This window comes from Brugia malayi (genome assembly GCF_000002995.4).
Source record: "Brugia malayi strain FR3 genome assembly, contig: Bm_v4_Chr3_scaffold_001, whole genome shotgun sequence".
Taxonomy (NCBI): Eukaryota; Metazoa; Nematoda; class Chromadorea; order Rhabditida; family Onchocercidae; genus Brugia; species Brugia malayi.
Genome location: NW_025062477.1, coordinates 1,761,049 through 1,905,227, shown reverse-complemented (window position 1 = coordinate 1,905,227; position 144,179 = coordinate 1,761,049). Strand labels below are relative to the sequence as shown.

The window sequence follows — 144,179 nt, the reverse complement described above, 5'->3', positions numbered from 1 at the left end:
ACATGTAATTTTTTTTAATTTTTTTCTTTTATTAGATATGGCACTTCTTTTTTTTTGCAACTTTATTATTAGAAAAATAAGTTTTTCATGTTGTTTAAAAGAAATAATAAGTATTTGTACACAAAATTTTAATAATAAGTTTTCACCGAAAGAATAGAAAGTGAAAAAAGAAAGATGAAAAGTCGATAAGACATATTATAATTACTTATTTGTTTATCGATTACAAAAAACAGGGAAACTTGGGGCACAAGAAACGGAAGAGATAGTTGAAAGGAAAGAAAATAAGCAGAATAATAATTTATATTTAATACGGAAATACGTGAAATCATGCAATGCTTACTTTGTTTACTTGTTTACTATAAATATTGTGTATTTTTATGCATATTTAATTCTTAAGTTACATACCAGTTACTATTTTTTTTTTCTTTAATTTCGTTTTTTTTTTTTATTCAAGCAAATGAAGTCTTAATTAAAAAAGGAAAGTTTTTAAATGATATTGTTTTTGTAATATAATTTTTGCTATTACTTTGTTTTGAACCATTTGTTCTGTAACCCTAGAAGAACTTTTTTTAAAAAAAAAAAAAAAAAAAATAATAATTTATTCGGAAGTATTTTATAGTTTTTTTTTATTATCTCCTGAAATTTTATCATGAGTCATTTTTAGAAATTTAATATAATTTATTTTTTCTCCTTTTACGAGCAAATGTTGTCAAATTGATAAGACGAAAATGTATTTGGTTTCTCGATCTTCCTTCCTATTTCAAAAAATAGAGGAACCACTTATTACAAATAAAAGGATGAGAGCACAAAATCAATTATGTACTTTGTATATTTCGTTTAAAAAAAAAAAAAAGAAAACTTACAAGTGCAAATATCATCCAGTCATTTATTTTCACTTTTAAATCGTATAAATTTTTTTTTTGAAAAACGCTTCTGTAAAATTAATTCTGTAAAAAAATTCTGTAAAATTTAAAATTCTCATTAAATCTTTTTTTTTTTTCTTCTTTTGTAGGATAAGACTTTTCACTTTAAATTTTAGCTTAGGATTCAGATATCATTGATATAGAAATAAAAGAAATAATACGGTAGTATATGGTAATATTATAAATGAAAACATATTAATAATTAGTTTTATGTTTGTAAAATCATCATAATATTTGCTATTAATCGACAATATCGCTGAAAAAAACTGATGCAAATAACAATTTTTACATTTTCCATTTAGTGTGGATACGGTACTGCACCGATAGCATACTGTACCATATTAATAACTGATTACGGTAACATTCTGTATCATGCCAATGACTAATTTTATATTTGTAAATTTATTGTAATACTTTTCCTCTAATCGATAATATTGTCGAAACAGCAAATTTTCTACTTTTCAGACACTGCTAATAATGATAATATTGATAAGAATGAACTGACACGAATTCATAAAAAAAAAAATTCAAGAAAAGTTCTTGCATGTGATATTTAAAAGTCCCTTTTCAAATGTTATTTAAAAATTAATTTTTAAATGTTTCTGGAAATTGTTTTGTTGATGATTTGCAATTTAGCTATAATGAAATTAATGAAAATTGAAAGTTCCTTTGACATGAAATTACCAAAACCAGTCTTTCTCTCATTCTTCTGTTAAAACTGTGACAACCAAAAAAAGTAATTTTACATGGCAATGAAAAAATAAAAAAAATAAAAAATTTTTTGAAAGCTGAAATGGTTGGCTGATTTCTCCTCTTTATTTTAGTTAATCTTAGTAAAAGAATAGAATTATCTTTAAGAATTAATTAGGTGATACTTTCTTTTCCTTCTTTTATCCCTTGCGGCATTTTTGTTGTATCATTCAATCAATATGTTTGTTTGTTTTTTTTTTCTTTTTTTTTCACATTTATTAATTTCTTAGTCAAATAAAAAAAGAATTAAAAAGAAAAAAAAGAAAAAATTAGGATGAAACGTCAAATTTGTATTAGTTTAATTTTCTTCTTTTTATTATCTTCAAAATGATTTTAAGTAATTTTGCATTATTGTTTGTTGATCACACAATTTCTTAAAGCAAAAATATAATCAAATTAATTAAATAATTAATTAGTTGCATTAGCATTAGTAAGCAATAAAAATTTTAGGATGAATTACACATATGTTTAAACTGATTGTGATAAAATATGAAAAGTTCTTGGGAAATTTAGAAGGAATTTCTTTTTTCATTTTCTTACGCTACAAAATATTCACATCCTTCTGTTACAAAACTCTTCAACTTCATACTTCAACTTTCAAATATTCTACAGAATTTTCAAACAATTTTATTTACTTTTAATTAGTTAAGACAGATAAAGGAAATAAATTAGTTATTCTGGAAATTTTCACAAAATAGTGAAATATTATATATTCCATATGAATTAGTGTTTTGATAAATCATATCATTCGAAATTATGTGATCCATTTATCAGAGAAAAAAATTCATTTAAATTGTGAATTATTTGAAAACTAGCAGCTTAATAAGTAATGCCATAGCTTAAATTCATTTTTTCCTTTTCTATTCATTGATTTATGGATTTGCCGAGGAAAAAATGATTTCATTTGGTAAATTTTGAAATTTAATTAACCTTTTGCATACTTTGAATTCGGCATTATCGATTAATCTATTTGAAATGAAGGAATAAATACCAATTGTAAAATATAATATGCAAAAATTTATTGCAATGCTTTTTTTCTCAATTTATTATCCATGTAAAAAATTTGTATCAGTTCCTATTTTTAAAATTCCTTTGCGCATAAAAACATATGTTGGATAAGATTGCATTACCTTTCAAGGTGGTTACGTTCACGTGACGGACGTTTCGATGAAACCGCTGATGCATTGAAGAAACATGTGGTATTTCGAAAAGCGTGGGATCTCGATAATTTACCAAATTGGAAAGCACCCGAAGTATTACCAATTTTTTTGCTATTTTTTCTTGCAAAACACGAATAGTAAAAGTGATAGGTATAAATATTACAAAATAAGTTTAAAAAAAAAAAATATTTAATTTGAAATCTTACTTATGCTTCGTTAAAAATTCATTTTGATATTCAGGAAATTACATTCAGAATCGAAATCTATTTTAAACAATCAATACAAAATTTCATATAAAAATCAGTGAGAATTGATAAGAGTTGATAAGAGGAGTGGAGTAAAGTGAAGATAAGAAATTCAAAACGTAATTTTAATAATAATAAATTAATAGTAGAAATTAGAATGGCAATGAATGGTAATATCAATTATTTTTAAGACATTCATTTGATGCAATTTTCTCTCTCTCTCTCTCTCTCTTTCTCTCTCCCTTTCTTCTCTTTTTTATTCATTTCAATTTTTTTTTTTTTTTTTTTTTTTTTTGCAGATTCTAGAAAAATACTGTGGTTATGGATTCTTATCAGATAAAGACGGTTTTCCAATACTTATGTCTTTATTGGGTAACATGGATGTTGAAGGTATTATTTTCATTCGTCTTTTTGAAAATTTAAAATTGAATTAATAACTCTTGATTTTAAATTTTAAATTCCATATTATATATGATTGCATATGATCTTTACTAAATTATTCATATTATCTTCGGCAACGGTTTTTTTCTTTTTTTTTTTTTTTTTTTTTTTTTGAGAATTAATGATGAAAGAAGAGATCGAAGATAGTTATCTACATTTGATCAATAAATTTATCATTTCGTTTTATATTTTCTTTTTTCAAGGTCTTTCTTTTTTTTTTTTTTTAAATTTTATTTATAGGAATGTTGAAATCAGTGCAATCCAGTGATTATATCAAATATTCTCTCGCTGCAATTGAACGGGGTATACGACTATGCAGCGATAAATCCAAAGAGGTCAACTATTGTAATTTGAAATTTAAGATTAAAATATGCTATGATTTCATTTCATTCTAAATAGATCAACTCAGCCGATCGATCGATCGATCAATCAATTAATCAGTCGATCAATCAATCAGTTAGTTAAATATTATCCTAACAAGTAGAATCATTTGGATATTTGAATGATTTTAAAAAAAAAAAAAAAAAAGAGTGAAAATTAAAAATCAAATAATTTATACTTTAAATTAGATTTTCTAAATTCATCATTAATTTTGGTAACATTCATATTCTTAATTATTTCTATATTTTCAAATTATAATTTCGAAACTTGTAAACATTTCTAAAAGTTAGTTATAATTTGAGAGAAAAAAAAAAAGAAAGAAAGAGAAGAGATTAATTGCAAAATCAAATCACTGATTTCTTTTTTTTTTAATTTATCAAACTTTTTTCTTACAGACCGGTCATGCATTTGAACAAATGATGATTGTATTCGACTTGGATCACATCAGTAGTGCACATTATTCATGCAAAGCATTCGCTTCTTCTTTCACAACACTTATTTTACTCTTTCAAGAGCATTATCCATTGGTACTGAAAAAAATTCTTATCATTCGAGCACCTGAAATGGCTAGAGTTGCATTTAATACAATGACCGCATTTTTAAGCGATAAAATACAAGTAAATTTTAATTGAAATTTATTAATCAAACATTGTTAAACAAATTGTAACAAAAGAAAGAATGAACAAAACAAAGAGCTTTGCTTTATTATGCTAATTTAGAATATTAAATGCAGATGTAAACTGCTTAATAACAATTAATGTTTAATAAATAATTCATTAATAATGTTAAAATAATATTACAGAATGGACTATGCTTCTTTTTTCCTAAACATAATTAAGAATTAAAATAATTTAAATTTACTTGAAAAAAAAAAAAAAAAAAGCAGTTCTAATTTTTCCATCGAATTAATTTTTTTTTTATTAATTTTTTACTACAATATGTTTTTTTTTTTTTCCATGAACTAATCGAAATGCCTTCAATTGATGAATGGGAATTAGCACTAAAACAATATGTTGAATTGGATTCATGGCCTGTTCATTGGGGTGGTAAACTGTGCGAAAATGGTGATCCAAAATGTCCATCTAAAATACGGTACGGTCTTGGACCAATTCCTGATACGTATTACATTGATCCGGATGATGCGATGCCTGATTATGATCAACTTACAACTGTTTACGCCGGTGAAAAACATCTCATTGAGATTAAAGTTGAAGCGAATACAAGAATTAGGTTAACATTTTCAATATTTAATTTTCAAATATTTAATTTACAGGACATCTATTTTATAGGATATGGTAATAGTAATGAATATAATTAATAATAATAATAATAATGACGACGACAACAATGATGATAATAATAATTATTATTAATAATGATTAATAATAATAATAATAAAATAATGATCATAATAAAACAATAATAAATAATAACAAATAATAATAATAGTGTCAATCTGTTAGTTTCTTCATTAGGGATATGGTTGGAGATGTGCGAAAATTGCCGTAAGGTATTCTGGGTAGCACTCTAAATTCAAAATGACCAATCAATTAAGTATCAAGTTAGAATATTTTAGATATGTATGCTAGCATTTTAGGATGGTGGTTAGTTAAATCACTGGAACCAATGAAATAATACTATTCCTTTTCATTCACATCAATTTTTGAGATATTAACTTGCAAATAGTACCAACTAATTATGATATGTATTTCAGCTGGCAGTACATGACATCGGAGGAAGATATTGGTTTCGGTATACACTTCGATAAAACGTCCAAAGCAAACAATTTAATTGAAATGGAAACCGTTTTCCCATATATTAGGTTAGAGTGTTCACAAGTGCCCATATCTGGATCTATTCTATGTGAAAAAGCTGGAAGATGTAAGTCTTTTTCACTTTTGAAATTTTTTTTCAAACATACAATGTCTAAAGCAAGTAATGATCAAAGAATTATCCTTTTTCACTCTGCAAATAAGTGTAATTCTACTCTTCAACAAATGTGGAAAATGAATACTTGTAATTCACATATTTAATTACAGATATAATTGAATTCGACAATTATTACTCATGGTTCTCAGCAAAACAATTGCGTTACAACATCGAAATTGATCAGCTGTAGATGACAAAATAACGATTTGCACAGATTATACATATCTTTAAGTTCATGGTTCCTGTTCGTCATGCTGCTGTATATTTGTAAATTGTTACCTCGTCCATCTATATTACATTTTTGTAGATAAAAAATTCAAAGTTTGTCTTATGATACTTAGTCAAATCGGATAAAATAATTTGCTTCACGTTGCAACCACAAGAACTTGTTTTTTTTTCTTAACCTATAGGCCGAGAACAGACTTTTAAAATGCTTAGAAGCAATAAACACTTGCTGATTAGAACTCAATAGCATCTGTAAGGAATATCCAATAACAACCTCAAATGTAGCTTCCAAGCTTCAGGAAACCATCATAATAATGATAAATTTGATTGGCATTAATAGCTAGCCATACAACAGTAAATAAGCTATGAGCACCTTTTAAGTTATTTTCTAAGAGCGATATTAATCTCATACTTGCAAAATATAGAGATCAAAAAATATCCCGGTGGAACTATAAGTATGATGTTGTCATCTATTTTAAAAGACAGCACTTATACAAATCCAGTGGCCTTTCTGACTGATATGTGATAATATTATCAGTCAAACTTCCGTTTATTTTCAAAACCTTAGAATTCCACCTAAAAAGCATTGAAATGTTTGGAACGAATATGTTGCCCTCGTTCTTACTTATCATGTATGCAGCCAGATTTTATACTTCTGATAAAGCAATTTAAATTACAAAAAGGAGTCGGTAAAATTATCGACTTCGCGGATTTAAGAAGTTACAAAAACGAATCAGTATAGTTATTGACTTCAAGAATCTAAGAAGATACATTTCATTAGTGTTCACTAAAACACTAAACAAGATCACTACAAAAAATCGATTTAACGAGCATTTATCATCTACTTCTTCAATCCAGCTTTTTCATATGCTAAAGCGAGGTCTTTGGGACAGCTATGCATTATCCCTGGTGCATGTGAGCAAATTTCTTTTATATGTTCATACGCATCGTAATTTCTGCAACAATAAGCAATTAGAACGTAGTAACTGAAATGATCTGAAATCTATGAACGAAAAAAATCCCAACCCTCAATGGTAATAACATCCAAGACAAAATCGATTCGATCTACGATCAATCCGACGTAGTGACTGCATAAAAATCTAGCAGTACGATAACTGATATAAAATTTTAAGCACTCCTTATTCCTTATTAGTTAAGCATTCCTGATTCATGCTTTAAGCAGTTACTCAAAAAAATGAACAACGTTAATCGAATTAAGTCTTACTTGAAAAACTCTTCCCATTTTTTTCGTCGCATGTTTTCATTTCTACGTAACATCATAAAAATAATTCCCGACACCGCAGTTGAGGCAACCACCGAAAAAGCGGTGAAACGCCATAACGGATAACGTAGAAATGGAGGTCCTCCAAACATTTCTGAAACATGAAATACAACATGTTAACATAACATGTTTAAAGAGGTAGGCAAGGACGACAAAAAAGTATAAAATCTGTCAAGCATATAAGCCAACTTTTGCCATGACAGTTATACCTATGTCATATAGTGCTTACATATTTATTTAAAATATGAGTTTTTACCTATGCACAATGCGTTTTCGTGATTCCTCTAATATTAACTAATAACCAGATTATCAGTAGCTTAAAGACTGGCACGTAATTGCAAAGTTATGAACATTAGTAGCTTACTTACAGTCATTCCGATTACCTTATAATAGACCGACACATGTCATCTAAGTAAAAGTACCAAAAAAACACAACCAGCATTCATAAACATCATTTCTCTCTTTTTTGAACCCAAAAATCAGATTTTATATAATCCTGAACATAAGTATTAACTTCTAATTGAAAACAACAAATGTTAGCATTTATTCGTAACCAATTTAACTGTCCGATGAAAATATCGGAATCAAAAGACTTTACGTGAAAGAAAACATCGAATTCATGAGATCACTTCCAGATGAAAATATCGAACCCACCAAATTTCACATAAGCAAAAACACCGAACCTACCAGATCACACCTCGATGAAAACACCAGAAACACCAGATGGATATGCCAACGAACCTTAAGCTAAAGGAATGAAAAAGTGAATGATAGTGATGAGAGAATAGATATTACAGATTGCAATGATAGAATGCGGTTAATTGATAGACTAAGATACCAGAGTAAGAGAAAGAGAGTGTGAAGCAGACGACATGATGAATTCATGATGAAAAAGCGGGAAATATGATTGCTTCGTTTGCCTTAGATGTGATGGTGACCTTTCGATTCCTGCTTTCTCCTTTTCCTTTTTTTTGGCATTTAATTTCTTTTGTTAATGCGTACGTACAAACGTGAAAGTTACACGAAACTCCCGTCGTTTTTCACGTGTCTATCAATTACGTGATTATGTAATTTTGCAGATAATTCTGTTTATTTGTGAATTTCTGTTGTGTATTTGTTGACATGCGAAAAGTCTCATAATTTTAGCTAATACACACAACTAGTGCTAACGAGATGTTGTTTTGAGAGGAATTAAAAAATTTTTAGGGAAATATTTGCGAGTATTTTAAAAGTGTAAGTTTAAAAAACTAATGCTATCAGTCGTGTATGAACCATTTGCTTGCTATTCGGATATTAATTTTTCCTTATTAATTATGCATTTTAAATTTGAAAAAACAAGTATAGTATTTTATCTTTCAGATTTTAGCAATAAAATCAAATGTTATACAGTGACGAAAAATTCGTATGGACAGACGCATTACGTCTGATGCTTATTAAAGAAGTGAAACGACGTCCAATAATTTGGTCATCCAGTTCGAATAATTTCAATAATATGAATGACAAAATAGCGTATCAGATCACTAAAAAATTGCATGAAGTATCAACTGGTATTTGTAGATTAACAGGTAAGATGAATTAATAAAATTTTGAAAAATTCTTGCTACAGATTCATAAATCTGTTTTTTTCCTGTTTACTATTCCTTCTTTTCTTGTTAGTCTTTTTTTTTTTTTTTTTTTTTTTTTTAGTGATATTACTAAGCAATTATAAAACACAACATGTGTGAAATGGCATAATTTTGGTATTAATTAGGTGTAGATTTGCTAGATTTAGATATTATGATGGTTATACTAAGGTTTTTTTCTAAGAGTTTTAATACTCTCTTTTCTAGTAAATCATATAAAAAACGAATGGAAGTGCATTAGTAATGAATGTATCCGAATTTTGAATAGAAACGATGAATTTATACAAACAGATGCATCGATTTGGCGTTTCGGTTATGTGCTGAAATTTATGCTCCACGCTATAACGGGTACAGAAGAGGGGTACGTGGATTTGTTTGAACTAATTTTTTATTCTTTACTCCTAAGATATATCATATATCATTTGTTTCACCCTACAGACTATATTTTTTTTTTTTTTTTTTTTGTATTGAGCATTGCTTAACATCGTAGTGCTTTCCAGTCATGACGTATATGATGCAAATTTGCACAGTTAATATATCATAGATCAGAATGTATTTTCCGAATTAGTGACAACTGGGAAGTTGTAATAATTTTTTTTCAGGAATGCTTGTGCTTTAATATACCTTAATAAGTTGAATATTTTCTGCATAGTCCGTGAGAGCGATATTATAGGAGTGCTTTGGCCTTTTTCAAATGTAAATATTCGATTGAAGGGAAAAATTGAGAGAGCTGTTGTAATCGAAGTGGGTCAACATCGTGTTATAGTCGAGAAATGTAAACACCAATCATTCCCAAAAAATTTATATATGATTCCGAATGACATGGTAAGTTTTTACTTCTTGTTTTTTGGAATAATGTACATTTTTGGATGGAAAATATGAGTTCTAAATATCTTGGATGGCAATTTGATAAAAACCAAATCCTTCAGATTTCCGGAATCAGATGTTACACTTTGAGATTTCGGGATTTCTTTGGTATTGGTTTATTCTGCACTCAAATGGTAATCTGAACTAAACGAACGGTTTTAATGAAGTTACTCTATTTCAGCTTACCGAAATACATATGTTATCTCGTAAACTTGAAATTCAGCCAATGTGTCACACTGGTTCTCTTATGAGAAGGGTAAATTTTGTCGTATCTTTCAGTTGGAAAAAACTCTCTAAGATGCTTTGTTCCTAATTTGAAATTTAGTCATAATTCATGAATTATGAATCTTTGCATTTAATTCAGTTTAAATCAAAAACATGAAATCTCACTAGTTAAAATCAAAATATAGTGCTTTTTGACTAATAATATTTGACTTCATCTTAATAAGATTAGACGTAATTTTTTTCTTGTGACATTATACATGCTTCTAGGATGATGAGCTAGTCTACTATGATAGCACAGCCTACTCCGATAGAGAAAATTCTGTAAAAAATGCACCCATGTCGTTGCGTATGCCAGATGTTGGAGAAAGCAAACCATTCTCAGCATTCCAATTGTTAATTCAGAACCAGACTTTTTCGAAACGACCTTTATTTTGCGGCATCTCTTCCTCAGCATTAGCTCATGTTGATTCTGAGTTACACAGAAAGCGTGCGCTGTATCTTCTGCAGTCCGAGTCATCCAGCCGTAGTCGACCCACTTCGCAACGTCCTGCCATAGCTTCATTTACTGAAAGTCATCATGACACTAATTCAACTTTTCCAGTTGGATTTTCTCGAACTCCAACTAGAGTCACAAAACTGATAGAATGTTTGAATTATAACTGGGGCCGTTTATGTCGACGTCTGGATAATATTCGTTGTGAAGCGGATGGACTGAGATGTATGGTTGTTGTTGCTAAAAGAGATATTGACAACCAATTGAAAACAATATCGTTGAGTGCTTTAAGGCCTCATGTTCCTACTGTGGTTCCAGCGTGCGGTTCTGCTGCTGAAAAAGGTAATCTGAGAAAAGAATTTTTTGAAGGTATAAAAATGAGTTTACCTGGAATTTCTCTAGTTTTAGTGTCAGTTTATTTGATACTCTCCTGTTTGAGACTTTCCTAAATTAGACTGTTTTGTAGAAATGAAAGCAGTCTTGGTGCAAACGGATAAAGTTTTTAATGGAGAAGATGGTTTCTTCCACATCGGAAAACTTTATGCAGGTAAATTACTCCTTTTATCAGTAGTTCTTTCACTTACTTTTTTTATGAATTAAGAAAAGTGGCAGGAAATAGTTTCTGACACCGAATTTAAGAAATGGACTTTCTGAAATCCAAGCTATCTGAAATGAATTCAGAATAGATTAAATGTATGATTTTTTGCAGATGAGGTTTACCGATACTGTCCCAAAGAATTTGTTCATGGCTTAGTGGCTACGTGTTCTCACCCAACGGTATTTGCTCGATGTCTTGCACGGCATATTTTTACACGTGAAGAGATCAGCATGTTATTTTCGGAAAATATGACGATTAGCCAAATAAAACGGGTATCTTTAAGAAATGATCAAAGTTTAAATTTCAGCATGTTGATAAGGAAGAAATATTCAAATCTTACTGGAAAGGTGGAGTTTGAATTCAGATCAAGAAATGATTTTGAAGTAAAAGTCGAAATTAAAGATCAATTCTTAATTTGGCTTAAGATTGAACTTTATCCTTGACTTAAAAAGAATTACTCTTTAGATTCGGTGGATAGAAATTATGATATCTGTATGCTATCCGCGCAAACAATTGTCATCATTGTATAAAAGTTGCTTACAAGCATTGTCTGGATTAGCCGATTACGAAAACTTATTGCTGGAGTTAGAAAAAGAGAACTACAGTCTTGATAATTCAGAGCGACGTGGTGTTCCTGTAAAACGAATGCGTTCAGATGATGGTACTAATTCTTTTCAGTTAAATTGAATTACTTTTTCTTTTGATTAGTTTTAGGAATTCATTTTACTTTTTTTTTTCTGATTAATTCCTGGAGACTTTTGAAATAATGATCAGTTAAGTTTCATCTGATATAAATATCTTAATTCAGTTATGCCTGAACTTAGTTTCAGCTTGTTCATCAAAATATAAGTCTACCGAAGAAAATGAATTAGAAATAGATTATTTGTTACCTCAAACTCTTTCTCGTATACGACGACAGCAGGAAAATGCTGAAGGATTTGCCCTTAAAGTTGCTCTCTTATTGTATAGTGGTAGTGATGATATTAAGAAACCATGTAAAGAAAAACGAAATCAAGCTAAAGTAAGTTAAATTTTTTTTTTTTCCTTGAACGGTTAGTTTCTTAATAAATTTTGATGCTTTTTATTGTTAAAAAATGTTTTTGTTTATGATTTAAAGAGCACATCATAATTAGTCACAGTTCAAATTTTACTTTAGATATCTTGATCTTCTATTAGGATGTTATTTTTTAAAAATATTCTAATCTACTCTCATTAAGAAACTTCAGATTAAGATTTCCAATTTTAGAGCATAGATTTTGATGTGTTAAGGAATAAACGCTCTAGATAAATATTCATTTTAAAATTCTATATACACATGTTGCTTAGAACTTTCCAACATAACTTCTTTTAAAATATCAGAGCTTTGCTTGCTCTACTGCACTGCAAAAATTTCTCACTGATGTTCCGATACAGTTATTTTTCCACAATATTTATTTTTTAGTTGATGTGGCTGAAGGAAAAGGTGCAAGAACTTTATCCAGTAGATACAGTGAGAAATGTAAATTACCAGTGGAGTCGATGTATCGATGCATTAGATACACACGCATATAAACTGAAGAAAATGTCTTCTGATGAATATGATTCGAGTGACGAATATGGAAGTTGGAATTAAACATTCTTCTTCCTTTCTCTTTTCCTTTCTTTTTATTTTGATTTGATAAATTAGTTCTGGAGAAATCTGTTGAATGTCCATTTTTTTTTTTTTTTTTTCAACTATAATATGTTTTAAAATGTGTCATATTGATGAAACACTTTGGTTTATGTTTTTGTATATTTCTTAAGTTTTCTTCCATTGTATCAAAATTTTTCTGCTTTATTTCACTTACAGAGCTTTAAAATAACGTGAATAACGTTTGTGTGATCGGTTTCAAATAAGATTGGATGAAGAAATTTAATTAGCCCTAGGAGTCCAATACTCTTACCTCCAATTTTTATTGTTGCTTTCTGTTTCTGCTATTAGATTTTTAATTACTTGAAAGTAGTTACTTTTTCAATTTTCCAATTAGTTGCTTGCATTTGAAATTTTTATTACTTATATCTAAAAATTTTGAATGTAAAACTTACATGTAGCTTTCCTATATTTGATCTCTGCTTTTAAATACTTTCAGTGTATTGTTTATAGATTTCTGATTTATGTGACGGAGTTTAACACAGTTTTTGATCATTGCAAAATCAAATTTTTAAAAAAAAATTATTGTCGGTCTTCATGCAGCAAAAGTCCTATTGTTTCTTTTCAGTAGTCTAATCAGCAGTAGTTTAGTTTACATCAGTACAATGTCTAAAACTCTCTCTTTTGAAACGGTAGAATTTATGATGGTTTCTGAATTACTGAAATGGATAACCACGAAACCATGAAAATTTCACAGTCTAAAATAAGGCAACTTATAGGCAAACGAAAATATTACAATGATTGTCTCATATAAATTAAAGGCGGAAAAATGAAATCTAGCTCATCAGGTTTATTAGAAAATTTTGCTGAAAAGGTTCATTTTTGATTACAACTGTAAAAATTATTCATATGAATGGAAATAGTTTGAAAAACCGCACATCAATTTATTTTTTGTTTATATTTATTTCAATTGGAAAAAAAAAAATATGTGTAAATTATTTAAATTTCAAAAATGTGACACAGCAATTTGCAAAATAAAAATTGTGATACGGTAACTTTTGAAATAATTAAATTTGATATGTTTATTTACCAATTAGATATTAGCTTTCCTTTTCTTTCCTATTAAATTGAAAACTTTGTACCAAATTACGTTGGATTTTACATTATTCACTAGCAAAAGTTTTTTTCCGATTTTCTTTTGGACATAATTTTTGCGAAAATGGGAACAAATTATAGCATTTTCGTGCCATAAATATTCATCACAATTCACTTAACAATGTTAAGGACTAAACATACACTTTTCTAATTATATTCTTAAAAAGGTTTCCATGGTGAGTGTTTTCTTTCTTTTTTTTTTTTTTTTTTTTTGTTAAGCTTTTATTTGCTTTTCTTTTTTCAAACAAAAGTATTAAATTTTTTACTATTAGCAATGTATATTATGATGTGAATCCAAGTGATAATGTGATATTTATAAAGATATTTCTCTACTGTAATCCATCAATCATTCTGTAATATAGCTTATGGGCGATTATGGTATAACTCAAATTATACTATGATGCATGTCATCGATCATGTACTGGAGTATGAATCGGACATGATTCGACTATGGTATAATGTAGCATAACTCATGGATCATGGTATGGCACAGTATGTCTGATAGATTATATTATAATATAGTCTTATAGTAATAAGTTAATATTCGTAGTATAATGTAATAGTATAACTATTAGTAATACTGCGTTGTAAACTTTCAAACTATCAAGTAATATTTATTATAATAATAATAATAATAATAATAATTATTATTATTATTATTATTATTATTATTATAATAATAATAATAATAATAATAATTATTATTATTATTATTATTATAGCGTAACTTATGAAGAATTATAAAAACCATAGCGTCATGTGATATAATTTTAATATTATAAGTATATAGTAGAAATTTTCATCTATAATCATTACAAATGTCATTTGTTGCAAGAAATTTAGTAGTAAAATCTAGATTTATCAACTGATTGTGTTTCAATGAAATTGTAATTTTATAGAATATGTGAATGCTACTGCATATATTTATACATTAACATTATATTAATTGATCCATTTTGATTTTTTGAGTAGCGAAACTGCAAATGATGATAAATAGATTCAGAAATAACAGAAATCATTCGCTAATCGATGGGTAATTTTATCATTTTTGTAAGTTACCGATAATGGAATAACTTGATAATATGCATTATTTCCGTGTAGCAATTAACTGTGACAGGAATTAAACATTTCAAATTGATATGAAAAATTTCAGTAATTATGATTTAATCAAGGCATATATCTATGTCTAATTCATTTAGCACTGAATAAATGATTGGAAGAAAACCTGTAATGTTATACCGGATTTTCCAAATATTTCAAGTATTATTTCATGATAGGAATGAATTTTACTTAAATTAGTTCAAAATTATCAATCAAAAAATAATTGCGATCCATAAGAAAGATTATAACAAAAATTATCACACTGAACTTGTTCTTCCAGATCATAACAGAATTACTGATCAAGAAATAATTATTTAAACTACATCAATCAGTTGACCAAAAAGTAATTGCAAATTTATCACTTTCCATTTAAATCTAATATGGCTAATATAAAATTTTGAAAAAAAAAAGAAAGAAAACATGCTTAAAAGAGCTAATTAATTAATTTCTCTTCTTGCAATGTCTAAAAGCATTTGTAAGATAAAAAAAAAAAAAGAAAAGGAAAATGAAACAAAATATTGATAGAAGATGAAAACTATGTGAAAAATTAATCCTACACCATTTTCATGCTAGCAACAACCTTAATCCATCATTAAATCTCTCATCAATAGGACAGCTGTTTAAAAAAGAAGTGCAAAAATGAGGAAAAAAAAAAACAAAAAAAACAAAAAACGAATAGCATTCAAAAAAATCCAATCTAATAATGTTTGGCAAATTCTAAAATATTCTTTAAAGATCGATAAATTCATTTATATTTTACAATAAATTTAAGATATAGAAAATTTAATTTTTATTATTTTAGTGTTTCTATTTTCTTCTTGTTAATTTTAATTTTAACAGTCTAATATTGAAGTAATTTTCAATGAAAAATTGCTAATATTAAAATAATTTAATGAAAATCGAGGAAAAAAGAAGTTATTTTAGAAATAGCTAAAAATGGAAAGAGAAAATATTTTTATACATTTAGTAAATGTTTTCTTTATTTATTTTTTTTTTTTAATGAATCTATATTTTTTGGAAGTGAACAAAATTTTTTACGTTTTTTTTTTTTTTGTTTTTCATTTTTGATTATATTATTTTTTTTTAATAATTCGATAATTATTCGATTATTAAAATAATTTAATTTAGTTTACATTAAGAACTGCATCAGATCAATTCAATTAATTCTATATTAATTTTTTTTTTTTTTTTTAATTTTTATGATTAACTAATTGGATGTTAAATTGTGGTTGTTAAAATTTGGTGCTATTTAGATGACTAATAAATTAAAATGTTTATTTAATCATTTTATTAAATTTTTTTTTTCTCAAAATTTAATCATTAATTTGTTGTTAATATCAAATCATTATCTGTACAATTCTTAATTGACTTTAATTGTTTACATTTTTAACTTACGATAATTAAATTATCATTTTAATAATCATTTTTTATCATCTGATTTACAAAGTCTAGCAATATAAAATTGTGAAGTAATACAGTCGTGTAATGATTAAATTATAAAATAGCTGTGTAATATTTAAATTATAAAATATAATAACTTAAAATTGGAATATTTTATTATTGACTATCAAAAAATTCAAAATTCAGTCAATAATTTGAAATTTATATTTGGATTAAAAAAAAAAAAAGTTAGGTTGATCAGAATTTATTTTGAATTTTCCGATTTGATTCCAATCAATTCAAATATTTGTGATTGTTTGTCTTTTGAAATCATTTCTTGTCAAACTTTTATCTTTTTCTGCAATTTTTTTTTTTTTTTTTTTTTTGAGTTTAGTTAATGAAATGTATAACAACAGTTGATGAGCACTTTTTTTTTTTTTTTTTTAAAAAAAAAAAAGAAATGTAATTTGATTTTTAAGACAAGAAAAAAACAGAACCTAGCAGTTTTCTTTTCAAGAATTTTTTTTTTTTTTTCAAAATTTCTTCTTGCACTGACAGATTTACACTTTATGTTGTTTTTCTCAAAAACAATTCGCTTGTAATTTAATTTACAAATGAAAGGTAGAGTTAGAAATAAAATTTAATTTCAGAAATTATTTCTGAACTTGTCTTCTTAATTCCTTTTCTGCTTTTGTTCAATTTCAATTTATTCATTTTGAATTTGTTACAACCTATTTATTTGATTGAATTTTAATCTAAGCTCTTCTTTTGTCTTTTTTCTCATATTTATTATGGCAAGAAATATTCATTCGATTTTTCAATATTAAATATACTTTCAATTTTTTTCAGCTTTTCTTATTATTACTATTATTATTATTATTATTACTATTATTATTATTATTTTATTATTATTATTATTATTATTGTTACTATTATTATTATTATTGTTATTATTATTATTATTATTATTATTATTATTATTATTATTATTATTATTATTATTATTATTATTATTATTATTATTATTATTATTATTATTATTATTATTATTATTATTATTATTATTATTATTGAACCCAATGAATTATAAATTGCAACAGAAGAATGTAACTAATATGAAGCATTTTATCATTTTACTAGAAATATGATTAAAAATTGGTGCATTTTGAAAATTGTTTAGCATTTGAAAGTTTTTTTCATTTATGGGAGAAAATTATTAATGCGTTCTTAATAAATTATTCGAATTAATTTATTCTTTCCAGCAACCAAAATTTTTTCTTGCAGAAAATTTATTTTCAAGCTGATTTTCCATTAGTATACATGATAAGATTGCAAATATCTTTCAGTGATAAGAAATCAATATGGAAATCAATTGAAATATTCGGATCAGATTTGTTTGATTTTACAAATTGACCATTTATAATATATTTAATTTTTAATTGTCAATAAAAATATTCAGAAATTCAAATTTTCAAATACTATTTCATTTATTTTACAATACTTTCATTATCACTTATATCATTTATTTATCACTTAATTTTGACAATAACTTAACTTAAAACATTATTTTTAAATTCATTCCATTTAATTACAGATGAAAGTCTTATTATAGGAATAACAACTGATGATAAAATAAAATTATTCAGTAAAAATAAAAGTTAAATTCTGCAATTAGAAAATTCTTTCCAAAGATATAATAAAAAATATAAAAAGAAGGAAATAGCAATTTTAGAATCTATTATAATAAGCTCAAATTTTTCGTGCAAAATTTTATTGGATGGAAATTTGTTATTTCACAAAATTCAATTCAATTCAAAAAGTTCACAGCAAGAAAAAAAAAAAAAAAAAAACTTCAAGTATGTTTCATCAAAAATTATTTTCAAAAATTTTTCCATCGAATCGCTCCGTGATGACAATTTTGACAATATATTTGACGTAACATAAGTGAAAATTTTCAAACAAATATTTGGCATTTCAAATTTGCCAAAGCAAACTTCATATCTAATTTCATTAAAAGTATTGATTTCAGTTTTTACACTTTACTCATTCATATCATAATCTATCAAATTTCATCAATCATTAATAATTAATTATAATAGCTTCTTTTATTTACTTAAAATTTTGGATATACTTACTTTGATTTTCACTATCACTATGCTGTCATATTAAATAATATTTGGATATGAAATTTAAATTAACAAAAATTTCATTTTCTCTTCCGTTTCCTTCAAATTCAATATCGGAAAATTCTTTTCGTCATTTTCCGCTTTATTAGGTTCAAATGATATATGTGGTAGTGATAGAATAAAAAGCGAAATAAAAGATGCGTCCTTTACAATTAATTTTGAATTCATCATTACTTGCTTGCATCCTTGTACTTCTTTATATGAATAAATAAGTAAGCAAATAAGAAGATGTAAAATAAGTAAATAAGAAACTTTTTTTTTTTTTTTTTTGCATATAAATTATTTACATCATTACGATTTATTCATCTAATAAGCATAACTCTTCATGGTTTGAAAATAGTTAGATGCATCCTCTTTAAATTTTCAATCTATTTATCGTTTCATATAAGAGAGACTAAGAAAAAAGTAGTGTAAAATATGATATAATATTATTTTAGTTCATTTAAATCATTGATATAACTATTGGATTACATAAGAAATTTAACAGTTCTTATTGCAAATTTTATATTTTTTACAATTTTCAAATTTTTTTACATTGGTAATTTTAAAAGTTTAAAAGTTGTAATAGAAAATTTTCGGTTCTTATATTTTAAAAGATTTGAATTTTGTATAAACAATTTAGCAATTAACAATGAAAAATTTTGTTGATAATAAGAATAAGTTCAATGTTTATTTAATTTATTCTTATTATTTGATGTTATTTATTTCTTGAATTTATAACTTTGCAAAGGAAATATTTTTTACATGAAAATTGCTCCATCTCATTTATAATTGAATGAATTGAACAAGTAAGCATTTTGAAAGGTTAATTTAAGGTCAATCAAAATCTTCTCGCCTCATCATTACGTTCATTTAATAATAATAATAATAATAATAATAATAATAATAATAATAATAATAATAATAATAATAATAATAATAATAATAATAATAATAATAATAATAATAATAATAATAATAATAATAATAATAATAATAATAATAATAATAATAATTGCATTGCAAAAAAATTCATTTCCTTATGTTCGTACAAATTCCATCATTTCAAGTTTTTGGATGTAAATTAAAAGTTTATTATTAATAACGATTAACGAGTATTATAGTAAAACGTTAAAGACTATTAAAATTTAACAATTTTTTTAATAATTATTTATATTCTGTTATTCATTTTTTTTCATTATTTTGTTCATGCAATTATCTTGAATATTACTGATGTAAAATTCTTATTAAACTAAATTAAGTTAAGCATTATGCATATGTGTTTTATAGTCTTAGAATTCATTATTACTTATTATTAAATGTTATATTGACATTTGATAACAATTACGAGGCATTTTAGTAAAATATAACTACTAGATCAAAATTTATTATTGTTCAAAATATTTGGTTAATTAATCATTATTTATTAGCAATTAATACTTAACTCTTTTTTTTCACTTTCAAATATTTAATTCTTTCAAACAAACAAAGGTTTCAAAGAAAAGAAAAAAAAAAAAAAAAAAAAAAAGATTTTCACTGTTTGCAATTTATATGAAATATTTATTGAAACAACACTCAACGATAATGTATAAAAACTGATTTATCAATATAACAAACAATATTTTTAGGAAAACTAAGTTTAAACGAAAAATAAGAAAGAACAAAAATTTTCTGAGAATTAAAATGACAAATGCAGAAGAACGATGCTTAATAGAACGATCTATTCCAACGTTAGAATTGGCTATTATACCTCAACGAAAGATGACTTTTTACGTAAGAAGCGGAAGTAAGTTTTCATTTTTATTTTACTTTCAAACTTTATACAAATACATTTTCTTTTCTATTATAAATAATACTTTTAATTATTTTCATTCAAAATTTTAATCAACAAAAATAATAACTGACTGATTGGCTGTAGTTATTTTTTAAAAGAAAAGTTAAAATTTGCTAACAATGAAAAAGAATTAGAAAAATTACAGGAAAATTAAAATTTATTTTTTTTTTTTTTTTCGCTTAATGGGAAAATTTTTTTTTACTAATTTCAAAAGCTACAGGAAAAAGTTTTATTCGCTTGCATTACTAATTTATCATTGAATGATTAAACAATCGCAAATATCATATTTACTAGCAATTACTATTTGATTATCACTATATCATTATTAACTATATGATTATCACTATATCATTATTAACTATATGATTATCACTATATCATTATTAATTAAAACTCTCCGATAATTATGAAAGTTTTATCTAATTGTTATATAAGCAGAAAAGAAGGAAAAAGTGCTAAGAATTGATAAGATTTCTGGGTAGAAAATAATGAATGTATTGAGATGATTGAGAATATTGTGCGATTACACTTAAAAGGAGGAAAGAGTGAAATGTTAATTGTTAATTACATTTGAAAAGTAAATAATAATCAAAAATAATTTATTCATCACCTAAAATATGACAAAAGACAACAAAAACTTTTTTCTTCATTTGACATCTTTCATCATTCATTCATTCATTTAATTTAATTAAATTTAATTTCATTAAAATGTATGCTCAATGTTTTTTTTTTATTTCTTACAATATGAAATTTACTATCAATTTTAAAAATTCCTTCTTATAATGCATTTAGTATTACAAATTTTTGATCACTCAAAAAAACAGAAAAAGGAAAGATCACACTATGAATATTTTTGCTATCTTAGGGATGAATTCTATCTTGATATAGTGATAATCATTAATGATATAGTGATAATCATCATAGCAGATGCTATTAAATGCAATATTTGAAATTGCTTAATCATTTAGTGATAAATTAGTAGTGGCAAACGAATAAAATAATAATAATACAAATTAATAATTCAGTAATGAATTAATAAAATAAAATAAGTTTTATCTGAATATTTGAATCATTATCATTATTATATACATGAAATGATAAAGTTTTTTTGCTAATTGTAGTGGCATTTTTGTTAACAATAAATTTAAAATTTGTGCTGAAAGAGTCGGGAAAAAAAAAAAGCTTAAATTTTTGATTCCTTAAGTGAACTCTTTAGATGAACGATGCAAAAAATATCATTTCTTATACCACAAATTTTTTTTTTTGTTGAAGTGAAAAATGAGAAATGTTTACACTTAAGAAAAGCATGATAGTATGAAAAAATTTTGTTAAAATTCTTTTAAACAGTTTTCAAGTTACACAACAGTATTTCTCATTGAATTAATTCTATGTCAATAATTATAAATAATTTGCTCCATCTTTTTCTTCTGATAAGTTTGAATAAAATTTTGAGCTAACAATTTAGCTTAGCTTAAGTTATAGTAGCAAATTTATGATTGATAGCTTTACTTAATTTAGATTTTAATTGTTTACTATTTTTTAGTTTTTATAATTTTTTTTTTTTTTTTTTAAAAAAAAAAAAAAAAAAAAAAAATTTTTTTTTTAAATGTTTATAAGAGATCAAAAAATGAATAGAAATTTGGAAAAAACAACAACAACAATTGATCTAATGACTGAACTACTCTTATATGAGAGATTGACTCATTTAGTATAATCGACATTATAATTGCTAACATAACGATGTGATGTTTACATCTAATCGTGTAAGTGCTCTCGAGAACAAAGATCAGATTGAAGTGAGTCGACGAGAACAAATGTTGGCTATAAAAATTGCAACTTTTATCATTTTGTTTCATTTTCACATTTTCATACGTTTAATCATTGTTACGTTGTACGTACGTGAAATGATAAGCATTGTTATGACAATTCACATGTTTAATTTCCCTTTTAACATATTATTTTTTTAAAAAAAAATAAGAAATTTATGTACTGGATTTTTATTAATGTTTAATTATTGTTAAAACATTTCAATGTTTAATTATTAAAGAAAAAGAAAAGAAAATTGCATTTTGTTTAAAGGATTAGTAATCAAATATTAATGATTAGATTATGATAATTATAATTGAACTTTTGAAATGAAAAGAACTATTAGCTAAGTTTTTAAATGTGTTTTTATTTTATAAAAAGGTGTTATAATTGAGATAAAATTATGCACATTTCAAATATCATAAAGTGAAATATGTTTGTTTATTTGTTTATAAAATACAAGTAAATTCGGTTTAAAATGTTGCAAATTTCTGAGAATTATCTCATTTCATTAATTTCATTTTAAAAAAGCATAATTTCGTCGAGATTCACGAGACTATTCTGGTAGTATCAGTATTAGTAGCAGTAGTAATAAGCATCAAACCACTTTAACGTTAATACTTTTTAATGCAAACGATAATTCATGGAATACGGTACAGCTAATCGATTTTATACGGTACAAGTTGTATATTACAGTACAATATTTAGAGAAGAAAGCAGCGTTTATAAATATTACGGTATAACACAGATAATCTATAAATTACGGTGTAACATTTAGATCAGGAAACGGTATTTTACAGAGATATTACTGTATTACATTGTTGTTATTATGGTTTATGTTCTCTTTGTCAACTTTAAAATTTATTTTGCACTTAAACAAAAAGGTAGAGTGATTTTCTCTCTTATTAATCTGGTATTTTGGAAAATTTTTCAAAAGTTTGAATTTTTTCTTTTTTCTTGTGTATATTTTGTTTGTTTGTTTTTTTTTTTTTTTTTTTGAACTATTTAATCAGATCGACGATCATTACTATCTTTATTAATATTTATATATGAAATAGCTTCAATTTCGTGGTACAATATTGTTCGTTCTTCTATACATCACTCAAGAAATTAATTAAAAGACATTAAAATCATCCATTGGTATTGGATGTATGTTAACTAATCATTTTTGAACAATCGTTTTTTATTTCTATAAATTGATTCCATAATTTGGCCCAATTTTTAGCTGTTTTTTTATTGTTTTATTTCCATTATACGAAATGTTGACCAATAAAAATTGATTAATTAATAATGCCTATATTATATATATTTCTTAATATATTTTATCATATAGATGAATATAATTCAAATTAGTTTCCTGATAATTTAAGTGCTACTTTCACTAAAGAAATTCTCCATTAAACTATTATTAAAAAATTATTTTAAAAAAGAAAAGAAAATTTCATCAGCATAAAGCATTCACATCCATTCTTATTTCAGAAATTTCATCTGCAAATATTTTACTTTTCTCTTTTTGTATCTATCCGCAAGATGGCACCACTACTGCTTCCATTTTTTCTTATATTTTTCAAGACTGTTAGGAAAAAAAAATTCTTTGAACTCCAAATTTCTTTTTAATTCAATAATTTCTGTTAATGTTTGGAATTTGAAATTTTAGTACACCGACAATAATATTTATTGTGCGACATTAAGTTGGTTTTTTTTACTCGTATCGAAATTCTAAAATTTTTTAAAATTATTTCACACCATTTTAAATTTACAATTTACAGAAATTACATTTTGCACCATTTTATGTTTGCATTTTATTATGGTTCATTATCAGAAACTTAACTCTCATTATAGCAATTCATCTGTTCATTAATTATTATAACTTTTTCGTTCCTTGTTACATTCGCATTTTTATTTTATAATATATATGTAACATAATAAAAATATTGTATTATAAACTCGATAATTTCTAATGAAAGCAAAGGCTTAAAATTTGATATAAATTTTCAAGAAAATTAAATTTAATTTTAATATAATTAGAATGCTGCAATTATTTTAATATAATATAAGGAGAAAGAAAACAGAAAAGAAAGATTTGGGAATGAGAAAGATGTCATTAAAGGAAATATTAAACTAAGATTGACCTTTTAGAGTATTCTTTTGATAACCTTTTTTTATTCTGTCATCCTTAATCACATATTTGACCATACTTTCCTTTTCTTTTGCCTCTTCTCTTTCTTTTTTATCAAATCTTTTATAGTTAATATCTATTCATAAACACATATTCTTATCACTTTCTTTTTTTTTTTTTTTTTTGCTCCTTTCAAATGTATCCTTTAGCATTATTATTATTATTATTATTTATTCATAGAAAATTACAGAATAAGTTTTGTTCCAGTTTACATCACTCATCGTTTTCATTTACTATCCATTAATCGTTATCTTATCAAATGATTCATCTGTCATCTCTAAATTGAACTTGTCATTCATTTCAATGACTCCTAAAGGTATGTTTGTCTTCTTTATGCACCATAATAAATATATAGCATAACGTGTACGTAAAATATTCAACCCTTTTTTTCCATATATTAAATCTGCAATAGATGTGATATACATAATGAAAATATAATTCTGTCGTACGTGAAGTAAAACGTGAAGTGAAACGATGTTCACGTATTATAAATTTGCATCTTTCCTACTTTTCTGCTTTAAAAAATTGAATTTACAGTCGAATATCGATATTTTGACACTCTCTTGTCGCTAGAACGTTTCCTATCATTTATGGGATTCAGTAGTAAGACGGGTAGGGTATATTTGTCGATTTATGTATGTGTATGTATGTATGTATGCATATATGTATGTGTATGTATGTGTGTATGTATATATGTTTATGAGTGTGTGTATGTGTGTGTTAAGCTTAATAAGATCAAAGCTAATTGAAATAATTTCAAGATTTACTCATATGCAAATGAAAATGCTTTCTGATTACCAAAATGGATTTTTCTTTTTTTTTTTCGATACTTCTTATCAGTCATATCGGATAGACGAGAGATATGATAAAAAAGAAAAAGAAAAAAAGGAAAACCCTTTGCTTATGTGGAATAAATTCACATTTCATTGAATATAATGAAATATGGAATAAAATTAATTACTTATGGTCTTTTATCAAAGTAATAAACAGAAGGTTAAAAGGTCATTTAAATGTAAAATAATAAAAAATAGTAAAGTGAATAAAATTATATATGCTTCACAGCAATTATTAATGATAATTTATCAGTGAACTTCTAAATTTTTCAAAATTTATCAAAATTTATTTTAAATACGTAATTAACAACAATTGTTATAATTCATTTTTATCATTTCTTTTTCTCGTTCACTCTTTCATCATGTTAAGAAAAATTTTTTAATTTTATTTATCTTAAATTTCGTTTACATATTGATCTAAAACAAACGATAAACAACAGACAGAAGTGAAAGAAAAAAATGACATTAAATTGATTAATTTATTATTTTCTATGCAAATTATTTCATTAAATGTTTTCCACAAATGTTTCAATTAAATATTTATTATTTTTTAAATTTAACAATTTTCCTTTTTTTTTTTTTTTTTTTTTTTTTTTTTTTTTTTTTTTTGCATTATTTCTTACAATTAATAAACTTTAAAAAGAAGAAAAAAAAATTCTTTTTTCTTATTATTATAATTTAATTTTCCATTTGTTTAAAATTATTTCTCATTCATTTGAATATATTTAACTTAATTCAATTTTCAGTTCTTTTTTTTTTTCTATTTCATTTCATTTCCATCATTTTTCTTAACAAATAATGCATTTCATCCTACAACTTTCTCTCTTCCTCTTCTCCTTCTCCTTCTCCTTCTTCTGCTTCTGCTTCTGCTTGCTTACATTTATTTAGCTTTCAAATACTTTGCATTGCCATCACAGACACACTTCCATTCATTTCAACAGCCCATCGCATCGATCGGATGATATTAACGTTTTTCTTTTCATTCTCAAATTTCTAACTATTTACATAGTTGCTACTAATCAAATGAAATTTTTCAAATTTCCTTCAAAATTTTTTAAAAACGAAATTTATTAAAATTAAACACATTTGCAAATAATAATTTTTCATTTAATCATTAATTAAATTATTGATTAAATACTAATTAAATAATGGAAATTTTTGTTTAATATAATTATTATTATACAATTTTTATTCATATATTTATTATTTTTTTAATTATGTTTGCTATTTAAAGTGAAAAATGTATATAGCATATATTTTAATTACAGAAATTTAAATTATAATATATAAATAATTCTAGTAGGCAAGAAAAATACTAGGAAATACTAATTAAAAATATTCCTAAGAGAAATATAATTAATTCTCTTTCATTAATTAATGATGAGAATTGCGATCGAACAATGATTAGTGATATGAAATAGAATCATGTGATAAAGACGACAGAAAATGCTGTACATAACTGGGTGAAGAATTTTCTAAAATATATCATCAATTTGAAATGAAACTGAATTTTCCTCTGACTTCTTTTTACTGAAATCAATCAAATTAATAATTTGTTTAAAACATTAATTTTTGCTGTCTTTTTCTTAACTTATCTTTAAGAACAAATTAAAATATATATTTATATGAATTTATTGATACTAATAGTAATTAATTGAAATTGATTTAATAATTGTAAAAGTTTAAAAAATTACTGTGAAATCTATCGTTTGCCACTTTTTTTATTCATTTGATTGAAACGAGTGGTTATGATAGTCATTGGAAGTGAAAGAAGGTGACATCACAAGAAATGGACAATGATTAATGATAAACTATTCTTTCATTTTATTTAATTGATTTTTCAATTTCATATTTATATTTTTTTTTTTTTTGATTTTTTATTAATACGAAATGATTACAGATAATATCAGTGATTATTATCGTTATCATCGTTATCACTGTTGCTGTTCATTCAGTAATTGCAATTAATTGTTTAGTGTAACTAAACGATATTGCTATTTTTTAACTGTTATTTATTCATTTATCTATTTGATTCATTGGTTTAATCAACCTAATTAATTAATTAGTTATTTAATTAAATTGTTTGTTTAACACTTTGTTTATTTATTTAATCCGTTTGTTTTATTTATTTATTCATTTATTTAGGCAATTATTTAACTTATTTATTATTTTAATTAAATGATTTATTTGGACATCTGTTTGCTCATGTGTTTATACATTATTTAATTAATTTTGTTTATCCACTAATTAATTGATTTATTAATACTTATATTTACTTGTTCATTTAATTTATCTGTTTATTATTAATTAATTATTGTTCATTATCAATTTCTATTCGTTTCTTCACAATTTTAATATTACTATTACGTCAAACAACCAAATTATAAAAATTTTACCACTTCAATTACTGCGTACACTCTTTTCATCTCTCATTTATGTTTTAAATTTAATTAGAATTTTAATTATTCGTCATAATTCTTAGTTTAAATCAGTGATTACAATTTGATGCATTATTTTTTATAATTTTTTTTTCAATACTAACATATTTAAATTTAATATTCTTTTCTTTTCGGTTTTTTATTTAATGATTATTCATTTTTCTTTTTTAGTTTCTTTTTAAATTTTAATCACTCAAAATATCGATTTCTGTAGTTGTCTAATTTCCAGTTTCGGATTCCAGTTTTACCTTTTTATTTATTTTTTTGCTTTTTTTTTCTATTTCAAATTTTGATTATTCAAAATATTCACTCCCTTATTATTACCAATGGCTTTTTTTTTTTTTTGAAAAAAAGACTTTCGCTTTTTTCTCTACTCATTGTTTTAGTCTTTTGCTAAAATTGATTATTTTATTTTAAACTGTCGTTTGCTTCTTATCATTTCGATACATTTTGCTTTCGTTTTCTTTTCTACTGCATCATTCCCTCTCTTTCTCTCTGTTTAGAAAATTTTTAAATTAAAAGAAAAATTACGCATTTTTCCTTTACTGACTGATTCGTTCGATTTTGTTTGCTTTCCTGAAATATTTCAAATTATTACGATTAGTTTATATAAATAATTAAACTAATTATTTTTAAATTTCCCATTTTAATGGTATTTTTATATTGGTAAAATTCCAAAAATAATTAATTATTCCATTATTTGATAATATATTAGCAATAATTCGTTAAATACATTTGTTGCTTTTATTATTTGTATCAATTACGAGTGATAATATTGTGAATTAGTCAATTCAAATTATCGGAATTGAATTAATTAAAAGGAAGAAAAAGAAAAATAATAATAAGTTTGATAATATTACAATTTTATTACCTTTACTTTGATAAATGTCATTTTCTAGAAAATCATATATGTCAATCGTAAAATAAGCTATATTTATAAATTTTAAAATATAATATGCATTTTTACTCTAATATATTTCATTTCCACTTCCCTTTCACCAATTTCTTACATAATATTAATTAATAATTTAAATTTATAGTCTTTTAATTAAGTAATATAATCTTCCATAATTGAATATCGAATTTCTTTTTCATAGTATTTTTTCTGCTTTAATCTGCTAAAAGTATAAAATCGTATAAATCGATTTTAAATTATCAAATAAATGAAATAATCATTTATTACAGAGCAATTAACGTCACATCGTGCTAATATGTTATTATGATCAAACAATCATCCAAGAGCGCACAAAAATATAATTAGCGCATTTTGCTGTGTTAGCTCAAAAAAAAAAAAAAAAAAAAAAAGAAAATATTAATTATTACTTTTTCATATATTTATTATAAACGGAATCGACAACATTTAAATGTTGCTCAAAGGCCCAGGTAGGAATTTGGGGATTTAAACTGCAATCAATTTCTATATATTATTTATATATTTTAATTACATTTACATTTAACCATTTTTTTTTTATCAACAATGATAATTCTATCCCTCTTTTTTTGTCTCTTATAATATATTTCCTATTAAATTTTTACTGTAGGATGATAATTTATGCATATTTTTTTTTAATAGTATCAGAATATGATTACTTGAATCGAACATGTAATAATGAATTACTTAATCAAAAACTTCATTGAGAGTGTATTAAAATAAGACAAACAAATAGAATTTATAAAAGAATGAAATAGAATAAAATTTTTTAATAAGATATTATTTCCTGAATTTTTTCTTTTGCTTCTTTTTTTTTCTTTCATTTTTCAATTTTAGATTCAACACAGGAACAGGTGCGTGTTCCAAATGTTATTGCATTAGCTGGTTTACCAGCTCGTGGCAAAACATACATTTCACATAAATTATGCCGATATTTAAATTGGATTGGAATTAAAACAAAAGGTCATTTTAGTTATTCATTAACATTTCGTTATTCGATATTTAATTCTTTTAAAATTTCATATTTAGAGAGATTGATCATTCCTTTATTGAACAAAATTATTCAATTATAAATTGCTTACAAAGACATTCATTTCAAATGAAATGAATGAAGTAAAATCAAGTAAAATTTAAAAATTATTTTTTAAAAATTATTTAAAAATTATAAATAGCCTAATTTTTGTAGCGTACAAACAAAAGAAAGAAATTGAAGAAAACTTACAAAGAAAAGTAAATTCAAATTTTTACTTTCAAAAAAAAAAAAAAAAAAAAAAAAAAAAAAAGAAAGAAAGAAAGCATAAAAAGATGAAAACAGCTAATTAATTAAGTTATTTTAGCATTTAATGTTGGCGATTATCGTCGAAAAGTATGCAGTACAGAAGATTGTGAATCACAATTTTTTAGTCCGTTTAATAAAATTGGCAGTAAAATGAGAGAGTAACTTTTTTTTTGTTTTTATTTCTTTTTTTCTCGACTATTTGCTATATTTATTATCATTTTTCGTTTTATTTTAACTGTCAATTATTTTATTTTATTTAATTAATTCTACTTATTTATAAGAAATCAAATAATAAATTATGAAAAAAAAAGTGACATTTTATTCTCTTTTTTTTGTGTTTGCTATTCATTTAATCAAAAATAACAAATGAAAAGGTTAACAAAATATTGGAAATAATTTCTTAAACTAATTTTTTTACTTATTAAATTCAAAAAAAAATTCTTTTCTCTTTGATCATTGATGTTCTTTCTTTCTTCTTTTCTTATTGTTTTCAAGCATTATTTAACATATTTGCTGTGCAAACAAAGCACACACAAAAAAAAAAGAAAGAAAAAGAAAGTTTGAAAAAGTACAAATAAAAGAGGAAAATATCAATAATTTATTATATTTAATGAAATATTATTATTTCATAATTTAGCAAAGCTAATGTAAAATTTTCTTTGTGACTGTTTAAATTTAAAAATTTCTCTTCTCTCTCTCTCTCATTTTTTTTTTCTAAGTTAACTTTTTTTTTTAGTGAATGTGCAAGATTAGCAATGGAAGATTTGGATCGTTATTTAACGAGTAAAGAGGGTGAAGTTGCTGTAAGTTTTATAAAAATTAATCCTTTTTCATTTCTTTTTTTTTTCTATCTTTTTTTCATAGGAATTTTTGAGATTGTAAAATGCATCAATCTTTTTTTTCAAGCTTCCTTTTCAGTATCATTAATTATGTTACAAAAGTTGCAATGATGATATTTCAGTCTATCATACATTTTGCTGAAACTTTTTTTTTTTTTCTAAGTTCAAATTTAAAAAAAAAAAAAAATTAAACAAGTTTATGTATTATTATTATTTCTTTTCCACTTTATATTCTTCATCAATAAAAAAAAAAAATGTTAGAATGAAATGCTATGTTTTTAAAAGCATTTAAAATAATTTCGAAAAACAGAAGAATGAAAAAAATGTTTGAATTATTTTTTCATGTTTGCTTTTTTCCATCTTACTTTTTTCCATCTTACCCTTTTTTTCTTCTATATAAAATAAAAAAAGAAAAAAAAAAAAACGTTGGAAAAAGCTTGAAATTTCGGTTTTTTTAAGGAATAAATTTGAAATACTATAAAATAATGTGAAAATAAATTATAATTAAAATGAAAGTCCATAAAAACTTTAATTTTATCCATTTTTCTCTTTTGGAAATAATTAAAAAAAAAAAAAAAAAATGCGCGAAATTATTTATAATGCAATAATTTTGCATAAATCTTTTGTGATTAACTATGAAATGAATGGAATGTTTAAGTCAAATGAACAAATTTCAATTTATGACAAATTAACATTTATTTTTTTTATTTTTGTTTTTTTGCTACCTTTCAATTTCATTAGCAGCAAAGATTCATTTTTGTTTTGTTTAGTTTTTGTAGTGCTGTAAAAAAAAAGAAAAAAAAAGGAATTTTGTGCATTGATTGATCGATCGATCGATCGATTAATTGATTTTTTTTTAAATGTTTTATCAATTTGGGATTATTAGAGTTTATTGAAATAGACATGAAAAATGAAAAGAGTATATTAATTGTGAGGGAGTACTGATTGATTAGTTATGAACGATTATTACTGATCGATTAGTTATACCTAAAAGTGTGAATTACATTAAAGGATAGGGAAGGGAAAAAGTATGCGACAGAGGTCAGATCAAGCGATATGACATAATAGAAGGTGAGATGAAGAGGTCAGGTGAAGCAAAGAGGCATAATCAAGGTGCGATAAGGTGATACAGAGGTCAGGTCAAATAAAAGAGCATGATCAAGGTGCGATAAGGTGATACAGAGGTCAGGTTAAATAAAAGGGCATGATCAAGGTGCGATAAGGTGACGCAGAGGTCAGGTTAAATAAAAGAGCATGATCAAGGTGCGATAAGCTAAATGATATTTTATCAATGAAAATTTCTGAGCTAAGAAATGAATTTAATGAATCGGTCCGTAAGAAAAGCAATAATAGAATAGTAATAGTGAAATTTACTAGCTTATCAAAAGATCAATAATATTTAATCTTTGCTAACAAATACATAAATATAAACATAACAAAAATAAATAAATGTAACAAAAAATAAATAAATAAATATTAAACATAACAAATATATGAAAGAATTATATTCAACAAAAAAAAAAAAAAAATGATAACAACAAATTTAAACTTTTTAAATTTAAACTGAAAGTTTTTCATTCAGGTATTTGATGCTACTAATACAACACGTGAAAGACGTCGTTGGCTAACTAATTTTTGTCACCGTGAAGATCGTGATCCACCATTTCGATTGTTTTTTGTCGAAAGTATATGTGATGATCCGGATATTATCAATGCTAATATTACGGTAAGTCTCATTTAAATTATCATTTTATCAGTGGCATAAATAATTTATTTAATAACACTAACAAAGCAACTTTTTTTTTTTTCATTTTGCCACTTTTTTAAATAAAAGTGATATTAAAAAATGTAAAAGGCCAATAAAAGATGATATATAAAAAAATTAATAATAATAGTATGAATTTCAGAATAACAAAAAAGTCAATAATAATATTTAAAAAAAAAAAAAACTAATATTGCATTTAAAAATTTAAAAAATTTCAACATATTTCAGTATTATTTTTTTGTTTTTTCATCTATTTTTTCCTCTTTGATTTTTTGATGAAATCAGGAATTAGCTTTTATGCTATATATTTGTTGAAAAGAATTGTTAAACAATTTTTTTTGCTATTATTTTTGTCAAAAATTTTATTACTAATAGAAAGAAAAAACAAATAAAAGAAAATAATACTAATAATTTGCTTCATTGATAGGAGGTCAAAGTTAATTCACCTGATTACAAAGGTCATATGACGGAAGAAGAAGCAAAGGATGATTTTTTGAAACGAATTGAAAATTATAAACTGCAGGTAATATTAGGTGTAAACAAATAAATTTGAAAAATTGTAAAATGAAAAATTGTAATGAAAAATTGTAAAACATACTTATTTCATTCATTTGATTTTAATTTTCAATTTAATTTAAATACAAATAATCGTAATTTAATGTTTATAGAAATAGGAAAAAGTGGAAACTTTTCTAATTTTATTTGAAACGTTGTATAAATGAATTATTAAGCGTAAGTTTATATTTATTACGTGTAATTATATATATAATACATTAAAGGGATTAATTAGCATTTTTAATTTCATCATTTTCGAATAAAATAATTGAAAATATCTCTTTTTTTAATTCTAGTATTGCTAATAATAACTGTTACATTTCCGATTTTATTTCTCTTACACGTTTAACACGTATGTTTTTGTATATCAACGTTTAAGTCAACATTTTGACGTACGCTTGATAGCTTATTCTCTAACTATCAAAGATGCAAATGGCTATTCATTTGCTAAAGACATCAACAAAATAATAATAATTTTGTGCATTTTCTCGAATAATTTTTGTAACATTTGATAAAATTATCACAATAATTAATTTTTAATTGTAATACAAACTGTTTAAAAAGTACTGAATTTTAAATTTGACAATAGACATAGACTTTTAATTTCTGTCATAGTACCATAAATTTATATGTATTTACTTTATGTATATTTACACAGTTAATTTCATATATTTTAGCTTTAAAATTAATTTCTGTAGAAAATTTCACATACTGATATTTGACTTTCGTGTTTTTTTTTTTTTTTTTTTTTTAAACAAATAACAAATGATTAATTGATTTAGATTAAAATATACGATCAAATAAATAATTTCATAATTAATGAATTTCGATAAATATTTAAAGAAAAAAATTACAGTATGAGCCAATTGATGATGAATTAGATGATGCATTATCATTTATCAAAGTTATCAATGCTGGTCGATCATTTTTTGTGCATAATGTAAATGGACATGTACAAAGTCGTGTTGTTTACTTTCTGATGAATATTCATCTACTGCCTCGCTCTATTTATCTTACAAGGGTAGATTTAATTTATTTTTTTTTTAAATTGTAGTTTAATTTAATTGAAATTCATTCATTTATTAATGTACTGCAATTTATTTACTTTTATTTTTTTGATTACTCTTTTTTTTTTTTGCTATAATTTATTCATTAACTATTTATTTATCTATTATTTATTTTCTCTCGTAATTTGTTTTGTTTTTTTATTATAATTATGTATTCATTTTTCTATAATTTATTTAATTATTATTTATTTAATTTTTCCTTTTTTCTTTTCATCTTTTTTTTTTTTTATTTCTGTACTTTTTCCTATTTGCATTTTTATGCGATTATTTTTTGTTTTGCTATTTTTTTTTATATTTTTATCATTCATATAGTAATTTTTCAAATATATGAAAATATTTCTTTTAATTTCAAATCAGCAAAAAAAAATTTTTTTTTTTTGTTTATTTTAGAAAATATCATTAGCATTAAATACAATGGTAAAAAAAATTGAAATGACTGATGCTAATCAAAAGAAATAAGATAAAGCATTATTTCTATGAATTCATATTTTTGATTTTTTAAAAAATCTTTTTATTTGCATGATTTATCTAAACAAAATTAAATTGAATTTAGTTTTTACATATTAAATAATGTTGATATTTTCTAATATATATATTTTTTTTAAGCTTATTCTTGTCTCCATGTTATCAATTTCTTTTTTATTTCCTATTAAATTTCATTCCTTTTAAATTTTACAAAATGTTATGTTTAAATTGTTATGAAATACTATTAGGTGATTGAATTTTGTTACAAAAATTTTTATAGCATGGTGAGAGTGAATATAATCGAATTGGTAGACTTGGCGGTGACAGTCCATTAAGCGCTAATGGCATTGAATATGCTAAAAAATTACGGGAATATTTTAAGGTTTTTCTAAGATTTTTTTTTCAAACTTTAATACAAAAAATATTATTTTGGGAACAAAGGCTAAATGATAGTCATTTATTTTATTGATGCAATAATCATTTTCGAAATTTAATTTCTGATGTTAGCGCAACTATTTGTTCAGCTTATAGAGAAAATATTCACTAGATGAATTGTCTGAAGTTGTTTTAATCATACTAATTAATTCAATTATCAGTATAGCTTTTGTTATTTTTTTTTTTTTAAATTTATTAGTTTAACAGAAAGTGAAATTGATAATTATGAGATTGAGAATTGTGAAGATAGTTTTGAAGATAGCTATAATTTACTAGTAATATTCTCGTTTGATAATTTGAATTTGATTTATTGAAAATGTAAATATTAAAATTTCAATTGCATATTTGACATTTTAACTTTGTTTAATTAAATCAATGTTTTTTTTTTTTTTTGGAATATTTTTAGGCTGAAAAAATACCGGGTGATCTTAGAATTTGGAGTTCACAAAAAATTCGTGCAGCACAAACGGCTCAACAATTAAGTGATTTAGCAGCACATATTGAATTTCTTAAAGTACTTGATGAAATTGATGCGGTATGTTTTGATTGTTTATTTGTTTGTTTGTTTTTTTTTTTTTTTTTTTTAATTTATATGATAAGACAAAATTTAAAGTTTCTTAAATTCGAAGATTCCTTTTTCTTCTTTAGAATTTTCTTTAATATATTTTATTTTTTTTTTTTTTTTTGGTAGAAAAAAAAAATAATTTTCTCATTCAAAATTTTAATTAAAACATAAAAAAGTGAATGAAGTTAAAAAAAAAAAAAAAAAAAAAACAAATTTAGGGTATTTGTGAGGGTTTAACATACACCGATTTTGAAGAGCGTTATCCAAAACAGTTTGCTGATCGTGATAGAGATAAATATCATTATCGATATCCATCAGGTGAAGTAAGTTAATTTTTTATTCTTTTATAGTTTTAAAAATGAAAGTAGATAATAAAAAAGAACAATGAGTAATAATAATTTATAGTATTTTTTTTTTTTTTTTTTATTCAAACATTGATTTTTATATCAATAATTAACTATAATACAATACTGATTTAATAGATATTTTAAAACATATTTTTATTTTTACTTTTTATTTATTGTTTAATTGTTTTTTTTCTTTCTTTCTTTTCTCCCTCCCTCTCTCTCTCTCTCTCTCTTTCTCTTTTTAGAGTTATGAAGATTTAGTTGGTCGTTTAGAACCAGTAATTATGGAACTTGAACGACAAAGTAATGTACTTGTTGTATCACATCAGGTATTCTTACTTTTTTCTTATAGTCCTGAAAATGTTGCACTCTTAGTTTAAATTTTAAAAAAAAATTTTTTTTTTCCGTTTCTTGTCTCTTGTTTTCATATTTAATTAATATTGTTCTTTTCTAACTAATTTAGATTATTTAAATCGCTGTATTTAGTCATTTAATAAATGAAATTACTATTATTATTATTTTTTGCTATTTTTAAATTTAATTATATGCTTGTGACAATAAGTTGTAATAAATATTATTATATTATTATGTAAATAATATTTGTAAAAAAAAAATTAGCTAACTTCTTTTGATTTTTCATTGATATTAAGATAGCATTGTTTACTTCTTTATTCACTCAATTTTAGGCTATTTTACGCTGCATTTTGGCTTATTTCGATAATAAAAATTACTCGGAGTTACCCTACCTTAATGTCCCATTGCATACTGTTATCAAACTAACACCAAAAGCCTACAGTTGTCAGGTAGAAATGTTTAAATTTAAAATAGATGCAGTGAATACTTATCGAACGAAGAAAGGTCAACAAGAACCTCTTGTAAGTTATCATTTATATACTCTCTTTCTTATTTTAAATAAAATAATAAATAAAAGTGTTGAAAAAAAGTATTAAATTGTTAAATTTTAGTGAGCTAACAATTAACAATAAAACCATAACTAACAGTTAGCAAATTGTTAGACAATTAAAATCAAGCAAGCATTTAGGAAAAAGTGTTTAATAATTAAATTTTAATCTTCAAATTAATTGTATATTCTATCATACTACGATGAAAATCTTTTAAATTTAGCATAAATAGCTTATAAAATAATTGTACATATTTCATAGTTATGTTTCATTGACTTTTTAACAGCAAACAAATAAAGAAATATAAGCATAAAAATGTTTAATAATTTGAAAAAGTAATTTGGTAAAAAAAAATGAATGAATAAAATAAAACAAAGTAAACATCAATGAAAATGTTAGTAAGTCATTTTAATAGGTCAATTATGGTATATTGCAATGAATCGCAGTTGAAATTTCCCTAATACCTTTCTTAATAAATACAACCTCATTATTATCATTATTACCACTCTTATTATCGTTATTATTATCATTATCATTGCCATTATTAAATTATTATTATTATCATTGTTATTATTATTATTATTATTATTATCATTATCATATACAAATCTATCTTGCCGCAACACTTCATTTCAGTGGGAAATGTCAAACGAAGCAAAACTTTGTCATTCACCTTGGTAAGTTTTATTTTACTGATTCTTTATGTTTTATTAAATAAAATTTAATAAACAAGAAATAAAGAAAAAATTTTTATTTTTAAGAAATTAAAAATATTAGAAAAGAAACAAAATAACCAATTATGAATCACTAAAATGTGCTAATTCCTTTATTAAATGAATAGCTTTTATAAAAAAATCAATCAGTGCTAAAAAGTGATAAGTCAATTAGTTAATGTTTACTAAATCAGAAATTAGCCAGTTGGTTTTTTTTTTTTTTTGATGATTAGCAATATGTTTAATTTTTTTTTGCTTTTTTCTTGTATATGTATTTATTCACCGCTATATTCAAAAACAGATTTCGTAAATATTTTATATTTATTTATTTGATATATTTCTGTACCGAATTGGTAAACAAATAAATGAACAAATAGCCAATAAACAAATAAACAAATAGCAAGTAAATAAATGGGTAAATAAGTATGTAAATAAAAGCGATATAATAGCTGCAGCTTTATTTATTCTTTGATAATTAAACATAGCCTCAAATTGTTATTGAATAAAGATTTTTAAAGAAAGAAAAGCAAAAAAAAAAAAAAATAAGAAATGTTATGTCACAAAACTTTTAGTCGAAAAAAACGAAAAATTGAATGAATTAAAATGAATAATTAAATTATGTAATGAGACTTTAAATGAATAAATGTTTTTAAAAATAAAACAGAGATATGCCTTTTGCTTTTTTTTAAACATTTTTAAGTGAATGGTATAACAGCATAGTTTCGGTGTCACATCTGTTGTGACATTTAAATCTAAAGAAAACATTTTAATCTCTGTCATACATTCATGTGGTATGAATATTTATGTTATTTTTTATTTTGCATGTGCATTTTTCATCGATTATCATCAACGTGTTCTGCGTCTAAAATTAAGCTTTTGTATTTTGTCAATGTCTGAAGTTAAATTTTTGTTTGGTTTAAGCTTTTATGCTATCGCATTAGCATGAATTGATAGTTAGTTGCTATTAGCCATATTTTTTTGATTTTTTTTTTTTTTATTTCATTCAAATTATTTATTTAAATTCGTAATTGTTCTCTGTTTTTCCCTATCACTACAAATTAATTAAATTGTTGACAGATGTAATTGTTTGATTTTCTAAACAACATTGAGAAGATGATGATATTACTCATTAACTGGTTATTAAGCAAATATTCTAATACAATCCATTAATCAGCTAGCAAAATGAAATGATTAGAATTTAGGTTCGTTCTTCATATAACATTAGAAATTCAATTCTTATTAAATTTTTTAAATTATTGAAGCATTAATTCTTCAATCAAAATTATTCCTGATGAATCGAAATTTTTGGAAAATGTATTATTTCATTTCCAATTTCTCTTTTTTTTTTCGTTCACTAAGCATTCAAACTCTTTATAATTTGAAATTATTTTCCTTGCAATAATATGGTAATTATTATATTAAGACAATACTAATTATTATTGCAATACTAAATAACGATATTTCATTGACATAAAAAAAGTAAGAGATTGTTAGGTGAATAATTGTTAAATTTTTCCCAGTGATCTTTGACGTACAATACGACAGTTTAAAGTTAATCATTCTTTCATTTCCAATTTTTTCTTTCTTCTTTCTTCACTAAACTTAACCATGTATCACGTCATACTTATCGTCAGCATACCAATACATTTTTTAAAATAAAATGTTTGATGATTTTTGTTTGAAATTCAATTATTTATCATATCTTTGTTGTCAACCAATGATTACTTTCAATTCTCTCATCTACTACACTTTTATTTCATATTCTACTGCAAGCATTCCATTATTTGATTTCATTTTTGTTCTATAGCTTCTCTTTGCTTTCTACAAAATGTTACAGTAATAATCTTACGGTAATGATGATTTTACAGTAATAAGAATGACAAAGGAAAAAGAAAAAAAAAAAAAAAAAAAAAATGGAGTGGAAAAAAATTGCAACCAATGAAGGAATATACTAAAAAAATTAATAATAATTTAAAAAATCAATAAAATTTTAAAATATAGAATTAATAATAACTTAAATTAATTAAATATAGAGTAAATATGCATGGCATATTAATATTTGCAATTATGTTATTTTATTTTTTATCACTTTCTTTAGCTTAAACTTCCTTTATGCCTTTAAATGCTTTAATGTAATTAAAATAGTTTCTTAATTAATTTATTTTTTCTGCATTTATCTTTTTTCTTTCTTTTCAGATAATTCCTGACAAAATAAAATATTAACAAAAAACAATGTTTAAATGGTATATTCGAGATTAAACGATCAAATGGTATAGTGTATATATATATATGTGTATTTATTCCTTTATCGTTCAATTATCGAGTGTTGCTTCCTTTCGATAATTAATTATTACTATATGCAAATACGATGGAAATTACAAAATACGAAGTATTATTTGTTTCACATCTACTAACTGAAAGGAACGAATCGATGGGAAGAAGAAAGGAAGAATAAATTTTAAATGTAAATTTATTTCTTATCATATATATGCTTAAATTTAACAGCTATTTTCTTCCAATTCCTCTTTTTTTTTTTTTTTTTGAAACTTTCCTGATCAGTACTTTATTTTTCCCTTCTCATTCTCTGTCTTTTTGTCTCCCTTTTCGAATTATTAATAGATTTTTACTAATTATATATTTATATAATTATTATCACTAGTACTATCAAAAAAAGGTGAAAAATAAAATGCAAAAATTTTGCAGTTTTTTTCTATGTTGTGAATCGTCAAATCACTCTCATTAGTATTATTTTTGTTAAATTAGTTTGAAATTTAATTGTTTTTATGAAACAATTTCATTCTTCTCAATAAGGGAATAAAATTTGAAAAATTCAAATTTCAAATATTCAGTTTAGATTTTTATGCTATAACTGGGCAATTATTGGCTAAACTAAAACTAACTAATACTAAGTAAATCGGTTGCCTAGCAATACTATATCATGTTTGCTTTTTCCACGTAAAAATCACTTGTGTACATTTTCTGCGTGAAAACAAAATTTCAATAAATTTCGAATTTTTTGTTGAATTTTTTTTTTTTTCTTGAAATTCAATAATAACAATAATATTTTTGAAAAATGTGTCGTATTTTTGTTTTTTGCTATTTTTGTTAAATGTTTTCAAAATTTTAAAACCGTTTTTGAAAATGTTAAATTGGAGTGAATATAATTGGAAAGTATTGTTAAAATATGTCAATAACACTTTTCAAGGAGTTAAATAATTTTTAATTTAACTTTTAATATAAGTGTGCCATTGAAATAGGAACATTTCCATCATCTCTCTCTCTCTCTCTCTCCCCCTATTTTCTCTCTTTTTCTTCTTTTTTTTTTTTTTTTTTGAATGAAATTTATCGGTAAACTGTGAAATAAAAAAATTTTTGAATTAAATTAATCTAAAATATTTGTCTTTTTCCAATATAATTGCATTTTTCTTTTCATATTTTCAAACTTATTTCTCTTTAATTTATTTTTTTACCTTTTTTTGGAAATGTGCATTGTAGCTCTAATTTTTGAAATTGTAAGCCAAGGTTTATTTTAATGTATGTGAAAAGATGACTTGAAATGATATTTTATAAATGCTTCTCTTTCTCTCTGTTCTGCCATTCTCTCCTTCTATATTTGTCCTATGCTATTTCATAAAAAAAATTTATGGAAACAAATTAATTTCTTTCTATTTCGTCTTTAATTGCATATCTTTCATGAAAAAATGACCATACAAATCAATTAAACTAAAAGATACTTCCACTCACTTTTTCAAAAAATGAAAAATCTGATTAAAATTTAATTATTCTAATCTTTAATATATAACATCCAATATCATGAAAGCAATTTGTTAGAATCAATGGTAAAAATTTCACTCAATAAAATTAAATTAATCTTATAGTTACTTCAGTTATTCAGAAAATACTTAAATTAATTGTGCTATTGTAAAATTTCTGTCATCTTTTTCTTCGTTTAGACGAAAAACATTCACTTGAAGGAATAATGGCGAAATGATTTGATCGATATGATGATATGACCATTTCTATTTCATTTTCATTTCCTTATCATTTAAAGTTCTTTTCTCATTGTAAGCGGTGCTTTCTTTTATTCCCTTACTTTTTTTTTTTAAATTTCAAATTTCGGTCATTTTTTTAAATTTTTTTATGATAGTTAATTATGAGGAAGAAAATAGTTTATCATGTAAATAGTATCATTTAATAGTCTCTCCCACCCTCTCGCTTCTCTCTCTTGTTCCCTTTTCCTCATTTAATTTCATAATTGTATCTTAAACTGAAATTTTTTCTTACTAGGATGTTACTTTGTTGTATGTTTACGAATTTATTATTAGAATTAATACTATTCTAAGTTATTCTTTCATGTTTTGCATATTAATAACACATATAATATAGACAGAGACGTGCGCAAACAGCCACGCACACGCACACGCACACTTCCGCACAGACAAATGGGTCATGACGTATCAGTATGGGTGCACACCTTGCTAGCCAAATGGGTCATGACGTATCAGTATGGGTGCACACCTTGCTAGCCAAATGGGTCATGACGTATCAGTATGGGTGCACACCTTGTTAGCCAAATGGGTCATGACGTATCAGTATGGGTGCACACCTTGTTAGCCAAATGGGTCATGACGTATCAGTATGGGTGCACACCTTGTTAGCCAAATGGGTCATGACGTATCAGTATGGGTGCACACCTTATTAGCCAAATGGGTCATGACGTATCAGTATGGGTGCACACCTTGTTAGCCAAATGGGTCATGACGTATCAGTATGGGTGCACACCTTGTTAGCCAAATGGGTCATGACGTATCAGTATGGGTGCACACCTTGTTAGCCAAATGGGTCATGACGTATCAGTATGGGTGCACACCTTGTTAGCCAAATGGGTCATGACGTATCAGTATGGGTGCACACCTTTGTTAGCCAAATGGGTCATGACGTATCAGTATGGGTGCACACCTTATTAGCCAAATGGGTCATGACGTATCAGTATGGGTGCACACCTTATTAGCCAAATGGGTCATGACGTATCAGTATGGGTGCACACCTTGTTAGCCAAATGGGTCATGATTATCAGTATGGGTGCACACCTTATTAGCCAAATGGGTCATGACGTATCAGTATGGGTGCACACCTTATTAGCCAAATGGGTCATGACGTATCAGTATGGGTGCACACCTTGTTAGCCAAATGGGTCATGCAATACTCATTTTGATATTCATTAACTGTCATAGTCCAGTGTTTTTGTTGTTGGATAATATAGTGTTGCGATGTGGTATCGATAGCGATTTTCATGATCACTCCGCGGTTTTTGATTTTGAATTTACTGCATTTGAACAAGGACATTTTTCATGAAAATTTGTGGTAAAATTTGGATTTCAAAGTTATTTCCAGCCAATTTCATAATGCTTTCTTCCGCTATTCAATGGGATATTAATATCATGAAATTTAGAAAGTAAATAAATAAAAAAAAGAATCAATTTAATATGTGCAACAATGGGTATCATTGTAAAATTATTCATGAAATATCAAAAAAATGTAATCAACCAACTTTCAGTAAACAAACAAGTGAAACAGACAAACAAAACAGTCGATACGTTGGTATTTTAGCACAGTTCGGATTTCCGGAACTTTCACATTTTATCATTTACTGAAGCGATTCTATCATGTCATTTTCAATTTTTGAATTTTTCTGATTTATTTTAGTGGCAAAAAGAGGGAATTATCTCACTTATTTTTGTCTTTCTTCCTCTCATCAAAATATACTGAAGATTAAATCTAGAAAGACACCTTTTTTTTTTTCAGTTTTAGATTGCATATTCTATTGTTTCTAGCATATTCCGTCATATATCATTCCAATAAATTATTTCAAATATATTTTGCCATATGCTATCCCGACAATTATTTTTAAAATATGTTGTTTTCTAATATTCCAGTAAATTATTTGCAATATATATTCCGTTCTCCGTTTCTTCTTGTATTCAATTTATATGTGTGCATAAAAACATTATGCAACAAGAAAACTTGTTGATGATCGATTTATAAGCTACCCAAAACTCTGCCTCACTACAATTCTCCCCGTACTACTACCTTTCTCCTCTCATTTTTCGTAGAATCACCGCGATTGCTTTTATGAATTTGTTAGAAAATTATAACGAAAAGATGATTGATTGATTGTATCAATGTTGTTTGTTTATAGAATTCGTAATGAAAGCGATGTGAATCATTTTGAAATGGCGAAATGTTTGTTAAATGAAAGAAATGAAATGAAAGTAAAAGACGATAGGAATTAATCTGCAATACCTTTTGTTATTGTTTACAACTTTTATCATTTATTATTATTATTATTGTTATTATTATTACCATTATTATTATTATCATTATTATTATTAACATTATTATTATCATTATTGTTATTATTATTACTATTATTATTATTATTATTATTATTATTATTATTATTATTATTATTATTATTATTATTATTATTATTATTATTATTATTATTACTATTATTATTATGATTATTGCTATTGTTCTCACTGCCACTACCTGTTTTTGCCTCCCTTTCAGGTAGTAGTTAATTATAATTAACTAGTAGCAGCAATAGTAATAACTAAGAATAATATTGCTTATTTTATAATATATGATATTTATATCATTGGATAGACAGCTAACACATATTGCATTTTTTTTTTTCTCCCTTCCTTCTGCTTTTTAAAATGGTTTTTTTTTTTTAGTTTTTATCATTTTCGACCAAAAATAAAAATTGAATGTATTGTCAAATTTTAATTTGCTTTAAACCATTTTCTTCATCTATAATTTAAGAATATGCTTAATGAGCAGAAAATGCAATTAATAATTAATCTTCACTTATTATATACCTCAAATTATAATATAACTGCAATTATTGCATGCTTTTAAAAAAAGTAATATTACTGATAATCGAGTAAGTTCTGTATCTTATCAATCAATCATGTTTGTGCATTGACACCGTAGGAATTCAGTATTGCGAATCAGATGCAAAAAGTATTTTAAAAAAACTTTATTTTAGAATTCGATTAATTTATGCATAAATTTTTGCTAATATTTATTCGTTTCTTTATAGTAATAAGTAAACTTAAAATTGTAATGTAAGCATGAAATGCATTTCTATTTTCGAATGTATAAGAGAAATTTTTAAAATTCAAAAAATATCTTTATTTCTCTTCATTTTTTCGAAATTTTAATTTGCGATATTTTTTTGAATTGTAGCTAATGAACTCACAATTTGCAATTTTTTTGCCTGTTATATTTCTGAATTTGATTTAATTTTCGAATTTGCATATGTTCTATTTGTTCTTCTAATTATCGATTTCAAATTTGTAAAAAAAAAAAAAAAAATATGCAATTGGTTTTTTCTTCTTTTCACGCATAATTTTAACATTATCAAAAATTTACAAAATGGAAATGAAGATTTGAAAAATGACAATTAGGTGGTAAAATTAATTTTACTAAAAGCAAATTGATTGACTTTCTATATTTTTATTTTACAATCAAATTAATTTCAAAGGAATGAATGAATTAAGTGGTTGAAAATGAACGAATAAGACGATTTTAAATAAAACTTTTTTATCTCTCATTTCAATCATTGCTTTTCTTCCTTCCTTCTCTCTTCTCTTCTTTCATCTTTTCCTTTTTTTCCCTTCTGTGAATTTATTTTCCATTGCATATATGTATATTTTTACTACAAAAATCTATTCATCAATTTAGAATTGAGAAAGAAAAAAAGAAAATTTCATTTCTTTTTCAAATTCATCGGTGTTCTTTTCTTTCTTCCATCCTAATAAATTTATGAAAATAAATGAGAAATTATAATGTTTTCATGAAATTTCACTTATTTTATATTTGTTTACTTCGTACATATGTGTGTATACATGCACACATACACACACATACACATGCATACACATACACATACACAGACACACATAAACATGTACGTATAAATAGTATTTAGAAATTTTGATAAGTTTTTAATTTGTTTTTATTTTCATTGATACAATTTAGACTAATATATTGTATGTGATAAATTATTGATCTGATTTGAATTTGTTGTTAAAATTGAATTTTCTCTTTTAAAATGACTGAAAAAATTTTACAGTTCTATCAAATTTCATAAACATATACAAATAATTTTGTTTTTTTTTTTTTTTTTTTTTTTTTTTTGTAATAAGTTTTAATTTTAGTGCTAAGGATGGTAATTTTTGCTTCATTCTGTTTTTTTTTTGAAGTGAAATAAATTTGCATTTTTTGCAAATTTATAAAAAGTTTAAGGCATAATTTTCTAACTGTTTGAAAATTCATTCGTTAATTATTGGTTTTTTTTAAATCTAAAAAGTTAATCAAAATTGCAAATTGTTTTATAACTTTAGCACTGCAGAATCGTTTTATTCTTCTACTGCATCTTTCAATTTTGCAATATGATAATTTATTAATTAAAAGGAAAAAAAAATGTATTCCAAGTAAGTTATATTTCATTTTATGTCTAAATTTCAGTAAATTTCATATTTCCTAAAATAATTCCAATATTAGATTAGTAATTTCAATTATTGATTATTTGTTTACTTTATCATTTCATGTATTTCCGTTGCAACATCATTATCAGATATTTTTAGCTAATTAATAAGGCAACCTAAATTGATATATTATAAACTTTTATAAGAAAAAGATGTCTTTTGAGTGTTTAACTTTTTAATATTTTACTTAGAATTTCTATTTTCTATCCTAATTATAAATTATAATTGAAATATTATACATACATATTGTTTTCCAGAAGAAATGAACTTCCCGTAGCAGACTTTCTCTCATCCAGGGAAACCTACGAGAAATACGAAAGGCCACGTAGCGGTACTTTTAGTCCTGTGCCTATTTCACTTGCGAGTGTCACACCTGTAACCTACCTCAATGTAACCTAAATTTATTAAAATCATTATGTTTTTTTTTTTCTTTTTTTGAAAAAGGACTTGAATTAATCCATGTTAGGATTGAGATAAGTTATTTCAATATATAACAAAATTAAATTTTCTTCCTTTGATGTTTTTGCATAAAAAATAGTGCTATCAATTTTTAATTCATCATACTTTTTTCACTTTACTGTTTAGCATATCCATCAGGCATTAATTAAATTAACGTTTATTTGTTAAACATAATTACAATTATAATTTCTTCTTCAAATGATCTATCATTTTATAAACAAAAAAAAATTATTTAGGAATATAAGATTGTTACACGGACTCCGGTACCTCAAGATGAAATAATGGTGCAAATGCCATATGAAAAAATTAAAAAAAAAAAAAAAAAAATTATTTAGGAATATAAGGTTGTTACACGGACTCCGGTACCTCAAGATGAAATAATGGTGCAAATGCCATATGAAAAAATTATCTCAAAACAAAATTTACAAACTCTAACAAAAAAGCGAAGTTAGTTTTTATTTTCATATATGGTATTATTTAACGCCCGAAAAAAGATTAAAATTTTAATGTAAAACTTATGGAAAGAAATATATACAAACTTTTTGGATAATCAAAAAAAAAAAAAAAAAAAAAACCACAAATTATCAATTTTTCTTAAACGTCTTAAATTATTTACATTAAAAAAATTTCAACTTTCCTGACTTTTTGAGTTTCTATGAATTAATAAATGAAATGGTCCCTTTCTTTTATAATGAATAGATAACATAATTATAAATTAATCATTCTAATTTTACCTTTTATTCTTTTCTTGCAGTACCATTTGGTCGTGTAGTAGCAGCTGCTATTGCTATACCATTATTCATTATGTTCTTCTTATTCATCGCTATATGGTTTCAAGAATTGGGTTTCATTTGAAATTTATTACAGTACTCATTCATTACAGTATCAGTTGATGGTATTAGTCTATCAAATAATATACGGTAGTAATATAAGCTACATTATTGAAAGATACAATTGATAAATGATTGATTGATGAAGCAATGAATTAAATGAAACTAATATTCAAGAAACAAAATTGCTTTCATATAATTAATTGCTTATTTAATTTATATATTTTTAATTCAAATAAATCTTTCCAGAAATTTCTCCCATAAAAACAGTTCACGTAAGCTCACGTATGCTTAAAATATCTCTGTTGTATTTACACTTTTAGCTGATCCTTGATTTTTTTTCTTGTTTTTCAAGAATATTTAAAATATTTATTATACACAGGAATGGTAATGCTGCCAATTTTACGTGTAATTGATGTAATTAGATTCTTAATTCCATATTTTCTGATTATTTTCAGGCAATATCTTCAGATCATACATTTATTTTTTCTATAATATTAAGTCAACTATTTATAAGCAGTATATAACATTAAGTTTATTCCTACTTAATTAATAAGCTAACATTTTCGTTAATTTCAAATATAATTCGAAAAGAAATATATACAAAAGATATTTAGATCCTTTCCCAAACGTTATAATTTAAATATGTAAAATGTAAAACAATTATTGGGCAAATATAGTGGTGCTGCTAATTTCACATAATATACCAATTTTAAAAATGTTTTTTTTTTTTTTTTTTTTTTTTTTCGGTTTTTGCTTTTTTGTTTGTTCAGTTTTTCATTCATATTGTTAGCTATAATAATTGTTTGTGGTATGTAACATTAAATGAATAAATTTTTTTAATTGTTCATGGCTAACTCTGACAAAAAAAAAAAAATAAAAATAAAAATAAACAAATAAACAGGAAAAGATAAAGTTTAACAGCAATTAATTATTGTTAATTCAAAACAACAATAATAGCAACAAAAGAACACAATCAAAGTTATCTAAATATGTTGCAATGTACTTGTTGATTTAGAATAAATTTTTAAATCTAACTTACTAATAAAGTGAAAAATGAAGAAAGAGATGAAAGAACAAAATGTTTTTGTTGCAAATTTTTGTTCAACATAAATATTTATTTGTTCTTTAGTAAAGAAAAAAATCTGCTTAAAAGAATCATTGAAGAAGGAAAAATGCTAAAGTTAATCAAAAATTTCATTCTTAAAAAAAAGCTTCCATTCAAAAAAAAAAAAAAGGAAAATTTGTTATTAGCAACAATTACTTTTCCTAAAAATGTTTATAAGTTTTAAAAATAAAAGAAGGAAAAAATCTAATTACTTTGCATACATTTTATTTGTTTCACTCATTTGTTTATGCTATAATAATTTTTATTAAAACAAAGTAAATAACTTTTTTTTCCTAATTTGTAAAAATAAGATTCTAAAAAAAAAAAAAAAAACTAATCAATAATTCTGGTTCATAACATATTTATTATTTATTTTTTTTCATTTCATTATTGTCACTTTATGTACATATTTATTAGTATTATTATGATAACTATACATTTGTGTATGTGCAATTATCATATCAATGCACGAACAATAATGAAATGAAATGAAATAATCATCGTTTCTTCTCCAATTACTCTCATATTTTCTAGTCATAAAAACCTTTTAATGAGATGTATCGTCGTCATATGTTTCAGTGTAAACAAATTTCAATTCATCCCAGTTAATGTTTATTATGTACAAATATTTTGTTGTATAACAGCTGATTCAATTGTTGCTATTTTTCCCATTTCGTTTTTTTTTTTTTAATTTTTATTTTTTATTTTAATTTCGAAAAATTCCAACTTTTCAGCATTAAATTTTTGCAAAATTCCACACTGCAAATTTATTAATTTTAATTGAAAATATGAAATAATTTTCATAATATCCATGATTTTGCATTTAATACGATTAATTTAATCATTTTTTATTTGATAATTTTGATGTAATATCAAACAAACTAAAAATTTTTTGCTATTTGTTTTGTTTTGTTTCTTCCTTATTCTAAAATATTATCAAATAAAAAAATTGTGAAATAAATTATTAATAGTTTTTTTCTTTGGACAAATTTATTTAGGTAATTTTCACTATTTTCGTCATTTTAGTGAAAGATTAGTTATTGTTCATAATCTATTCTCATTTTAATAAAAAAAAAAAAGTTCATAAATGCATGAAGCAAATATTCATTTCAAAACTTAAAATTTGAAGCATTTTTTTGGAATACACTTGAAAAATAATCCATCGTCTAAATGATAAGAATGATAAAATTACTTAAATAAGTCTGCTAAAAAAAAAAAAAATTATCATTCTCTCTTCCAAAAAAAAAAAAATTTCATTCTCATATTAAAAACTTAATTTTTTTTTTTTTTTAAACTTTTGCTCTTTTCTTTTTCTTCTAATCCAATGGCACACATATAATTCCTTTCTTATTTTCCTTTACTTTTCAATTATTCCAATTTTTTTTTGCACACTTATTCATATATAAATTTTTTTAATCCATTAAAAATTTTTTTCATTGTATAAAGTATTTGAATAAAAATAATTTGTTACGATCCATCGAATTAAAATTACGCATTAATTAAATTTAGTAGCAAAGATTAAGCAATTGTTGGATCAAATATTAACTTTTTATACGATTATAGAAATTGAAAAATAGATGAAATAAAACACACACACATATATACACATACACACATACACACACATATACGTACACATACATACACATACATATACATACATACACACACACATACATACACATACACACATATACATACACATACACACACATACATACACATACACACACTGCACATTTCAGGTTTTCTCTGTTTATTGAAAAACACCAAATGCATATTCTCCATTCATTAATTTCATATTTGAATTTTATATTTAACCAATAATTGATCTTCCTTTCCTACTTTTCCTTTTTGTAAAATTTATTTGCTACAATAATTTAGCTTAATTAAGCTAAGCTTTCATCAAATATAGCAAATTCGATATTTCTAACATATTTTTGGAATTAGATATGGTATTTCTCTTCTTTTTTTTTTCAGAAATATCATAATTCTCCATTTGATGAATTTGTTTTAATTTTATATTATTAATATCATTGATAAATGAATGAGAGAATGAATTAAGCGAAATAATTCAATTAATTAATTTCATAGATTTCATGTTAATTAATAATATTTGACAATTATTCGATTTATTAGAACGGAAATATCTGGTATATCTTGAATAGAACAATCTATTGTATTCAAGAATTTCCAGAAAAAAGAAAATGTCAATTTTATTGAATACTTATTGGATGCCTTTTCCAAAATTTCCCCTTATAATGATTATTGCGGGTATAGTAATTAATTGCAGTGGTAATTGTTAGATGAAAATTTATCATTTGATCAAAAATTTCAAAAATATTTGTTGATTTTTTGAGACAGAAAAAAAAAACAAAAACAAAAACAAAAATGAAAATTAAGGAGGAGAAAAAATTGTAAACAATTCTATATGAAATATTTGTAAAATTATCATCTGATAATAATTTTATTTATGAGTAATTTTTCATTTCAACTAAACAATGTAAATATTAGTTACATAAAAATTGTAATGATCAAAATGTATTTACTGATAACATCGCTGATAACAAGTAAATATGTTTTGATAATACAAAACTGTTATCATCACAGTAAGAAAAAATTTAATAGTTTGAAAATTCACACAAAATTATTCCTACCTTGATCAAATTTAATTTCTAATTTTCTTATTTTTATTCTTTCCTTCCTTTTTTTTAGAGTTAACAGTTAATTAACAAAAAGTTTTTATTTTCAACTGAATAAAAATTTTTTAAATCCTCTTTTTTCCTTTCACTATTGACACTAGAAATTTTGCATTGAAAACATTTGTTATTGATGAACGATTTACAAGCATTTTCTCTTTTTTTTTTTCTCGCTTCTTTTAAATGTCATAAACTTTTTCCACAGAAAAGAAAATTTAGTTTTACTTTAAATAAAATTATTTAAAATTAAAAAAAAAAAAATATTTATTCAAGTTTTTTTTTTTTAATAGCTTTTTTCTTTTTCCTTTAAATTCATTAGCATTTTCAATTCATTAGTTCAATTCATTTCAATTTGACGCCATAATTGGATTTCCGATTTTGTATTAATGCAGTCATATGGTACTAATTACTAGTTATTCAAGAAAACAGATTAGAATAGCATAAATGGTAACAATTTTTAAATACAGTGAGAAGAAATTTTAAAAATCTATGATAAAATTAAACTGCTAAAATTTCATACATTATATTTCATAGTACTGCTGATTCTATTTTCTTTTTTTTTTTTTGAAAAAAAAGAATTATAGAGAGTTGTACTAGAGTTCTCAACAATTAAATAAATTTTTTAAAGTTTTCTTGGTTTCACTTTCCTGAAATTAGAATTTATTTCCCAGAAGATCTATAAATATCACCAATAATTATTTCAGGTCTTTATCTATCTATCTATCTATCTATCTAGTTTAAACTTTCTTCCAAAAGATGCAGCATTTTACACGATTAGTTTGTTTACTCGAATACGCAAGCATCACTTAAGTATCAATAACTAATTCGACGTGATCGTTGATACTTGAATCTCGAGTACTGATATGTATATGTATCAGCAGTTATACTTATTTTTAGCCAACGGAAAACATTTTTTACAACTCATTTTTTCGACAATTATTTATTTATTTTATGTAACGAGTTTGTGCAAATAAAAAGATAGTATTTATTTTAAAAAAAAAAGTCATTTCCAAAAATTTTGAAAATAAATTTTTTTTAATCATCTACTAATTTCGATGTTTTGATTGGATCATAAATTAAACTGATTCGCTTTTGTCCTATGCTAATACTTACTGTTGCTTTGTTGTTGCATTTTATCTCTCCCTCTCTTTTTTTTTTTTTTTTTTTGAGGAAAGAAAGATGAAAAGAAGAGAATAAAAAAAAGTTATCATTTTCAGATATGCTTTTTATTCCAATTCTTTTCACATAAACTTTTCCATTTAAAACTTTTCAAACAAACTTTCTATTTATGAAGTACAGATCGAAGATAAATAAAGTAACAATAACAATTTTTCTCAAAAACAAAATAAGCTAATTAAAAAAAAAAAAAACGGAAAGGAAAAGCAAAAAAAAAGATTCAAAAACAAACGTTATTCTTTTCTACTCGAATTAACACATTTCAAAATAACTTTTTCAACTGGATGACAAGTTTTTTCTCCTTCATCGTGTACTTTTCTTTTTTTATTTTTTGTAAATTACTTAGATAAATAATAATCGTAATTTTTATAATCATACCTTTTCACCTCTATTAATTATCTCGTTTTTAAAATTATCAATTATATTCCAGCATCTTGACAATAATTTTCGTTAACGAAGAAATGCAGCTGTTCAAAACTTCTCCCATTTCCCATGTTATTCATCCAAATTAAAATACATCAATTATATTATATTCTAATTCAAACTGGAATTTTTTTTTTAATTGCATAATTGCAAAATAAATATTATTACTAAAAAATATGAGTTTAATATATTCGGAATGAGAAAGAAAAAAGTGAAAAAAAGGATCAGGAAAAAGAAGTAAATTAATTATTTATTCAATGAAAACTTTTTCCATTCTTATTATATATAAATAAAATACATAAAGAAACATATAAGCAAATTATTAAATAATTATACATCATAGAAATTGTACTTCTCTAATATGTCATCAAAATTCCTGCGGTATGCTTTTTTTTATTTGTTTAAATTTGACTTGATGATATCGTTTGTTTCCACCATGACAGGAATACATATGTATTATCTCTTGTAAACATTTATAATCTATGGTATCGACAAACAACAAATTCTGAAATCTTTTTTAATTAGAAATAAATTTTGAGACCGTTTGAATTTTTATCATAAAAAAATGATGTGAAATAAGAAAAGCATCATTTAAGGAATAATATTTAAATATAATTATCCAGTGATCAGACTAATGACATAACGATTAAAATTCAATAAGACAGATTGCATTCTATGGTCAAATTAATCAAACCAAACTATAATAAAACTAAATTACGATTATTTTGTTTGCATCTTTTTCTTATTGAGAAAAAAATAAAAAAGAAAGGAGTTTTTTCCTAATTTCGCTGTAATTAATTTATTTAAATATGATAAAGCAAAAAATAAATAAAATTCTGGTAATTAAAATTAAACTGCATTTTTTGAAGTTATTTCAACTTAGAAAATTTTTTAAATCCCTTTCACTAATTAACTAATCAGTACAATCTTTAAACGGAATAAAGCACACTCAAAGATATATGGATCGATAGATAGATGGATCGAATGACAGGAAGATAGAGGGATAGACACACAAACAGAGAGAGGGAGAGGAGAATTAATCGACGGACAGAGAACGGAACGGATCATGAAAAGTCCACCAAAGCTAACGTGGCAGATATTTCACGGTCCAGACATATTTAACAGACCGTTGTATGGTTCGTGACATGTTAATCAATGGAAAATGAATATTTTTTAAGTGAAGGAGTTACTTTCCCGGAATGTTGGTGATGGTTTTTTTGTTTTCTTTTTTTTTTTTTTTTCTTGTAATATTTTAAAATATTTGAAATTGCATATCTTGAGAAGTTTTCCTTTGATTTGCATTTCATTACAATCAGTAAATTGTGAATATTTTGAAAAATTATTTGTATTATTTTCGTCAGAATTTGGAAAAATTAATTTATTTTCAGATTTGAAATGTTAATAAATGCTTAACTGAAAGAAATCAAACAGAGAAAAAATTCTTCTGCTATTACTTGAAAAGTATATGAAAAATTGTAATATATGTTTTTATGATTTTAATCAGCGTTCAACAATAATGATAGGATAAAAATTCAAATTTTGAGAATTTCATTTATTTCGAGTTTACAAACTTCAGTTTCATATGAAATGAATTTTTGGAAATAATTCAATTGTTTCCAAATGATTGGAAAACTGTGACATTTCGATGACATATTTCCAGATTTCTTTGTTTGAGTTATTTACTCATTCGATAGATACCACTCATTAAACTTTCCATGCAACTTGATTAGAGTTTTAAACAATATTCCAGTTATTTAATGCTTCTACTATTTTCGCTGTCAAAAATTTTGCCACTTTTTCTCTAATTTTCAAAAAATCGAATTGGACTAAAATTTTAAAACTTTTTCAGAATCCAAATAAATTATCTCCAAATCATGAAATTACTAAGCGTTTAAAGTTATTGAACTTCAATAAAGTTTTTAATTAATTTTGGCATTATTTAGATGTTATATCGACAATGAAATTAATTTATAAAAGGATTAAGAATTGAAGAAATTAAAAGTGCATACGGAAAAATGCAAAACTAGAAAAAAGACAACAAATCTTAGAAAACATGCATACGGAAATGTTTTAATTAGTGAAGAAAAGAAAAAATGATATAATAGGTAAAACAAGAAACATTGATAAGATTTTTCATTTCACAGAAAAAAAGAAGAAATGTGGAGTGTTTGTGTTAAATTTTTATAAATAGTTAATGCAAAAGTCTTCATCAGAAGTATATTTATAATTTTGATTAAAAGACTATATATTAAAACGTTTATTGATCCGTTTTCGGAAAAAAGCAATAAAGTTGAATTCTTTTCAAAGTTGAATTTTTCAGTATATATTTGAATCATTCCATCATCCTCAAGAGTAAGAACCAAACGGTCAAAATTCTCGTTCCAGCGTCAAAGAGCTTTGGCTCAAAAGGAGGTATGCGTCTTTTTTTTTTTATTTTTTTTGGTAAATTTGTGCAAATCCTACCACAAATCTTTGTTCTTCATTTCACATTCTTGCTTGTCTTCGTTTACGTACGCCATTTACTTTCCCATTTTTTCCAGAACCAGTGTAGGAGTGATTTCATTTTAATCTTTTGGATATTAACTATTTCGAATATATTCGACTTTTTTTTTTGAGAAAATTCATACTTATTACTTTTTGCTGCTATTAAATTCCGATGCAAATCTTTCTTGCAATTTTTTCTATCGTAATTAACAATAGTGGTCCTTCTGAATCGTCGTATTGAATCGGGAAAAGTCAGAATTTCAGCTTATCTTAGAATTTAGAACGGAAAATTTTTTCCTTCTAATGGTCTAATCGAAAAGCTATATTATGATCATAAAAAGTCTTGTATATGTCATATTACGTTGGAAGGAAAGGAAATAGCTATTATTGGAAAGGAAAAGAAATATCAGTGAGGATACTGATATTGTTCTTTATGTTTTGTTGCATATCGTCGAAAATCAATTAAGGGATGTTGTTATTTGCCTATGTCCCGTGACAATGTCCTGTTCTCATCCAATCTGCTTTCATATTTCAGCTATGATTTTATAGAGGAGACTTCCGTATCCGGCTTGCTTAATTTTTTCTGTGTACTTTGTTTTTAATTCTGAGCGGTTCCATAAGGTTTCTTGTCTGTTTTCTTGTACTTTGTCGTCTGTTTTTTTCATAACTGAAGTAAATTATATTATTGCTTAAGTAATGTTTTATACATACCTTACCAAATAATTATGGTAGATGTAAATAATTTAATTTTCTTATCGGAAATATTTGAGAATGGTTAAGCAAAGCCTTTATCAAAAAGGGGGTGTTGGAAATTGAATGTGTAAACAAAAATTGGTTTAGCTGTAATTAAACGTCGTACATTTTCATACACTCATTGAAACCTCAGTAGAGGTCATTTTTTCTGATCGTGGTTATTTGTTGAAAATTTTTATGGTCGAAATATTTAGAAATATTGATGAAATGGTAAATTAAGCAGCAATTTAAAAGCCTGAGAACTGATTCCGTTTACAAAATATTCCACTGCTGTGGATCGTAGTCAAATTATGAGCTGCTTTAGCGGAATCGTAAAACGGGTGATAAGAAATTAGAATCGTTGAAAAAAAATTAATAATAATGTTTTCGTCTAAGGACTGCTTTTTATTTCTTTCTGCTCATCATCAGTTTCATTTGGGAACTATATATATATATATATATATATATATATATATATATATATATATATATATACATTAAATGCTATGATATGTTGCTAAATAATTGCTGAAATTGTCGAAATTTGTTAGAAATTCACTTTATTTGTTGTAGATGTCGTCAGTGTTGGTTGGTTACACAGATGCTGCTGCAAATGCAGCCCAAGCAGCTTCACTGATAAATAACAGTAAATATCGGGCTTATGTTGCGGCAGTCGATAAAGCACTGAAAGCTTTTGAAACTACCAATGAATGGGCCGACTTGATCTCAGCTCTAGGAAAACTTAGCCGGGTGAGTAAAATTTTAAATCGTTTTTTCCCTCTATGGCAAAGTTTGAAGCATGTCGTCATGATGATTGTTAGATATGTAAAATGTGACATCTTTCCATTCCTGAACATGCGAATGATTGTTTGTTAGGTATGGTTACATTTGTGCTCTCCTTCTGTTTCTCACTTCTCCACTTTTTCTTCTGATTTTGATAGGTAAAGTCTAGAATATTTTGGTTAGTTTGTAGTATAAAGTTTTAATTCCAAATATGAAGGCTAGATATAAGCAAACTGTTATTCAGCTTATTAACTTATAGTTTTCTCAAATTTTTGAAAAGTCATATGCGTAGTTATTTCTTTGTGAGATTAACCGATGATTTGGTTTTTTTCTTAAATCTTTTTCATAATTACACATTTTAGTTTTACAAAATTGCAGGCATTTCATGCAAATGCAAAATTTGGTGATATACCGAAGCCGGTGACTGTGGCAAAACGCCTTTCGCAGTGCCTTCATCCAGCTCTGCCGCATGGTGTTCATCTGAAAGCACTAGAAACTTATCGACAGCTCTTCGATATACTTGGCCGAAAGGATCTTCCACGTTTGCTATATCTTTTCGCTGTTGGACTGTTCCCATTGATGGATCATTGCGGAATAAAGGTCTTTTTTATATTTTATATATGAAATATTTTTCTAATTTGACAATTCATGCAAAAATTTTGAATTTAATATTACAAAATTCTTTCGGAATGCATCTAAATCATCTCTTTTTGCAATTTTTGTAACTTGACTAGTGTTTGTTTGTGAGAACTTTAAATTTTAGTCGACTATTCTAAAATGTTCAGGTGAAATCAGAATTGTTGAATATATTTGAACAATATCTCCTTCCACTGGGTGTTGAACTGAAACCAGCACTTCCCGGTTTTATCGCTGGTGTCCTGCTTGGCCTCGAAGAAGGAACCGAATTCTATGACAGGTTTGTTAAATTATTTTGTATTAATCTTTTCTTTCATATTAGTCAGTAAGAAGTTCAACTTCTTAATTTCTACCTCTTGATATGCTGGTTACTTTGCTTATCTTTATTTAGGTCATTTTCGCTTTTGGATCGAGTACAGGATAGCGTTGGTCCGGAAGCTTATTTTGCATGCCTTTGGGAAGCGGTCCTTGGTTCGCCATCTGTTCGTCTTCCAGCACTGATGTATGTAAATGCGAAATTTAATCGTCAAAAAAGTATGCACAATCAGGAATATATCATGGGAAATAATATCGATCACATGGTATCTTTAATGTTATCTTTTCATTTTTGAAACGTTGTTTTGTCCTCCAAAAGAAAAACCTCTCAGTCTTATGAAAATTTTAATATTTGTTATTTATTAATTTTCCAGATAGCCGCTCTTTGCGCAGCAGCAGATGATGATGGTTCAACACTTGTTCAACGTCACTTATTGGATTTTTTATCTTCTGCTTTTCCATTGAATTCTGATCATCTTGTAAGAGAAGATTTTGTTCAGGTGATTAAAAAATCTATTTAATATATCTTTATGTGCATGTTCGAAATTCAGTCACCTCAGCTTTTTGTTGAGTTTTTCACAGCTTTCATTTACTTCCTGAGCATTTGGTATAACGTTTTCACCAAGGAAGTTAAATTTTGAAAAGGATTATGCTTGTAGAAATAGTACATATATATATGAAAGCTTAATTGTAAATTCATATTTATAAACGTTTTTTTAGCTCCTTAGGCGTTGTCTTTTTTTGGTGCTTCGCAGAGATATGAGTTTGAACAGGCGTTTATATCAGTGGTTACTGAATCGTGTTGGTGATTCAGTTGTTACTGGATTACCTGTTGCTGGAGTGGATGAACAGCTTGATACTACTTTTTTCATGTATTATAATTTCTATTCTCGTTTTTACCTTTTTATTATGGGAAATATTGGTACATAAGTTTAGCCTGATGAACTCATTCCAAAATTTATTGTGATAAACTGAAACATTTACTTCAGACTTTAATCATATTAAATAAATTTGGATATTTAACAGCAATTTTTTAAGCACTTATGCACTGCCGATTGTGAGGAAAGCAATCGAAGAATATTTAAAATTAGATACAGTTCAAGTAACTAGTGGTCTTGCTTCCTGGGACGGTACGAAGGTAAGTCATTTGGGTTTTTATGTCTTTTGCCTCTTAGTATTCCAAACAAAGTTGCTGTTTTAATCCTTTTTTGAAAAAATAAAATATGCCTTAAATATATTAAAATATTGTCTTGTCTTAACTCGACATGTTCATCAACTTTGTTTTCAAGACACTGTTCAATTTTTTTTTTTTTTTTTTTTTTTTTAGATATTCTCTGCTTATCTACTATTAATGTAGGTTTTAAAATAACAAAACGAGAAATTCAAAAATGTTACACTATTGAATTGAATTTCAGTTTACTTTTATTCCAGGAACATCAAATGCAGTATACGGAAGTTCGTGTTGCACGTTTGCTATTATATTTTATGGATCGACCTGAACTAGGCTCTCTTTTTCTTGAAGAAACACTGCTACTTTTACTGGAATCAGCTTCCAAGAATGATATACGTTTGGAATCGGTTTTAGTAAAGGTGGACATTAACATTTTTTTGGATATTTCTTGTCAAATGGATTATTTCTTATTATCTAGCGACTTCTTTAGTCGTGCATGGACTGAAATTAAAGTGTTTGAAATTTTATATCACATTATTTTTAACATGATCTTGCAGAAGGAGGAAATATTAGGTGGAACAAAAAGATTATCAACTTCAACAGAAACGATTAATGAACAGAGTCGGCGATTTAGTATTACGAGCAAATCCTCTGTCAATTCACGACAATCACGATTAAGCATTCTATCAGAAGAGGCTTCCGCAGAACAGGTATTTCTGTATTAAATATCAGTGATCCATTAGCTTTATTCACGGTGATTCAGTATTGCGCTGTTCGATGTTCTGCAGAAATCGGAAATTTTCAAAACTATGGTTTACTTGCTTTGTATTCGAATTTTCAGGTTAAGCGATTGGAAGAGTTTGGAAAAACAATAAATCTGTTGATGAATTCGCTTGACGTTGGGTTTATTTGGAATTTTCTGGAACGAAAGCTGAAATTGTAAACTCTTGCTTTACACTGTATGATAAAAACTCAGGAAATCCATAGAAATGTTGAATGATGCGTGATACTGAATATTAAAGAATATGGCATACTGAACTTATTTCTAAATGTTTTTTTTTTTTTCTAAATGTTAAGATGCGAACTTACTTCTTTTTCGCTTCTGGAAAACTCCCCTCTTAAAATCTAGAAAAGCAGACATTGTGTTGAGTGGCATTTAGGGTTACTAAATTGGTTTTAAGGTTAATACAACAAAAGCAAAAGGAGCAACAAAATGGTACAATAGATCCACATTTGTTAACAAATGAAGTAAAAATGTTAAAAGAAGAAGAAGAACGAAGAACTACACAAGAGTTGGCAAATTTTCCACGGGTTCTGATTTCTTAAGATTTATTATGATTTATTTTTAAAAAGAATAATTTGTGGAAATGATGTGAAGTATTATAGACATTGATCTTTTATGGAATTAGTTCGAGTAAAAATCTCTAAAAGAATTCTTTGCAAAATTCGAAATTAAGGAAGAAAATCAGTTGTGGCAATTTCGATAAAATTAAAATTTGCAGATAGTATTATTTTGCCTAATTACGGTGGAATTAGATTCTCATAGTGATATCCGAGAACGGTATTTACCGCAGTTATTGTCATCCATTCTCACCACTATGGCTGAAAAGAATGTTGCTTCAATAGACGGTCAACTACTTGTTCGACTCCTCATTGTCGCAAAAGCAATTCTAAATGAAGTTAATCAAAGTGCTGTTGTTATGGAAGCTGGACGTTAGTAGTTAATACTTGAAAAAATTTGAAAGTATACTTAAACTTATTGAACCTGTAATAATACTACAACAGTACAGTACAGTCAGTTAGTGATAATGGTAACTACAACAATACAGTGTCAATGATAATAATAATGACAATGGCATAAGCATAATTTTGTCCATCGATCAAAAATGTTACAAATTTCACTCATTACAAATTTTAGTCGTTACACGAAAACGTGGCGAGGCATATGAAATAGTACGTTACGAAGAACTTGATTCAACGGAGAAACCATCTACACAAGGGAGCGCAATTAAAGGTTTCTTAAAATTGATATGTCACATGACTAGGATGCTTTCATACTATATTAAATTCAAAGATCTGTAATCTTCCACAGGTATTGATCGAATGTTAAAATTGCAATTTCATATTAACTAATACTATATTAACCACTGGAATGAGTTTTAGTAACTGAATAATAACTAGCCTTATTTGTTTTATTACAGAACAATGGAGAGTAGAGAATTGTTTAAGTAGCTGCCAACGACTTCTTGCACAGATTTGTGATTGGTATTGCAAGGAACGAGATAAAGAACGTTTGCAAGCATTTTATGCTATTTCAACTTTGACACGTGAATTTGCCGATTTTCCTCTGTATGATTTGGATACAGAGGAAATTAGGAGTAGGTGTTTGTATTTATTTTAATTTGTTCATGTCTTTCTTTAACGTATATTTTAAAGCGCTTCCATTCCTTTCTACTTATCATTATTGGAGCAGAATATTCATTAGTTTTACATTATACAGATATGGAATATCGTAAGAACCATATATCAAATAATTATCCAGTTTGGTTAAGGGCTTTATTGAGCATATTATCATTGGACGAATGGGATGCTTCCGTGAATTGTAAAGGTTCGATTTTTCTGCAATATTTTTCATGTTTCTGATATTTGTTATTTTTTCATATTATATCTTCCCTTATTTTATTTGGGGATTTATTTGATTAATTTATAACATTAGAAGCTCACAAATTTTAAGAAATATTAATATCTAGACTTAGTTTTTAAATTTTATTTATGGTTCAGGAATTACTTTTTGCAGTAAATTACCACACTGCTGAAATTCGGATAACCGATATGTTTGCTCGTGCAAATGCTTTGGATCTGATAACTTATGTCTATGTTAGAAGTATTTCGGTTGCTGAACAACATGCTGCTATGTTGCGACGACAAAAAAGGTTGATTACAACTAGATTAGTTTACGCTGTATGAAAATACTCGAAAATGTTGTCTTTTTAAGTTTCGAAACACTTTATTTTAGGGAAAATGCATTCCATATTCATGCAAACTTAGATTCCCTAATCAGTGATTTGATTTAATTGAGATGAAAATAACTGCGACATAATGCTTGGAAGTTTCAGGGATAGTAAAGAAAGGACAACTATTTTATTGAAACCACTACTCTCTGAAGCGGACTTGAAACGTTTGGATGATGACGACATTTTCAAGGTAAAGTGCATTTTTCAATTAAAAATTATTGTTATCACAAAGAATAAATGAATTGAATTGGAAAATATTAAAAGCAGTTTTAGGATTATCATTTTTGGAAGCTGATTCTTATTCCATGTTTATGTTTATGTAAGATTTTTTTTTGCATTGACTGGTGTTTTACACTTTATTCTTATTGAAATCTGGAGAAGTGTTTCTCTAATTTATGAAAATGTCGATCTTCGTATTTTAATTGTCTTTTTTTTACTCCTCATTTTCAGAAAGCTGCTAAAATTCTTTGGTCATATTTGGATCAAAGCGATAAGGCGTATTATCATTCGACGATTGCTCGATTGCTTTGTTTATTTCATTCACGAAAGCCCTCTGAACCGAGTAGCGATGTCGAGGATTTGATCGTTAGCAATCTTACAAGCACGAATAGAGTATCGAAACTTTTTATGTTCTTTTTTTTTTTTTTTTTTTTTTTTTTTTTGTAGATTTGTATTTTCCTTGCTAAAAATTTAAGTTTATTAGAAGTGCGACGGTACCTTATTTTTTAGGAACTAAGTTGCTCTGCTGCTAAAAAATTTCGAACCTTATGGATGTTAAATCGGCCTTCTGCAGCCGAGGAGCTCTACCTTGGATTATCATCCAAACCATTTAACAGGTTTAATTAATTGTACTTCAGACATTGTAGTTGTATTTAAACTTTAAGTTGAAGCATCATGACCCGAATTAAATCAAATCAGTTCGATTGATTTTCGTTAATTAATTACATTTGGTTTTATTTGACAAATATTAGGTTTTGATTGTAATTTAAGTTCTTTTAAGAGTAGTTATGCTTTTATTGGGTTTTCTTTCTGATGATACAATTGGTTACGATAAAACGGAATTGAAAAATATTTCGGGTTGTTGGTTCAATGATTGTGCTCAGCATTCGGATTTGCCATATATTCTGCAGGTAACACTTATAACCTTTTTGCCAATTTTATTTCAAATTTTTTGTAAATAACGATAAATAGTTTCCACTTGTTTTACTTTTTGCGTATTTATTATTGTCCACTCTTCATTATGCTACTTGCACATGTGTAACGTTCACTACAGTCCTTACCAAATTATCTTATAAGGACAATCTGCTCATAAATCCTATTACAAACTTCATTAATTGCCACATATGCCAGTGAAAATAACCGTTTTCAGCTTTTTTTTATCTTACATTGATTCCCAATGAATTGTACTTGTATTGAACAACTGAGTAGTTATGAGTGGGTGATAAAAAATTTGTTTACATATTCAAGATGTGGGCTACAATGCTTCTGAACCCCAGCACTTCACGTGTTTCAATTCAATATCTCAACATGCATCGTAGATTGAATAAGGAGAAGGTTTATATTTTTTATTAATAAGCATGAGTTTTTGAAAAAAAATAATGACATGAAAATTTTTGTCTCTCTTACCTAGACCTGACAGTTTGATTAGTATTTTATCTAGTAGTTTTATTTTTAAAAAGTACACTAAGTTGGTTGAAAGGACTAAAGTTGTAATTGAACAAGAAATTTGCGTTTTCAAAACTTACTCCATTATATCATAAATAGCTCTGACATTTTTCTCATTCTGATATTATGGAATGCTATCCTATGAAATATAGAAATTCAGAGATAAACTGAGAAATCTAGAATTAAAATTTTAAGGTATTTTCCTTTCAGTTTCCATATATACCACCTGGTATTTGTGCTATAACATTGTTAACAGATGGTGGTCATCAATCATTACATCATTTGTGCGAAGATGTTTCGGTAACAGGTTCAAATGAAGCTAAACGACATTTGGTTGAAGCTTCTACAGCGTTTCAAAGATTAAGAATCGGAGAGTTCGTTTTTTTTTTTTTTTAAATTAGTGAAATTGTTATAATTTCTAAATTTCACTCAAAAACTTGAAATTTTTAGTAAATGTACTGGTACTAGTTTTATTCGGGAATATTCTGAAATTAGTTTTCAGATATCCAGCTTGGTTGACTGAGTTAAGAAATCGTTTGTTGCAAGAAGGCGATGATAGTGGTACGATGGATTTGAATGTTACGAGCGAAGCGCAAAAAACTCATCGCAGGAATGTATCAGACATACCAATGTTTGATGATGATAATGTGAGCTATTTATAATCTCATTTTATGATGATTTTCACATAAATTTTTATTAGAAAAAATTGATGAACGGATGCATTAAAATAAGATTAAATGGCTGGCAATTATTTAATTTGTTTTAGGAAGTTTGGCATATAATAGATAGAAATTTTGATATGTTACCGTTCTTCTTTCAGTTATACATTTTGTATTATTTTTTGACATATATCTATTATACCTAGAAATTCGAGCAATATGTTTAAAATTCATTTCAGGATTCTCTTGAAACTGCATCACTCGATTCCTTGGATCATGACGTATTGGAAACACTACAGTATATCCTTGACTGTATTTGTGCTCAAGAAGAAAGTGAAATGGAAATACAAGCTTGTTTTGCTGGTGAACGGTCGTGTTCACATATTGAAATGACACTTATTAGTGATACACATTATACTCAGAGCGAAATTAGCGAAAAGGAAAGATTATCCGGGTTCGTTTATATCTCTCAAATTTTTGTGGTTTTTTTCTGATTTTTAATTTTTAATGTTGTCTAGTTGAGCAATGATAACCCATGCTTTATTTAAATTACAATTCAGATCTTTCACCCTAAAACTTCTGTCAGAAGCATGGTATTCGAGTTGTCTTCTGAAACCCTTATTCTTAGATAGTTCACGTTATCTTTATAATATTTTCGTGTATAACCCGAGTTTTAATAATTTTCAGTGCAGAACACAAAACAGCATCAGAATCGCAGTCAGTTCCTGTGGTTTCGTCATGGAAATCTGTTGAGAATGGTCCATCGATTTCTGAGAACTTAAAACGCTCCAGAGGTCATCGAAGGCAAGATTCATTGCAAGAAAGTATATTTACGATGTCTGCACAAGAACTAAAGTAAGGCTTACTCTTGGCACGATTTCAAAACAGAAACTTTTATTACTTTCTATTTGAAAGTTTTGTTTTCGTTATATTTAAAGTTAATTATTATTTATATTATATTTACTTAGATTATTTGATACATCTGAATTGCCTCGTCTGGAAGCAACTGGTGATGAAGTGCAACCACTCTGCCACGAATTACATGCGCATATGTTGCTCTATGCAGAAAGTGGACAGACGGTAGATTTAGCGCGCTCTGAAAAAGTGTTCCGAATGTTAATTGCATTGATGCGGACGAAACTTAGTTTTCTAACTCCCAGGCTTATTATTAGGTATGTATGTGAAAGGCCATCTTAAACATATGCTAACCATGAGTTTCAGTTCATTTTCTTTGTTTATGAGAGAAATGTTTTGAATTGAGCTATAAGATGTGAATTTACTTTAGTTTACTGTTCAGATAATTCAGATCTTTTCGGAATTAGCATTTTAAGTTCTTTGTGCTTACTTAAGAATGGCTATTGGCCAGAAACCTAGAAGCTTGAATTTGCAGTAATTCATTTTCTTTTTTCCCAATGGAATGCCTAATGAAATAAATCAAATTTTCAGTTGTATGGTTTCATCTGGAACTGCATCGCTTTCGAAATCTCCATCAAGGGCTGCATCTGGACAATTAATGGATCTTGTGTCACGTCACATTCGGTCCATATTAGGACAAGACTTTTGGGGTTCTGATTCGGATAATGCAAGTGGAACGGATACACTAAAATACAAACATTACACTTTCCTTGAACTCTTTATGACTGTGAGTTTCTGCTGTACTGATATGTTTTTGGTTCTCTCTAATTAATATTTCGACTAGAAGAGAAAGTTGAGGCTAGCTTTTAAAATTTCCTTCGTCAATTCATATAATAATGTAGATAATTGAGTACTGAGTTAATAAGTTTCTTATACAGTAAGTTTTAGAATATCAGTTCGAAAGTTCGTTATCTATTGTTAAAAAATTTTATGCGATATAATTTTCACTTCTTACTGAAACTGATTTTTATTCTTAACATATTGCAGATTTCTTTACATTTCCTTCGATCATATTTTGTCAATTCTCCTACTGCCAACGTTTCTAGTTTTGATTTACGCAATGCTTGGAAATGTAAGGTAAATTTTTACAGTCATCGATTACCTCGATTTTAAGATTTTTTGAGAAAAAACGCTTGTTGGAAATCCAAATAAACGAACAATTAGTTTTGTAATTATTCATGTTTTTACGAGTGGCTTACTGAAAAAAAGGTATATTTGTGTGTAATTCTGAGACACAGAAGTGTCTCATTAAAAATAGTGTTGTAGAATAACTATGTAATAATGAGAAATAATGGACGAAATTTTAAACTGATTAGTGTTGTTTATTTTAGATGGCAGTTCTGGATTTTCTCACCGAGTTAGTGCGCGGATTAATAGCAATAATCCAAGAGAATCAATCTCGAGCTTTAACTGCTTACATTCATAGCTTGCTCCAACGTTCAAAGCTTCAGAAATGCTTGTTGCATTCTCTTTTAACTTCTGTTCATAATGTTCGACAACATAATAATACCGAAATGTAAATCTTCATCCGTAGACAACATTAAATAATAAATAAATTCAAAATAGTTGAGCACTTTTACCAGTGCTTTTTTTAGTCAAAAATTTTCGGTTATACACTGTGGTCGAAGTTAAGTTGGATTTCCTATGCTTTTAAGATTTTCATCTGTTATCCAAATTTCATTATTTTTAGTGTCCCACTGTCAGTAGATATATTAGAATTTAATGATAGCAGTGCAACAGCTAGCAACAGTTTTTGTGATTTGATTGTTGGTTATCAAAGCTCATTGCTGGATTTAACTGCCACTGTAATACAATTGGAATTGGTAATCAAAAACGGATTTCAGAATTTCACTGATCAGGTACTTATTCATTTACGCCTTTTTTTTTTTCTTGTTCAATAGAAATTTGTAACTTTGTGGAATTTGGAATGAACGAATCGGCATGCAGATTATAGTTCGCAAGTGCAGCTCAGCAAATAATGAGCAAATAATAATGTTTAAGGCCTTCTTGGAACGCCATGTGAAAGTAATGGATATGAGAGCAAAATTATTGATAATATTAGGCTGCTAAGCAGTGTATACTGAGTAGCTTGATATTATGTGTGCTTACAGAATTCTTTACATCTCAAAAACTGAAAATTAGACAAATTTGAATTGAGTTATCGAAAAATTCTCAATAGCTTAACTAAAATTTCAGAATATCAGTGGTAGAGATAAATTATCAATAAATCATCAAATTTATAATTCACCGCAGCATCGTGCTACGCTTCGTGAACCATATATTGGCATGGTTGAATTGCGTATGTTCTTGTTAACTGTCTTGAATGCTCTCAAGAAACACTCAGCTGAACAGGAGCAGTGGCTTACATTTGTCGTGCGAATACTACCATTTCTCGATAGGTTTATTACACTCTTTTTTTATAATTAGAATGTAATAAAATATTGAAAATGAAACAGAATGAGAATCAGGTCAGTCTTTTTTCTGATATTTTTAAAGGTATTGAATTGTATCATTTTGTGTTAGACTCAATTTTCATATAAATTTAATTGCTTGAAAGCAATTTTACTACAGATCATTGTCAACATTTTCGGTGCATATTGTCGAGCAATTGTGTAAGAATCTAGAATCTGCTGTAAATATCGCATATTTGCCTACTACCAGTGATGAAATGCACAATGTTTCTTCAATCAGCCGAGTTCGTACTCGCTATTTAGGTGTCAGTCAGGAAAAGCCAACTTATCCAACTAATTATGCTATTGGAGTAGGTTTTATTATATGTACAATTTTTTTCGCAACTGGAAACACATAATGCATCAGGATATTTTTGATTTTCCATCTCTTCTGAGTGTTCGGCGGTTCCTGGCTTTCGTCTTTTTAATGGGATTTTGCTTAAAATATGGGATGGTGCAAAACATACTTAGTTAATGTATACTTTTTTTTTTTGATAGAATTTAAACTCAAGCATGCTTCTTTTATACTTTATCATAGAATTTGTTGTTCATATGTATAACTGCCTGATAATATTTCAAAATTATTCTCTATTGTAGTTTTTTTTTTTTTTTTGTCAGTTATCAATTATGTCATGTTGGAATTTAAATTCTGTCGGGAGCAAAAATTTAAATAAAAATTTTATACTCAAACCTTTCGCTATTGTACTAAAATTTCTATATCTTGATTGATTTAGATTAGGAAGAACTTCTAAAATTGACTTTCCAAGAGGAAGATTTTTTATAGATATTGGAAACATTGAATATGTTCTTTCATTATTGCCTTATCGACAATACATCTCAATCCAATACTTTGACATTGACCAATGTCCATCAGTCTTCACAGGTATTATTTCATGAAAAGAATACTGCACTACTTGGAATTTTTTTTTTTTCTGATTATATGATTGAAATTTATGAGTATCTAACAATTGCTGACTTTAGCCTATTTTTTATTTTGTTTTTACTTTCACCATATTTCACTTAGTGATTTGTTCTCTTTTGAAATGATAAAATTTACGTGGTGCTTGAAATAGCTTAGTATATGACAAGAAATTGAAAGAATGATACAACAGTTTAACTAATTGAGATTAGTCAACTTAATTATCAAAAGGTAAGTTCTATTGATGGAAAATATAGTATTTTGTTTGTTCATGTCGTTGACTTCATTGAGGCTTTATTATTTATTAGAGAGATTTTATGTTGTAAGTAATTTATGGTCTTGGTGATCAAACTGAAATCCTTATTTAGATAGAGAAATCCTTACTTTTGCAATTATTTAAGTCTGTTGTAGTAATAGACAAGAAACTTTTAAGGCAGATTAGTTGGTCAAACTAAGAGTTGATCCCAACAAATCTTTTATTTTTAGGTCGTAGCAGTAAGCAATCCATCGCTGGCATCATCAGTAATGAATGCTATACCAGGTACACGTGGTGCTACAGAGCTTATCTCCAATCTCGTTAAAGTTTTCTCCTTTAGCGATAGTACTAATGTGGTAAGCTAATGGCATTTTTTTTTTTTTTTTTTTTTTTTTTAATTCATTTTGTTTTTTTTTTTTTTTTTTTTTTTTTTTTTTTTTTTTTTTTTTTTTTTTTTTTTTGTTTAATTTTCTCTAGTCGTAAAGAAACCGGGTTCTTTAATTATTCATAAATTCAAATGAAATACTATTTAAAGCAACTGAATCTGTTAGAGCTGAATTTAGATCGATTAAATCCTCGGAAATTTTCTATAATTTCACCAGTATCGTTATTTTTTCTATGTTCAGAAAAGAAAATGGAGACAAAATTTAAATACACAGCATATAAACCTAATTCATAACCATAGGTTTTGCACTAAGAATTTTTTGCTGATTATTTTAAACTCAAATATCAAAGCTAGGTGAGAAAAAGAGGAACCGAAATACTTGTGGATTATTGCGCATTGCTGGCTTTAAACGAAGTTAAGTCCATTAAATTTAAGTTTGATTAATCCTCATACAATCTTGTCGTTGTAATTCACATCTAAATTGTAGTCATCAAATGCTGCACTCAGTAAATTTACTGAGCTCACAGCCGATGATGTTTGGAAGCAAGCACGATCTGATATACTTAACGCTTTTCCACATACTCTTGCTACACTTTGTGATGTTTGGACACAGTTGCGAAAAGGAGAACCAAATCTCCCTATTGGAAATCCTACAGTATTTGCTAACCTTTTTTGTAGTTATACTAGACGTTTGGTTTAACTTATGAAAGAACAAGTTAAAAAAAAAAAAAACATAGCAGATAAATCAGTCTTTAAAACATTGTATAATTTTGGTAAAATGAGGAAGATTTTTTTTTTCACTGATAAAAAAGAAAAACTTTTTATCTTTAAGTATTATTATTCTAAAACAATGTTGCGAACATATTTAGATAATCCGACAATTAATTCTTGATTTGCTTTCACCAATAGTAGAACATCATCAGCAATCATTTTTATCATCACTTGCATTGGTATGGATGACTCGAAGTTCATTAACATCACAGAAACAGCTTACTACACGTGTTGAATCTGATCAGGTTGTTTTTAAGTTTACACTTTTGCTTTTTTTTAAGCTTTTGAGCTTACAAAGCTTCCTTCAACGATACTTTAGTTTCTTAAGGATGCTACAGAACTAATTAAAACAATTTTTTTTCATAATAAATTACTTTCTCATTAGTCAAACAGATTTAGATAAATTGTTGAAGTGTTTCTCTTATTTAATTATAATAAAAGTGATATATTGAAGAAAATGATCAAGTTCTCTTACTTTCAGTCGTCATTTGATTATTCACCGGCACAGCTCGATATTGCTGATCTCTTGCTGAGTATCAAAATTCTTCCATTTGAAAATCTTATTTCTACGGTTGCTGAAGCACTGAAAGAAGGCGCATGGAAAATAGTAAAATCAGGTGCAGTTCTTGATAAGGTAATTGTTTTGCACCAATTCTAAATAGTTTGAATGGTTAGCACGCGAAAAATGTAGAGTTTTAGTTTTCTTCTCTCATATATATGCAAAACATTGGGATCTCAGCTCGTAATCAATATTGACTGCTTGAACTATGTATTAATTATATTACAGATCTATATTAGTTTTTATCAGTTTTTCAACTATTTCATTTTAATCTTTTCAGAATTGGTTGCAACAAAGTGCTTTCCCAACTGAACTTGCGCTACTGGAAATGCTTCATGGTTGTGTTAGAGCTACATCGTCTGCTGCTCTATACAATTGTTGGCCATCATTGCAAGCATTGTTTGTGGAATCACCAGTTATGTCGCTACCACCGAAGGCTGTATTCATCCAATTCATGTAAATTTTAGAAGGCGCTACCACTTCCACTATTTAGATTCAAATTTGAAATTCCATCAAATTACATGTTTATATACGTTATTCATCTTGTTTTTGGCATAAAAAGGGGCATAATCTTTGAAAATATTCCAATTTATTTGAAAGATTGACATGTTTTGTTTCATATATAAGACTTCTCATTTCGTCTTATTTATTTTTTGTCTAACCTGACTTTGTCTTCTTGAATTCCAGTATACTTGTGGATTTCGTACAACTTATTACAAGTTCAGCTGTCGTTGAAGATAAGCAATTGTCACGAGCTGCGCAGGATGCATGTCAGAAACTTACGGAAGCTATGAATATTATCGTTGGTTGGCAGTTGGAACAAACCACTTGGTTGAAGCGGACATTAGTAGTCAAGCATGATTCATCCAGTAAATGTTTATTTCTAAAATGTTTTGATGTTTAAAACGGTTATTTATTTGATTGAGCCAACCAAAAAATGGTTTTATTTGCATTGCCGTCCAAGTGTTTCGAGAAATGATTACTGCATAAAATCATTGCTAAAATTTGGCGAAAAGCAAATTATTAAATTTGTTGTTATCTGTTCCGAGCTCAGAAATGATGAAATTCTAATTACATTGCAGCGCAAAAATCGCAAGAAACATCACCGGTGGTGGAGTTCGCCACTGCACCAACGTCATTAGCCGCATCGGAAAACAGTTCTTTACGTGGTTCCACGTCATCTTTGGTGCCACCGAGGTTAATGAAGAGTCAAAAAACAAATATATTCTTCAAATACTTACTAACATCTTTTCTTGAACATCATTATGTCATTTGATTCAATCGCTTTCAGGATTCCCACATTTGATACAGCCACGCAGATATCAGTATCATCTCAGGGTGCTTCAAGCTCAGCAGCTGATAGGCGGAGTATAACAAACATTCGATCAAGTTTGAAAGATCCCAATAGTTTAAAACGCGATCCAACACACAGTACTCAAGCTTTATTTTTGCTTGCTGAGGTTAATTCATTCACTGGACAGCATTATATTATTTCTTTTCTTGCAAATTATAAAGAAAAAAAGCGGTTCTAAAATGTTTTTCATCCTCAAATTTACTTTCTAATTCCTATAGAATGATAAATTATATCAAGACTCTACAGAATGATAAATTGTATCAAATATCAAAATAAGGAAAATATAAATTTTTTTGGTTTAAAGAATTGGATTAATTTTTCAAATCAGTTTTTCACCGTTTCGAACTTTTTTGGTGCTCGAAGTATAAGAGATTTAAATGTTGTAGGTTTTTCTAAAGTTTCCTAATAATGTTTTTTTATCAATTTCAGCATTTAGCTGAATTGATTGATTCGATATGCAAGAGTGAAGATAAAGAGAGATTATTGCCATTACTTCATGCCGTTTGGAGCAATACGTTGCCATATTTGAAAGCCAAGAAGTTTGTTTTTCTAGAAAAATGAAATTTTTTTTTAATGGGTTAATGAATCTAATTTTTTTTAAAACAACATTGAATTCGAAACACAGTTTTTGAATTTAAAATTTATAGAAATACAATTTTTTAATATAATTTTTATGTGGAATTTTTATGGGCTATTATTTATATCTTAATTTTTAATTTAGTGCTCGAAATGCTCGATTCTTCCTTGCTAGTTCACAACTGCTTGCATCAATGAGTACTTTTAACTATATGCGACCAGTATGGCGTAAAGCTACATTGGATCTTCTGCTTGATCCAGGTAGGTGTTTCGTAACTTGGTAATTAACAGCAGTAGTTTTTCATTAGTCTTGGTTGAAGTTACAGCAATTATGTATCTTGAATTAAAAGACTTTTACATTCATTGCCTCTTTGACGAAATACACAGGTAAGCATGCAAAATATCGTTCCTATTATACGTCATTTGTCATTCATGAAACTTATAGCTTTCTTTAAAATGGATATGCAATCACTGAAACATTGGTTGGTTATAACTGATCATTTGATGACTCACGACAAAACATCTTTCAAAGAGCTGCTTGGTTCGTTCTTCATTAGTTTTGATTGTTCAACAAGAATTTAATGTATAGCTGGATAGTTCATCATTTATCAAACTCTGTTTTGATGAATCGTTAGGTTTGTAGGAGTTAGCTAATTATTGAAATCTTTTCATTTTTGCTGTGTAAACGGTAGTTTGCACACCAGATATAGTTTCAAAATTATTGAAGAATGTTTACCGTTCCAGTCGTTCGTTACTTAATTAATTGGTGATGTGTTTTGCATGCATTAATTATTAAATTAGATACTTTGTAACATAAAATTGACAGAGTTTGGTCACGATTAGTTACGGACTTCCATTGCACTTTTAGAAAAGTTCAGATTTTTAGGAAGGATTTCAACAGCGCAAAACTCGGCACTTTCAAGTCTGATAACAAGCAAAGAAGTTGAATATGAAATGCGCGCCCAGGCACTCAAACGTTTGGCATTTATAATACTAAGCTCAGAACTCGGCCAATATCAAGCTCAGTTACCTGACATACAAGGTAATTTGAGACTTTTGAAATTTGTTTATAATGAGTATTATTTGAAATGCTTTTTATATTTCGTATGAGCACCAAATACTTTTGTATCATCTGGAAAGAGGGATAAAATACTGTAAATGAAAATATCTGTGAAATGTTACGTAGAACAAAATTTTTGAGAAGAAAACTGTGACGAAGGCATTGGTATCATCTGAGCCTTAAGTGTATCAGAATATTTTCTGAGCAGATGAAAATCTAAATAGAGGAAGCGTATTTTAAAGCTTTTATTACGATGATTCACTATACAATTTTGCATTTTTTTTTTCTTTTTTCAGAGCGTTTATCAGACAATTTGCGTTTATCACAAGTTCCGATTGTTCATGCCCAAGTGTTTCTTTGTTATCGAGTCTTGCTTATTAGGCAGAAACCACAACATCTTGTCAGCATATGGCCTTCGATGGTTACTGAACTGGTAGTGTATTTAATTTGTTGGAAAAGAGATGCGTCAACTTTTGTAGCATTATTTTTGCCAATTTCTCAAGTTTTATTATATTGTAGTGAAATTTCTAAGCCATTTTTGTGATGCACAAAAGGAATTATTGATCTTGAGCGACAGAGAAAGGATGAATTTCAGGTTCACGTATTGTTACAAATTGAGCAACAGTTATCGGGTACAGCAAATGTTTCGGATGATTTAAAATGTGATCGAAATGATCAGTGGATGCAGCTTTATCTAGCTGCATGTAAACTACTTGAAACATTATGTACACTTCCCGCCGGTTATTTGGCACAATTTCAGATGTAAGTACTTTTGAACGTTTTTGATTTTCTACCATTATTATTGTATTATGGAATGCAAAGTCTTAGTTTTTTTAATTGCGAGGCTTCGATTGATAATCAATTTTTTGGTTAGAATTATCAGATATACTTAGTTTGAGGAAAAGAATTTTTTTTTAGGTGTCACTGGGCATTTGTAAATTCGGTGGCAACAAGTAATATCGATTCATTTGTGCCATTCGCGAGTCGTATAGATCGTTTACTTCGTAATAAAGTATGTCGTTGTTAAAATGAATGATTTTTTTTTCTTATGTAATTTACAATTTTAATTTGACTGTTACTGCAGAATCACATTTTCAGAATTACTTTTGATCTAGTTTCAGTATGGTCAGCTATCAGCTCATGGTCGGAAGTTTATGTCTGCTTCACTGGTTAATGTTAAAACGCTGACAAGCTTTAGTGAATTGCGTTCATTCTTCTTGGCACTTGCAACCCAGAATGAGATGCGTGTTTTGACGATGCAATTTTCCTTTGACAAAGTATGCTTAAATAGTTGTATGAATCGCTTGCTAAAGTCTAACAAAATGATAAAACCATATATTAAAAATCAGGTGTGATCATTATATTAGGATACATTATGCTTTTAGTATAGTTGAGCTTATTATCTCAAAACAAAAAAAAAAGAAAGAATTTCAGGAGGATCAATTACGAGATGCTCATTTTCTGAATGGTTCACTGTCTTACAAAGCTGCAATTAACCGACTGGAACATGCACTATATGTTGATTTTGCAGAGCACTGGCAGTTATAACTGTATATTAATTTTAGAAATCTTTCAATCGATTCTAATATCTATAAGGTTGCTTAACTAGTATAATGAGCTATTGTTTCGTTATTTTCCACAATTTCAGGAAATTTCATTACTTAATTTGAATTGAACGAAGATTTTATTTCTTGAATCTTAAATCCTATGCATTTTTATTGACATCGTTAAAAATTTTTAAGCTAAAATATGAAGATATGAAAATGAAAAGTTGAAACTATTTTTCCAATATTTTGATAATTTTCAGTAAACCTCAAATAAGTTCAAAATTTTGATGTCTTTCAAACTTTATGAATAGGCAAAAAAAAAAGCTATTGTATGGTATGTATTATTTTTCCTTGCCGATATTGTATATAATTTCAACTGAATTCTAGCACAGCTATTCTCATGAAATTAGAGATTTTGTATTTGTATAATGTGTAATCGTGTCTTTCTAGAAGTGGTCTATCAAAAGTGTATAATGCAATTATTGCCATTTACATGAATGGGATTTTGAGTTGACCTTATTTAACAAAATAGTTGACATGAAGCATAAAAATTTTATTTGAAAAAATCATTTATCACTATAGGTATTCATTTTCACATTTTGTTCACATCCATTTTCCTCAATTATCATCTCATTGTAATTTTCAGAGATATGTGAGTGCCTTATTATCATAACATTAATTGAAAATCATTCATTTCTTGTCAGGTTAATCTGATTAAATGGATTGGTCTGAATGCTTGACTAATTGAACTATCAGTAATTTAATTTAGTCATTAAAAATGGCAATAATCGCATCATTTCATTATTTCTTTGTGATTTCATTTAAAAAGAAAAAAAATATTGTTAAGAAATCACATGTATTTGCAGATTTGAAACTGGTAAAATGTTTCATTGTTTGCCTTCAAATGATATGTACGATGGCAAATATTGTAGTGTTTTTTTCCTTTTTTTGCTGATTTCTTTTAAAGCGATTGTCCAAAGTTTTATTCTTTCTTTTTTTTTTCTAAATTGGTTTTAAGTCTAAATAAAAAGTAGGATGATATCGATGATAATTATAAGTCATAATTTAACATAAACTGAACTTTAGCTAATTAAGTTAACCAATTATAGTAATCTATAGGGTATGGTAATATTTAATTATCCAAGACGATGAGATGAGATGTGTGTATCATTGGTGAATAGTTTAAGATAAAAATATTCCTACTCGATTTTTTAACTTCAATTTTTAGGGAAATTAAGTTAGTTTTTAAGTCACTCTTTTAAATATCATGGTAACTTTTGACATTCTAAACACTTTTCTTTCAAAATTCACAAAAGAAAGTTTATTACTGTGATAATTCAGTTAAATTTTGTTGCATTTGAAAGTTGAAGTCTGAAACTTGAAGTTGTGTGGAAAAAATCAAATTCCACTGCATAATTTATATTTATTCGGTCTCTGTTTATGTTTTATTTTTTTATTTTTCTTTCATTGCTGTGCTAATTCTTTTGTATCTATCTGGGTTTTTCCAGTAAAATTGATTCGGATAAGATTTTGTTGACGAATTGAATACATTTTTGTTTCAAAAATTACTGTGATAATTCATTCAAATATTTTTAAATGCTTTTGATACATCTTGAATTTATATTTTTTATACATCTTGAATGCAAGCAATACCAGGAACAATTTTTATTTTAGTTGAAATTTAGTTTGATTTCAAGCAAAAAGTTGTGTCCTCTAAATTCTTAAACTCTGGTTACTTCTAAAATTAGTATTGCTTAAATTTATTATTTGTACATTGATAATAATAGTGGCTTGTAATATTAAAAATGTTTTCTATTAAAATTCACGTTTTTTTCTACATTAGATCTCTCAGAACAGATTTTTGTGCATTAATCGAGCTGAAAATATTTAACAAAGAAAAAAAAAATATACATATATAATTTTGTTGAAGAAAAGAAAGAAGAATTAATGCTAGATCTGATTTGATTTTTCTAATTCCTCTGCAGTAAATAATTCAGTTCCAAAAAAAAGGAAAAACATGTGTGTGTGTGTGTGTGTGTGTGTTATATCATTTCTGAATTTACTATCAGATTTACGATGGTACAAGCAAAAAGTGGTGGCAGAAAAAATAGGAAAACTGTTTTATTTATTAATTAACTAAAAAAAAATACAAAAATAAGCAAACAAAACTAATAATAAATAAATGAAATTAGCAATAATTTAGCTAACTGTATAACTTCATTTAGGATTATCACAATTGAGTTGTGACATTTAAATATGCGATAAAATGTCGTTAAACATTGTAAATTCAGCAGAGAAGACATCATGAAATGATGAGATCACCGCCGACACTGCCATGACTATCACCACTACCGCCACAGCCAATGCGACATGTGCACATGTAGTGGAACAATTAAGAGGAAGATAAGGTGATAGGGAAGAATATATTTGAGGGTTAAAGATGGTTAGAAATGAGAGTTGACTGTTGTTGATATTTTAAAATGTGATAAGAGTAAGAGTTGTAACTATTGGTAAACAGTTTAAAGTAAGTAAATTAGCAAATAAGCAAATGGTAAGTACTAAGTAAGTAAACTAAGTAAACTGGTAAAATGTTAAGATTAACAAATATAAGAAAATAAGAAAAATTATGGATAAAACAAATAATTATAAGGTGAAATGAAATTTTTTAATTTATAATTTCTACTCAACATGTATTGTCGTTATTTCCTGTTTTCGAAATTTCAATCGATATTCTATTTGTGTGAAATAATAAAACGTTTTTATGTCTTTTTTTTTCTTCCTTTTTTTTTCTAGAAAGTTTATAAATTTTAAAGGAAATTTTAATCGAAAAATTGTATTGATGAATGCTAAATTTTTGGAAGCAATCGATTTGCTACGAGATAATAATGTGACACAATTTGAAAAGCTAATAAAACAGTTCCCGCAATTGCTTGAGATACGACGTCGTGGACGTTCTCTGCTTACCTATGCATTACTTTACGATCGTTTACGAGCTTTACAAATTATCTCAAAGTATGATTTAAATTTTATAGTAATTTTTATAGTGTATTTCATGCAATAAAAGTTTTAAAAAAGACGAGAAAAGATCAAAAAAAAAAAAAAAAAGACTAAAAAATTTAACTTCGGAAAAAAAAACTAAAAAAAGACTTGCTATTTTAGTAAAAATTAATTGTTTTCTATTAGAATTTGTTTTTTTTTTTCTTTTTTTCAATTATAATAATCTACATTTTATTTCAACTATTATTGATAATTAAATGTAAACCTCTAATTATTTCCATTTTTGCAGACGATCTAAATCATCATTTGACGGTGAAGATTGTTCGGAAAGCGCTTTACATTGGATTGCAAAATTTGACGCACGTAAATGTTGCAAATATTTGCTTAGTTTACCACGGCAATATTCCGAAATACCATGGATTGTGATAAAAAATAATCGGCAAATTACACCCATTCATCTTGCTGCACATTATGGTCATGTGAAAATTTTAAAAGTATCATTTTTAAAAAAAAAAAAAAAAAATATTTTAATTTGAGAAATTTTCACTTTCATTTCAATTTTTCAAAAAAATATTCAATTATTACAAACAACAAAAAAAAAAAAAATTTCGCAAATAAAACCATAGAAAATATTAGCAATGTTTATATATTATGTTTGATAATTTTCAACTTTTCTTTTTTTTTTTTTTTTTTTTTTTGAAAATTTTGAATATACCAGGATAAATTTAAATTAATTTAAACTACATGTAACACATAAATTTATGTATTAAAAATTAAAAAATACAAACATCCAACGATGTTATTTATTTCTGAAACATTTCATATTACTTCTTTTTTCCTCAATTTTTATGATTTCAAAGATTTCAATTTTAACTATATCCTTAACATACACATTCAAAAATGATTCAAAATTACATCCCTATAAGTTAATGTTCTTGTCGTTTTATTTAAATATCTTTTTGTTTATGTTTATAATAATTAAACGTATTTTAGAGAATTGAAATGAATTAAAGTTATCAAATCAGAATATAAAAATTCATGTTTGAAATCTAAATCTCAAAAAAATATATCAAATATATCGGTACATCATCAAATTTAACATGAATTTGTTGCCTTTCATATCCACGTCATTTTGTTTTTTCTTTATTTCATATATGATTTCTGAAAATTTAATTTTAATTAAAATATATAGCATAAATTATATATGTACCACAATTATTGAAACATATCAAATTTAATATTTAGAGAAATTTAATTTAAAAAATTTCTTTTTTTCTTTTATTTCGTTTTTTTTTTTTCAAGATGTTACTTCAATCTACCGTATTGGATAGTGAAAATTTTTATCAAATGGTAAATGATAACGTCGGTCGATCACCGCTGCATTATGCTGCATGCACTGCAAGATTGGAATGCTGTGAGGTGCTGCTTGATGAAAAACTTGGATTGCCGGTGGATCAGAAGGATCGAAATGGACATACACCATTAATGTGTGCTGCTGCTAGCTGTCATCCGGATGGTTCGTTCCATTCATTTAATAAATTTTGCAAATGAATTTTAAGAAAAGACAATGGAAGGAAAGAAAACATTAAAGAAATTGTTAATTTAATTAGTTAAAAATAATTGGGAAAGTAAGTATATATTAAATGAAACAATTAAAATTCTTTATTTCCCAAAAAAAAAAAAAAATTCATATTTCTTATTTGAATGACAAAGAAAAAATGCATAAATTTTTTTGCATAAAAATATTTTACTCTTTGAATTATTTTCTTTCATTACATTATTTTTTTAAGTTATTTTCCCACTAATTTGGAATGGAAAAAATAATTAAATAAACTACATTTTTCTTTACTTTTATTATTTCATTCAACCATGTAAAAGCAATTTACTTTTAACTTAAAAATTAACCATGAAATTTTAGAAATTTAAATTCTATTTGTTTTTTTTTTTTTTTTTTTTCAACTTGATTATAGCACCAGAAGTAGTACGTTTATTGGGAAGCCAAAAGATAAGTTCAGTAACAGCTCGTGATAATGTTGGTCGTACGGCAATGCATTTGGCGATAATTGCGCAAAATACGACTGTTGTTGACATTTTGCTCAACGAATTGCAATGTCCTTCAGAGGTGCATTTCACGTTTTTTTTTTCAATTTTCCTTTATTGATTAATTAATAGTAATATTTAATTAACAATTTATTAGTTATGAAATTCAATTAAAGAAGTTTCATGATTTGTAAACTTTTTTGTGGAAAAATTTTTAAATCTTATTACTTCTTATTATATCATTTCCACAGTTAGGCTTATCAATCAATTAATTATTTAGGTTCTAATTAGGCTTACTTATTAGGTATACTTTTCACTTATTAGCTTAACCATTTGCAGTTTGAAATTTTTGCTTTTTTTAATGCTTACACATTAAAATAAAATAGATTTCAAATTTATTTCAAATCCATTGCAAAGAGTTTACGGATGAAAATTTAAATTGGCAAAAAAAAATTTTTTTTTTTGTTTTGTTTTTAATAGAGCAAACTAAAATTTTAGACATTTGATAATGATGCTCGTACACCGTTACATTATGCAGCAAAACGTGGTTTCGATGAAGTGGTGAAGAAATTGTTAGCAGCAAAAGCACGTAATGCTACACGTGATTGTTACGGTATTTCACCGGCGCATTACGCTGTACTGAATGGTCATTGTAATGTTGTTGATCAATTAATGATATCTGCTGGACGAATGGTTATTACTTATTGAATAGTTTAAAAGAAAGAATTAAACAAGGAAAGAAAATGAAAAAGGAATTTTAGGAGCAATATGATAGTGATGGACGATCATGTTTTATGTGGTCAGTAATTGCTGACCAAGAATTATTAGTGCAACATTTCTTGGAATATTATCAACCAAATCGTAATCATAAAGATAAATATGGTTATACAGCGCTTCATCATGCGGCGCATATTGGAAGCTTACGTTTGATAAAATTATTAGTAAAAGAAGGATGGAATATTCATGTATGTTATTATTATATTTTAACAAAAAAAAAAATAAGAAATTGTTAGTTGTTTGAATTTTTTTTTTAATTCTTAAATTTTAGAATTAATCGAAATTTTTAATCATGATTAAATTAGGAAGTAGATGAAACTGGTGCAACAGCTCTTCATCTTGCTGCAGCCAAAGGTTTTACCAATGTAGCTCGTTTATTAGTTATGGTTGGTGCTAATTGTGAACATATCGATCAACAAGGAAGGTTATATTAAATTAGTAAATTGTGAGAGACTGATTAATTGAAAAGATTGTAAAATGTTTGTATTTGAGAAATGATATAGGATTAGTTGAAGTATATATGTGTGTGTGTGTGTGTGTGTGTGTATTTGTTGGGAAATTCTACATAATTTGAAAAACTTAAAAATTACTCGATATATTTGAGGAATAGTTGAGGATTTCTTTTTCGAAAACTTAAAATAATTTAAAAAGTTTTAAAACTAGCCAATACTTACTAATGTTTTATATTTTTTTTCTTTTCTTTTGCTAATATTTGTGCTGTATTCCATTAATTCTAGAACTTTCAAATTCGATTCTTCACACTACATTTTGATTTTTTTGAAGAAAAAAGAAAACTTTGTTGCGATTCTGAAAATTAAAGGATTATTTGAAATGAATTGCTATTTGAGCATAATTTATTTTTGTTTTATAATAATTTAGAACTCCGATATTTTATGCATGCTTGGGAGGACAAGCGCATACATTAAGCGTTATGGTGACAGAATTGAATTGCAAAATAATGCATACGGATAAGCTTGGACGAACTGCGCTTCATTGTGCTGCATTTGGTGGTTATATTGCATGCATTGAAGTACTTATCATGAAAGCTGTTTGTTTTATACTTTATTATTTAAAATTTAAAATGATTCAACATATGAGACTAATATGGAAGGTAATTTGAAAGACTATAAAATTAATCATTTTAATGAATCAAAAATATTAGTAATTGTATATTTTAATTTATGTTTTTTCAAAAAAAAAATAAAATAATTAATTAATTAATAAGTAAACTGAATACTAATCGTAAAATAATTCATTTAAACTAATTAAAGTTTCTTCTTCCCTTTATTTTATTGTTGTTTTCCTTATTAAAAAAAAAATCAACAGTTATATTCAGTATACAGTATACACAAATAATTCAGATAAGAATTTTTGTTGACAACAACAACAATAATAATAAGAGTGACAGCAACAATAATAATAATAATAGCAGTAAAATTTATATTTTTTAGGATTGTCTCATTCATAAGGAAGATTTCGATCAATTTACGCCAATTCATATAGCTTGTGAAAGAGGTAAATATGATTGTGTGAAATATTTACTGAAATGTGGAGCAGCTGTAAATGCATTTGCACGGATCGACGATTGTACACCGTTAAGTTGTGCACAGGCCAATGGTCATCAACAGGTAGGAGATATGAAATATAATTTAATAAGTATCGATAAGATGAAATTTGGAAGATACAAGAAACAGTTAATAGTTGCGTATTGCAGGAACAGCTGAAATTTGAAATTATAAAGAATAGCTAATTCATTGAATAAGATTAATGGATTATATGAATTATTGAGGAATTTAGTGATTAAATAAAAAAAATAGAAAGGATAGCATTGCAATTTAGGATGAGTAAATTTTTGAATTCCTTCCACTTTTTTCTTTTCTAGTTAAACAGCAGAATGGAGAGGAAAAGATTGGATAGGAATAATTCTTTTCTAAATTGACAGTTTTAAATTTGCTTCATGAGGGAGAAGCTTTCTGATAATTTGGGATTTTATAATTTTAATCAAATATCATTAAAAAATCATGAAGAAATGACAAGAAATTATCAAAAAATACTAGTAAATGATCAAGAATTACCAGGAATCAGCAATGATTGATCAAAGATTGCTAGGAATTGATGATCAACAGTAATTCTGATTAGGAGAAATCAGTAATAATCTAGCATATTTAAACATTTCTTGAGACAATGATAACAAAAAAATAAACTATGGCTTCAAATTTACCAACTTAATTTGAATAGCATTAAAATTTAAATAGTACTAAAATCTATGGTACTTTAAGACTTAGTTCAAATTTTTTATTTAATTTTGAAAAAAATCTGTTTTTTCATCGATTTAAAAAAAAAAAATGAAAACATATGCATAGTTTTGTGATGATGAATATTGTGAGCATATATGAATAATATATTTGAATGAAATAATTTTTTTTTTTTTTTCTTCAGATTGTGAATTATTTATTACGTAATGGTGGACTGTTTCCATATCAGTTACGGAATTTGGCCGCTTTAATTATTCAAAAATGGTGGCAACAACATTCGAGATTACGACAGTTAAGTAATCAAAAAACAAGAAAAAGAGAAAAAATAAAAAAAAAGAAGGTCCAGTAAAATGATTCAGTCAAATACAACAAAATAGTGAAATAGTAATTTGAATATTTATTGTTCTGAGACAAATTGTTACTAATTAAATACCAAATTTATTCAACAATATTAAATGAAAATGTACCGATGAAATCTTTTAATGCGAATTTTTTTTTTTTCTTTTTCAAATTTAAGTATTCAGTATTATTATTAAATGAAATGAATTGGTAGATAAAAAATATGAAAATTAAATACTTCTAATCATATGCTATCGATGATATATTCATATGGTTTTTTAAAAGCTTAGTTTTTTATTGCATTATGCTACAATGATATTAATTTATTCTCTTTTTGAAATATTTAAACTAATTTTTAAAAAAAATAATAAAATTTGTATCAAATATTTTGTACTGTGTAAAATTGTGTGGATTTTTTTTTTTTTTTTTTTCAATATATTGTTAGATAGTTCTATGATGATAATTGAGCTAATAGAATGAATCTGCTCAAATTAACTTTTTTTTCTACATTTAATTATTGATATATTAATTAATTTTGCTATGTTAATTAGGAGCGATAATAAAGAAAACATATTGTATGTATAATTTTTTTTTTTTTCACAAGAAACAAATCTTGAAAATGAAATAATAAACATTTGGCTTCAATTATCAAAAATTTTGTCATTCCAATAAAATTTTTGAGCGGTTATAAATTTAGAATTTTCAAGTAATTTTTTTTTTTTTTTCTCTCCTAAAATTTCCTAAAATTGTTGTATTTTTTATTGAATCGCATACTTTTGTACATATCACTGCATTTTTTTTTTTTTTTTTTTTTTTGAAAAGTTTGTTATTGTCAGTTAATGTATGAAATATATTTAATGATGCCATCCTAAATATATTTGATGAAATGATTTACACAAAAAAAGAGCTGAAAACTGAAAACTTTTAGCAGAGCAAACTGAAATTAATTTTAAAAATAATAGCGTCATTTTTGCAGGCAGAAAAAAAAAAAAAAAAAAGGAAAAATGCTAACAAATATAGTCGAAAAAACTTTCTTCTTTGTTTAATTCCAAAATTTTAGGAATTTTTTTAATAATGCGAATCTGATTTCCTTATAACATAAATTCATTTAAGTTTTCAGATGTTTAATTGACTATTTGCTTTCTTTCTTTCTTTTAAAATCCATAGATATCAAATATACTTCTGTTAAAATAGTGATTTGTTTATAAAATGAAGTTGGAGATGTTAAACAGATTTTTAACAGATAAATGTTAGTGAAATAGCTGTAATAAATCTTTTCCTAATGAAATTCTCCTAAATTTCATCAGAAACAAACATAGCATAAAAAAATAAACAAAATTAATTATTGCACAAAACTGACATTTATATCATAGATTTAAATCGGACCAATTTGTATTTTTGACCAATTAAAAAATGAGCAAAATGTGATTGGCTACTTTGCAATTACTGCAGAAAATGTTCAATTTTACTAAATTGTGATGCGCAAATGTCCATTGCTATTTAATATATTATCTGTTTGTCATTTTGAATATCTGCGCATTATTTCGAGCGACCTAAATGATTGTATTGTTAGCTAATTGTAAATAAACCATTAAGTAACCTTGAAAATTTCCCGCAGCACTCATTGAAGATAAACTCATGCATAACTGAACTGAAAACAGAGGATTTGAACGCAATAAAAATTAACGATTTTATTTGCTATTTAAAATTTCTCAAATATCAATAAGTGCAATAAGATGCAGAAAAAGAAATTCCTAAATTGGAATTCAATTACATAATATTTTTCCTAAAATAGTAATTTTAGTTTTGATAAGCTAAACAGAAATTAATATTGCAAATTTTTTAAAAAAAAAAGGAGCATTTTAATAACAATAAATAAATGTACTGGAATTTTTTGGAAAAAAAATTTTCCTCATCAAAATTTTTTTATATAATTAATTTAAAGTTTATTAAATGAAATATTAAAAAAAAAAAAAAAAAAAAAAAACCTCGCAATGCTAACATAATTATAAATTGCTTAAAATGAATATGTTATTTATCGTAATTATATATAATATCATAATTATATAGGTGCAATCGAATTTATTACTAATTCTCTGTCAAATAAACCATTTTTAGACTTTGTTTGAAATTTTCTTACGTTTTGTAACAAATTTGATCTAAGATTTTTGTCTTTCGTTCACAATTCATTGTCAATCTATTCTCTATCACAAATTATTACAATGATAAATTATTCATTTATATCATTCACAGTATCGTCACAGTAATGACTTTTTGCTTTTTTTTTTTTTTTTTTTTGAATTAGTGGGTTTAACTTCCATTAAAAATGGGCTTAGCTGGAAGTTATTGAAAATGGCCGTATTGAAATTATTGAAATTTGGCAAAAATAATCCTGCTATTTTTAAATGAGTCCAGAAAAAAAAAATTGAATTGATAAAATGGATATCATATTTTCTTTGATCAAAAATTTTTGATTTTTGACCATTCATTTCAGTTTTTGAAAGTTTTGACAGAAATGCAAATTTATTCAATTCAATGAAAGACTTTTAGAGGTTTTAGTTAATTCTAATATCAATGAAAAGTTGATTTCTGATTTTGCCTAATAAATTATCAGAAATATTCCATAGTGTATGCCACTATTCAATGCATAAAAGATGACTGAGAATAATTTTTTTATCATTGTTTGAAATTGTATTTGATTTTTTTTTTGTATTCGGTTTTGTTTCACCTAAAATTAGATTTAGATTTCACATATATCATCAATCATTTTTAGAATTTATAGTTAACTCGTCTACTGCCATAAATAAATTCTTAAATTCTTTAAATTTTAAATTTAATTTTAAATTTTAAAACAAAAAGGAATTGTAGCATTGATTTTGAGTGCTTCACTGAATAACATTAAATTTAGGTTTAAATTTCATATATACGAATCATTTGTTAAAGGAGTACAATAAATTGGCTATATAAAAAAATTAGTGCATAATGAATATGTTCAAACTTCTATGAGATTAAAATTCATTTATAATAGTAAATCAAATTGATGATGTCTTATAGAATCTTTCGACATATCATTATTGAATATTTTTAAATTCATAGTTTCAGATAACAATGATTTTAAAATTTATTGTGCTTACATTTGTTACAAGCCATGCAATTCCAACAGACATCATTTCCACAACAGGTAAACACCTTTAATTTTTTTTTTTTTTTTTTTTAATTTTGCTCCAAGTAAAATAACTCGAAATGACATCAAATTGTTGTGATACACTATTCATATTTTTAAAAAATGAGTGTTGCATTTGTTGTTTAAGTACTTGAAAAAACAAAGAAGCTAAATGAAAAAAATTAAATTGAAATTTCAGAAGGAGTGGATGATAAAACATATAATGAAACTGAAATTCAATATGTCAACAAACTATTAGAGAAAGTTTTTGTATGTACACCAGTGGGAGAAGCTATTGCTCAACACTTAGCTAATGATGATTTAGAAAATATGGCGTTAGCTTTGCTTATGTATTATTATATTATTGCAAACATAGCAGTAAATAAAATAAATTATAATAAAAAATAAAATTGATGTATCATTTTGTAGAAATCTCCCTGTGATGTGTGAAGCTGCGAACTTTGTGCTAAACCGTCGATCTAAAATGCTGCATTACCGAGATAGCAAAATAACTCCGTCATATTTAGTAGAAGCATTTAAACGAATATCTGAAATAAATTGCACTGATGATGCAGTATGTTCAATTTATTATTGCTATTGCTATTAAGTTTGAGTATAATTATGATAACAATCGATTAAAAGATGTAATTCAAAAAAGTTTGAAAAGTTTTCCTTCATTTAATAAGAAAATTCATCATCAAATAAGTTCAAAAAAAAAAATAATTTTATAAACTATTGGAGGATAATTCTTCTTAAATTTCCTAATAGTATAATTGAAAAAGAATGAAATAAGATAAAATTGCTAGCAATCAAAAAAAAAAAAAAAAAAAAAGTTTATATACTAAAAGATTTAATAATATAATTTCAGTATAGATGTAGTGCTATCGATTATCTTTGGTCACCAAATCATGCTATTTTATTTAACAGCGAAAAACCGATTAATATAACTGGCATTGCGGCATTTTGTTATATACTTGTGATTACACCACAAAAAGATCATCTAAAAATATTTAGGAAAGTTGTAATGGGTTAGGAAATTTTTAATGGATTTTTATATAGAATTTTTATTACAACTAATAGCTAAGAAATGATAAAAAAATTAAAATTCAATAAGTGAAATAATTGTGATTTGCAATTTTAGGTAATAATGGTTCATTTGTTCCCGATGAAATTAAAGGAAGTCCAATGAATGGAGTGATTATTCCATGGATGCCATCATCTTTGGATATCAATTTAAAATATGTAAGCGTAATGAAAATTCGGTTAGTTATTTTCGTAACTTTTCTTCACCAACATAAAATGTAAATTTGAAATTTAAAGTTAAAACTATTCAATGTTGAAGTTTATTTGTTATTTATTATAATAATTAGAAATATCTAGATTTTGAATTGTTTAAATTTGTTTTTTTTTTTTTTTTTTATAGCAAATATATTGTTAAATGATTAGTTGAATGGCAATGGGACTGTAATTTGTGTTTAATATACGAATAAAAAGAAAATTGAAGAGATAGTAATAAAATTAATTTAAAGTATTTAATGTAATTCATTGCACTTTAAAAAATCAACGCAAAACATTTTGAATATGAAATGACATTTTTTATTTAAATTAAATTTTTATACCATATTTATCATTAATATTTAATCAAAATTTTCAGTAGTGACGATTCATACAATTCTTATCAATCATTGAAAAGTGACGAAGTAAGTTTGTGAGAATCTAATTGGGTCAGAAGACATGAGTACTGCCATTAAAGTACTGCCATTAACAAATTAAAATTGATGAACATTTTGGCGAAATGATAATTATGAATTTCAGGATGAAGTGAAGTTGATCATTTTAATTTGTAGTGATGATGAACGTACTAGAGAAAATGCTATAAGTCGAGCATTAAATGCAACCGAAATGATCAGAGAAGATTTGGGTAATGCACCAATTTGTGTTGTTGCTCAATCGGATACTCGAGAAAATGTGTAAGTTAGACTTTATGAATTTCTTGGTTAATCTTTGGAATATAATGTGAAGGAATATGTGACTTTAACCACGAAATGTTTAGCAAAATTATTTTTTTTTTTTTAATTTCAGCTGATTGATATCAATTATTATACACGAATAATTTTCTTGAGGATCTCAGAAATAAAACAAATGCTATAATAATTGCAAATAAACAACGAATAATTTTATCATTGTAGCAAAAAATATTTCAGTAGAGAGAGTCTTGGATGGTATCGAGATAGTTCAGTGATAGTATTTTACGGTTTGGATATAAGTGCATCGACTCTTCTCGTAGATACTAAAGATGACAAAATATTGAAAGCAAAGTTTGAAGACTGGAAGGTTTTACATATATATTCACTTTGACTGATTTTTTTCATTAGCTTTAGTTTATTCTTTATTATTAAAGTTATAAAGTTGTTTTCTTATTGTCTAAATAAACTTGTTAAGTCTTTAAACTTTTAGTTTAGATTTTCTTTTTTTTTTTTTTTTTTTTTATTTCTTATCGTATTTTTTTATCTTACTTTTATGTTCCGTTGATATTTTTTGAAAATATTTTAAAGTTTGCTAATTGTGTAAAATTATTCTTTTTCTGTAGGAGGAATTTTTCTTCCTTGATAACTATCAAACAATTGCATTTCATTTTACGATGGTCAATGGCAATGAGCCTGAAAATAGTGAAGAAATATTCAGGTAAGATATTTAGAATGAGAATATTTAAAATATTTATGTAGATAAAATACGGGTAGGGTAATTCTGTTAGGTAACTAATAGAGCCATGTGATTGATTAATGGTATACGTTTCAGTATTATAATATTCATAAGTATATTAAAATCATGATTGCATCACATATGTCACTACGCTAGTTGAATTTAAGTTTCTTATGCATTTGAAAATTGACGAAAGTCATAAACTCGTCAAATGACATACATAACTTCTGTTATTGGGTTTTCGTATTTTAACACGTCCAATCAATTTTTCATAATCTTCCATTAATAACATTTCTTTTTTACAGTGAAATATTTCCACACATTCCGCTAAGTACGTTACGTTTACTTAATGATTCATCATCGATAGTTGGATTAAATTATCAAATTGGAAAAGAATTTCGTTTTCTTGCTGGCCCCACATATGCAATAGTTGGATTTCGAAAATTCGGTTAAGAAAATGCGATTGAGAGGAAAATGATTGATATTATTTGATTAATTGTTTCACTAATAGATTTAAATATATATTTGTCGAATTAAGTAGCTATGGTAAATATATATATGTTGATAAATCGTTTTATCTTTTTATTTACAGTTGTATTACAGAAACATTGTTATGAAGTGATAAGCATTTGTTAAAATATAAAAACGGATGAGTTACTTGAAGCATTAAATGATATGTAAAATGAATAGTAAATTCTTGTGTTTTGTGTACTATTAATTAATTAATTAAAGACCTATAACCAGTTAGTTGTACTTCTTATTTCAGTATTGCATCAGTTCTTGTTATCGTTTTCTCATTTTATTCACTTATAGTCTGTTTACCTTCTCAAATTGAAATCTGACAAGGCACTATCGACGTTTTCTGCGTCGGCCGGAAAAGCTAATGTGAGATAAGCAAGTCAAATTAATGAAATGTTTCTTTTGTCTGGCGGTACTGATGAGGTAGGATTCTTTCTGCGCTATCATTTCTCTCCGTATCGCGAATTATACCAAAACAATAAGATTAATATTACTAAAGACTAACAAAACTAATTAATCACTTTTAAATTGTAAACAATCCTACGGTATCATGAATTATCTCTCCTTAAATCTAGTTTCTTAAGATTCTTCACACATGTAATTTTTATCTCAGACACGCCCAATTCTCACTCATATAAATTCAATTCTAATAAACAAAACATTCATTATTGTCTTTATTGTCGACTATAAGCCCTCATAACCAATCTGAATTTCCTCCGATTTTATAAAGTCCATTTCTTCTGTTCAGGTTACTGATAGTAAATCAAATAAAAATAAAGATTTATTAATCTCACTGTTAAATAAAAATATTTATTAATCTCACTGCTGTATCACAAATATTCGAGTATCTGAAGACAAACCTTTCACGACAAAATTTAAACAAGATAGTGTCACAGTTGTTGTCAGTGAATCGTGCTGTTGATGCGTCGCAACTGTTGTCAGCGCGTCGTAGATGTTGTCAACTGTTGGCGACAGTAACACAATGGTCGAACGTCTTCAGCAGGTGCACAGTATCCTTGTTCACCGTACTTATCCAATCGAGTTATCTAAATGAGTGAATTTGAAATTTACATCGAGAAATCATTAAAATATAATGAATTAATATCGCCCAAACATCAAAACATGATGATTATGGATGGTGCATGTAATAATTACATAAACAAATAAAATCTGAATTAGAAAAGAAAATGAAAAATAGAAAACAGAAAAAAAAAAAACTGATACTGTTGAACAAACAGTAAGTATAATGCAACAGTAAGACAAAAAACAATAATGACACAAAGAATGTTACTTTTGTGATTATTATAAAGTTATCTTTCTCCTTTAACAATTGCGCTTCATATTTTCCATAACTCGGTGAAGCACTTACGACTATCTTTAAAACTGATTTATTTTCAAGTTGATTTGCCGAAATTACCTTAAAAAGAATTAACTGAGATAAAAAAAAAAAAAAGCAAAATGAGACAAAAATTTCTTCTTATTTCTAGGACTATTCAAAACTTTATAATGCTTACCTGGACGTAATTTGTGATATCATATTCTTATATGACTTTATCATTACTGAACATTGCTTATCACATTGTTTGTATCACCTTGTCACGTGAAATGCTATTGTATTGCAATTTAAAGGAAACTTTGTTGAAAGATTCCTTTCAATAAGCTTGTTTACCAGATTAGCTCTTCTGTCATAATATATTTTACAGTTATGCTACTATTTATGGGCTTCTCCTTCATTACCTATCGATTTTGCTTATTAAAAATTTGTGTAAATTGAAACTATCACTTCTATGAAATCAAGCCTTTCGCAGATTTCGGTGAGATTTTTCTGTTTTAAGAAATCGTTGATATCATTAATGAGAAACTGAGCGGCATTTGTCACATTATCACTGTGTATATCAGTCTTATGCCAAATTTGTTCACAAATGCAGTATTCATCCGGAATTTCCATTTCTTCACATGTCCTAGAAGTCATATAGTAAATTTAACAACTTCAAATTATTGTCCTATTGAAATTCGAAAAAGCTGAACAAATTTTATTTTTCTTAGCCATAAAATTAAGTCATAAAATTATAGTCATAAAAATATATCCTAATTTTAAAGTGATCTTCCATAATTTTATATTCTTCCTTTTGTCTTTCCAAAAAAAGAAATCAAAGGACAAAATATGTCACATCAAAATAGTTGCAGATTTTTTCACCTGTCATATAAAATAGGCCTTAGAATGCTCTTTGCACGAATGCCACCTCTTATGTCACCAAATTCATTTCTATAAGTAAAATAAATATTACAAACATTTATGCAACAAAGCATTTTCATTTCCGAAATTTTCAAAAATTATAAAAACTTTTTCTTTGTGAACCACTGAGATCCACTGTATGCACAAAACATAACATTGTGGTAAAGTTAAAAAAAATATATATAACAACAATTTTTATAAAAGTAAAATAAGTTTTTAGAATTTTTTTTTCCGCAAAATTTTAAATGAAACAATAAATTTAGACAAAGCCAATAGCAATGTTTATTTTTACTTTCTTTTGATAATAAATGTAAAAAGAGTTAATGGTAAGAAAAAAAAAGAAGCAAAACCTGAAATCGTGTTCATCCCATTTCTGGAAATTATCTTTCCTTGCATACCGAGCTATATCATATAATGTTGCATAGAAGTCAAACTGAGATGTATGCCTTCGAGAATTTTGTTTTAAATTTAAAATAAGCTGTTCATTTGAGCGTAAATATTTTGGTAATGCTACCTGAAAGGAAAGGAAATTATGATAAAGTTGACAAAGTTTTAATTTATTAGAAAAATGCTGAATTTACTTAGTCTAGAAATTTACTCTGATAAATCTTAGATTATGTAATAATAAAATCTACGATTTATCAATAAAATTAAAATTTTTTTAGGAATTAAAATTCTGAACTCCAAACATCCTTCATCATTTATCCTCGTTCAACTGCTTATTTCTTGTTATAAATATGAAATCTTGCCATAAACAATGGATTATTATCTTCCATCTGACCAGGACGAGTTGATCGAATATCACCAAATCGTAATCCGTGATCACCCATTAGAAATACGAATGAGTTATTCAAGTTGTTGACATGCTTACGAAAAAAATTAGCGAAATACTGTAAATTATAAATAATAGAAGAAATTTTAGTTGACAAAAGTATTATATCAATAAGTTTTACTTTCTTTATCACTGCTAATCACAGTATCATTAGCAAAAAAATGGAACAACAAAGGATCTGATATGTGATGATAAAAGACGAACCTTATCAGTACGATACAATCCGCTAGCCGAATCATGTGTCATCAATGATAGCCATATCACAACAAATTTTGAGATTCCATTATATTCGTCTAGGAATTTGCTAGCATAATTCATCACCTTGTGATAAGGTTCTTGGCAATCTGCTTTATAAAAATATTTCTCGAAATCTTTCTCTTCTTTGTTCGGTTGCTTTACGGTAGATCGCAATACCATAGCACTTCATATCAACAACAAATTATATTTTCAAATGATCATTTTTCTGACAAATTTTATATTATTTGGTAATTAATCATTCATTCATCTTTTATTCAGTATGTTATTCTTTATATCAATGATATGATAGTAAAAATATGAAAATTTTTAAAGTCGAGAATAAAAATAAAAGATCTTTTAATTTGACTTAAAATTTACTAACTTCACAATTTTTTAGATACTTTGACAACGATAATTTCAATTTAATTACTTGCAAAAATGATCGGTTGGCGGATAGTCATAACCTTTACAATTTGGCCAATTAAATGCACCAATCCAATCTTCCGCTAATATTGATGCATAACTTTGATTGATGAAATCATAAGTTACAGTTTCATTTTTTTTCACACCATCCTGAAATACAATAAATTGTTAAATTCGTTTATTTTAATTTAATCAGTTATTTAAGATGTGACAGAACGAGATGAAAGTTTTAGTGATCGAAAAAATTTTAAAAAATTAAAAATAGTTTATTTATTTTGCTTATCAATGATCAAAAATTAGTACAGTAAGTGCTGTGATTAAAATAATGAAAAACATTGATATGAATGAAATGAATTACAATTTTAATGCATTTGCACTTTTATCTTTGCAATCAGTAAAAGAAGAGAAGGAGAGACATAAAGAATGCAAAAAGTTAAACTTTGTCATCCATCTAAATATTTCGATTTGTCCTGTTGATGCGAAGTTTGTCAAACGATTAAGCAACTTACTTTACACGAATTTAAATACTCGGAATCACTTTTACCGGGAAAGTGGCGCTCATCCAACTGAGATATACGAGTTCCTAGAATAGTGAGAAAGTTAAAATTTTATTTTTGAAAGGAATAAAAATATAGCAATTTAATATATTCTAAAACTCTAATTTCACATTCACCAATAGACTAAAAAAAAAATGAAAGAGTTAAATTATAAGGCTTAGAAATTACGAGAATGAAAATCATTGAGCCAAATAATACGAAAATAATTAAAGTTCAGTTAATAAATATCAAACAGTCGAGTAGATGGAACAAAAACTTTGCGAAATTAAAATTCAAATGAATAAAATTTGAAAATTAAATAAAAGATAAATTAAGTAATAAATAAAACAAGTTGAAGGATGAAAATAGACTAAGGAAGAAGTTAAAAAATAAAAAGCTGAATTAAAAAATGAAAAACAAAGAAATTAAATTGAATAATATTTGCAAATTCTTCAAATCTCTTTCAAAACAAAAAGAAAAAAAGACCTGAAAATATAGCAAAAGCATTTGGTCGACTGTTAAGGCCAACTTTGTTATGATAATAAAATGTTGTCGCATCGTAAAATTGACGAAGAACCTCAGAATTATGGCCTTTTACACGAATTTCAAACGAATTTCAATAAATAATTTCAAAGTTTACTTTCCTTTAATTTCAAACTTCATCGACTTACTGTGCCCTTCCAGACAAAATTTTTAAAAAACTTTTTGTAACTTCGTTACTGCTATCATTAGTAATGGATATTGTACAATTTGCTTAACCGAAATGCTAATCGAAAGTTCAGAAAGTTCAGAAATACCTCTCAATGTTAGCATTTAAATATATTTTGTATAAATGAACTGAACAAAGAAGTGTATCTGTAACTGCTGATAAATAAGTTCAATAATCAGTTGCTGATAAATAAATTTTTAAATGTTATATGATAATAAATAATAAAACTGATGATAATTGATAAATGAAATTCAAAAAAAAAAAAAAGAATTACTTGATTAGTTTCCATGACTGTACGAATTCCGGAAGAGGATGAGGTAGAATCAAGCACAAGCATAAATACACCTGGATGCAATTCATCCTCCTCTTGGAATACCTTATCATTTTGTCTCACCAACTAAGAAAAAAACAATCGTTCTCATCATATTTTAGAAAAACATTTACCATTAATTTCAAATAATTATTATCGTTTATCACAAAAGTACAAAAAAAAGCGGAAAAAAAAAAGAAAAACAGTTTATAGTTCTGAATAAAATTGAAATTTTTAAGGTTTTTAAATCTAGAAATTGAATGGCTGTCTAATTTTATATTTTTTTTTTCGACATTACAAATGCTTCTGTTCCATTGTTGATTCATTTTATTTTAAAGAATTTTTTTTTTTAAATAAAAGTACTCCAATTAAATTGCCATTAGTTGAAATTGAAGGGAACTGAAATGAATTTTTCAAAAAGTGAAACTAAACAAGCCTGATCATGAATGTACTGAAAAGTTGTTGTCCCATTTTTTGTGCAATGCGTTTCGATAAATTCACAACTTTCCTGATATGTTGCATTTTTTTTCATTTTAATCCAATTACTCGGTTTCAAATCCAATTCGCTACTTACATAAAGACATCGATATTGACATTCCGAATTTCTAAGCTATGATTGAGTAAATAAGTCAATTAAAATTTTGACAAATACACAGACTTATGCTTGAAATGGAAATTTTATTTTAAATGGGATGACATGAAAAGAACAATAATAAACACATAATTTATTCATTGTTTAAGTGAGACAGCAATTTTTGCAATTAAAATAAAAGTTGCTACTTTCTTATCTATTCGCATTATCATGTTTGGAAAATATTAAGAAAGATGAAATTATAGAAATACTTATTATGCATTTCAGATTTTAATTAATCAGATAATACAACAAACTATCTGACAAGTGAAAAATATTTTGATAGTATGTGATAAGGTAGAAACGTACATATCATTAAGCATTCGAATTGTGCCATTTTTGAGTTCGGTATGCATATGACGATTGATGCGACACATTTGCAATGGATTCCAATTAGGATATAAATGTGGAATTATTTGAGGATCCCAGGGATCAAGTTTTACGAGGTGACATTCATTTTGCTTGTCAAAACTTAAATCTACTAAAAAAAAAAAAAATAATTCATTTTATGTAAATTTTTTGTCAAATGAAAATTAACTGAAGTTGAATGTGAATGAGTAAATAATTGATAAAATTGAATAGGACACTGTGATATGTATTTCATTATTTCTTTCTTATAAAAACTTCAACTTCAATTTTTGTTTTGTTTTCTTTTTTTTTTTTTTTTGTTTTTCCTTCAAACCATTCTATTTAAAATTACTCTCATTATATTGATGAAATTAAACGCATGCTTAATATCAGTTCAAGAATTGTAGAAAATTGATAAGAAGCAAAATATTTACAGTTGGAATAAATATATTTGTAAAATGATACCAGCGGGAAGATTGATTTTTTCAAAAAATTTAGAAATTGATTGTGCTGAAGCAATCGAAGTATTATAAATATCATTCATATATAAATAAAATATCACAAAAAATAGTCCAATAATTAGTGTAAATGCTATTAGAGGTCTAATCACTTTTAATCTGACCATTATTACATTGGAATATTAGCAGTGCTAAAATTATATAAAACTGAATTTGATAATATTTCAGCTTCTAATAACATTGCATATTATATATGAACAATTAATCCAGAAAAAAAGACCATCAAGAACTATATTTTAATTTATTATAGCTGAGCAAAGTAGCTTTAAGAAATTAACTAATGAATAGCCTAAAATGATTGATTTTCTGATCCTTTGCAAAATGTCAGCTTAATATCATAATATCAATGATTCAGTGGTTATGCTATGAAAATTAACTTTTAAAAATTATATATAAATAAAAATGATAATGAAAAAATGATAATCTAAATCAAAAGAAACTTTTTTGCCATAAATTATAATAATTTTAAACTAAATAATAATATGATATTGACCAGATTTCTTAGATACTTATCAGAATTTGAAAATAAAACTTTGTTGCGTGGATAAAAAGCAGACGAGTTCTTACTTCCACATTTCTTATAATTATATTCCATAGACTTTTTATTAATGACTTTTTAATTTAAAACAAATAAACAAACAAACAAACAAATGAGTATATTTTCATTACTATATTTTGTTAAGAATGTCTTTTTTGAAATAATAGGATCTCATAACAGAATGAGTTTTGAAATTAAATAAAATTAAAATTGACTGCAAGAAGACTGATCCTACTCCCATTCCGATATAGCGTATCACAATTGCCAACAATAAGAGACGATCAGTAGTGATGGATATCACATATTTCGATCCGTAAAGAAATCGATTGTGATATGATAAGAGTGAAGACATAATCAGAAATACTGGGCCTCAGTTTATGCTTGTGATAATTTTGTGTGATAATTTTCCTCATATCAGTGCTATCAGATAATCTTTTTTTTTTTTTTTTTTTACAGATTGATTATCCATTTCAAAAGAAATAGAATTTGTATTAGAAAAGTGGCAATTGTTTGATGCTTACAAAAATCAGTGATGTTTCTATCGTCTAACTCAAAATTTAAATTAGTAATTAAATATAAGATGAAATTCTTGAATAATAGCATCAAAGCGTCCAGTTGTAATAAATGATCATATGATCAATCGATCAATCAATCAATCAAGCGATCAATTACGATATATTAATCAGATTCTTTCAGAAAAGTATTTAACATGGACTTATAGCATTTATCACACTATTTTCGAACTAAAACAAAAAGACACAAATGTTAGAAATGACTTATTAACTTATGCAATAAATTTATCTAATAATAAAAACATAAAAGTAATATCAAAATTTATAAAAACGAAATATTTATCAATTCAAATTCAAGTAATTCTCATAAATGTTTTGCATGATAAATTCGAGAATTCTCAAGAATGTTCCACGCAGTTGCAATCAATTAATAACAATTTCAGAAATAAAATCAGTCCATCACTGATACCACCTAGCAGTTTATTTCTGTCTACTCAGTAAATAAGATTACAAAAAGTAAGATTTTTATTAATTCAATTTGTTTTTTTTTTTTTTTTTTCTAATTTGTTTTAGAATTTTTTTCTAAATTCTAAATGAAACGAATTCAAGCACTTAAACCAATGTATTATGTAATGTAATTAGTTAATGGCCCTTCATAAACAAAGTGTTTGTTCCCTTATAAACAAATAATGAATTAATTGAATTGCTTCTGATAAATTCTTCAACAAATAGAATTATTCATAAAGCCAATTATATAAATTTAAAACGTTTTGTTTTTATAGAAATTGTGCTTTATTTTCTTTGTTTCAAGAATTTAAATGGTAAAGTTAACGATTTCAACCAAACTTTGTTTTCAAATGATCGTACAAATATCATTAGTTCGTGTGACCTGATAGATATCATCTCTGAGGCAGCTATCACCGCTGATCCGAGTGACCAGACAGATATCATCTCTGATCCGAGTGACCAGGCAGATATCATCTCTGATCCGAGTGACCAGGCAAATATCATCTCTGATCCCAGTGACCCGATAATATATCTGTCATAAAGGTATTATTAGAAATATTACTATGAACATACTTTTAGCCACGTCATATTGTAATGAAAATAAAAAAAAAAAGTAATTGTCTTGAAAATTTTATAAGTTTTCATCAATGTATAAACTTTAGATCTACTTCAGATGTATAAAACTGAGAGGGACTTTTTTTTTTTGGTGCTAAAGGTTAAATTTTATTTAAACCTTTAAAGCCGCTATTTAAACTATTAACAACTAAATAAGCAGATCGAAATTTCTATGTTATAAAGCGAAATTAATTGGTAGAATTTTTGATTTTTCCAAATTTATTTAAGATAGAACAATCTAGCGAGTATTTTTTTTTTCGTTTACTTTGTCTCTAACAATTCTTAAATATTTTAATTCATTCATAAATTTAATTTATTTCACGCGAAATATGATAACGAATTGTTAATATATATCACACAATTATTTCTTCATACTGCCAAGACGATTTTTTTGAAAAAAGTGTTACTTTTCCTGATACGGAATGCATTCTGAAGTCATTCTAGATGATGATGGCATCGGCAAATTGTCCACAGTTCGCCACAAAATCATGAAATTACTGGTAATGCTGCATCTATAAAATGTCACATGCTGAAATGACACCTGCATTTTTTGAAGGTGTTAATTTTCCAATCAATTTAGGCTTGGCAATAAATTTATTTTGGTCAATTTCAGATAAGGGAATACTGTTCGAAGCTGATAGTTCCATTGGTAGATAAGTTAAAATTATATTTAATTTAAACAAATTAATTAAGAGAATAAAGCCGTAATATAATTTGTTGATTATGACAGTATCATACAACGGATAGCTCTTTGATCAGTTTTAGTTTGTTATCTTTCGACTTTATCATTTTATCATTTCATTCATTTTCACTACCAACAAATTTTATTTTTATTGTTATCCATTTTATTTTTTCTCTTTTTTTTGTTGTTGATTGCAATATTTTTTTGCTTTTGTGGTTGGATTTATCAGTTTTCTTGGAGTTTATTGCTTTCATCATTTCGTGTTTTGGAAGTCAAATTTGTTTACTTTAGTATCAAGAATTGTTTCGGATTATCATTTCCTTTAATTTTTCAATTATACTATTAAGATTAACACGAAAAGCTAAATACAAAGCTAAATAATTTCAAAATACAATAGAGGATATTCCTCAATGCTAAAATACCACTACCGTATAGGAAAATGATTATTATTATTATTAAGTTTAATTGAATATAAAATTATTTAATAAGTCATAATTTCTCAGTTACTTTATCATCTGATTTCTAATTTTAAAATTACAATTGAAATCTTCCTCAAAAATAATCTTTTTGCTACCTTTCAATTTTTGATAACAAAAAATTTTCAAATTTTTAGCTAACTAAATGGAAAAACTAGCAGTTTCAGTTGTGTCATCCATTTGTGATCCATCGATGACAAACCATCTGAATCTTTCTTTTGATTCTGGTAAGTCTACTTTAAACATTGTCATTCATTCTAAAAACCATTGGACTACTCAAAGTAACTAATCAATGAAACAATGAAAGAAACTCACATTTGTAGTTAAATTTATGCTATTACAGATTAAAATATCATTAACGATAAAATATTTACGTCATTGTCACTTCAAAATGATTAATTGCTAGAAATTAGAAAATTATCCAAAATTCAAATCTAATATTTTCCAAGTTCAAAATCCAATGTACATAATATAATCATGGAACTTTAGGATCGATTAATGTGTTGGAAGGAAAATGAATGCATGAAGAGATACGAAAGAAATCGATGATATTGATTGATTGATCGATTGATTGATTGATTGATTGAATTGGTTCCCTCCTCGAATATTCAAACTTGAACTTGACGCCTCATTTATCACCACACTTCTATTTCTTTTTGCAGCTTGAATTTTTTTTTTTGATGAAATGACGATTACCATATATTAGAATAATATCATAAATGATATGAACTAAAGATTTCTTATCAGTTTTGATTTTCGCTTTTATCTTTTGAAGATTTGCCGTCTTTGATTGCGCTTGTAACGAAGTGCCCAGGTTTATCACCAGCTTCTGATCATTCAGCAACTTTAATTTTTTTTTTTTTTTTGGGCTTATCTCTTTACCGAGTATTAGACTTTATCCTCCTCTCTTCCTTGTTCTCGACACCACTTGACTTTCACCTTCAGCATTCTCGATATTATCCTACTCCTGAAATTGGCTGTAGAATTTAGATTGTTTTAATCATATTTTGTTTCACACATTCAAGTATTCTTGCTTAAACATTGTTGATATCGTTAAAATACCTTATGTATTACGCAAAGTAAGATATTTTTCACTAAACCTCAAATCACAAATAATTCGAGAATGAATTTAAAATTCAAAAACATATTAAAGTTTAAAAGATGCTGGAACAATGCATTGATGTGACCATTGAGAAATGTGAAAATTGACAAAAATGACAGAATCGGTTAATCATTTTTTAAATATAAAAATGTTTTACATTTGTTCCTTTTATATTTTATATTGAAGTTAGCATAGCTAATCAAAATTGCAATTACATTCCGAAAAGCTATCTTACCGTACACAATTGATGAAATACGAGAACTGACAAAAATTAGCCAAAATACTAATAAGAATGTTTGTTTTGCTTATAATCTTATCATGTTAATAAAAAAGTTAATAAAATTTAATTGTTTATCTAATTTAATTTGAGTATATCAGTTTTACTTATTATTTATTTAATTTAATTTAAGTAAATCATTTTACTTGTTATTAAGGTTTTACTAAATCTTTTGTTTGTCATTTATGATAGCTTAAATTATTTTACGAAAAAATCCTATGAAAATTTCGCCAATTTTTGATTGATTTGTTTGGTTAAAGTGAATGAAAGCTAAAATATGGTGCATCCCATCTCGAGACTACATGCAAATGATTATTTTTCATCTCGAGACTACATGCAAATGATTATTTTTCATCTCGAGACTACATGCAAATGATTATTTTCAATGTTTTTAAATATTAAACTTTTTGTTTTGTATGGGATATGTTGTCAAGCTTGCAAATGATAATATCACTGACCATTAATGGCTACTTTATATGACTCACCAAGTGACACCAACTTTAGTGATTACTTCAGAGTAGCATTTTAGATTTTAGAGTTTGAAATACATACGTATATATTCCAGCACATATTTGAAAGGAATTATTAATATGCTATTATTTCAAATCTCTTTTAATTTCAATTTTCTTTCAGAACTCCGAATTTCATCAATTTTTTGGGTGTGTTTTGCATTTCTAAATTTTTGAATTTTTTTTTTTTTACTTTATCCATTGAACTAAGAATTTTTTCTAACTTTGGACTTTTTAATTTTTTCCAATTCCTTAAATTCTCTAAGGTTTTGCAAAATTCTTCCTACTCCGGACTTTCAGTTCTTCAGCCATCATATTTTTGAAATTTCAAGATTGTTTTTTGAATTGTTGAATTTCTTTTTGCTTTTAAATATCCATTCGAATTTTTAATTTTTTGATTGTTTTTCAAATTATTTGCCTTAAAAAATTTTTTATGTTTCTGAATTTTAGCACGAATTTTTGTTATTTTCAAACTATTTTTTGATTTTTCTAAGAGTTTCAATTTTTATTTTCTTTTCATTTCCATTTTCTAAATTATTGAATTATCTTACATTTTTTAATTTTCGGATTGTCATTTTTGGATTTGTTAAATTCAATTCAAATTTTGTGCAGTTTTCATTTTCCAAATTTCAAAATACTTTTTTTACTTATTATATACTGTTTTTTAATTTCAATTTATATGCTTTTCATAAAATTTTCTAGATTGTTTGCATTTGTTGCACCACTTGTTTACTGGTTTTTTTGGTTTACATTTGTAGGTTTCATCTTCTTATTGAATTCTTTCTGTCAGCTCACTAAGTTTTCCAATTTTTCAACTTCTCATTTATGTCTTAGGATTTTTATGCTTCATTTTAAATTCTCTATTTTTTCAATTTTCTAAATTTGCACTTCTTTTAATTGCTTTTATCTCTATGTTAATTAGCAGAGGCTGCATGACACGCTATGCATTTTATTAGATAAAAGAGAAAAAAGAATTGAAAGATATAATAAAAACTTTTTTAAATTTCCGAAACTTTTACTAACTTTTTGCTTATTTCAAAATTGTTTATTGTTTACTTCTTGCTTTTTTGCTAATATTGCATACTTTTTGTGTCGAACTTCAAATTTCAGTATGATTTTTTGCTCGTATTCTAATTAATTTTGGTTCCTTATACTTTTTTTTTTGTCTGCTAATTTTCTTCCTGTAACGCATTTTGGACCATTTCCTTATTTACTAAATGATTTTCTGAATTTCATTTCTCAGATAATATTTTTGTTTGTTATATTTTTGGAATAAATCTTTCTTTCTTCATTTTTTTTTTTTTTTTTTTTGCATTTTTAGGTTACTTTTACTTATTGCATGCCTGCATTTCTGGTTACTATCAATGCATGCACTTTTTTAGCTGCGATATAAACTAGTTTTGCATATTATATACAGTACTAGCCATTTCATTGATGCATGCTGCAAGATGAGACGCACGAAATATCTAGTTTACAAAGCTGAGATGCATTTTCAATCGAATCTCTGTTATTGTTAATTTTCTACCTTTCTCAAACTAGTTGTTTCTAACTTCCTGCATTTCCAAATTAATTTATGTACTTTTGAAATTTGCAATTGCTTTATTTGTTTGAAATCACAAATTATTATCAACTCACTGAGTTCTGAAATTTGTTTTGAATTCTTTGAATCATTTATCTTTTTGAATTTTATTCCATAAGTGTAAAAACTTTTGTTTTGATTTACATAATTTTTTTTTTTTTTTTTTTTTGAAGTGTCAAATAATTTGTATGAATGTAATGGAAAATATGAAATAAATTATCAGTAATGTACAATTTTCTTTCATCCTGCACACTGCCTGAAAATTAAGATGAAAAAGCTAAAATATGAAATTAACTTTATTGATCATTCAATTTTGGCTCAACAGGAATTGTTTTCCGTCTTGTTTACAGGTTCTAACATGATAAAGCTCTCCTCGGTAAAATAGGAAATATACTTGGAATAAATGATAGTATCATATTTCAGTTGTTTATAAAATTTGAATAAAATTTAAACTAATAATATTGCATTTAAATTATATATGAGCATGAATAATATTCAATGTATTTTAAACTATGCTATTTTAGCATGTCATAAATGTCAACCGAATAGTTCAGATCAATCCCAAAGATTTTTAAATTATCGTTTATTTGAGTGCAAACCAGTTATAACTATTACTGAGAGTGTGAGTTAGTATACGGTTTCCATGTTTTATGTCTATATAAATATGCAAAGTTATTTTTAATTAAATTAAATGACTTGAATATAAGACGGTACACAGATATGTATGTGATTTATTGTTTGAGATCAAATATATTACCTAAAATTAGACGATCAATTAAGCATTGTTTATTTTCAAATTATATTTGTCAAAGATTCTTAGCAATTTACTTTCAATGATAAGTCCTTAGCATCTTATTTTGCATTCTTTTTTATTTTAAAATTCATTTTCTATAACATTTTTGCTTCTGATAACCATTATCATTGAATAATGAATGTCAAAAAATCACAAAAAATTTTTATAATTATTTAATAAAATTCAAAGAGAAATGATAACAGTAAAAGAAATTACTTACATCTTTTCTCTTCCGCCACTGTTTTACGTTTATTTTGGATGTCAATGAATTTCATGATTATCAAATCATTCAAACAACGTGTAATATATTACGTGATGACACGTGATATGAAACGTATATAAATTTATGTTGACATCATTGCTGTAAAAAGAAATTATGATTTACTTATATTAGAGATGGAATATATATTTATCCTAGTTTTATCATTTTATTTTTGCTTCATCTAAGCGTTTTTTTAATTAATAACAGTAAATATCTAAGCAAAATCTAAGCGTTTTAATTAATTAACAAAAATATCGCATAATTTAAAAATTTTTACCTGTAATAATTTACCTATAACAATTTTATTTGGCTGTAGTGATTATTCAGCACTTAATATTTTTTTCCTTTTTTTAACTTAATTTGGATCTTTCTCTTTTTTTTATCTCCCAAAAGAGGACAATAAAGATATTATAAACTTGACAACTTTTTTTTAAATTATTTTATACTCTTTAATTTATTCAAAATTTTTTGGTTTGAATCATATTCATTTGATATTTTTTTCAATTCCTTTTAATATTTATCCATAAATATTCATTCGTCTTTAAAATTCCTCTAGAATTTGTCATTATTTATTGTCATTGTCTAAATGGTTTTTAATTTATAAGAATAGTTCAATGACTTTCTTTTATAATTGTATTTTTTAAGTTATTATTTACTTATTTTTCTTTCACTTCTTCATTCAGGCTGTTTATTTTTGAAGTATGTGAAATGTATTTCTTGATTTTAATAATTTGATTTCAAATTATTCTATTTCACTCAACGTTATAGCTACATTGAGTAGTAGTAGTAGTAGTAAAAATTCGACTGTAAACGGTATAAATACGTCTTCACAAATAATCTTCCGGAAACGAAAATTTTTCTGTTCCGAAGAAAGTACGATTGTAAAACTGTTGGAAATGCATCACTTTGGCTTAATTTGACTCGAAATAGTAAAATTAACCTGGTGCAAAGCCTATAGAATTGAATTGCTAGATTGAGAGTTCTTTTATGATTTCGATTGTTGATGATGCATGGATGTGCTTAATTGGTGGAATGATAGCTGAATTTTCTTAAAGAGAAAAGTGATGTTTAGTCATATACTTGCAATATGTATTTTTGAAATTAGACGGTTGTTTTCGTTTTAATGAGCAAAAATTAAATTTTAAGGAAAAAATTAGAATGTAGTAAAATAGCATCCGGTTTACGAACAGGTTTAATGAAATGATTTTTGATTTTCGTCTGATTTTCATCTGGTAAATGATCTCACGTGATGATGAACTGATACGTATAACGATGAAAATATATTATTATTGAAATGCTTCAATGTTACTTTAATTTACTTCCACTTCAGCAATTAACATAATTCGACAAATTTTAGTCTACCTAATTAGATTATTTAGTAAAATTAGTAAGAACTATGACTAAGATAAAGGGGAAGAATAGATTGAAATGAAGAATGAATGAAAAATATACGAGAATAGAAAGGATTAGTTGAATAAGAAATAACTGACAGAGATAGTTGAATGAAATGAAATCGATGCTGAAATAAAAATTTTTTTTTTTAAAAGGAAAAGCAATGTTTTTAGGATGAAATGAATTAAGCCAAGTAAAATGAAGGAAAATTAAGAGAGAATTAAGAAAAATAATAAATTTTTTAATTGCATAAATAAGTTTTAAAATTTTGGCACTGATTTTTGATTTAAAAAAAAAATTTCGATGTTATAACAAAAAATTTTAAAGATCGATAAGTGCATGTTAAAATTAATTAATACGACTAGTTCTTCTCATTATGTCATATGTAACTTTTTGAGACGTAAGAGAATATGATGTAATTCTTTCAGGAATGGTTGAAATTAATTTACTGCTCCGTTTTTTAATGAAATTTCTTCGATACTTTGTATTACTTCGTTAATTGCTGCATTTTATTTACGTATTCATCCAAAATTTGCAATCATACTAGAGCTTATTTATCACATCGTTTTTTTTTACGGATTCTTTAGCAGAGTGATTTCCGGATACCTAATAGATGTTAGCATTTACTCGGAGCAAGTTAAATGTTAAAGTTTGACCAAGTTCAAATAGATCAAATTAACTTCCCTTTAAATTACAAGTGACTTTTGATAGATTAATGCAATTTACTTCATAAAAAAAAGTAGGGTTATGACTAAAGATAAGATTTAGATTCTGAAGTTAACCTTCGGAAATGTTCTGTCTGGGTGTGTATGTGTGTACGGTTGTTTACACACATACCTGCATGAATTAAATTGTGTGAAAACAAATTTTGTATTCATTTTCCAAAATGATTTCCTTTTTATAACCGTTAAAATTTTCATTTATTTCAATCATTTTCTCTCTTTTTTCTCCCTTTCTTCCACCTCTCTTCACTACCATTTGAAACGATCATTTTTCTATAATTTTAATTTTCTCAAATACATGAAGCGAAATCATTTTCTTTTTTTTTTTTTTTTGATATTGTTGTATTTTCAGTATGAGAGAGAGAGAGGGAGAGAGAGAGAGGGAGAGAGAGAGGGAGTATTTATCTTTGTGGGATACCTCATTCACTTATTTCATATGCAGTAAAAGTTAAATTGACACACAAATTTCATTTGTTCATTTCATCCAATAATTTTTTTATTTTATTTTTTGACAACAAACTAATTAATAGATAATGCACGAGAATAACTTGTTTACCTGTCATAAAATTGCTGCTTTTTTTGCTTTAGCTAAACTTGTCACTTATTTCTTCCATATCTTCTCGTCTTCCATGTGACAAATACACATACATATTCAAATACAATACACATTCTATGTGACAAATGACACATACACAGACACACATACACAGACACATACACATGCATACACAACATTTCCCGAAAATTAACTTCAAAATCTAAATCTTATAACAGCGTTGTATTCTTTAGTCATAACTTTACTGTAAGGTCCTTTTCTTTCTTTCGTTTTCCTTTTTTTTTGTAGTATAATATGTATATTATATTATATTATATTATATTATATTATATTATATTATATTATATTATATTATATTATATTATATTATATTATATTATATTATATTATATTATATTATATTATATTATATTATATTATATTATATTATATTATATTATATTATATCCTTCATCTCTTCGTCTTTCGTATTATATTGTTATGAAAATAAGTCAAAGATAAGAAATAATTTGTTATCATTTAAATAGCTTATCACTATGATATATATATATATATATATAATATCATTAAATGGACTAACAGATAAAATCAATCAAAAATTTTTTTCTTTTTTTGAGATTTTTAGAAAATTTTCGAGGATAAAAAGAATGAAATGAAATGTAAAAAGAAATTGAAGATGAAGGAAAAAAGTTATAGCTAAGAAACAGATCAAAAAATGATTTCGTACCTTTTTCATCATTTTCCCTCTTTTCTTTCCTTTATTTTTAATGTCCTAAATTTTTACTGATCAAATAATTAAACTCACTCAACTATTTGTAACATATTGTCATCGACAATACAATTAAATATTTTCAAAGTGTTTCCAAAAATAGCGAAGGAATTTATTTGTATCAGTTCTAAATACGAGATTAAATTATCCGAGCACTCAGATATATATATATATACATGCAGTATCGATCAATTTAGCAAAATTTTTGGAGCGCTTAAATTTATTCTTTTATATTTATGAACATTTATTTTAGGCTATTTCTTGTTTTTCATTAAGTAAATAACTAAATCTGGCAATGTCGTATTTACAAAACAATTTTACACTTTAATTATATAATAGTTTTCATTGTTCGATTGATCTACTTTTTCTTCTTTGATTCATCTTCGATAGAAAATTCTTGTGAGAAACAAAAATGTTTTTAATTTCAGTAAGTGAATCATGATTTAAGCTATATAATAGTATTAAGCGACGATATAAGAGATAGCAAATGAATTTCACTCTGTGCAATCGCTTATCCATCATAAAAAGCATTGCAAAGAAATAACTTCAAAAATTCAATATGGAATATCAATCAATGTTAATCCCTTTAAATGCATTGTATTTTTTAATTTAATTAGAATTAAGCAAAGTGAAAATATCTTTAAAATTCTAAAGATATTTTTCCAAATTATTTTTTTTTATTTTTTTTTATCAAAAATTTTAATAACAATTTTAATGATTAGCTAATCTATTATAATAATTACATGAGTTATATAATTCGTTTTGCCTTATTTCGTATTTTCTGTTTTCTTCAACTATTTAGCTTCTTCTTTTTTTTTTTTTTTTTAGCTTTTGATTAAATTAAAATTTTACTCTAGCCATATAAGACTGATCATAGAAATAAAAATTTTCTGTGAAGAATTTTTCTTTTTCTATTTTAAATAGATAATCTCTTAAAAAAGGAAAAAAAAATTCTTTTTTCGTTTTAACAATTTATAAAATATATATGTGACAAATAGTTAGAAAAAATAAGAGAGACAGAGAGACAAATCTAACACAAATATCATTGGTAAAACAAATTAACTAACGCCAAAAAAAAATCGTTGAAGGAATGACATTGAGGTGATGATGATAGGATGGTATTTAGCACAGTCGAGAACGGAACTTGTTCTCGTCTTTCTTCTTATCGACTAAATCAGTTTTACCTTTTTTCTTCATCCCTCCTTTCTTCCTTTTCCTCCTCCTCTTCTCTCTCTCTCTCTCTCTGTCCTTTTTACCTCTTTTTCTTCATTTTCATAAAACATAAAATTGGTAAACAAAAAAAAAAAATTTTTTTAATTATCCTAAACATATTATTCATCATTGAACTACCAATGATTTATTATTATTACTATCAATTCTGATTCATTCATTTTTTGCATTATATATGATTCACTTTATTCAATACCATATTTCCTCTCTTTGATTCATATATGAATTAATTAATAAATTGATTATGATGTCTCGTCTTTCCGGATTACATATAACTCAATTTTGTGATCACCATCTTCCCTTTTTCCGGATCATATTTAATCTTGCTTAACTCTCTGCAAATAAATATCTAGGGAAAACTATTATTGTTTATCATTTATTAAGCTGAAATACTTTCTACTTATCAGATCTTTGTTTGCGCATATTTTTATTTTGCATATATTTCAAATTAAATTACGGTCTTTTCGCCTGAATTCATCTCTCTTTTAAAACTTCATTTTATATTATTTATAGTCTGACATTATATTCTGATCTATGAACTTTCTACTTTCTATGTGTTTTCATTCTAAAATTTTATTCAAAATAAGTTATATTTACAAAGTAAAAAAAAGGCATAAATGCTTTGTCTTTTTTTTTTTTTTTTTTTCTTCATTTCATCAATAAAAAAGCATTTAAGTATGTTAAATAAATTAAAATGGATAATTCGTTGTCTTTTTCAATTTCAGTATTATTGCATTTCTCATTCGAATTGCGCACAAAGCAAACGTTCCTTTTGGCAATGTTATTTTAACGATTTGTTATTATTCAACGATTATGGGCAAATGTTTGTTTTTGCTTTACAAATTTAAATTTTCAAATTATATACTTTAAGTAAAAAAAAAAAAAAAAAAAGAGTGGAAAGATGAAATATTTTGTTGGAGAAGAATAAATGAAACAATTCGATTTCATGAATGGAAACTGTTGAAATTACTAATGATTAATAATAATAATATAATAATAGTAACAGTAATAATAATAATAATATAGCTGAAATTTTCAGATGGCTTTAAATGGTGGAATTTTTTTAATCGACATAAATTAATCAAACCAAAAAATAGGAATAGTAGAGAGCAAGAATGTCGCGATAATTTGGTTGAATCCTTTGTAGAACATCATTTAACGGTTGAACAAATTAAAGATATTTATATTGATTCAAAAATTCATTCTCAATACCCAGAACGAAGTGATGGATTAAGCTCTATTGAAGCACGGTTAGAATGAAAATTATATTTTTTATTAAATGTGATTTCATGCTACAATAATAGCTTTTCGTTTTTGTTTTTTCCACATTTAATCTTTTTTTTTTTTAATCGTTTTATTCAAAGCAAAATGATAAGAAATAAAAATAAGCTAAAAGTATAGTAGAGAGGAAATAGTTTTTGATTATTTTTATTATCATCAAGTAAAGATAAAATTATTTTTAACTAATTATATTTTGTTAACTTAAAAAAGAAATTAAAGATGTATTAAAGAGAAATCTTCTATTTTTTCTTCTTCTCCTTTTTCACTTTTAGAAATGGAAAAAAATCTGTTTAATTTATTTTTTTTTTTTTTTTTACTCTTTGAAATAAAGCTTTATTTGTTAGCTTATTTTTATTTCTTCGTCAATTTTTTGAATTTTATTTATTTTATCATCTTATTTATGTATATTTTTTTTTTCTTTCTATTTTAAATTTAAAAAGCTTAAGAGAGAGTTTTAAATACGTTTTAAATTTAAAAAGCTTAAGAGAGAATAAATTTGAAGAATGATGATAAAAATAATATGCAAATTTTTGCTTTACCTTTTAGGTTCGAAGTGCTATCGTGCTTTTTTTCTTCCTCTTAAATTATTTATGAAATATAACTTGAAATGCTTGATAGATAATATTATTAATGATTAAATAATGTTATGATCTCACTTTGGATGGCAATAATCGATTAAGAAATGATAAAAATGAGACTAAATGACAGCACAGCATGCATTAGTGAACGATTATTTAGATTTTTGTTGTTATCCTAACTTCTTCTTGACAACAACCTTATTGTTCTTCTACAATACTGTGCAATTAAACAATAATATGAGAGAAATGAACAAATTATATCAACAATGCATTAAATGTTCGCTAAGCTAAATTGTCATATTTGCGCTCCGCCACCGATGTTATCGCTGAAGCACTGGCATTTATTGAAAATGAATTGTGTGAGTGAATACTGAGACACATAGAATCAATCATAAGCGCATAATTCAATGAATAAAGAATTATCATTGTCGGATGATCTTTGTTCTTTACAGGATGAAATTTAGTTTAAAACTATGTATCAGTTGCTTATAAGAGTGATTGTTAGGTTGGAAAGATCTTTACAGTATTTCCACATTGCAAGCAGATTTGATTTATAAATAAAGGAAATTAATTAAACAAAAGAGTTTACAGTCATTTAACAAGCGAATAATGAGATTGCATAAATAAATGAATTCACTCTTGAAATATAAATTTGAAACAATTTTTTATTTAGCTAACAAATGCTTTATGATTTTAATACAAAATTATTTCTACACATTATAAATTTTTTACCTTTGTTTTTCCGATTAATATTCAGCTCATGAGATTTTTAGCAAACGTTTACGTGATGGTGGCGCTAATGTTATTGAATGTCCACGTAAGATTAGCAACGTGAAATTGTTTCTGCGTCAATTTTTGTATCGGTTATGGTTGTTACTTCTTGGTAAGTGTATTTCATTGCATAAAGATAATTAAGTAATTCTAAAGATAATAGGAAATGATTATTCACTTCCTAAATCTTAAATTAAAATTAAATTTACATATGAAAAATGCTGAAAACAGTTCAGAAAATTCCCGCAATTTCCATTACAAATTGAAAAAGTATGATTATTTTTTTAAATTTAGAATTTAAAAAAAATATTTAAAGGAAATTTGAAAAAGAAATTATTCAAATTGAAAAAAATTTTCTTCTTCAAATATATTGCAAAACATTAATTTCAAGCATATCAAAAAAATTTTGACAAAAAATGAAAACTGTTCATTTTTTTTCTTATATGTCATTTCCATTTCTTTTTGCAAGTAACTAATTTATTTACAACAAAAAAATTTCTCGCATTTAACTGTTGATAAATCGATACTGTTACACAGCTTTTTGTCAATGTTTTCAACTTTTTTGAAATAAAAAAAATTTTTTTTTTAGTTGTTTGTGAGTAGGTCAGTTTTATTAATTTTTAAGTAATTCAATTTTATATTTAAAGTATGAGAGAAAAATGAGAAATAAGAAAGTTAAAATTTTATGGAATAAAAAAAAAAAAAAAAACATTTACCAATAAATGAATCGATTACTCTTACATTCAATTAATAAGAGATAATTAAGTAATTCTAAAGTTAATCGAATAATTAAGTAATTCTAAAGATAATCGAATAATTAAGTAATTCTAAAGATAACCGAATAATTAAGCTAGTTTCATTAATACATTGTACATTCAGAAAAAATTAAGCATATTTATCACTTTATTTGCTTATTTGTTTATTGTTTTTTTTTTTTTTCACTTACCTATTTTTTGTTTACTTTACATTTTCATTCACATTGTTTCCTTTTATTATCTAAATCTTTTCCGGATACTAATTTAATTAATTTATTCGTCTTTATTTTGCGTGAACAAATTACATAATAATATATAAAATGAAATTTGAATATTAATACTTCTTTATTCGAAATGAATAATTTAATCTATCTATCCTTTTAATAATAATTATTGCTATTATTATTGTTTTTTTTTTTTTTTCCACCCTTACTAATATTATACTAATAAGGATTGGGTAATAATAGCACTTATTTACCGAATATTTTCATCCTTTGTCTCATTTAAATTAAATTAATTTATTAAGTTTTCGTATTATGATTTTAATGTTCGTTGTATTAATATAATATAATAATATCAGTGTATCATTGTAATAATATCATTGCTTTCCATCATTAAATGGCAACAACTAAATTTACAATATTAAAAGATTATTAAATAATTAAATTACTGATTTGCAGTATAAATATTTCAGGTGCTGCAGTGCTTAGCTTAGCAACATATATTATTCATTTAATGCACGGTAACAATGAACCTGTTAATCTTTATTGTACATTAATTCTTATTTTAATTGTCATTCTCATGTGTTTTGTGACATTTTATCAAGAAAAACAAACACTTCAAGTGAGTTCTTCATTTAATTAATTAGTTAATTAATTATTTCATCTGATATTTTAATGTTGATTAATTGCTTAATTTCTATCATTTTACTTATATTGCAATATACAAAATTAATTGATTGTTATCATTTTAATCATACTATAATAGTTTATCACACTAAAATAACATTTTTTGTATTTTGTTGAAATATTTTAAGAATTCTCACAATATTTGATTTAAAACAAAAAAAAAAAAAAATTTACTAAAAATTCTTACAATATTATAGGTAATAAGTGACTTGAAAGCAGTTCTTCCGACATCTTGTATTGTCATCCGGGATTGCAAAAAGCAACAGGTACCAGAAGAGGAACTGGTTACCGGTGATTTGGTTGTAATAAGCGCTGGTGCTATTATACCCGCTGATATGCGCATTTTGCAGTCAAATGGTTTGAAGATTGAAACATCAGCCATAACAGGTTTATCGGATATTTTTTTTGATATCATTATTACTGTGACAGCTTTTTCTAGGAGTTAAAATGAAGTGATAATATATATCAGTGACATTTATTTGTCAATCATACAATATTATTTATGTATATTTTTGTAGTTATTGTTGCTGCATAAGACTTTTGGTAGCAAAATCCATAGTTTTGAGCTATTAACCTGAGTGCTAACCTGGATTGAGAGCTAAAGTACCAATCGACATTATCTCTGACGACATAACATTTGACAATATTTTACCATCAAACGTTATTTACTATACCAATAAAATGGTAGCAAACGTTCATATTCAATTTCTTAATTTCCAGGTGATAAGGAAGCTTATGATTATACGCACGAAGCTGTTACAACATATCCATCAGTATTTGAAGCAAGAAATGTAGCATTTAAAGGATCATTTTGTCTTGAAGGTGATGGAATAGGAATTGTTGTACGAACTGGAAAATATACGGTAATTTAGGTTATTTTTTCCATTTTTTTTTTCCTTTTATTCTTAAAATTGTTATTTTGTACTGATTTTTTTTTTTTTTATTTTAAATTTAAATTAAACAAATTTGTTGTTGCACTTTAGGTTCTTGGCTATATCATAAACATTCGTCAACAAGTTAGCAAAACACGAAGCAAATTAAAAATGGAAATTGATGAATTTGTCAATTTTATATCAATCTTAGCTTTGATAATGGCAACCGTATTCTTTATGTTTGGTAGTATCATAAATAAGTTTGTTACTTTGTCCAAATTTTTAATGAAATTTTTAAATTTCAAGCAGGAAAATGGAAATGCTGGAAATTTTATTCTAATTTTATCCTACTGGTTAATTTACAGTTCGAAATTTTAATTTTATCTATAAAATATTATTCGATCAAATATTGCATAAACAGTTCATCTATCAGTCATATGGAAAACTGATTTTTGTTATTAAATATTATATTTATTTAACTAAAAATGATGATAATACTGAGTTTTTAATCAGTGCATTACACTTTGTTCTTTTCAAGCTTTCAAAATGTTTTGGATCATTTTATCATTGGTTTCTTGATTATCATAGTAGCAAACGTACCGCAAGGTTTACCTGCAATGGTTATTTCACAACTGGCAATTATTGGTAGACGATTAGCTAGTAAGAATGTTTATATTAAAAAGTTGGATATTATTGATGAGCTTGGTGCTACTACCGTAGTTGCAACTGATAAAACTGGTACACTGACACAGAATATGATGGTACTCACAGATTTGTGGTACAATCGAAAGCATCAACCAAGTTTGTTCTTTTTCAAAAAAAAAAAAAAAAAAAAAAATCATTGTTTAAATTGGACTTGTTAAAATGAAAATGGAAGGAAAATTTTTGCATGCACAAATAAATTTTATGAGTTTCTAATAAAATTAATTTGTTTTTTAAAAAAGGAAAAAATATTATCCATTTTTGTGATTTAAATTCAAATTTTCAAACAAAAAATGAATTCATCAATCTTTTAAAAAAATAATTTTTTTTCAAGACATTGCATAATAATAACCAGTAAATAAAATTCTTATTTATCTTAATTCAAATGAATTGATGCATGAATTTTGATTTTTTTTAGGTTTTTTATTTCAAAATTACTATATTTATGTATAAATTTTAAAAAAAAAAAAAAAAAAAAAGATTGCGATTCATTTTTCCATGAAATTATGATATTATTTTGATTCATTTTATTACATTTCAGGTCATAACTATGTGAATAGTCAATCAGTTCTCGATATGAATTGTCCTAAACCGGCATGTGAACAACCACTATCAGATATCTTTGTGGTAATGAGTGTTTGCAACAGGGCGCATTTTGAATGTGTTCGGAGCTCACAATATTTAACTTCGAAGAAAGAAGCTCAAATGAAAATTTCATCAAAAATGTCAAATATGGGCCAAGTCAGCAAACGATTTACTGTCCTGTTAGTTAATATATTTAAAATAAACAAACAAAAAAAATTTTTTCAGAAATCTAAAAAATTTCATAATAGATGAGTAAGTAAAAATGATTTATGAATTAAAATAAAATAGAATTTTGCTCCTCTATTTATTTATTTATTTATTTATAGTATTCCTTTTGTTTTCTTCCTTTGATAAAATTTATGAATATTACATTTATTTATTTCGTTAGTTTTCAATTCTGTTAATTGCTTGTCATTTACAGCACAAATTGAAATAAATTGAAACAAAGACAAATAAAGCAAATGAAGAAGATAAACTTTTTTTTTTTTTCAAAATTTTAGAAATTCCGTTACTGGAAAACCAACGATGGTATTTTCGATGCAAAACAATGAAGTGGAAGCAAAAGATATATGCAAGATTGATGATATTCAGCAAACCGATGAAGTTCAGGTCAAAGTTCAACTCTAATCATCTGATCTAATAAAAATGAAAATAGGAAAATTAGTATGACTAAAGTGATATATTTGATATATTTTGCGAAATTTATTAGAGATATGATCTTATATCACCAACATCATTTCCAGGGGAAAAAAATGATTACAGGAAAAATGAAGAGAAACTGTGAAATGATAGAGGATGATAAGGATAGATTGCAAAATTGATTAAGTCGTAAGGATGAAACATTTCAATTACGGATGATAAAAACATTCAAGTGAAATTCTTCCAATTTAGTTTAACTATTCTGTTTGAAATTAGCACAATTAAATTTGAGAATTTATTAATTAAATTTTCAATTCTTAAGAAAGAAAAAATTATATGTAATGATGATTGATTGCAAATATACAGTTTATAAAAACTATTTTCTATTATCGAAAAAGAAAATTCCTTTTTCCGTTTTTGATAGATATATTACATATAATAACAACATTGAAAATTTTTATCATAAAGATTCAAGTGAAATTTTTGTTTGTTTTCATCTAAAATGATAAATAAAATAAAAATTTTGAAGCTTTAGAAGTTTCAATTTAGAATGTCTAAAAATCCTTATAAATTTCACTTCAGATTTAGTTTTTCAGCGATGAATTATTAATTACATTTAGCATTTCATTTCAAAAGCAAATTTTTTCCAATCAAAATATTATAAAGTAAATTTTTGATGAATTCTGTTTGTTTTCATCTAATATGATAAATAAAATTTAATTAAAATTACTTCCGATTTATAATAAATGTATATATTTTGAATGCAAAATTTAAAAGTTTATATTTTTTTTTTTCCTTCAAAGTAATAATCCCATAAATATACTTAAATTTGTTTAGTGTGAAAGTAATAATATATTTGAACACAATCATATATACGGTTCACCGTCTGATGTTGCGTTACTTCGTTACGTGGAAATGTTTTCATCAGTGGAGAAAATTCGAGTGAATTATATTGTAAGTAAATAATCTATTTATTTATTTAATTTAATACAATTTAAGAGTATAATCTTGTAAAGAAACAAATCAAAGCAGTTTTTCTTTTTTTTTTTTTTTTTTTTTTTTGTTTTTTTGAATTTTTTGGAAAAGAAAAAAATGGAAAATACTGGAAATTTTATTGTATAAAGTATAGTCATAATTTTTGTTAGATCTACATAATATACAATAATAAATATTCTTCATAAATTTTTCAAGGAATGAAAAAAAAAATTTTTTTTTTTGTAAAAATTAAAGAAATATTCAAAAAAAAAAAAATAGTTTTTATTTTTTTGTTACAGACAGTTCTTGATATGCCATTTAATTCGGTACGTCGATATCATTTGGTGGTAGCACGTGATGTGACGGAATTATCAGAAATGGAAAAAGATGAGAAAGGAATGAATCAATCAAGTGCTGGTGCTGGTGGTGGTGGTGCTCGTGTTGGTGGTGGTGGTGCTCGTGTTGGTGGTGGTGGTGGTGCTGGTGCTGGTGGTGCTGGTGGTGGTGGTGGTGCTGGTGGTGCTATGTTTGTAATGATGATTAAAGGTGCACCGGAAGTTGTCTTAAAATATTGTAATTATCTACAAGTTGGTAGAGAATGTTTACCGATTGATCAAGAACTTCGTCAAGAGTGCCAGGTGAACGCTCAAACGTAAGTATGTAAACAACAAACATTAGACGAAAAAAAAAAGAGAACTTTTGAAATTTACCAAAAATTTGTTTTTTTCTTTTCATTATTTTTTTTTTTTTTTTTTTTTTTTGTGTTATTTACCTTTGATTTAGTTAATTTCATTTTTAGGTAAAGAAAGAAAATTTTTTTTTTTTAATGATGGCATGTATATACTTTTTCTCATAAAATTTAATATTTCATTATATATGATTATTTAAATTTAAAAATTAGGCAAGAAATTTCAATATTTGCTTAAGATTTATTTGTTAAAAGTTTAATTTCTACAGTTTATTTTTTATAATTTATATTTTGTAAATGAACAAAGAACAAATATTTCTCTAATTTTTGCATTATGAAAAAAAAAAAACTTTTTAGGCAGCTTGGGAATATTTTGGAAATGAAGGAAAAAGAGTATTTGCATTTGCTGTAAAACGTTTTTTTATCAGTGATGCAAATGTTAAGTTTACATCTTCCGATATTGTGTTGGAAAATTTGATATTTTTAGGAATGACAGCATTAATTGATCCACCACGGTAAGTATTTCTCTATTTTTAAAAAAAAAAATTTTTGACGTAAATTTTTAATTGATTTTTTGATATGAGAAAAAAAATGTAATTATCAAAATTCATAACCTTCTTTTTCAAACTTTTAACCTTTTTTTTGTTACTGTTGTTAAGTGATGATGCAGCAAATGCGATAAAGCAATGCAAAGAAGCTGGTATTAAAGTTTATATGATTACAGGTATGATATTTATATAAGTTAATTACAAAAAAGTGCCTAGTACAGTTGAAGCTAATGTTATCATCATCTAATGTTATCAGCCAGATGCAATAATTGATATAACCTAATGCATATTGTTTGCTAGGCTTCTTAAAGTAATATTTAATTTTTTGGACTTCTCTTAAGCTACCATATTATTCTTCAAAATAATTTTATTAAAAATTGCAAATTAAAGTAAGAATATATATAATCGATTCCATTTATGTATAATATAATGCATTAATACTACTAATAAATATACTAGTAAAAATTGAATTCAATTTTTCTTAAAAAATATATATTATATCAATTACTAATTATCTTAATTTTTTTTACTGTAAATAAAAGGTTGTAGCTATGAACTGTTTAATTATAACTGATAATATGTCAGCTTATTATCAGCTAATTATAACTGATAATATGTCAACTTATTATCAGCTAATTATAACTGATAATATGTCAACTTATTATCAGCTAATTATAACTGATAATATGTCAACTTATTATCAGCTAATTATAACTGATAATATGTCAACTTATTATCAGCTAATTATAACTGATAATATGTCAACTTATTATCAGCTAATTATAACTGATAATATGTCAACTTATTATCAGCTAATTATAACTGATAATATGTCAACTTATTATCAGCTAATTATAACTGATAATATGTCAACTTATTATCAGCTAATTATAAAGAGCTAGATTTTTTTTTTTGCAAATTTGTAACCATTACATGATTTATATAAGTGGAAGTAATTGAGATTATTCATGGATAATGCATAAATTAATAAATTAAACTTCATTTTGAGAGAAAAAAGGAAAAGAATTTTTCGTAATATCATATAGGTGATCACCCGACAACTGCAGTAGCAGTAGCTCGAAAGATTGGTCTTATTGGTATCGGTGATGAAATGGTATGGTTTTCTTTTTAATTAATAAATTAACCTTTCTCTCTCTTTTCTCTCTTTTTTCTACAACACTTTTTTTCATTGAGAATAACAGATAGCATTAATTGAAACAATTAAAATAAATTATTAAGCATTTAATTATCACATAGAAAAAAGTGATAATTTCAAGATATCAAAAGAAAAAGAAAACACAATTGAATTCATTGACAAAATTCATATGCTTTATTCTAATTTATGTAGTAAAATTTTTTTATTTTTTTATGTTGTAGTAAAATTTTTATTTTTAGTCTAATCTATGTTTTCTTAAAATACACATAATTTTCTTTTAAAAAACAAAAGATAAAATTTGTGCTTGAAATTGCTAAATTTATGACTAAATTTGAAACCTTTAAATTTGCGAATAAATCTGAAATCGTTGCTTTTTCAGCTAAAAACATTTGCATTTTCCTCTTTCTCTTGCTTTTTCTCATTTAAAAACAATATTTTATATTATGATATTAATTTCATTCATCTATATTTGTGACAGTCACCTAATCATATTTCAATTTCTAATTTTTATTCATTCTTTTTTAGCAAAACTTAACTTTTTTTTTCCATTATTTTGCTTTCTCGCATATTTATCGTAAATTGAAAAAGATGAAATAATGCAATATGTGAATGTTAATTAATTAACAATGATTAATTTATAGGTGGAATCAAGTGGCCGTGATCATTTAAAATTGAGTGTAATTGGTGCAAAGCAAATAAATTGGGGTGTTGCAGTAGGCGATGATTTGGATCGTTTGGATGAATATGGCTGGAATGAATTACTCAAAAAGAAATACATTGTTTTTGCAAGGTAAAAAAATTTTTGGCGAGAAGAAAGGAAAAGAGAAAAGTAGACGAAAGTGAAATAGAAAAAAGAGGAAATTTAACAATTGCTGTTTAAAATTTTTTTATTATAAGAATTATAAAAATTTAAACGTATAAAAATTAATTTAAGAAAAGTTATAAAAATTTAAATTACAAAAGTTAATAAAAATTTTGGAAAAGTTTAAATTGTTAGCAAAAAATTTGTGGAAAAAAATTTAATTTAAATTATAAAAATTTAGGATAAATCCGTATCAGAAATTCCGAATTATTGAAGAATGTCAAAAACGTGGTGAAATAGTAGCTGTTACCGGTCAAGGTGTTAGTGATACACAAGCACTTGCATGCGCTAATATCGGTATCGCAATGGGTATTACAGGTTCAAAGTATTTTCATAAATTTAATTATATCATTAGCTAATTGACTAATTTCATTAATGTAATGAAACTAATTAATATATGTAATTTTCATTTACTTATAGTATTACTTTAAGAAAAAAAAAAAAAAAAAGAATTATGTCAATTACGTCTTTTCATAATATTTTTCCATTTGAAATTTGAATACTTTTTAATTTCATATTTAAATTGATAATTTCGTTGTTATTCATTTTTTAACAATGATTAGTGTTTTATTGAAATATGAAGTAATTGTAAGATAAAAGAGGAAAATTTGCATTGAAAACACAAATGGAATAAATGGTAAGTTGAAGTTCTTTATCAGAAAGAAAAAAAAAAATATTTTAATTTAGGGAGTGATATAGCAAAGCAAGCAGCAGATATCATTCTAACAGATGATAATTTCGCTTCAATTGTCAAAGGAATCGAGGAAGGACGTCTGTTATTTGACAATTTGCGCCTTTCAATTGCTTATACATTGGCTCATCTTTGGCCAGAAATATTTCCAGTTGTCTTACAGTTTACACTTGGTTTGCCATTAGGATTATCAGCCTTACAGGTTTACAGTTAAACATTATTTAGAATTAGTTTTATTGCATTTTAAAATAATATTTCCTGTTGGTTACTAAGCATAAATAATTTTTGGTTTGAGATAATGAAGAAAATAAATAAATAGTATCAACTAATTTACTTAAAAATAATGATATAATTCATTTTTTGTCTTTTTTTTGTTTTAGATTTTAAGTATTGATTTGGCAAGTGAATTACCACCATCGATCTCGTTAGCATATCAATCACCAGAGAATGATATCATGCGAATTCCACCGCGACATCGTAATGATCGACTTGTATCTCGACCTCTTCTCATTTATTCATATGCTTTTACTGGAACAATAATTACAGTAGGATGTATTATCTCTTTTCTTTTTGTTTATCGGTAAGTAAGCTAAGCATTATTTATACTTACTTTTTTTTTTTTTTTTTGAATCAATTAATTAAATTTGATGCATTTAAACATTCTTTTTCCTCTTTTTTTTAATCAATTTGTTAATATAATTAAATATTTTTTAAGCATCAGAAAAAATGTATTAAATTTAGATATCATAATATTGGATTAAATGATTTACTTTTTACTGCTGATAATTATTGGTCTCGAGAAGCGAACAATTTTACAGTTAATGATGTGGATGTATTAACACCATCTGAGCAATTATACATTAAAGGTCAAGCAGCAGCAGCATGGCAGATTACTTTAGTAGTCTCTCAGGTAAATTAAATTGTAGCTATTTGATTAAAATTTGAAATTAATCAAGAATGATATGCTTAATTATTACTGTTAATTTAAATAATCATTAATTTGATAATTTATTTTTAGGTTTTTCACTTATATATGTGTACAACACGTGGAACATCATTTTTTCGCCATGCTACCACCAATTTAGTTTCCATCTTTGCAGTTATCATTGAAATTTTATCGCTCAATTTCTTCATTTATACGCCATTTGCGCAATCTTTCATGGAAACTCAATCACCACCAAATGAAGTTGGCTTTCTTTCTTTCTTTCTTTTTTCTTTTTGCTTTTGCAAAAAGCAATCAGTATCAAGAAAAAAAAAAAAATAATAATTTTAATGATTGGACATATTTATAATAATTATTCTTGGTTATTATTTATTCATAATAAATAATGAAAATTGATTTTTTTTTTTTCTTCATTTTAAACTATTTTTTCGGTTTGGTTATGCGCTGGACTTGTCGGTTTAGTATTATTAATATGCAATGAATTACGAAAATTTTGCATACGACAATGGCCAACAAATTTTTTCGTAAAATTTGTTAATTTTTAAAAAGTATTCTTTCGGTTTTCTGTTTTTTTTTTTTTTTCTCTCTCCCTCTCATCCACTTTCTTTCATCATTCCATCACTTTGTGCTATTTTTTGAATTTGTTAATAATTCTAGCTATGAGCAACTTTTTGTCATATTATTTAAAAATTTTACTCATAATATATATTTATTTGCTAAAGCAAATTTAAGATTTAAAAGGAAACAGATTAATTTAATAAATTTGTATTTGAATTCAGAATTACTTTTCATTATAACAAAATTAGTTATCACTTAAACGGCATTTAATTATACATTGTGATAAAGGTATAATTGATATCATTCGATGATTTGATATGATAATAGTTTTTTCCCAATATTATTCATTTATTAAATGTTTTTTTCTTTTTAATTATGAATAAACGCAGCCACTGAAAACATTGTGCAAAATGCAACAAAAATTTGAGTCATAAAAAAAGTGTAAAATTTATGGAATATAATAAATGAAAAAAACGGATCGAATGAGAGAAAAAGAAAAAAGAAAACCTGAAATTAAATGAAAATGTGAGATTTACACTTATTTTCTGAAATGAAGAAGTAAGTTTGATTGTGATGCAAAATTTTGCTTCTAATATTTCAAATGGAAAAATGGATTTTAATTGAAATATAAAACCTTAAATTCGAACTGAAGTTAGCAATCTTTTCTAGTACTGGAAAAGAAAAAGTAGATTTGAATAAAAATGCTTTCAATTCTTAATATGGTAACATATGAAAGATAATAAAATCAGCCTAAAAATTGTTGGATTTGTGATAGTTATCGGTAAATAATATTTAAAAACAAATAATTTCAGAAAAAAGGAAACTAATTAATTCTAAATAATCGATAATAATAATAGTAATAATAATAAATAACCATAATATATATCTTTTTATATCATTTTGAATCCACGAGGATCGAATTTTTTTTCTACTTGTAAATTTTTTAATAATCTGTTCTGTCCGAAAGAATGTTAATGAATGATAATAATAATTTAATTTTAGTCCAAAAAACTTAGTCTAGAAAGTAAACTGTTAATTTAAAAATTATTTAAATTAGAAATAATTGCTTTCGATTATTCGAACTAAAACTTTGAAAAGTTGAACTAGGAATGGTGAAAGAACTGATAAATTTCAAATTTATGATCAGTATGCAAATATATCAGATGAAAAGAAAATGGAAAATAGATCAAAAGGTGAGAAATTGAGCGTTTTGATGAAAAATTAAAATTAAAATTAGTTGTTGACAAAGTCTGAAGTGAAGTAACAGTGTTGACAATTAGCATTAATTGTTAAAGGTATTATCCGGTTAACGTAATGACACGTAGTACGGTTAAGTGAATGCTACGTGTAGCGTGCATTCACGTTGAAATAAGTTTTACAAGTGACATTTTAGCTTAGCTTTCCACTTAAGTCTCTCAATTAGTTATTAGTATAAATGTAACTTCGTTTATTGCACGATGAATTAAATTACTGATTTGAAATTTGAAATTTCTCTACCCAAACACTTCTGGAAGTATTTTAAATATTAAATTTTAACACATTTTAAATATTATATAAAAACGAAAAAAAAAGTTAAAAAATGATTGTTGGCGACATATCAAGATTACTTCAAATGTACTGCATAGAAAATCAAATCGAATAATTATAAATTTCAGAAAAATCTGTCAATTATAGTAATTTTCTTTTTTTAAAAAAATGAAACAATTGTTGGAAATTAAAAATTTTTTTTTTAAATTTTACTATTATTTTTCTATTGCTTACAAAAATTAAAATAGGTATTGTTTTCTTTTCATGACAAATAATTTAATAGTTTTGAAAAATACAAAAATTATAAGTTTTTTTTTTTTTTACACTCTCCTTATCATTTAAAATTTTTTATCACAATTTTTTAACACATCTTTTATCAATCAAACAAATAACTGATTTTACAGGGAAATAACAAGAATGAAATTGATATTATCTCATTCACATAACAGTTTGAAAACTGAATCTTTTATGTGTACAATCAATAGAGTGTTAAAGGGATGAATTAATTTAATTAATAATTTAATCAGATTTGTTATCAGTGATTAAATAATATCTTCAATGATGAGTGAAATATCACTACAATAATTGCAGGATAGATTTGTCGTTTGCATTAAATAATAAAATTAAAATTTCAAACGGATTGAATTAGGATTAAAATACTATTTTGTTGTTCGTTATGGCTGATATAAGCAAGATGAATAATAAATAATACCTTGAAAAAAAAAAAAAAAAAAAAAAAATGTCTATATAAAGAAATCCATTTGATCACTCTTTTATAATTATTTTCAGATATATGAATCACCCATCTCCTTAATTCATATCGCATTGGGAGTGATTTCGAGATTGCATCAAATAGCTAAAAATTTACGCATTACTAAATTTATCTTGATTTTAAGGAAATTATCATAATTAATGATACAATATACGAAATTAGCTGCCAAGCTAATTTAAGATTTCTCTTTGCTTAATATAAGATAGTTTGTATTTTCTTACTTATTTACTGCATTGCATTTTTTTTGCAAGTATTTCTTATAAAATAAAAAGTTTCTGTTTTATAAGCATAAATGAAATAAATTGTGTTAAAATAAAGTAAAATAAAACAAAATAGAATGACAATAGATAGAATACAAAAGAAAGAAGTGTTATATTCAAATAGATCAAAAATTTGATAATTTAAAGGTCAAAGTTTAGTGAAAGATGAAAATGATATGAATGGATGGATGGAATAACAATGAGTGAAGTCGATGAATCACTGAACAAATCGAGAATTTTGCATAATTGATAAGTTGTAGAAAACATTTGCTCTGTGTTAGTTTTCAATTATTTGTTGGATATAAAGCAACGATTTTGCAAAATTCATATTTAAAAAATGATTTGAAAACAATAGAAAATAAATAGTCTAAGGTTCAGATTTTTAAATTTTATTGTGTTAAACTTTGTTTAAGATTTCTTATTTGTTCCATTTTTATTCCATTTGTATGACTTAATTAATTTCAAAGATTTTGTTTTTGATCCTTTTTTTTTTTTTTTATTTTAATTTAATTTACAAGATTTATCTTTTGCTTTCTTTCTTGTTTAATTTCATAAAAATTTCATATCAAATGCAAATTTTGATTATTTTTGCTGCACTCTCGACATGCTACACACTTGCATTTCTACAACAAACAATTGCTATTCGAGGACAATTAATGTGTGGTGCAAAAGCATTGAATGATGCTCGAATTGAAGTATGGAATAAAAATAAACTTGGTAAGTATTTCATTTTAAGTTTAATTTCAACTTCTCATAAAAGTATTACTAGCAAAGTATAGAGCTATTAAAAAATAATGCGTCAATAAGTCAAATTAATAATTCATTTTTAGTACCTAAATTTAATTTGTAAAAAAAAATAAGTTGAATTAAGCAATCTTTTACACAGACACATACAGTTGAATTAAACAAAATGTTTTTGAAGGTGTTGATGATCAATTGATCGATACAAGAACGAATAATGCAGGTTATTTTGAGGCTATTGGAAGACGTATTGGTGCATTTTTTCATATTAAACCATATATGAGGGTATATCATACTTGCGATCATGATACCAACATACTTGGAATGCAATTCAAAAAAGTATTCATTTATAAAATGCAATTTTATACATTCAAAATTAATTTAAAATGTACAAATTCAGAAAATGGTGAAAGAACAGAAAAAAAAAAAAAAAAAAAGAGTAAAAACTAATGTAAAATAAAAAAGTTACAGTAAAGCTATGAAAATGTTATTTTTTGAAGTCAAAATTCAATTTTTGCATCTAATCGAAAAAAATTTTTACAAATTTCCTGAGACAAACAATGAAAATTCAAGAAGTTATAATAGAGTGATAAAAATTGAAGTTAGATTATGATGATAACTGCGCTATATCATAGATTGTATAAAGAATTGAGCTTTCAAATAAATTTTAATAATTCTAAATAATTTTTAGTTATTGACAAAAATATAAAATAAAATTGAACATATACTTATTATTTAAGCAATTCAAATTGCTAAAAAAAAAAAAAAAAATATTCATCGATAGATAGAAGATTTTGTTTGAATTTTATTTGGATTTATTAATAATAATTGCAAAGTAATTCATTCATTCATTCATTACAGCCAGGTAGTCGTACAGTTAAATGGACAATTCCATCACGATTTGTTGATCGTTCAGGCAAAGTTGGAGAATTCTTTGATATTGGTATTGTAAATATGCAAATAATCTTTCCTAAAGAAATGATAAAATAATTGTAAAAGCATCTATGCATCATTTTTTTTTTTTTTTTTTTTTTTCTTAATTGAAATCTTAATTTTCGAAATTTAAAATTTTTTAATATTATTTTTTGTGAAAAGTTGAAGTCAAATTAGTTTTAATAATAAGAACTTTTATAAATTTAATTGTCAGATAATTTTTACAAGTGAAATTAAAAACAGTTAAATATCATTTATCTTTTAAAAGTTTTTGTTGATATTAAACTATGCAAAATTGATTGATTAATTCTTATGAAGTAAAATTTTTCAAAATTGTCGATTGTATTACAAAATGAAAAAAGTTGAAATGCAATGGCCATTATCATTTTCACTTTAATTAATTAGCTAATCTTCAACCTTTGGTCCACTTAACAATGCATTTGATTCAATGAATTGAAATGTCATTTCGTCCTGTTTCATTCTACTTTTAATTGAAAATATACCAGTTCTTATCATAAGTATACCGGTTTATTCAGTTTTTTCTTTTTTCTTTTTTGGAATGTTTTATCACATCTGATTAATTAATTAATCGCCTTGAAAATTTTGAACATAAGCTGATTAATTCGACTTTTTACTTTCGATTTAAGTGATAATACTGATAATAATGATCTGAAATATAATCATCAAAACCTTCTAATGTTTGTATGATGATAAGATATAACATTGATAAAACAATTTTTTTTTTTTTTTTAATTTCAGATATAATGAAAGAAATTTAAATAAAGCTAATAAAAATATGTTAGCGGGAAGTAAGGAATCAGAAATAAAATGAAAGGAGAGAGAGAGAAAAAAGGGAAGCAATTAAATATTAATTATTTAATCGAAGTATAATTATCTTTGTCTAAATTATGTCAGTAATATTAATGGAAACATGCATACTTTATCACCAGTGCTATCATTTTTATCATTATTATTATTATTATTAACATTTCTCGGGTAGTTAACAGAAAACTGGACACTGAATGAGAATATACGATAATGTAGACGTCACATTTGATACAATTACGGAAATTAAATGATGATAGCTTTAGGGCTTTATTTTAAACTTATAAAATTGGGATGTCAGACTTTGAGATATATCTATATCAAATGAGACAAATATGGGATGACAGTTTGGAAAAGTTTAATGAATGAAAAGATAGCACAAATTGGAAGGAAGAAGGTTAGATGAAAATTTTGACGCCGCTGGTTTTCAAATATGTTCACAATTATCGCCTCAAGCTCTGATATATAAATGGTATAATTTTTGTTTCAATTGTCAGTTTTATATTGCAATCAGTAAACTTCCTCCATTATCTCAGTATTCCAATTAGTTAAACTACCCAGTCTTCATTATCAGAATTATCATTACATAGTCAGGAAGCAAAGTTAACTATTCCTTGTTAACTGATCAGTTAAACAATTATCAAGTGAGGAGAAGTATCAGGGAGAAAAAAAAAAAGAAAGACGAATTTTTTCCGTAATGGTTAGTTAAAAGTTTACTTTATTTTTTTTTTTTTTTTTTTAAAGACAAGTTTAAATTGAATAATAATGATACAATTTTAGTTCAATGAGAAGAATGTTATGATTTTATAAAAAAACTGAAAAATTTTTTGATATTTTTTTTTATATAATTAAAAAGTTATTTATGAAATTTATGTCAAATGTCATAGAAATGAAATAACTTTTGTTAGTGTCATTTATTGATCACTGTCTAATTTCCATTTTTCTTTCCGATATATCTTTCTTAAGTACTTAGATTTTAAATTCTTAAAAAAAAAAAAAAAAAAAATGAAAATTAATGTTAAGTGTGGTATAATGAAAAAAATGAAGCATCGTTCCGAAATCAATATTGAATTGTTTTAAAATAGAAACAAAACAATCATTTTAATTCCTATTCTTATTATAATCTAAATAATCACTTTTTATTTACATTTATTAATTATTATTATCTTATACGATAACAGTAATTATCAATTGGTGAACTACCAAACAAAGATTGCAACCTGTTATTATTTTATTCTTTGATAATACTTATGTTTGACTGAATAAGCTTAATTATTGATGTAGTCTACCTGTAATCGATCCTACAAAATCTAATTATAAAAATTAGCAATTCAAAAAGGTGAAAAGAAGAAATAATCTTGTTATAATCTAAAATTGTTAGAATTTTGCAGGATAGCAAATTAAATAATTTTTAAACGAATGTTCAAACTGAATGCTAAATAAAAATATTTATAGGTGGTGTAATTATATTCAATCAAATATAACAAAATTTTTTGCTTTATTTCAAGCTAATCTAATAATAAAAAAATATTTGCATAATTTGGCATAAATTTTAATATAACATATAATGGCAAATAGATGAGTAAATAAAATAAAGTTAAGATTTTAACCTCTGACCTAAGCAAACTTACATGAAATCTATGAAATCCTAGTAATAATCAATAACGATTAAAAAAGAGAAACTTAAACTTGTAGCTCGTCTCAATGAAAATTTCTTTTCGAAAATAATATGTTGATTAAATGAATAAGCAAAATGTATTTAACTTTTATACCTCAATATTACATAGTAAATGCTTGAATACCTTTATGTACGTATTCTACACTTCGATAAGTAATAAATTTCAGAAATTGCCAAGTTTAATTATATATGAGTTCATTAATTTCAGGATTACTTAATCATCTGCCTAACAACGTTGAGGACTATTGCGTACAATCCTAATTTTGTTAATCAACATACTCTAAGTATAAAGCAAAGTTCGATTTGTAATTAATAAGTAGTGCAAACATTGTATAATCAATTAAAAAATAGTCTTAGGATATCAAATGTATGCATAACTATTTATCATACCAAATATAAATCACGTACGTAATGCGTGCACGTAACATACTATATGTTGACGTAAACCCATTGATAGATAAAAATGATAGTTTTGCATAAATATTCACATGATTATTTATTTAACGTTAATTATTGAAATAACCATTAATAATAAAACCATTCATTAATAATAAAATTTTATTTCAGAAATTTTCCAAGTTAATAACGATGAAATACTAATATAGTAAAATAATTTCATTACATTAGTGTTAATTCAAAAGAGAAAAAGGAAAATATTATTTCATATTGGGAGAAAGACACCATTCAAGAATAAGAACGAAAAAAGTTTAATTTTATTAAATTTACAAAAATTTAAAAAAAAATTCACAAAAATTTTAAAAACTTTTCAAGTTTTAATGCCAACAAAAATACAAAAACTATCTATTGATATCAAATAGACTTCTCTCTGTGCCTCTTTCTCTTTCTGTCTTTCTAACATTTTCTCCTAAAAAAAAATTACCAATCGAAAAGCGAAAGATTTGTCAAACAAAAAAAAAAAAAAAAAAAGGTTCAAGTCTTGAATTTGAAAAATATCTGAAATGTTCGAACTTAGAACTTTACTATGATCTTTGGTATAGCAATAAAATATTTTCTATTAAATTTTCTAAAGTTTTTCGAGGAAACTTTTAAATTTAAGTATATTTCACGATATTTTCATTAGTATTTTAACTGAGATCTTTATAACATTATAATTTTTACAGCACTATGTATTTTGTAATTTGCATGACAGATTTTTGTGATTTGTTTTTTGCTTATTTTAGAATTACTATTACCATCTCTTCAAAATACTCAAATTAAATAACAATAAAAAAGACAGTTTTAAATGTACAATAAACAGCAGTTTAAATTGCTATTTAGAAGAAAATTTAATAAACTATCAATTATGCCAAATTACTTATTATATAAACCTAATAAGCTAGAATTGTAAATTATGCGTAAAAATAGTTGTTTTCTTAAAAAAATTTATCTAAATATTTCTTTAACTTCTTCTTTATATTTAAATTGTATTTAAGTGATAAGAAGCAATTAACACAGGTAATATTTTGATAGTAATATTTCAAAATTACCATAAGATACCAAGATTGTTAGCATTCGTCAATAGAATGATTAATTAATTGTCTAATAGATTAATTAGACCGCTAATGTAATTAGATTATTTAACAGTTTTAGTATTTTTAATTATTATCAATATGACAGTGATACAATATTAAAAGCAATTAATGCTTAATTAGATCCTTTACTTTACACATTGCACTTACTTTTCTTTCTATGCTAAAAAAAAGCTGAAAATGTGTTTTTAGGAATTTGCATTAATACCGATCCTGCTAGCCTATCCAGTATCGGCATGTTTTGGTGGTTTTGGCGGTCCTGGTTGTTGTCCACCACAGCAACAAGGATGTACTGGACCTATTTGTACTCCTGGTGGTCCTAGCGGTCCTAGTGGAGCATGTTGTCCACCACAGCAACAAGGATGCACTGGACCTATTTGTACTCCTGTTGGTCTTGGCGGTCTTGGTGGTCCTAGCGGTCCTAGTGGTCCACCACAGCAACAAGGATGCACTGGACCTATTTGTACTCCTGTTGGTCTTGGCGGTCTTGGTGGTCTTGGTGGTCCTGGTGGACCATGTTGTCCACCACAGCAACAAGGATGCACTGGACCTATTTGTACTCCTGTTGGTCTTGGCGGTCTTGGTGGTCTTGGTGGTCCTGGTGGACCATGTTGTCCACCACAACAACAAGGATGCACTGGACCTATTTGCACTCCTGGTGGTCTTGGCGGTCTTGGTGGTCTTGGCCTTGGTGGACCATGTTGCCCACCACAGCAACAAGGATGCACTGGACCTATTTGTACTCCTGGTGGTCTTGGCGGTCTTGGCGGTCTTGGTGGTCTTGGTGGTCTTGGTGGTCTTGGTGGACCATGTTGCCCACCGCAACAACAAGGATGCTCTGGACCCATTTGTACTCCAGTTCAAACGGCTGGTGGTGGCAGAGGAGGGTAAGTTAATTTTAATTATTTGTTTTGAAGAGACAACGACGCAAAATAAAAGTTGGAAAACAAAGGAATTAAAACTTTTATTTATTTTTTGCCTGAAAATTAAATTATTCAATAAATTGAAAACCACAATGAAAAAAAAAAAACAGTTTAGTGCTTCTAGCATATTGAATAAAATTTGAACTAAAATTAATTGATTAGTTTTGAAATAAAAGAATCATGCGTATAATTTTATGTAATTAAAAAATTGAAATACATAAATACAAGATATAATTTCAATTAATTACTTAAAACTCATTGGCAATGCATTTGAATAAATTGTGCTATCGATTTATTATTAATTTGGAACTTTTTAGGTATGTAGCACCAGCATTTCCAGGTGGCTTTGGTGGATTACCAGGTAGTGCAGGGAGCTACGTAGCACCAGCACCACAAGCAGCAGAACCAATACCGCAGTCATCTTATAATGCACCACAAGCAGCACCACCAGTACCGCAGTCATCTTATAATGCACCACAAGCAGCACCACCAATACCGCAATCATCTTACAATGCACCTCAAGCGGCACCACCAATACCGCAATCATCTTATAATGCACCACAAGCGGCACCACCGTCATTTTTTAATGCTCCTCAGGCACCACCACAACAATCACAGTCCTACAGCGAAGCTCGTGGACTGGCTGCTTCTCAGGTACAATACAAAGATTCCACTCTGGGTGGTGCATCACAATCACTCTTGCTATCACCGGAAAATCCATCGGTATCAGGACGATTTGCGGAAGGTGTTGAGCAAGCAACTCTCCCTGATGGTAAATCACTTTTTTTTTTTTTTTTTTTTCTTATTATTTTTTGAATCTTTCACTTTAAATAATCATCATATTATTATAATAAGGAATGAAAAACTTTTACTTTCTGATATTGAATATATCAAAGTACCAATATTTTGGAAACTTTGAAAGTATCACAATATCAGTATATGTTAAAAAAATATATAAATAGATAAAACAGAATGAAGTAGGTTAATCTATCAACATTTTTGAATTCTTCGCTGTAACAAAGTGGTAATAAATCTGTTGATTACTGAAATTTCATTATTATTATTATTATTATTATAAATTTCAGAAACAGAAAAGGAAGAAAGTTAACTAATAAATTATTATTATATAATTTTTTTTAACTCAAACATGCTATTTATAGCTTTTATATCATTATCATAATTTACTGATTGAATAGATTCAATTCTTCATAACATAAATATAAATTTTCAATATGCAAATTTTTCTATTAGCAAATTTTAGGCGGTACAATTGATCTTGCATCAGCATCAGCATCAGCATCAGCGGCAGCATCCATCGGTGAAGCAGAAGCGGTGCAAAGTGAAAATGCTCAGGAAGTAGTAGCACAACAGTCATTATCAACAGTTCAACCACCACATGCAGTTCCAGCTCGTCGACAAAGTCTCAAGCGATATTCTCGATATTAATTTTTAAAAAAAAAACCTACGAAATTATTTTATTCAAAATTCGATGGTAGTGTAAATTTTTCATTTTTATGAAGTTATATTGTTGAAAACGAATAGAAATTTTTCCTTTTTCTTTCTGTTTTTCTTCTAGGACCATTAACTAAGCTATTTTCCAGTTTATCGATATCAATTATGTATCATGATTACATTTTTTTTTCCCCAGATGTTAATATTTCAAAAATAAAAAATAGGAAAAAATCTTACAGAAAAAAAAAAAAATTAGAAAATTTATTGAATAAAATCATAAAAATTTTCAAATATTATAAATTTTTGAAACTTTAAAATTTGCCAGAGTTTCTAATTTTTTTAAATTATTTTTTTTTTTTTTTATTTTCCCATAATTCAAAAAAAAAAAAATGTTTTTATAATACTCTCAGTCTATTTTATCCCTTCTAATTTCATTGTATCAGTTGTTTTCTGCGCCAAATCTTCACAATATTATCACAACAAGATGGTATTAAGAAAAGTATTAATTTCATTTTTGAGTAACACAAATTGTAAAATTATCATCGGAATGTCATTCGATATGTCACATTTTTTTATTTTTTTTATAAGGAAAATAAAAAAAAAAAAATCAGTTTATATATTCTTATTATATTTTGTTTGTAATCACTGAAATAACTAAATGTTGTGCAACTAAATACCATCAAAAACGTCTGAACTGTAAATGTTTGATATTTGATGAGAAGTTGCAACTAGCAATTTGAAATTAATTGATTGATGATGCATAAAATTATCTATATCAATATTACAATTATTTGAATTACATATAAGTGAACTGCAAACTGTAATCGAAATCAATTAATTATTAGTTCCACTACATTAATTAATTCATAAATTGTTTCGCATATGAGCCAAAAGATAATATTTGTTGAATCATTTTTGAAAAATTCTAATATTTCAGATCAATTAATTATTACTAAAATCATCGTCATATTTAGGATTTATGAACAGCTAAATGTATAGAATATTCCTAATCAGATGCAAAGTAAGCATAAGAAAGCTATTCTACAATAATTGCTATCACCCGTCGAAATGAATAGATACAACTTAATTAATTTATACAAACCTTCTCTATATCACAAAAAATTATTTAACCTTCTATTTAGAAGGTAATTTTTGAAAAGTTTCAAACTATAATTGTATTAAAAAAAAACTTAAGCTTCAAATATTTATTACTTTCCCATTATCATTAGTTAATAACAATACTGAAAAAATGAAAATTTCTGGAACATTGTTTCATGCTGGAAAATAAGAAAACGAGCAGGAAAACCGGTATTTTATAGGGTGGAACAATCTTGAAAAAGAAATCCGGTTCAATCCATTAAATAGATATGCTCACAAACAACTTAAAGCATATTTATGATTTCTATATGATATTTAATTAAAAACGAATAAGTAACCTGTTGGAATGTGATGAACAATTGATAAGTCTGATTGTTTGTTTCTCATTGTTCCACTTTATGATCGGTGTTGATTAATGATTAATGCAAGTTCATGGTTTGATATGGCAAAATGATTTAAATGAGATGAGTATGATTAGAAGGGATTAACAAATGTATCTGAAATTTTGACCTAATAAATAATTAAAGATACCTTACGTAATTACACTCTCATAACAAACGCCTAAAACTTTATAAAATTTTATCATATGCCTTATAATGATAATAATAGGTTTGCGAAATTTTATCTAATTTTAACACTCTTTTGAGAGATTTTTAAATAGTGAAATAAATTTTACAATTCGATCAAATACTATTCTTAAATGTGGTCGAAGACTTTTGCAATATTTTCAATAGCACATTTAGTCAGTTTTTTTTTAATTTGTTTAACAATTTTAAATGATTTCACTTTTATAACGAATATCTTAATAATCAAAAACTCATACTGATAGCACTGACATAGACTAACTTTAATCAGTCTGCCTGATAATAAATTGATGAGACTTGTAAAAAAATATCACAAAAAGTTTACTAAACTGTATAGGAAAGTCAATATATTCAAATTTTTAATTGCTTTTGTTCTTGTGATAATTCGCTTTATCATTTATGAGGATGAAGTTCGAAGCGTAGGATCATTAAAGATATCATATGTATATACCATAATATAATGAAGAAAGAGAACCGGTTTAAATCCGGTTTTTTTTTTTTTTTATAAAACCCGCATTGATACTATCAAAACCATTCGATCTAATTAGTGGCCATTATATCTTATTGATGAATTGCAGAAGAATGTTAAACATTTAAATTTATCGTCATTTATTGCTAAGATGATTAAAAAGTTCATGCCGCATCTTTTAAATTCTAACTTTGTATGTATATAAGACTTCCTTATAATACTTTGACAAATGCTTCAATGATTCGAATTTTGTTTTTGGTATTTTTTTACAATTTTCGTACTAATAGCACCAACATTTCCTTCACATACCAACTTGTCATAAATATTTTAATCACTCTGTCTGACGACAAGTCGATGGAATTTACAAAAATTATTATAATAAAATAATCATGAAATTACCACTACTATTTATTTCTTTGCCAAAGAAAGTTATGCTATTTCAATTACAAACTTTAGGAGAGAAGAAGAAAAAAAAAAAAAAACCCTTAAGCAAAAAATTTCTGAAAAGGAGGAAAAAAAAAAAAAAAAAAAAACTCTAAACATTACATTCAATTTCTTTAAATTTTATTGAGCTTTATTTTCGAAAAAGATTTTAATAAATCAAAATAAAACGAAGTGATATTTTTGAAAATGCTTAACTGATATTCTTAATAAAAAAAAACTATCAAGTGATATTACTGATTTCTTCATCTTTCCAATTTATTCAAACTCATTCAAATTGATGCTATTGAAATCTATGGATAAAGAAATGTGATGAAAATAAGATATAACAGAGGAGAGGAGAGAATAAGATAAGGATAGGAAATGAACAAAATATGAGGTGATAAGTGTGATAAGATGCTTATGATAGCTTTAACTTATCATTTGGATCAAAATGCCATGCATCTACTTATTTTTCTTTCTTTAATGATCAGATTGTTGCATTTAGTACCGATAAAAAATTACTCTCAATCACTGCTACAATGACTGGCCGTTCATATTTCGGCATTCTCTCACTCTCTCACAGCACCATTTCCTTTTGATTATTACTTCCTTTCAATCTTTGTCTTTTCTTTCTTTCTTGTTCTCTGTTTTTCTTTTTTTTTTTTTTTTTTTCTAAAATTTTCAGTCATTATAACTACTATATAGTAATAATAATAACACATATTAATCCTTTAAACCAGAAAAACATAACATTCCCAAACAAATCATTTCATATAGTCCCTAACTCATCTTTTATTCTCAAACTAGATGATATTTCATCTTACCCTCAGTTTTAATTAAATATCTTGTTCCATCTAATTTCCTTCATCTATACATGTATATTTTATTTCAAGCGATCTTTCTCGTACCCTCTCTGAAAGCACTATATTTCTCACTGTAAGAACAGTGATTGTAGTGTTTATCCATCAATGATTTACATTAACGAACTGGGTAACTTTTCTAGCTTCTTAGCAACCTAATTCGAGTTGTCAAATGATTCTTATGAATTTTAATTGTAGCCATAATTTAATATTTAAAAATTTTTGATTGTTTTCTTTTAACGAATATTCCTGATTATCTGATCATTTATTAGTAGCATATCGGTTATTTCTTTGAAGACACTTCCAAGTGCTATCTCTGTATGATTTTACGCTTTTTGATAATTGGTCAAATTTATTTTGAGTAATTTGGCAACAACTATCGTATTAACTGAACTAAATAAGAATCTTTCAGATTATATGTTTTGGTTTATCTTTGTAGACTTGTGCCATCTCTTAATTTCAGATAGAATAACAGAATGACACTATTATGAATAATTAACAGGTGATATTATTGAAAGTTAACACATCTTTCTGCTTCAGATCAAAATTTTCAGATGTTGAATCGCCAAGTACAAGCTTGGCGCACATTATGTAGGTTTACGGGAATAGTTAGTAAAAATACGCGAAGCTGTACGACAAATTTTTCTGATAAGATGGAAAAAAACAAAAAGAAAGGTATGCAAATCTTGATTTCTCCGTTTTTTGTCGAAGATTAAATTTGAAATTTAAACTATAATTTAGGTGAATTTTTTTACCCAATAAAATTCGATGTAAATCGAAGTACTACTAAACATTATGTTTTTCTTTTTTTTTCCGAAACTTTTTAATGAGTATTTTAAGAATTTGCGTAATTATGTTCAGCAACGATTTGGAAAATTGATGATATGAGACGAGAAAAATTAGCTAAATTTGGTCGATATTGTGCGGAATGTTTACCAAAATTTGTACAAAAAGTACAGGTATTTTCTTTCACATTATCAATATGTTCACTCTACCAAATAGTAATGTTGTCCTTTGAGTCTTTCTAATTGTTTTAGGTTACATATTCAGCTTTTATTTACTTAGTTAATATTATGAATATGCTTCAGAAATCTGATATTTTTGAAGTTTCCATATAATGACTTTCATCGAATAGAAAATAAGACTTTTCAATTCTTTACTTTAATATAATGATCTATTAAGGACTTATTACACTAGATATTAGAATAGTTTTAATACAGTCTGAAAGTTTGAATTTCATCGAGTGGATAAACTGGTAATTAACTTTATTCTTGCATTCTTCTAATAATTCTGAAATAGCTTGCTATTTTGCAGTTTGCCGCTGGAGATGAATTAGAGTTGTTGATTCATCCAAGTGGAGTGACACCCGTGATAGCATTTTTGAAAGGAAATCATGCAGCGCAGTTTACTAATATCGTATTTATTACTGGAATGGACGTCCCTTCACGAAAATTTCGTTTTGAGGTTTTATTAGTTTTGCTTATTTATGCAAAATTGAAAGCATCTTCCATACATAAGGTTGCTTGGTAATTTGTTCTTGAACAATTTAATGGCAAATGACTTAAGAGAATTTATTATTACGTTGACAGATTTTTTCTTTATTTGATAACTTGATTTCCCGTATCAGACCAGGTTAGACAGTATTTTATTGCACGATAACAACTGGCAGTATGCAATTATGCAAAATGATGGAAGCAGCTAATAACATATTTCTCAATAGTGTTGTTGTGCTGAAATCTCATACATGCACAGTGCAGTGAGCAATATTTAGAACTGTTTTTGTTAGGACTGTTCTTCCCTTCAGTTGTATTTTTCTAGGTCATTTATGCTTTTCTTTCGATACGTTTCAATGCACGCATTCGTGTCCGCACATACACCGATGAAATTGCACCGTTGGAGTCAATAACACCGATTTTTAAAGGAGCGAACTGGTAAGTCAAAATTTGAATTCAAAGTTTCTTTAAACACATGAACTTCCAACTTTTTCCACCCTTGTTACAGGTATGAAAGAGAAGTTTATGACATGTACGGTGTTTGGTTCAATAATCATCCAGATTTACGGCGTATCCTTACCGACTATGGTTTTGAAGGTCATCCGTTCAGGAAAGACTTTCCTTTGTCTGGTTATGTTGAGGTATGTTTTCTTAATTTCTGAATACACAATAGTTATGAAAGTGGACGTCACTCCCAACGTTACGTCATAGATTGTTGGATTTGGTTTTCAGCTGAGATATGATTCGGAGCTCAATCGATGCGTATATGAGCCAACTGAACTGGCACAAGAATTCCGTAAATTTGACCTAAAAACTCCGTGGGAATTGATGCCTAACTTCCGTAATGAATCTATGATGTCGCGTTATGAACAAGTCAGTTTAGAGGAACCTAAAGAAGAAGACGAAAAGGATAAGAAATAATTTATTTAAATTTAATGTAAACAATGTATATAACAATTACACTAGAAAAACCTATTAATTTGCAAAGCGAGAGCTGAAGATATCTGAACTGATCCAGTCCTTTTAGAGATAGGTAGGACAGATAAGGGAGAAGTAAGCAGAAGATGATTTAGACCAAGTGTACAACAGCAAAGATATCATTTAAGGTAGAACAGACAAAGTTAAAATTTTGTATTTTTTCGTGATATTAGAAAAGAAGCTATATTTCCGTCAGTTTTATCACGTTCGGTGTATACTTTTTTATTCTTTGTAGGAATCTCCATGGAAGTCTTTACCACTTAATTCAAATAATAAACGTGCTTCATTTTTATTTGTTAACGCATGTTGTTTGTCCAAATCATTTTGCACTTCAGTATCTATCCTTTCGTTGCATTTTGCTCCAATTGACCAAACTTCAACATTTTTCATTTTAAACGTTGTTTCACCAGCCAACCAACATTTTTCAAATGTACTAATTCCAGAAGTGGAACTACCATTGCTAAAATCCTCATGTAGAAAGAAGGACCAATTCTCACCATATCCACCTATACCCTGAAAATTTTCTTTCGATTTAATGAAAGTTTGGTAAAATTCAAGTTAAATAAGACTCAGGTAGACCACAAATTGCTGACTGAAGTTGTTAGGATAAGTTAGATTATACATAAAGTATTTGTATGCTAGATTTCTAAAGAGATGAGAGATTGCTTTCGCAAGTCTATTCACTATTGGTGTGTAATATTGTCAGCAGTAATGAAGTAGGGTAAGGCAAGTAAACTATCATTTCGGAAATTACGAAATGAAGACGTACGATTCCATTTGGCAATGAAACTTGACCAGCATTGAGATAGCCAAAATTGTTATTATAACCCGTAGCGTTGTAAATATGTAATTTTTGTCGGTCTTCAAACAAGAAGCATTGATTATCACCAGTATGTCGTGGACCACAAATGAAACCCTGACTGGCGAATGCACCAAAAACACGGTCGGATGTTGTTTCAATGACAATCAAACATGGACCTGCACGATCCACACTTTTCATTAATTTCATAAAACTTTCACCGTGTTTTTCACTAAAATTAATATTAGTATACAAGTTGTTTCTTCCAAGAATTCCCGTCAAGGTCTTAGTCTTATGCTTAGATTCCATCTCGAAGTATAAATTAGATCTGCAGTTCATTAAAAAAAAATAAGGGATGTTTGTGTAAAAAATAAGGACTAACTTGTGTGATGTTCCTATGGAGAACTTCCTATCTTCAACTAAGATACACTACTCCAAATATTCTTTTACAGGGGGGGGGGGGGGGGGGGAGGGGGAATTTCACTTATTAGTTATGAAACTAGGTTATGAGACATAAGATAATGTATGAGCTAATTGATTGATTGATTGATTGATGTTGTAAGTAATGTGCAACATCGAACCTTGAAAACAATAGCTTCCATCGATCTCTTAATTCTTCGGGTAAATTTGCATATACAAGACACAGTGCAGCATGAGTAAGCAAGGATTTTTCACTAACTTGTTGTAAAAGTTTCGCACTGTCTCGCGGTCCAATAAAGATCAACTCACTGATATATTTCACTACAGTCGATAAGATAATTTGGCTTTGCAGAAAATTACTTAAGGTAGATGGATCCAGTTGTAATGGAATGCCTTCCATAATAAAATCAACGAGGAGTGTGATGCTTAGTGGATCTAACTGTTCACATTTGAAAAATGAAGAAATCATAACCTCTATAATCTGAAATATGGAAAATACGTTAATCCAATCAACTGACTGCTACTAATAGGAATTCGAACGAAATGTAAGATTTATTGATGTTTATTGAAGTTACGACCTGCTTAATTGGTTGGTTAAGTTGTAAGAGGGCTCTTGCTTGTTGATTGAAATCACCAAGTATCATTTCAGCGAACTGTACAAAACGTTCCACCGTAACCTAAATTTTATTTTTTATTTTATTACATTAAGATCTCCAGATAGCAAATCCAATAATTATCAAGCGTATAATTTTCACTGACTGATATGTATCACTGTAATTTCATTGACTGATTGATGGATTTCTGTTTAGGCACGAGAACTTACGACATTATCAGGTTTACTTAGTGAATCATATAAGAACAATTGTAACTGCGGGCATATTGTTGATTCGGTATATTTCTGGAAAAGTAAAAACTGGTAAAAGTTAATTTTGCGAAGATATTCATTGCATTTTAAATCTTATAATGCAAAAAAATAACCAAGAGCTTACAAAGAAAACGGATTTGTCAATGGTTGATCCACCATTAGCTATTTCATAGAATCGATTTTTTAACGATACTTGAAAATCGTTTATATTGTTCTTCTTGATTTTGGAGTAATTTTTTACCTTGCTCCCGGCTTTACCCATTGATTTCGTTGGAAAATGTTTCATAAAAAACGCTACTTTATGAAGAATTCCAAATTTAATTACAACAAATCCTAGCCATAAAAATGAATTTTAAAAGTCGAGCTGAATTGAAAAAAAAAAACAAAGGTTAAGCAATAAAGTAAAGACTGAAATTAAAATCTGAAGGTGAGTATGGAAAAATCTGAGAAATAAGAAGCATACAACTCTGAACAATTAATTTACTTTATTGCTGGAGAAATTGATAAAATTAAAGAGCAAAATCGTTATGAACACTAATAAATAAAAACAAAGCAAGAATAATACCTGGAAAACAATAGTTGTTACATGCAGTATGAAATTCAATTTCAAGTAAAATGTCCAGATAGCTGCAAGAGCAATGAGTTTATTTATCAGAAGCTAATTTCAAAAAAGAAAAAACCACAAGCAACCAATATTTTCATGATACCAGATCAAAATATCACATCGTCGGTCAGCACTGAAACCACAAAACCAGCAACAGTCGCACTCACGCAGCTGTTGAGGTTGTCGTCTTGTTAAGTGGTGGTCATGTGATTCTGGATGACATATATTGGAAAATCCTACATTATGTGGTCGAGCCGATATACTTTGGATGAAAAGGTTGAAGTGGGGAGTGTGGTATGACTTACTCGAGATCCGACGTCGAGACTATATGTTACCCAATCTTTGTAGGCTAAAATAATGGGTAAAGGATAGAATGAGTTTCGACAATTTCTGCAACTATTCTTTTATATTACAACCGTTAAATAAATGTTCTATTTCTATCAGTTCCTTATTTAGAATATAACGTAGATAACCTGACTCTCATTTGTAATTCAAAAATTTGAATCACGTATACATGTTTGGCCGGAAAATGTTTCTAGCATATCAGAAACACTGAAACATACCAGAAATAATTGGATATGTAGCGGGAAGTGGCTAAATAGAAAGTTGGTCAAAAGATTATATGGAATTTAGTTTAATTCCTGTTTTAAAAAAAAAAAAGGAAATCAAAAAAGTAGACTGCTTTATTTTCAAAATATTTATGATATAACAAACTGGAAGGAAAATTTTAGACGCAAACTTCTATGCTTGGATTTGTATGCATTAATAACAGATTCGGCAGTAAGCAATCCGGAATCCCGTTTTATTCATGACATTCGAAGCGAGCAAATACTGTTGCCTACGCTTCGAGAATAAGAGGAAAGAATTCGTATAGCAAATAATATTTTATGTCTTTTTGTGCAGCCTGCGAAAGCGAAAATAGAAATAAATGAAAATCCATTTGGAGATTAAATTCAAAGTGGAAACAATATTTCTTATTTGTTGAAATCACAGAACCATTATTACATCACACCTGAATCTATGTGCATTCACTCAAGTTGATTATCTGGACGTAAAGCCAGTGTAGGTTGTACAGTATAAGTATTCATAAAAATAAGAAATATTGTTTGTGTATTTAACAAATAATAGTAATGAAAGATGAAGCAACTGCTGACAATGCATGGAAATTACCACTTACTATTACTATAAAATATGCCAAATTTTCTGTTGCAAATCCTAAAATTAAATGAAAAAACTTCGCGGTCTAAACAAATAGGACTGGAGTATTTGTAGCAATGAGAGAAATTATATTAGTATATGTGAGACAAATAATTAAACTTTAATCAATAAAATCTATGGACTGAAACTTGTAGTCTATAGATTATGTAAATTTTTTGCAAAGTAGTAATCACTCAGAATTCGCATGTAAACAATTCAATTTTTGAAAATTGATAACAAATACTCCAAATGCTGAACGTACATGATAAAGTTTCTTCACAACAAAGAAAAGTTAAGAACAATGAAAAGCACGTTGTTAATAATTTACTAGTTAATCAAGGATTTTCATTTTTTTTTTTTTTTTTTCGGAAAACAGATGAGCTTACAAGGTCCATAGTAATCGAGAGTAACACCTGCAATAAACGTGAAATAAGAATTTATTAAATGAATACTGGAATACTATCCACTGTAGCATATCGATTGTGATGTATGCGGATATTACTATGTCATTATAACCTCTAGAATAAGTCCATCATACCAAATGCCAGCATACTGCAATTAGTATATTTATTAAATAGATATTAGCAAATTGAAACCAAATTAAAGTACAGTTCGACAATTTCATGTACTAGAATATCAAACTGGTAACTTTGATGTTCTTTAGATACTTTATGCTGATATAAAAATTATGTCTAGTTTTTCCTTCAAAAAAAAAACTAATGGTTTGGAATCATATAATTGTTGAATAAATCAACACCTAGTTATATTATTCAAACTACACTTTCAATAACTCCTCTCTCTTTCCAACTCTATTTCTTGCTATTTTCTACAGTGATATGGTGCTAAATTTTCCAGAGTAATAAAGCAACGCTCTACCGTAAGCAGCTCATTATGGTTCCGGTTCAACTCCAGCTTGTGTCATTAGATCAGTTATGCTCTTTTCCAACTCATCAATACGTCTTGTCATATCATCTATTCGACCAATAATTTGATCAGACATGCGCTGAAAACGATCCTGCGTTTGTTGCAATACTCCTTGTATCTGAAATGTATGTTTTCTTGTTTTCTGTCTAAAATCTGTAAATATTATATGTGATTTCCTTCATGAAAATCTGAGGGCAGAAAAATGGTCTTC

The 144,179-nt window shown here is 26.1% G+C and overlaps 15 protein-coding genes across 22 annotated transcripts in view; 11 read left to right on the top strand and 4 right to left on the bottom strand.

The window, feature by feature from the left end:
* The window catches only part of Bma-ctg-1 (SEC14-like protein 4, putative), a gene marked incomplete at both ends in the record, with an annotated part of 9,318 nt that extends 3,299 nt beyond the window's left edge, over nt 1–6,019 (top strand). The window contains 7 exons of one of the 5 annotated variants that reach the window (XM_043079713.1): nt 2,812–2,926; nt 3,378–3,468; nt 3,760–3,854; nt 4,296–4,503; nt 4,899–5,130; nt 5,615–5,781; nt 5,940–6,019. In XM_043079713.1, the coding sequence (XP_042935647.1) occupies nt 2,812–2,926; nt 3,378–3,468; nt 3,760–3,854; nt 4,296–4,503; nt 4,899–5,130; nt 5,615–5,781; nt 5,940–6,019 (988 nt within the window). Of the gene's footprint in view, nt 1–2,811; nt 2,927–3,377; nt 3,469–3,759; nt 3,855–4,295; nt 4,533–4,870; nt 5,131–5,614; nt 5,782–5,939 lie in introns of those variants that run through there. The other 4 variants (XM_043079714.1, XM_043079715.1, XM_043079716.1 and 1 more) reach the window with 4 other exon arrangements.
* An 876-nt stretch (nt 6,020–6,895) lies between these two features.
* Nucleotides 6,896–7,428, bottom strand: Bm1698 (Uncharacterized protein; the record flags this gene model as incomplete). Its single annotated transcript, XM_001896197.2, has 2 exons — nt 6,896–7,010; nt 7,280–7,428. The coding sequence occupies 2 exons, from the start codon at nt 7,426–7,428 to the stop codon at nt 6,896–6,898; spliced, it is 264 nt and encodes an 87-aa protein (XP_001896232.2).
* Nucleotides 7,429–8,762: 1,334 nt separating this feature from the next.
* On the top strand, nt 8,763–12,753 carry Bm8746 (Uncharacterized protein; the record flags this gene model as incomplete). The annotated part of the gene is made up of 10 exons (XM_001896198.2): nt 8,763–8,901; nt 9,166–9,319; nt 9,561–9,783; nt 10,007–10,081; nt 10,318–10,885; nt 11,010–11,090; nt 11,253–11,413; nt 11,607–11,802; nt 11,972–12,162; nt 12,583–12,753. 10 exons carry the CDS (start codon nt 8,763–8,765, stop codon nt 12,751–12,753), a joined length of 1,959 nt encoding a protein of 652 aa, XP_001896233.2.
* A 16,252-nt stretch (nt 12,754–29,005) lies between these two features.
* Bma-pfkb-1.1 (Uncharacterized protein) lies at nt 29,006–37,472 on the top strand (the record flags this gene model as incomplete). Of its 2 annotated transcripts, none has more annotated exons than XM_043079711.1 (13): nt 29,006–29,024; nt 29,410–29,535; nt 29,910–30,009; nt 30,588–30,654; nt 32,273–32,416; nt 32,883–32,978; nt 33,867–34,031; nt 34,823–34,924; nt 35,384–35,512; nt 35,761–35,865; nt 36,135–36,218; nt 36,576–36,764; nt 37,428–37,472. In XM_043079711.1, the coding sequence occupies 13 exons, from the start codon at nt 29,006–29,008 to the stop codon at nt 37,470–37,472; spliced, it is 1,371 nt and encodes a 456-aa protein (XP_042935645.1). The 2 variants fall into 2 exon arrangements, with proteins under 2 accessions (XP_042935645.1, XP_042935646.1); XM_043079712.1 differs by lacking the exon at nt 37,428–37,472 and adding an exon at nt 37,207–37,230.
* Nucleotides 37,473–45,997: 8,525 nt separating this feature from the next.
* Nucleotides 45,998–47,376, top strand: Bm4427 (Uncharacterized protein; the record flags this gene model as incomplete). The annotated part of the gene is made up of 4 exons (XM_043079710.1): nt 45,998–46,008; nt 46,320–46,452; nt 46,857–46,968; nt 47,276–47,376. The coding sequence occupies 4 exons, from the start codon at nt 45,998–46,000 to the stop codon at nt 47,374–47,376; spliced, it is 357 nt and encodes a 118-aa protein (XP_042935644.1).
* Nucleotides 47,377–56,546: 9,170 nt separating this feature from the next.
* Bma-pad-1 lies at nt 56,547–75,009 on the top strand (the record flags this gene model as incomplete). 2 transcript variants are annotated; one of them, XM_043079708.1, is made up of 50 exons in its annotated part: nt 56,547–56,723; nt 57,135–57,356; nt 57,542–57,672; nt 57,784–57,973; nt 58,082–58,207; nt 58,428–58,579; nt 58,746–58,845; nt 59,139–59,297; nt 59,436–59,588; nt 59,720–59,817; nt 60,060–60,189; nt 60,381–60,591; nt 60,797–60,892; nt 61,080–61,256; nt 61,379–61,486; nt 61,676–61,811; nt 61,995–62,082; nt 62,343–62,504; nt 62,622–62,728; nt 62,893–63,022; nt 63,360–63,446; nt 63,768–63,931; nt 64,060–64,204; nt 64,456–64,670; nt 64,904–65,071; nt 65,185–65,388; nt 65,663–65,858; nt 66,119–66,208; nt 66,463–66,647; nt 66,822–66,990; nt 67,328–67,530; nt 67,703–67,892; nt 68,366–68,464; nt 68,987–69,112; nt 69,629–69,796; nt 70,011–70,157; nt 70,394–70,546; nt 70,752–70,927; nt 71,159–71,340; nt 71,554–71,668; nt 71,763–71,931; nt 72,255–72,364; nt 72,547–72,662; nt 72,847–72,942; nt 73,288–73,443; nt 73,758–73,894; nt 74,057–74,223; nt 74,380–74,473; nt 74,583–74,738; nt 74,896–75,009. In XM_043079708.1, 50 exons carry the CDS (start codon nt 56,547–56,549, stop codon nt 75,007–75,009), a joined length of 7,350 nt encoding a protein of 2,449 aa, XP_042935642.1. The 2 variants fall into 2 exon arrangements, with proteins under 2 accessions (XP_042935642.1, XP_042935643.1); XM_043079709.1 differs by lacking the exons at nt 56,547–56,723; nt 57,135–57,356; nt 57,542–57,672; ... (5 more) ...; nt 59,436–59,588; nt 59,720–59,817 and having other exon boundaries at nt 60,133–60,189.
* A 2,838-nt stretch (nt 75,010–77,847) lies between these two features.
* Bma-mlt-4 (ankyrin repeat domain protein 28, putative) lies at nt 77,848–83,426 on the top strand (the record flags this gene model as incomplete). Its single annotated transcript, XM_043079707.1, has 10 exons — nt 77,848–78,020; nt 78,295–78,499; nt 79,308–79,521; nt 79,976–80,127; nt 80,544–80,738; nt 80,807–81,010; nt 81,128–81,246; nt 81,702–81,870; nt 82,274–82,450; nt 83,262–83,426. 10 exons carry the CDS (start codon nt 77,848–77,850, stop codon nt 83,424–83,426), a joined length of 1,773 nt encoding a protein of 590 aa, XP_042935641.1.
* Nucleotides 83,427–86,524: 3,098 nt separating this feature from the next.
* Nucleotides 86,525–89,735, top strand: Bm8869 (Uncharacterized protein; the record flags this gene model as incomplete). The annotated part of the gene is made up of 10 exons (XM_043079706.1): nt 86,525–86,597; nt 86,779–86,929; nt 87,009–87,153; nt 87,448–87,607; nt 87,721–87,841; nt 88,234–88,279; nt 88,395–88,549; nt 88,784–88,913; nt 89,170–89,264; nt 89,588–89,735. 10 exons carry the CDS (start codon nt 86,525–86,527, stop codon nt 89,733–89,735), a joined length of 1,224 nt encoding a protein of 407 aa, XP_042935640.1.
* Nucleotides 89,736–90,739: 1,004 nt separating this feature from the next.
* Nucleotides 90,740–95,111, bottom strand: Bm5660 (Uncharacterized protein; the record flags this gene model as incomplete). The annotated part of the gene is made up of 11 exons (XM_043079705.1): nt 90,740–90,847; nt 91,093–91,218; nt 91,585–91,762; nt 91,999–92,067; nt 92,388–92,551; nt 92,787–92,927; nt 93,074–93,290; nt 93,537–93,679; nt 94,039–94,112; nt 94,552–94,642; nt 95,049–95,111. 11 exons carry the CDS (start codon nt 95,109–95,111, stop codon nt 90,740–90,742), a joined length of 1,374 nt encoding a protein of 457 aa, XP_042935639.1.
* Nucleotides 95,112–109,915: 14,804 nt separating this feature from the next.
* Nucleotides 109,916–122,719, top strand: Bma-catp-1 (conserved hypothetical protein,hypothetical protein; the record flags this gene model as incomplete). Its single annotated transcript, XM_043079704.1, has 22 exons — nt 109,916–109,925; nt 110,142–110,352; nt 111,735–111,844; nt 113,182–113,330; nt 113,593–113,782; nt 114,116–114,258; nt 114,379–114,527; nt 114,806–115,068; nt 115,511–115,733; nt 116,055–116,163; nt 117,031–117,147; nt 117,468–117,806; nt 118,214–118,371; nt 118,516–118,580; nt 119,451–119,518; nt 120,202–120,350; nt 120,604–120,740; nt 121,110–121,315; nt 121,494–121,693; nt 121,855–122,023; nt 122,132–122,299; nt 122,714–122,719. 22 exons carry the CDS (start codon nt 109,916–109,918, stop codon nt 122,717–122,719), a joined length of 3,339 nt encoding a protein of 1,112 aa, XP_042935638.1.
* A 3,023-nt stretch (nt 122,720–125,742) lies between these two features.
* Bma-ttr-38 (Uncharacterized protein) lies at nt 125,743–126,904 on the top strand (the record flags this gene model as incomplete). The annotated part of the gene is made up of 3 exons (XM_043079703.1): nt 125,743–125,890; nt 126,096–126,253; nt 126,776–126,904. The coding sequence occupies 3 exons, from the start codon at nt 125,743–125,745 to the stop codon at nt 126,902–126,904; spliced, it is 435 nt and encodes a 144-aa protein (XP_042935637.1).
* Nucleotides 126,905–128,369: 1,465 nt separating this feature from the next.
* Bm7519 (DNA translocase ftsK, putative) lies at nt 128,370–133,248 on the top strand (the record flags this gene model as incomplete). The annotated part of the gene is made up of 4 exons (XM_043079702.1): nt 128,370–128,372; nt 131,072–131,766; nt 132,120–132,574; nt 133,064–133,248. The coding sequence occupies 4 exons, from the start codon at nt 128,370–128,372 to the stop codon at nt 133,246–133,248; spliced, it is 1,338 nt and encodes a 445-aa protein (XP_042935636.1).
* A 3,994-nt stretch (nt 133,249–137,242) lies between these two features.
* Bma-nuo-2 (NADH-ubiquinone oxidoreductase 30 kDa subunit, mitochondrial precursor, putative) lies at nt 137,243–139,102 on the top strand (the record flags this gene model as incomplete). Its single annotated transcript, XM_001892906.2, has 6 exons — nt 137,243–137,363; nt 137,550–137,647; nt 138,003–138,152; nt 138,507–138,619; nt 138,690–138,822; nt 138,914–139,102. 6 exons carry the CDS (start codon nt 137,243–137,245, stop codon nt 139,100–139,102), a joined length of 804 nt encoding a protein of 267 aa, XP_001892941.2.
* Nucleotides 139,103–139,381: 279 nt separating this feature from the next.
* Bma-eak-7 lies at nt 139,382–141,529 on the bottom strand (the record flags this gene model as incomplete). 2 transcript variants are annotated; one of them, XM_043079701.1, is made up of 6 exons in its annotated part: nt 139,382–139,672; nt 139,929–140,190; nt 140,540–140,859; nt 140,957–141,055; nt 141,202–141,276; nt 141,368–141,529. In XM_043079701.1, 6 exons carry the CDS (start codon nt 141,527–141,529, stop codon nt 139,382–139,384), a joined length of 1,209 nt encoding a protein of 402 aa, XP_042935635.1. The 2 variants fall into 2 exon arrangements, with proteins under 2 accessions (XP_042935635.1, XP_001892942.1); XM_001892907.2 differs by having other exon boundaries at nt 141,368–141,505.
* A 2,033-nt stretch (nt 141,530–143,562) lies between these two features.
* Nucleotides 143,563–144,179, bottom strand: part of Bma-hsb-1 (Heat shock factor binding protein 1, putative) — a gene marked incomplete at both ends in the record, with an annotated part of 951 nt that continues 334 nt past the window's right edge. The window contains 3 exons of the mRNA XM_043079700.1: nt 143,563–143,596; nt 143,921–143,929; nt 143,992–144,086. Coding sequence (XP_042935634.1) covers nt 143,563–143,596; nt 143,921–143,929; nt 143,992–144,086 — 138 coding nt within the window. The remainder of the gene's footprint in view (nt 143,597–143,920; nt 143,930–143,991; nt 144,087–144,179) is intronic.